This window comes from Pholcus phalangioides, unplaced genomic scaffold, assembly GCF_987345545.1.
Source record: "Pholcus phalangioides strain wild (caught in Gottingen) unplaced genomic scaffold, Ppha-v1.0 ptg000001l_1, whole genome shotgun sequence".
NCBI lineage: Eukaryota > Metazoa > Arthropoda > Arachnida > Araneae > Pholcidae > Pholcus > Pholcus phalangioides.
In genome coordinates, this window is record NW_028301594.1 from 28236775 (window position 1) to 28380953 (window position 144179).

The window sequence follows — 144179 nt, forward strand, 5'->3', positions numbered from 1 at the left end:
TCCAATGATATTTATGTTGGTACAATATTTAGCAATTAGAGCATAGAATTCAAGGCTTTATACAAAAAAATTATCCCTCTGTTTTTTAACCAGGGAAACCTTAGTGCCGCATTGTAATGAATTGAAAATACTTGGTGCAGGTTAGGGGTCATTCAAACATTACGTCAGCATCGATGGGGGAGGAGGGTTTCCGATTTGCTTTCCTTTGATGACAATTTGGGAAGGGGGGTTTGGAGGATGCTTACGTAATCAACCACCCTTTATGAAGATACGAAATATTTTTAATGACTTTTTATTCGGTGCGTCAAAAACAGAAAAAAAACCTTTCGATAGTTATTGGGCACCTGAACTAACATTCTACCTATTGATAAGTCCCCTACAGAGCCACTTTAATGATCTCTAAATGTTTCACGGATCCTTCAAGTGCTCTGGAAATGTTTCCGGACCGCTTAAGTGCTCTGGAACTGTGCCACGCATCACTCGAGTGATCCGTAATTATGCCACGGATCACTTAAGTAATCTGGAAAATGTTCCACGGGTAACTTGAGTGATGTAGAACCGCACTGGGGCTTAAGTGCTCTAAAACTGCGCCACGTGTCACTCAAGGGATCTCTAAATGTGCCACCGATCGTTTAAGTGTTCTGTAACTGTGTCGCGGGCCATTTCGGTGATCTTTGAATGTGAAAGTGATCTTTGAGGCTTATTTCAGTGATCTGAAAATGTGCCACGGACCACTTAAATGCTCAGGAATTGTGCCACGGGTTATTTAAGCGATTTGTAAATGTGCCGCTTAGTTCATTTTTACAAAATTAGGTTTGAGAGTGACAAGCCATATCAGATAACCTTCAGGGCCACATTTGGTCTGCAGGTCAAGGGTTTACCATATATGGCTTAAAGTGTGGGTCGCAATGAATTTTTTAAAGAGAATTTTTGAGTTCTTATCCTTCAAATAGCATTGAAATTAACAGAAATCGATTATAATAACATATAAAGGTATTTTCTTTCGAAATTTTGATTTTTTTTAAAATATTTTTTGCATTAAAAATTTATTTTTCTTCTGGGGAAGGGGGTGCACGATCCCCTATGCCCCCCTTCCGCGTACGTTTCTGATCCCACCAATATGCGTTAGGTGGTAGAGGCCAGTGATGACGAAATTTTGCTGACAAGAGGGGAGTTAGGGTTTTGCTGACTTTTGCTGACAAGGGGGGGGGGGTCAAAAATGGCAAAAAAATTGCTTACGTAATACTTGAACGGCCCCTTATATTTTCCTGAAATTTCGCCCATTCAAAAAAATCTAGAAATAGAGCAGCTTTCTTTCTGCACTGTATCTAGAGATTAAGTTTTATTATTAAATTTAATTATTATACACATAAAGATTTCCTATACTTCTTTTAATCATGAACTTTACTACCACCAGGACCGTAACTAGGATATTCGCCACCCCATGACTTTAAAATTCGATATTTCATAACGGTGTTCTTTGTTTCCACCTAAAATTGTCGCTCCCTAATTTTTGACACCAGGGGCAGTTCCCCCCCCCCCCTCTAGTTACGGTCCTGCTACCACACATCAATAACATGCATGCATGCAGACCATACCATTTTACTTTTACTTCAATATCATTGAAGTAATGTAAAGAAAAAACAAAATTTAGATTTTGTGTGGTTTAAATCACTGATGTTTTTAAAACAATCAAAGTGATTTAAATCGTGATTCAAATCGTGATTCAAATCAAGCTGATTTAAATCGACATACCTGGCCCGTGAATAAGACATTTAATTTTTCTAAAATCACAAAATGAAAGTACATAAAAAGGTATTAATGTAAATTACCGGGGACACACAAGTGTCAAAATCTTGAAATCGATAAGAAAGATCTCGGAGGCGTCTGATTTATTGAGACGAGTTTTTTCGCTGGAGAAACTCTCGCCCCTTTCTTTTCTCTCAAATAAATCATTTAAAGTTATGCCAGAGGTTCTTTTTTAGGTCCGTTTTCATGATAGAAAAGATTAAAATCTAGTCCGATACCCAGCGGTACCGTTATTTTATTATTATTTTTCGTAACTCGGTCTGTTAGGCCTTTGACGTCACCTGTTGCAACAGCAAGTTGAAAAAAAGGAAGCCGGTTTGTATGTGGATTATTTAGTTGTGGAGAAGTTAGGTAACTGGCCCGTCGTGTGTTCAACTAGTTCATTATCGCTTCGAGCAAGAAATAGTCAGTCGCCAGCGAGAGAGAGAGGTCATCGTTGCTGCTAGTATCCGCTTAGCGGATCTCTATCCATCTATCCACTATTCCACTTTTTTCAACGGACGCAGTAAAGCACCACGTGCGTGGAATAAGAGCGAGCGCCTTCCGTCTATTGCTTGCGATATTTTTGTGTGTGAGCTTGATTCTTTCTCTTGCTTTTATCTACGAGAAACCATGTAGAATTATGCAAACGAAAAAGAAAAGATCGGTGGTCTTGGATTTACGGTAATCTCTGTGATGTGGTCGGTGACTTGAAGACGTTTTATATCGGGATTTCTTGTTCTCTTCTTTGGAGAATTTTGGATTTGATCCGAGAGATTGTAGTTGTTTTTTTGGTATCGGCTCTCCCATGAGAAGAGAGGATTATGGTGAGTATATTCCGCTATTTTATTGATATTAAAGTTGAAAAATGTTGAAAATTCTTAAATTTCGTACTATCGATTTTTTTTGGAGGGAAAATTTCGGATTCTCTTCGCATTGTGATTCTACAGGGTGCAAAGTGACATCCTTGTGCACCCTTCATCTTTTGAACCGTTGGCGATAGAAACAAAATTTCTATCGGAAAAATTTTCGAAATATCGCGCTCATTTCAGAAATATCATTCATTTTACAAGCGGCCGTGTATGTACTGAGATACAAAATTTAATTTTTTATACGGTCCTTTATTGTCCTCTAATTTCTATTAAGACAACTGACGAGGGCCATGACAAGCGGGGCACGTTTTTTTTTTTTTTAAACAGATATTGTTCACTGAAAACTACAGCATATATTCGAATAGTTATCGTACTGTATGTTGCTAGTATGACTGTTTTCTCTGCAATGAACTAAAAGTTAGAAGATACACAAAATATTCTTTGATATATGGCAGTTTTTGTGCAACAATACGTGAATTTTGACAAAAGAAAGAAATTTTTTTTTTCAAACAACTGTAAAATATTAAATTCTAAACATATAGCTGTGATCCTAGTTCATTGCACAGCTAATGTTATCTGGGATGATGTTGAAAAATTCATGAGAATATCTTGCACATTTTTTTAAGAAATTTAGTTTCGCGTGGAGTAAAGTAACGAAAAAAAAAAATTAATCTTTAAAAAAAAAACGCGTTTGAAAATTGTTTGTTGCAGGGGCGTAGGCAGAAATTTCGTTCGGGGGGGGGGACCACTTTCATTTCGGGGAGGGGGACCAAAGTGACAGAACAATGGATTTGGCCATCTTTTTCCCTTTTTTCGGTCATTTTCTCACATTTCGGGGGGGGGGGACCAGACCCCCAAGTCCCTCCCCCCTCGCTACGCCCTTGGTTTGTTGCCTTTGGAATCATTGTTCCAAATGATTTTAATCAGCAATAACTTTATTTTTACTTATCGATGCATAAGAATAAAAAACAGTTTTGATCTCTGTGTAAAACATTCTTTCAAATATATTTATATAACCATTTTCGACAATTTTTAAAGAATTCGTCATTTGAATGTAGTCGGTTGCCTTAAGAAAGTTGTCATCCGGTCTCTCTTGAGCATGAAAAAAAAAAAATCCATGCTTCTAATTGCAATATTAGTTGAGATATTTGAGTTCAAAAACTGCTGATAGTTTGGGAAAGATTAACATACCTATACCGGAGAACAAACTCGAGAAAAAATTTGAAATATTCTTTTAAGTGCACTTAATTAAAACTTTAAATTCTCTGATATGCCCCCTCCCCTAACTTTCAATCAGTAGTATTTCAGCAAATGTTGCACTTGAAAACATGGTTTTTTTTGGATCAAGAAAGACAGGCCAACAACATTTCACAAGTTAGGATTCATCTGGAAGTTAGAGGATAAGGGTGATAGTTTAACCCAGTTTCACAAACGTTTTGTTAAATTGTCCCCTTCTTCAGAAATTTTTATTTCTCGTCGCCCCCCTTCTCAAGCATTTAAATATCAAGTAAAATATCTAGGCTTGTCAGTGATAAAATCTTGTTATAAAAAGTTACAAAGACGAGATATCTCGTTAATGTCGCTTAAAAGGTTAATATTCATCGAGATTTCCCGTTTAAAGCGTTTTTCCCCAACCTGTGGTTCGGGGACTCCTGTATGTCCGTGAGGACTTTGTAAAGGGGTCCGCAGGATCATTTTCATTTACTACCATCGCAATGAATGACACATTTTGTACTGTGAAATTGCAATTTATTTAAATTTTATGATATGCAAAAAAAAAAAAAAAAACCCACATTTTGCATTTTACAGGAGGATAGTGCCGAAATTGGCCTGAAATCGGTATACGTTATACAAGGCCCGGATGTTGTTGCCCTAAAAAATCCTGAAAAATGACTAAAAAATGCCTTAAACATTGGGGAAAAAAATGCCATCAAAATAATAAAACAAAGTTCCTGAAAAAACGGTTGTGTTCGAAAGTCGAAGGAAAAAATTTTGATTTTGCAACAAAAAATCATATGTAAATTTCTTTCTATGTAAATTCCCCTCCCGCGAGGTAGACCCCATTGCCTATGGGTTACGACGCCAAAAAGAATTTTTTTATTTTCCAAGAAATTCAAGTATATTTTTTTATAAGTGCTCAATGCAATCACATCATTCATATAATTTTTCAACCCTTTCCATTGCCAAAAAATTCAAAAAGTGAAAAATATCCTGAAAATGCCAAAAAACTGCCTCAAAACTGAAATGTGCCCTAAAAGTGAAAAAAAAAACCACAAAAATGCAAAAAAATTCAAATGTCATCAACACCTAGGGGTCCCGGTTATAAATAATCAAAATAGCATAGATAAGCAATACGAAATTCATAGAAACCTGAAAAACTTCGTTATACGTAAAAATTCGTAATAGCCGTGTTTGTTATAAGCAAATCCGACTGTATCAGTCATATTGTGTTTTTTTTTAAAATTAATTTTTGAAATACGTCAATCCACTGATAATGTTTCTCAGGCATCTCTTTATTATTCCACGTTACATGCCCGATCAGGCATGTAAATATCCAGGCCTGGTTTGCAGGGTTTTCCCATGACGGTTTTTCGAAAAACGTTATGAGCGGGATCCCCTGTATATACTTTTTCTCTAATTGAAATATGTTTCCTGTCACCATCGGTTCAAAGATAAAGGGTGAGTAAGAGTTTATATACACGCCTGTATACTCCTATTTTGCACTATAACATCAAGATGTAGATTCCATTCAATAGATAGAAGTGTCCATAGAATTGAATATAACTTAGTGTCTCTTTCTCGGTTAAAAGCTAGAAAGTACTGAAATTACGTATACTGATATTAACTTTTCGAGGGGGTACGAGAATATGAATTATTTTCAATAGGGAAGTGCTTCAGTGAAAAAGGTAAGAAAAAATAACCACTGTTCCAGAACGAAAGATACTCCAAACCTTTCATGCTTCAAGTAGGCTACCCCACCTAGAAATGCATATATCTATGTACTCCCAGGGATATTTGTAGGAGGCTTGTGTACAGCCATAAATTTGCAAAGAGTATATTTTCATACTCCTAGAAATTTTTGGAAGGGATGTATCCCTTTGCCCCCAGTCAGAAAAGCGTGGGGTAGTACTTATAAAATTTCGTGGGAGGCGGGCGTACTCCCAAAAATATGCGAGAGTTTTGTGCATTCCGGGAAATGCATAGGAAGCGTGTACTCCCTTGTAAAACGTGCCGTAATACTTTGAACTTTCTTTTACCTCTTCATTCATTTTTTTCCCGTCATTCCGTCATTGCCGATTATTTTCCGAATACTCCTGCACAGATTATCACGTGCCCACAGGACTATACGTATGACAGGTTAGACATCACAACTCCAGAAGGTAGGCGCATAGTAGGCATAGTATGTGGTTGTTGGATGCACGAAAGGGAGCCGGTATCCAGAATTAAAAAGGCTCAGCGCAGATAGGAGGCAGACCTTCAACATAACACGGAACGTAACATGAAAATTCCGATATCCGCCATTTTCACTTCAAAATATGGAAGGCAGACGCCAGCACAACGAAATAAGCATAACTCTGACAACATAAATACGTTAGAGCCACACATACACTGAGAATACACATTCTGGCATGTACCAATTCGTTAAAAATTACGCTGAGGAATGTTTATGAGGTGCATGTACGGTCGAGTAGAAGTAGTAATCGTAGGAAAGATTCAAACCATTAATATCATAGAATGATAGGCCTATGATTATCCTTTCAAGAAAAATGTACGTGACAATAAACAGACTCCTTCCCACCCCCCGAATATCTTGTATATCCGTTTCACACATGCCACAATGGCGGTCCCTCAATCGAAAGAATTGTGGTACAATTAATAACGCGAGACGAAAAAACAACAACCATTGTTCAGCTTCTTCTAGCCTGTTATTATTGCCACAGTGAAATAATATACTCGTGTACTTATAATTGTGTATTTGACCGCTTAAATCAGACCGAACATTTTTTTTTTTCTATATATTGGCATTGTTTTTTTCTGGAACTGATAAGATCGAACTTTGATGTAATTCTTCGTAATATGGTTTTATAATTTTTTATAAGATCGAGAAGAGGAAGAGAAAACACACACATATATACAACACTAACTTCTGATACACATTTTAGCTTTAGGGGCGTGGATGAGCTATGATACACATTGGGAAAAAAAAAGGGCGGCAGGCCCAGAGGATATGGGTCAACGACTCTGAAATAGAACTACCGCATCGCTACTACAATTTTACGACGTCGACGCGCGGATACGGTCAAGGTTGAACACGTTAAAGAGTCTCTTTTCCAAGAAGTTGTCAGTTTTACGTGCGCTACGATTCCACTATTGGTTCCATCTTCGTCGTAAACCATAAATTCAAACGTACACGTCAACGTGTAGACAGCATATTCGTCCATAAAGACGGAACGTATTCAAAGTGCGTGCCATGCTGTGACGTCATACGCGTGCGTGCTTGACATTATCTATAAATTATGCATAAAGTTACATGATGAAATTCGAGTTACTTGAGATAACAGGCTAACATTAACCCTTTAACTGTAGTATAAATTACTCAACCCTCTTCATAATGCCATATCTTTTTTTTTTGTTTAATGAAGTTGGCTCTTTCCACCAATTTTTAACAGGTGCAAAGTATGGGGCATAGAGAAAATGTGTTCCATTGAGAAATCGGCTTCACAAAAATATCTCCCTTGCTGAAACGGAAGGCTTTTAAGAAGACGAGACATCTCGTCAATGCCGGTGAGAGGATCAAAACAGATTTCAGAGGGAAAAACAGAGGTGAAAATTCAGAATTAACTGGGGTGGGGGTTGGAAAATTCCAGAATTCATGAAAATTTAAAACTAACGAAATCAGTAATTCCTATATAAATTGGTAAATTTCAGCATTAACAGCATAAAAAAGTTCCAGAATTGATGTGTAAGAAATAATTTAAGAACTGGTGAAAGCCCCTAATAATTTACCGTGAGTGCGTGGTGCGGGGCCTCACAAACAGCGGAGCCTGGTGCGACCGCTCCTGTCGCACACCCTTAAGGGCGGCTCTGCTCGTGGAGCAACGGTTAATCAATAACTAATTCAAGGAAGCCGCGGGTGGCTAGAGTTTGAGAACCCTCGTTGGGCATTTTGCCTGTTGTGGCGTTGTATTTGTTGTATTTGTATAACTCACTGCTTGCCCAAAGACCGTAGCGTGGGGGTTTCCACTACCCCCGAAATATATGAAAATGAGTGACATTTATAGAATAACATGGTTTAGTCTATAGTTTTATGTTCTTCCCCCTTCCCCATCCGAAATAAATTTCTGGCTACGGCCCTGCAGTGCCTCCCCCTATCCCGCAACGAACGATATTTCCTGCTTTCGAAATACTGTTGTAAATACAGTATACTTATCAAGGAACTAATTGCGACTGACACTAAAATGGCTTGAATAAACTTGAATGATGATCTAATGATATCAGCTAATGAAGTCGTAAAAAAAGACAACTGTTTGTAATGAAGTAAATACAATGAAAAAACAAAAACAGGCGCGCGTGTTAATTTTTTTCCTTTTAGATCGAAGTTGAATTAAATGCAGGAAACGTTTTGTTTAAAAGAGTTTTGTTGAAATGAAAAGGTAAAAGAGAGGCCTTTACACACAAAAAAGCCATTTTGTTCCGCTTCTCGGGAGCTGAGCTAGATAGGTATTCATTTCACGGCATCAGTTTTCACGCTTCGCTTGGCCACATTCTCGATCGCAAGTGAAGATATTCGATGAACACGCGACACGAAACCATCATTTTCAACAAGCAACAAAAGAGACGTACGCACAAAGTAACCATTAGCTCGATTGTGCGGTTGAAAAATTGTTAGAATCGTATCGTTTTTTGTGCTCGAAAAACAAATTGTTTGTTATAACGAGGTTTCAGTTAATATCACATGATAATTACTGTTTTGGCGGCTAGAAATCTGTTGAAAAACTACTGTATTTAATGCTTAACCCGTGGCCCTCAGAGTCTTTTTTTCAAGTTAAAATTAACTGACGGCTTATACATTAAAATAAATTTGTTAATCATTTAGAAAACATATTTTCACATCACCCGACTGTTTTTTCCTCCTAATTGCTCAAATTTAATTCATTATTAATGAATAAACTACAAACGAACTACAAGCAAAAAATACGAACACAAAAAAATGTGTGTTTATATGACATGAAAGGTCGTTGAGCCCCAATTAACTTCATGGATTGGCATTTTTCTTGTAGAAAACACTTTTATTCGTGAGCCCCCCCCCCCCTCCCCAATAACTAAAGTGAATGAGTGGTGACGATTCAGTATCACATGATGCAGGTTTCTCGATTCACTCAATGTACAACCAAAGGGCCATTAAACATCAACTAAATAAAACAAATTCTATAGACAAGATTGTTCCTTGCAGAATTGTGGATGTGTTTCCGACACACTTGCATGATGTTGCTTAATATAAAAGTTTACACATTTTCATTCTTTCACAGATTCAATAAGTTTTAGTAAAAAAAAATGAGCAAACTAAAAATTTGAATACAAAAAGTAAAGTCGAGAGTCCAATGGCATTTATGTTGGTACAACATCTAGCAATTAGAGCATAGAATATTCAAGGCTTTATACAAAAAAATTATTCCTCTTTTTTCAGTCACCTTAGTGCCCCATTGGAAGGCATTGACAATACTTTTAGTGCAGTTTAGCCAAGTGCTAAGTTCAACTCCCCAAAATTTTCTGCAATTTTTTCATGCACAAAATCTAGAAATGGAGCAGTTTTCTTTCTGCACTATATCTAGGGATTAAGTTCACAAGTCTCTATATCTTACCCCTCCCAAAGATCTTCTATACTTCTTTTAATCGTGGACTTTACCACATATCAATAATATGCATATCATACCAGGTTATTTTTACTTTCAATATCATTGAAGTTATGTAAAGAAAAAACAAAATTTAAATTTTGTGATTTAAATCAGATTGAATCTGATTGATCCGTGGAATTAAAGCTGATTTGAATCACCTCAGTTTGCTTGAGGCACACTTTCAGATCAACTGAGTGTCTCGTGGCACATTTTCAGATGACTCGAGTGACTCGGGACACATTTTTTGATAACTCATGTGGCTCGCGACACGTATCCAAACCAATGAAGTGGTCCTGCAGTCCCCAAAAGGTTGAGCAGCCTTGATTTAATTCATACATGCCCAATCCATGGCCCTCGGAGTCATCTGATGTGGCCCAGAACCTAATCAAACATAAAATAAAAAAAAACAACTAAATTGTCCATACAAGTTTAAAAAGTTTGTTTTTCCACATCTCACTGGATGTCTACAGGCCTATGGATGATAATTATTAAATTCTGACGTAGGTAGCTTAAATAAAATAAGATCCCGGGGGTTTTTTAACACATATTTCCATCTTTCTATATAAAAATATGTAATTATAAAAAATTGAAACTTATGAAACATTTTATTTGACTGCCGCCCGCAACCGATTACCAAACCTCTTGAAAGATTACCGAATCATTTTAATCAGGCCCACGGCACATTTCGCACGTTGCCCGTGGAATATTTTTAGATCACTTAAATGTCTCCCGTGGCATGTTTCAATATCACTTAAGTGGTCGCAGCACACCGCCAGATCACTCAAGTGGCCTCATGGCACACTTATAGATCCCTTGAGATCACTAACCCATACATGCTCAATCCATGATCTGCGGGCCAAATGTGGCTCTCGGAGTCATCTAATGTACCCAGCGACCTCAAACATCATTTTATACAAATGAACTAAGCTGCACATTTTTTTCCAAATAACTTATGTTAACCGTGACACATTTAAAGATCACTTAAGTGACCCACAGGACACATTTTCAGATCAATTCAGTGATCTGCTGCACGTTTACAAATCCCTTAAGGCACAATTCCAGATCACTCAAGTGATTCGCGACTCGTTTTCAAACCATTCAAATTGTCCGAAATCTTTAAAAGGTTGAGTTTGGCATGATTGAATGATTGAATTCATGCACGATACAGAAACTAAGATTACCGTGAAAGGTATGCAATAAATTTATTAAAATGCTTTGGACCTTATCCCTAAAATAAGATAAGAATTTTTGAACTGATGTCTGGCACTAAAATTTCTCCCATGGAGACAATGCTAAAGTTCCCCGCTTAATATAAGATATTGATCCTTCATCAGTTTTCAATGTACAAACTATACTAACGTTGTAAAATGGCAATTGAATTGCTCCCCGCTTAATAGGATATTGTGCGTGTTGGAATCGTTGATATTCGATTAAGCGGGGTCGACCGTATCGTGTTGAAGGTCTATCAACACTGTAGCGAACTGTCCGTACTGAATACGTACGTCTGGTTACTTTACATATCCATGCTCATCTTCTGGTTATGATGTTCGTGACTTTGGGAAAATGTTCAAGACTCCAGTATTGGATCATAACATCGAGATTTAACCGGCCAGTGGTATAGCATTCTATTGAAATTATTGCTCTATGAGAAGACAGCGATTCCACATTGAATGGAATCCATTCAATGACGCAACCGTGCAATGAGAAATTAATTTTTAACTGCATATTCGTGACAGAGCGATTGGCATCTGCCGTGGCTTCCTTTAGAATAGAACCGAGTCAATTATCGTTAAACAGGCAGACATTTTTTTTTTCAATGTACATATATTTTTATACCTCGATTTACGTCGTAGACACGTCACCGAGACACAACTCATTAACCTAATTCAATCCCTCATTTTTTTTTTTCAAGGTATAAATTATATAACAAGAAAAGATGACGATGAAGTCACTGAACCACGAACGTGTCAACTTCCAAGTTGTTTTGTCCTATTTTGAAGTAATAACGATGAAGGGAGAGAGAAAAATGTATATTATACCTTTTGTGTTTATAAGGAGGGAGGGGGGGGGGGAATTAATAATAATAAATACCCGTATTTACTTTTTTGCTTCTTATTATTAATTCGTCGCAGTCGAGCTGATGACTTAACGATCTTTTCTTCCATTCTGAAAAGTTTTCTTTTAGTTGGCCATCGAGGGATAACTTTGCGTCGAATCCTTTCACCGTGACCGGAACAGAAATGAACAAACATGGCGTGCGGAAAGTCCTTTTTCGATTATCCGTTATTATTGCTGCCGAAGAAGATAATTAAAGTTCACTAGTGTGAAAACAATCCTTTTCCGACCTGCTAATCCTAACGACCCGTTCTTAACGAGTCGTTCACAACACAAGAAGAAGCATTTTTAACACGTGTAATAGAGACATCGTTAAAACCTCTCTCTCTATATATATATACTGTATATGTAAAAATAATTTTATTGAATACGAACCGTAAGAGCATAGGTGCCAGAACTTGGGGGTTGAGGCCATCTTAGTACCCCCCCCCCCCCACACACACACACACAAAAATCACGAATATACAAATAATATAGTAACTATAATAATTATCATGATAAAATCGTATTACGAGTTAATTGCGATTATAATTACGTGCGCTTTTTCTCTTTCTAAGTGCTAACCATTCACTTCAAAACAAAGCCATATCCTTCGAAATTTGAGGACCAACTTTGCGCCTCAACGGGGATTCGATCCACGGTTCCCTTGTAATCCGGAGGGGGGAATTGCGAATTACGCTTCACACTCACACAGAGAAGCAACGGACATCTTTCCTTACTGCATGTTCTGACAAAAGATGTTCGTTGCTCTTGCTGGGGGGGTGGCAGTTGAATTTTCTTTCCTGAATTCATCTTCGCATCAGCCAGCTGTTAAAACCTTCGTATGAATAGCGGAGAGTAACATCACACACATATCCATCACCTTTAAGACGCCATCTGGTAGCAGTGTCAGCAATTATGAACTTTTGCCTGAGAATATGAACAGTTCGAAAACCCGTACACGAACAGTCAGATATTTGATCTGACTGTTCGTGTACGGTCCTGTTCCGCCTATATATGCTGTAAGAGGAAAGATGTTCATTGCTTCTGTAGCGTAGTCGTCCAGCTCCTTCGCGCGGATTGCGAGGAGCCATGGCTGAACAAAAATTTAACTGCCTTTGCGGGGAATCGAGCTACGGTCCCCTCCTCGAACGAGCTGGACCGCTACGCTACAGAAGCAACGAACACATTTTTCCGTAGAGCATATATATACTGTATGACATGAATGTCGCTCTTCACTTCCATGAGCTATTAGCTGATCGGTTCACCGTCCATTGCACGGTTCCGTTCGGCACGTATACGCTCTAGCGAAGGAAAATCTCCATCTCCTCTGTCAGAGCACTCGCCCGGCATTCGAGGGACCCGGGTTCGACTCACGGTAGAGGCAGTGATGAGTTTTTTCCTTCCTTAAAAAAATTAACATCTCAAATAATAAATATCTTCACAACATCCAGTCTTCTGTATATCTTGCATATATATATATACTGTTCAGGCATCATCTCTGAACCAAAGCATCATCTTCATGAATTTCAAATTAATAGAATATTTTTGACTTTTTGCTCAATTGTTTTCATTAAAGAAAAAACACACACACAATGCACAAAGTGCCTATAATTCACTTCTTTTTAACTTCCATCCTTGTACATAGAATTTAGCTGATTTTAATGAGCTTGATCGAACAAACACCCCCATAAAAGTATTTAAAATATTGATTACTTTGAAAACCCGTCTAAACAGGGTACGCATTCAATTTCTCCGCGTTGCCACACACTAGCAGCTGACACAGGCATCGACCAAAAAAGGCCGAGTACTTTCAGGATGAAAAATATTTGTTATTATGGTAAAAACTCTGTTGAATGCCCCGTTACCTACAACTTAACCGCGTACACGCTCCTCTCTGCGGAATTTCTAACAAATTGGTACATGCCAAAATATGTGAGATTCAGAGTATATATGTATGGCCCCTTCTAACATAATGTCTCTGCTGTAAATGTATGCAGAGCCGCTATCTCAGTGGTGTTCCACAGGTGCGGTCGTCCACAAGCTTTATGGGGGCACCCGCACTCACGATAAATTATTGGAGGCTTTCATCATTTCTTAAATTATTCCTTGCATTAATTTTGAATTTTCATCAATTGCGGAGTTTTTCCCCCATTATTTCTGAATTTCTACCAATTTGCAGGTATTTTTTCACTAATTCTGAATTTGCATCTATTCTGCTCTAGTATTTTTTTTCACTTATTTTGATTTTTCATTAATTCTGCAGTTATTTTTTTTCATTCATTCTGAGTTTTCATCAATTCTGGAATTCCCCCCCCCCCTAATTGTAAATGTTCATCGATTCTGAAGTTATTTTTTTCGTTGGTTTAGAATTTACATAATCGAATGGAATTATTTCTTCCATTAATTTTGAATTTTCATCGATTCTAAAATTTTTTTTTTTTGGTTCCGCTAATTCTGAGAGAATTATCATCTACTACGGAATTATTTTTTTCATCAAATCTGAATTTTGATTGGTGTGCTAGAATTATATTTCCCACAATTATTTTTTATCCATCAATTCTAAAATGGTTTCCTCATCATTTCAAAATTACCTTCTCAGTGCTGAATTTTCATCAATTTTTTGTGCTAAATTGAGTTCTTAAAATTTTTTTGTATATGAATATTTCTCAACATTCCTGTATATGCTGAAATAATGGATGTCGATTCCCATGCCCCCAATAGAATATATAAAATTGGGGTAAACGGGGTTCTAAACATTTTTGGTGCCCCGAAATTATTGAGGCACACTTGGCCCCGCGTCTGATAAGAGTTACCCTGAATGTATGAACAGACTCGGTCATCACTGAAGAAGCACGTACCAACTTCTCAGTAAGATTCGGAATTTTTAAATGACAGACATCCAAAGCGATTTTTTTTGTTTCAGAATCAAGAAACTAGATTTAAAAAAAATATGAATGAATATAAATAAAATATGAATATAATATGAATGAATAAAAATAAAATATGAATATAATATGAATGAATAAAAATATGATGATGAATATGAACGAGATCGATCTTTTTTGTCAAGATTTTTGATTAAGATACGCTCTATTTAGGGTGGCAAAAAATAAAATGGAAGAAAACTGCGGAGGTTTTCATCTCGATAAAGTAAAACGGATTTAACATTTAGTCATCATCAATTCATCACACTACCCTAGTTTGACTGTAGGTCTTCCTTCATCTTTTGCTGTTGCTCGAGTAGTAGATTGAAAAAAACTATGTTATCCATCGCACGGAGATTTGACCCTGTTCCTACGCGAAGTTCCTAGAGAAACGTGACATTCAAACGTTATTACGTTCCATCCAGATAGACATGTTGTTACGAGGAAGCGAATGTGTGTGTGTGTGCATGACATATATTTAAAAAATAATGTCATGTCACAAACTTTGAATATATTCATTATTATACACGTCTTATCTGTAAATTGAATCAATTTCATCGTGGGGGTTTTTTTTCAAGATTTTCTACATGGACCGATCAATTTTTCTGTGATCGGCGACGGAACAAGATTTCTAATGACACGTCTTCACATCCGTGCTTTCATTGGATAATTAATTCAGTTGTTTTCATTGACGAGTTTTTAATTCAGATCAGTAGCTCTCAACCTGGGGCTATTGATCCCCTCGCGGCCTTGGGATATTTTCAAGGGGGGCCACGGGGTGAAAATTAAGTTGAAGGTGAGCCATGGCGCGTCGTTAAGAGGGCCGTTTTCGGAATTTGGCTAACGAAATTTTGTTTTAAAGGAATTCCAGATTTTTACATATTTCCCATGTAAACTTCTCTGGAGGGTTCTGAAAGTTTTCGTTAAAACGAGATTTTCGCTATAACGGGATTCGATTTTATATTCAATGTACACTGATCCGTAGAGGGTTAAGTAACATATGGTTTAAAAAAAAGTGCGACTATTTCTAAAATCCAGTAGAACTAATCCCGTAAAACAAGGGTACACAACCTTATAGAGAGTGCGCGCCACTTCATTGGTTTAAAAACGTGTCGCGGGCATAGGCGGTGATAGACTTGAAAGTCGGGGGGGGGGGGGACACGGCCATTATTGCTGGGAGAGGCAAGATGATGCTGTTGTCGATTCATCTATACATATATGCATTAGATCAGACGACTTCACCTTTGATGCTGGGGGGGGGGGGCATTGCCCCCACGGGCCCCCCCCCCCCGACGTATCTCCGCCCATTGTCGCGGGCCACTTAAGTGATACGTAAATTTGCCACGGGACAGTTGAAGGATGTGGAACTAAACCACGTACCGTTCTGGAAGTGTGCTCTGAAACTTTGTCGCTGGTCACTTAAGTGATATGAAACTGCACAGCAGATCAATCACGTGATTCGCAAATGTGCCGCTTGGTTCGTTTTTACAAACTTAGGTTTGAAGTCGCGGCCCACATCAGTTGACGCCGAGGGCCACATTTAGGGGGGAGTTAGAATAGTTGGTTGGCTCTTGCCTCACGAGACGATCAATTAGGACATTTTTCTAAAAAAATTGAAATATCGAAAGAAAATACATTTATATGCTACCTCAATCAATTTCTGTTAACATAAAAGGCTTTCTGATGGAGAGAATAGCTCAAAATCTCTTTGGGAAAAGATTCTTTGTAATCTCTCAAACCAAGTGTGCCCTCTCCAAAGGTCTCCTTACGCCCCCTCCCTTCCGCTAGACAGTAGCCTACGTATATCTTAGAAGTACTCAATCGGTTTGTAAGTTTTATCTAAGATAGCGTTTCTCAACTTTTCTGAACCCCGGGGCAACTAAAATTTCTTAAATAATTCGAAAAACCGCTAAAATTTCTGAAGTAGTTCGAACAACATTAAAAACTCTAACATTTTTTTTCAGAGAGGATGCACATTGTCTTTTATTTCACCTGCACAGAATTTTTTCTCTTAGCACAGAATTTCGATATCTGTACGGAATGACAAAATAACATACTATCTAATACAATGTAGGAAAGTTTTTTCCACGCAGCAAAACAACTATGTACACGAAAGCATTCTCAGCTATTCTTAGACTTTAAACATTCATATTTTTTGAATACTTATTCACATTCATCTCAAAACATCATTGAACTGGAGCCTATCTCCTTGTTAAAAAGTCTCACCACAGAGAGCGAGCCACAGGTCCACAACGATGCAATTATTGCACTTCACTCATAGTTAAAAAAAATTGACGGCGGATGGCAGCACTACAAATAACAGGCATTACATGGAAACAAACTTCTCGTTAGGTTCACAACACATACACGCACAGCTTCCAGCATCGCCCAGGTCTTCTTCGACCACCTCCTAAAATCTCTTCATTGAGACAAAGCGGCGGGCCTTGACCTGGTTAGGAGGAAGAGGTTGTACCTTGGAGATAATGGTCGAGCCCTTGCGGCTGCGTGGCCACTCTGTGGCGAAGTGAAATTAATCGGCAAATTTAGTGAATAAAAACAAAATAAGTTTGAGGGGCTCTCCACCATAGAATTGTATTCTTTAAAGGGGCTCCTGCTTAAAAGTGTTTGACGTGAGCGATCGTCAGCGAATTGAAGAGAAGACGTAACAGAAAAAATAAATTCCACAATAAATGCCGAAGAGTCGCAATTGAAGACGTTGGAGCAAGACCCAGGCACATCTCTCCAGTTTTCTAAATTTTTCAGGACGGACAAAAAACACTTAAAAAAAATACTTAACGTTTTTTTTTTCTTCAAAACATATCAATTTCGGATAGAGCAGGGTTTCCCAAAGTGGGCGATGGAATGGTCCGGGGGGGGGGCCGATAGAAGCTACGAGTATAACATAGGATTCTATGGGCTTTTTTGAGTCTGGGGGCGTTGAAACAAAAAAGAAAAAAATTCTGAAGAAGTGGGTGATGGAACAAAAGGTTTGGGAAAACGGGATAGAGCATCATATAAGAATACTTTCCTCTGTCGCAGACCGGTTTCACTTTTTCCCCCTTTTGCCTGGTTTTTTATTATTATTATTGAGAAAGAGTGGAATGGAGTCTGGTTTTTTTCCACCCAAACAATTTTGTGGCCAGGCTTACCAATAAAATCTTAGTAGCAAGCTCGTCATTTGTGGGGGTCAGGAGGATAGGGGGTTTCAATCGCCCCTCAGCTTTAAAAAATGCAATAGAAATGGACAACAGGGTGAAATATATACTGTATATAAATATGTGTGCGTGTGTGTGTTCTTTGCCCCCCGGAAAAGTTAAAATGACGGGCCTGCTTAGTAGATACTCAAAAACTTTTTATTAATACTAAACTATACGGTTATAAGAAGTAACTTGCAATAAGTTTATAGGGGAAAAAATCTGGCAAAAGATTTTGAAATAAAATCATGAAATTTTGTCCATTTTTTACACAAAGTACTTTACCAAAATCCCTTAAAAGCAACAGTTATTGCTACGTTGTTCTCTGACTCACTTAACCTAAGGCGACTTCATATACTTCAGAGTTCTAACTTAACCCATTAACGCCGGTTGGTGAAAAAATTTGCAATTCTTAATTTTTAGTTTTTTCATTGCCAATAAATGGTGTGGAAGTGGTTACACTCATTATTTTTTGTTTTTAAAAAGTCAAATTCGTCGTTAATGGGTTAAAATGCGCTCAGAAATCATCACCACTACTACTTCACCAAACACCAACTCTGGCTATACCGCTATATTGCAATTCACTGCCATTAATGAGATGGGTTGGAAATGAAGGCGCTGTCTATCGGTGGTCACCTCAAGTTCGTTAGGGAAAATATAAAACGCTTCCCACAACGAGAATCGAACCCGGGCCTCCTGGGTGAGAGCCAGGTATCCTAACCTCTAGACCACGCGGGATGACATCACTATCACTGGACGCCAACGACTGGCTTGATGCAACGCGAAAAGCGCTGCGACCGCGCGACCAAACGGTGAAACAATTTGTTGTAGAAACAAAGACAGCTCCAGGAGCTGTCATGTTTCTGTATCGTGTGTATGAGACACCAGTACAGCTCGTTTTCGTTTATAGCTATTGCTTGGAGCTGTATGATTCTTGCACCAATTGATAGAGAATTTTCTCTTTCATAGAAATAAGTGAAAAGGGAAGCTGCGGTTCTTAAAACCCATGTCTTTGATTGAATAGATATTAAATTTTGATTTAATTTGGTAAATATAATAGATTTCAATTTGGGAATCGATCAACTGCACATTTTGAAATGTCAAAAAAAAGAAGCAATGGTTCTGTTCCCAACATAACATTCGTGTGAAACCAGTTTCTCCTGCAATGAACAATATCAAAGCAATATAAAAAACGATCATATTTAGAATCTTTGAGACGGAGGCATCTTCAACCCGTTGCTCGCGAGCACCGCGGTGCTCTCTGAAGCACCCAGAGTGCTCGATGCTAGTGTCCGATTTTGTGCTCGCGAGCACTTGATCAACGTCTTAAAGTAAACGCCTTGTACAAATTATATTGAAGGATTTAAATCATCCTGATATCATGCATAAACTTGCCGTAAGGGTGCTCTTCTTTTGGTGATGGGTACAAACAGTGCTCGCAACTAGAAAAAAGGTTGAAGACATCTGCTTTAAGAGTATTCCTCTGTCTGAGAAATAAAATATTCTATAACTCTTTGGCAAGCTCAGATATCTAATGCAATTTTGTTTAGGGAATTTCAATTAATTTTATAATCACTATTATAAATTAATGACGATAATCTCACCTCCTGATTAATAATTATTGTTAATTATTAAATCAGTAAAATAAATTTTTTTGAAAAACTCTCAAATTAAGTATGTGCCGGGGAAGATCAATCTGATCTGTGGTCAGATGGCAAAATGTCACAAGTCACTTTTCCCAAGAAATTGAGGTGTTCGCATTCTGGTGTCTCGCTCGTCAAAATTTTGGAAGGTGACAAAATTTCGTTCATCTCTTTCGGTTTATGAGGAACCAACGGAGGCAAATCGCAATAAGTCAAAAAGCCACAGTATCACACAAAATATTGTTCACAAATTTGCCCTCGAGAAGTTTTGAAAAGGGGACATTTTGCCATGTGGGGAGCCCAGAACTGTAAGTTCAAGTGTGCCACGGGATGAAAAAGGTTGGAAACGCTGGTCTAAGAAATTTCTAACGAGTTACGCTTGTTTTCGTGTTTTACTGATGCTGTCATCCGGCTTCCATATTTTGAAGTGAAAATGGAAAATGTCTGAATTTTCGTGTTTTATAATTATCGTTTGAAGGTTTGCCTGCTGTCTAGGGAGAGACTGCATTACAACGGTCCTTGGGGATGAGGCTGCCTTTCCGAAATTTCTTTCTATGCATGATATGTATGGTGATTCTTCTGTGTATGATATTAGATATGTAATATATATGATACCTGCATTAATTTTTTCAGAGAGGACCTACGGAAGAAGAGGCCTTCATCCACCTCCTCCACTGTCTTCTTCACACAGTTCCAGAAGGTCGAAGAGGTCGTCGAAACGCAAGATGAAATGCCTCATTTCGATAGGTCTCATCCTCCCCGCGCTGGCTGCTGTCATCGGTAAGGTTCTTCTCTTCCAAAATCGCATTATTTTAAGGATTCCTCATTTGTACATACACCTGCCATGTCAAGCTTTTCTTTTTTTTAATATGGCAACTGGTGGGGGCCAGGATTTCTATTTTACCACTACTAAGATAGTCACTATTGGGATATGACTTTTTTTCCATCGGTGTCTTCCGTGTAACACTTGACACGTTTTTGAAATCGCGCGAATGTGAGCCGATCTTCAAAATAAAAATAAAAAATTTCTTTAAAAAAAAGTCTCTCCACAGAGAGCAACAGACTTACAAACGGTGCAAATGTAATTCAATAGTTACGACTTCACTCATTTCACTTCTGAAATATAGATGGCAGCAAATAAAAAAATTCAGACAAAACACTAGATACGTACTCAGATTGTTAGGTACACACATTCACACTTCCGGCACAACTCACTAGGTAGTAAATTGTCCATAGCGAGATAGACCTGAATTGCGCTCGGTTTGAAAGAAAGAAAGGAAGATTTTTGAAATAACTTTATTCGCATCTCAACCCCATGAGACAAACAGGGCTTTTGATCAACGGATAGTCTGAAGTCGCTAAAAGATGTCTCTAGAAATGGTTAGCAGATCGCTGTAAAAAGTTTCTAAGAGCTCCGAAAAACATATCTTATAATAAAGCACAAATTAGAATGAATCATATTGCAAGTGGCTACTACTACTACTAAACCACACATGCACCTCGTCCACGTTCCTCTGTGGAATTTCTAACGAATCGGTACATGTTGGTATGGGCGTGTACGTGTTGTGAATCTAACGTGGCGTTTGTTAGTTGTAGTGCTGCGATCTGCTACTAATGCTTCTACCTGTGAGTGAAGTGTAATGCTTTAATAATTGTACCATTGTAGGCCTGTTGCTCTCTGAGGCGAGAATTTTTAAAGGGGAGATCGGCTCGCATTCGCGTAAGTGGCTACGGCCAATACCTTCTAGAGCAGAAGGTATTGCTACGGCACAGCGCCGGATGTCGTTGATTCTTTTTGGTATTGATCAAGGGTTCTTGGATAAGTGCCAAGTAAATACTTTTACTCCTAGAACAGTGAATCTTGAATGGTGTACGGTGACTTTGAGTGATACGAGATTGGCTACCGTTCTCGGAACAGGTGTACCACAAGCTCTAGTCTCGGTCAGAGAATGTCGTAAACATAAAGTTTTGGAAATGCCTTGGAGCGGCGATTCCAGAAGGCGGGTGTGGAGTGAGCCAATTGGCGTTGGAGCCGGAATGCAACGTACATTCCTACATACGGGCCTGTGATCCGTATATACGGAACAACTGGCAACTTTCAGTCCTCCCCCCGCCTCCCACCGATGCTTTCCTCATGTCAGAGCCTGTGTGTGGGCCCCCCTCCCCCATATGCAGCGAATATCACCGCACCATGGTGCAGCAAACGTAACAAGTTTGTGAATAGCTGCTTAAGAGTTAGCTCCTCTTTAGATGTCTGTTTTTTTTTTTTAAGTGGTCCATCAGAGAGTATGATTTTTTTGTAAAATGGCCTGTACGCCACGTGGAGAAATAATTCGAGACTTCAATGTTATAGTTCAATGGTCCATATCGACAACCGACTTTCCTAGAAGTTCCAAGTCGAATATTGAATATTATCACTACAATCTGTGCCACGGACATGACGATCGATATCATTCGCGTAATGCTATCTCATCGATCCGATTTCCAATCGACGTGATTAGGAAACAGAAAAACACACACAGAAGAACGACCCATCGGGAGCTCGTCTGTTATCTCGATCCATGATCACCGGTTGGCCAGTGGCCTACAAACAATAGAATATTCAACGTCTCGTCAATTAAAAAATTGGCGTCACTAATGATGAAAATGACGATGAGAGGGTGAGGGGGAATGTCAATGATGGGCCGCTGATAACAACAGCACCATCAAAGAAAATGTCTCCTAGCTCAGTAATTATGATCATGATGGCATTTACTGATGGCACACATACCCATTTCCATTTCGTTCTTGACCGATCAGTCTTGGTCAAGAAACTAGGGAGAGGGCTGGCCACTTGAAAGCTTTCCATAGGTGCCGCTTTCTTTTATCTCTTTGTTGTTGACGCGTATAGTCGTCCATATTGATGATCAATTCGAGAAAAACGATATCAAAATATGATGTTATCAAATTGCTGATGTGCTTTACTTTCGTGCTTCTATTCGGAGCTTCAACTGACTTAATGACGATAAACTAGGTTTACTAATCTCTTCCCCCGACATCATTCAGAATGTCACACCGATTCTTACTATTCTTTAAAATTTTAAAAATGTGCAGATTAAAAGTAGTCGAGAGTCGCGGTAACTCGAATGTGTTAAAGTAGAAATTTTCACTCTCAGCCACAGAACTCTTTCCGTATTTCAGGGTTAAAATTTTCCCTTAACTCAAAGTTTTCTTCCTTTAAGTCGAAGTTTTTCGGGAATGAGAGAAATTTCAAACATGAGCAGTTTTAGCAAGGGGCCGTTCAAGTATTACGTCATCATCGATGGGGGGGGGGTTCCGATTTGCTGACTTTTGATGACAGGGGGGGGAGGGGGTTTGGATAATGCTTACGTCATCAACCACCCTTTATGAAAACATGAGCTGGATTCAGAGGGGCAGAGCTGATGACGAAATTCTGCTGACAAGGGGGGGGGGGGGGTCAAAAATTTGCTTACGTAATACTTGAACGACCTCCAATAGAATTTAGCAAATTCATTTGTCTCTCACGAAAGAAGGACAAAAAATGGAGAGAGTTAGAAATCATTGCATTTTTTTGACAGAAAATAATCTTTTATACACACTTACACGAATATCATGTATGCGTCCGTCTCCATGATACAGCATGTTCGTCTGGTTTATTTCTAAATATTCTCATTGAATAATTAAAATACGATTAAATTAAAATAACTTTTTTTCGAATTTCTTCATCTCCAATAGTGTTCTTTTCGAGGAAGAAATTCGAATCATCTTCAGAAACATGTGGAGATGAAGAAATTTCTTCATATCCACATTTTGTACCAATACGATATAATAGCACTGTTATTTTAATGAATTTTTCTTTTCCCGACTCGGAAATATGAATTTTCGATAAGTCGAACTAACGATAAGTTTTTTGTCGGCTGCTGCACATTATTCGACTTATCGAGATTTGATTGAATATTGAATTATATAAATTTTGATGCGTTCTCTTTAGGCGTTGCGGCTTGGGCAGTGAGCGCTGATGTCGTCATGAACTCCGGCAGTAACGGTCGAATGAACAAGGCTGACAGCAACCACTTACTTCAGGTACAACGATATTCATTGTGACATACATTTTGACACGCATCATTTGTGACAAATTCGAATGATTTTTAAAAATAAGCTTCTGTTAAATGAAAGAGAGGCTCTCGGGGGCAAAAGATATATCATCTCGGTAACAGAGTTTGCCTATATACGCGTCTAGATGCCTGATTCACGCATAAAAATTCGGTTTTTACTCCACCAAATTTAATCGAAAAGTGAAATATGACTCTCAAATTTTAGGTTTTTCTTTTAATAGAGTTATTTCTTTGTTTTTCTTTAAAAAGTGTCTCTTTCTTTTTACAAAACTACCTCTTAGAATTTTAAAGAGGAATGAAATAACTCTTCAAAATTATTTTATCGGATCAAATTGCAGTACGGTATTTATAAACCAATATTATTGCTCTTATAAAAAATTTAATATCACGCCATATTTTTTTGTGTGGCACATCAATTAAAATCCGGTTACGAATTTTAATCGAAAAATTTTAACAGTTGTACTTTTTATGCGATAGGTGGTAGCAGGAGTGGTGGATGTTTCTTACATATTATAGAATGCTATACTAAGTCAGTGTTATCCCACAAAACAATTTTGAAGAGTAATTTCACTCCTCTCTAAAATTTTAAGCGGTAGTTCTGCAAAAAGAGGAACATTTTTTGAAAGAGAAACAGAGAAGTTTATAACTCTAATTAAAAAAAAACCCCTAAAATTTGAAAGCGTATTTTCACTCTTCAATGAAATTTGGTGGTGTAAAATCGAATTTTTCAAGCCATCTACATAGATGGCGTGTTGGCGAACACATCTGTACACAGTCTGTACAGTATAGTAATTTTCAATCAATTGTATTGACTGGAATTTTCATATTTGAGTTTCATTCACCTCCGTTTCTATCTAAATTCTTGGTGTATAAAAGATTTATGTGAAAATCATATACATAGATGACTCTTTTTACCCTTAAACCAGCGAAATTCTACAAGGACGCGTTATTGACGAGATATCTCACCTCCCCTAAAAAAACTATTTTAGCATTTACAAGCTCAGATATTTTGTAATGCTGATTTCTCAATGGAACACTTTTTCCAAACCCCCCCCCCCCCAATTTCCTACTTTGCACCTGTTGAAAATTGGAAAAAAGAATATTTCATTAAAAAAGATAAGTCATTTTTTTCTCTTTATTGCACACATATACAGGTATAACAAACAGAAAACATAATTAGACAATAAGACAAAGGCACTCTCACGAATAAACACATAGATAATAAAAATTGAGCACACGCAAACACACAAAAATGGTATCTACGTGGCTCCAAGCGACATTTTTCCTTCGAGGAAGCCTACAAGGGTGATATAGAAGGCCTACTATACAGGGTGCATAGGTAACAGCACTCACGGCATTTTACTGGTGAACCGTTGACCCTAGAGTCATATCTCCAATTAGAAAAATATCCAAATAACGTACAGTGTTTGGATACGTAATTAATGTTGCAAGGGGTTGTACAGTTATTAAAGTAAAAAAATTTACTTTTTATTCGGGCACCCTTGTCCTCAAGAACATAATTAGAAAGTTTTTTCCCTGTTTCTCCTGATGCCAACCAAAAAACGTTTCCACGTTTCTAAAGTGCTGGGATATTCGAATTCGAAAAACAGTAGAAAGATTGAAAAAAACAGCATTACATGCGGGTAACCCACATTTTTATGAAATTTTTTTTTGTTGGCATCAGGAGATTCGAGGCAACGACTTTCTAATTTGGTTCTTGAGAACAAGGTGCTCGTGTAAAAAGTTGATTTTTTTTATTTTAATAACTATACAAAATCCCTTGAAGCATGAACGAAATATCTGAGTACTGCACGTTATTTGGATAATTTTACAATTGGAAGTATGCCTTTATATAGGATCAACGGTTCACCAGTAAAATGCTGTTACCTATGCACCCTGTATACAATTTATATAATTAGCATTTTCATCATCGTTTAAAAAAAATTTTTGACAAAAAGTTTTTGACATTTTTTTTCATCATTTTGTAGGGAATGTCTGATGATAGAAACAGCAGGAGAAGTGTGCTTAACAGTAACCAAGATCTTCTAAGATTCGAAGATCCTGATTCACCGGACCGTCAGAGAAATCCAGAAACGACAACCCGAAGGACGACGGCACCCACCACGACGACCACAACAACAACTACTACTACGACTACTCAGCGTCCTACCACCACCACCACTTCGTCAACAACGACAGCGGCAACTCCGTCCAGCGCAGACGTGAGCGCTCTTCTATCGAAACTGATATCGGCATCGAACGCTGCTACTGGCGGGAACGGGCCAAGGTTCGTTGTGGTCGCTCCATTGCCGGACCGGGCCGAACTGGTCTCGAAAGACGACAAAAAAGACCAACTTCCCAGCACCACCATCGCCAGAGTCGACCCACAGCAACAACCGACGGCTAGTTCGAGGTACTCGAGCAATTGGAAACCCTCAAGGACTCATACCGATACGAAATTCGACCACGATCTGATGGCATCGGAGTCCAACGCGTACCAACATCAAGTCCACCCACCTCATCGCGGGACGAATTTGACCAATAGAGTTGGAGCGTCCGGCTCGAAAAGCTCCGGCCAGAGGCACTCGTCGGAGCCCAGTTTCTTCCTGGACCTGTCGAAGAACACTCCGCGTAGGGGAGGATTCAATTCCCAACCTGCCGTAATGCAGGCTGTGGAAATGCCAACGTTCGAATCGTACGTCGCAGCTCCAGAGACTTTGATGAATGGTCCATCTGCCCAAATGCCGGTACTACCTCAAGTGCCGGGATTCGCCGGGCCATTCGCCGCCAAAAACCGAGGACCACCCCACGAGTTCATGGGGTCTAGTCCCGGGTTCATGGCCCCGCAGAGGGACCCGTTGATGGCCGCCGCCAGCAATGCTATGTTCAGCGACTCTTCTTTCTCAGCACCACAGATGTTCGAGACCGCGCCGGGGTTCGGTACCGGGTTGAGCCACGGTTTCGGTTTGAAGCCGATACAACAGCAGCAACAACACATAGTGCACGATCTCGGATCCCAACCGAGACCGGAAGAGTCCAAAAGGTGGGGCGCGGTATCGTTTCCTCCCGGTGGCGTAGGCGGTTACGTACCCGAAGTTCCCAAGTCGATATCCGTGAGCATCGGGTCCCCCGGTGGGTCGGGATCCCACTCGGATGGCAGCGTCATAAAGAGCTTCTTCTTACCTTTCCTGCCCAAACCAAAACTGAACATGAACGCCAGAGTCGTTTTCGGAGTCGTGCTCGACAAGGGCATGGGTTTCGGCGGCAAAAAAGATGCTGGACATCATCCACCGCCCCACTTGTTAGGCTGAACAGGCACAGTTTCCCCGTGACGTTTTTTATTTATTTTAATATTTCATTTACGTTCTTCTCCATCAAAAACGGCGGTGATTTTATTGTTATTTTTGAGTTATTTTCAAACTATAGGAAAAATAATAATAAAAGGAAGTACGTACAGAGTATATATATCTGCGCATCAATTTTTACTTGACAATATTACAGGGAGGTGTCACCAGATTATTGAGGGCAGTTTAAAGACTTTATTGTAGGCATATCATTTGACATACAGGGTGATTATAAAAAAACTATCCCGACATATGGGCCCCTAACTATCATACCACTCACAGAAACTGAATGAAATTTTGGCATAAGGTATTTTGATGTATGCGCTCAAGAATGATATGGAAAACAACAGTGTCACTCTAACAGTTACGGTTACAGTGAGAAAATTTCGAAAATATCAAATGCAACACCAAGTTTTTTGTATTGGAATGCGATCTCCATTGTGAAAAACCCTAAATAGCGTTCGAACGGCAACTGTAGCATGAAAATCACCGGCGGTAGATAGGCTAAAAGTGAGGACAACCAATAAGGACAGAGAAGCAGCATAAAATAAAGCATTTTATTGTGTTTCACAAATTTTCCACATGACCTTGTGGAGGACTAATCAGGCTGGGATCTCAGCCGAAGAAACGGTGTGACGAATGAAACGAACATTAATGCTCTGGTGCACGGCAAAGTCCTTTTTACTTTTTCCTTGCCTAGCTCCGGGGATTTTCGTGCTACACAGGTGCCATTCCAACGCTATTTAGGGTTTTTCACAATGGAGATCGCATTCCAATACAAAAAACTTGGTGTTGCCATTTGATATTTTCAAAATTTTCTCACTGTAACCGTAACTGTTAGAGTGACACTGTTGTTTTCCATATCATTCTTGAGCGCATACCTCAAAATACCTTATGCCAAAATTTCATTCAGTTTCTGTGAATGGTATGACAGTTAGGGGCCCATATGTCGGGATAGTTTTTTTATAATCACCCCGTATATAATCATCAGAAACGGACTTGGTCATTTTTGTAGCCCACCACAATACGCATAGGAATGACATCTCCCCTTCCCCAAACAAGGGATGTGCCAGGAGCATAGGTGCTGGAATCTGGAGCGTTGAAGCTGTTTGAGTACCCCCCCCCCCTAAATATTCAATGCAACGCACTCCTCCCGCTTCTGCGTACGTGCTTGAGTCCCGTATATACGGGGCAACGTAACTTTCAGCCTCCTCATGTCGGCGGATTTTTATAAAATTCTTATCGACAACGTTTGGTACTTTTTTTTAGTCTCGGCAGCCTCTGGAACTGAGCCCCACGAGTGGTGCCCAGGTGAGCCCATGCTGGACTGGCATGAACATGCCGGGACAGCCCATTAGGACGGCTAAGCTCCAAGGATACCTGTACCAGACTTTTTAATGCCAGCCATCCCAATTCAAAATCTTGTATGTTTTCATGTCGGCGTTTTTGGCCAAGAGGCCCGGGAAAATCAACCAATTTTTTGTTCTATACATCTACCGAAAATCAATTTGGGAAATCCACTGAAACTTTCGAATCGGTCAAATAATCCTGTCCAAGAGGGAGTTCCTGCATGCAAGTCAGAGCCGTCTTAAGAGTATCATGGGGGGGCCCTCCTGGAAAAGTTATTCTTCTGAGGCTCAACCAGGCGAATTCTTGAAAATTTCAACCAGATCTAATTTTTATAAGGGCCCTCCCCTCCCCTTCTCTTGACGTCCCCGCGCCATGCTTTAAGGCATTGATGCAAAACCGTCTTATCTTATGGGCCTATATAATATTGACGGATACAAACTCTTCGAACGGGGGGGGGGGGGGGAGGACACATAACCGAGGGTGTGTGTGTGTGTAGTGAATGGGGAGGGGGCAACCCCCATGTATCCACCTATGCCTACATATTGGGTAGTGCAAGTAGATAGGGTGGGAAGGACTAGCACAAGCCCATGTCGACAATAAAACAATATCTAATAACTGTTCAACATAAAGATTTTGAATTGGGATAGCTGACATTAAGTCTGGTGCAGGTATCACCGGAGCACGGTCGTCCTAATGCATGGAATCACGGCCCGTGGGGTTCAGTTGCAGAGGAGGCCGAGACTTGGCAAAACCAAACGTCTATAAGAATGTTACAAATTCAGACTTGTAACGTGTTTTGAAATTTGCTAAAGATATTCGTATAATTATAACATTATAAGCTGATTATTTTACGTCGAAAATCCAAGATTGGTATTATTTTTGAAAATTCTAGATAAAAAAACATTTTTAGCTCTTTCAAAATTTATCTTTGGTTAGTTTTAAGAACGAAGCTTTTAGGTCATTCGGCATCAGCAGAGTTTTTATTTTTAGTATGCCATCCGTCGGGGGAAAAAAACGCTCACAGCATATATACCGTTAGGGACATATTCAGCCTGATGAGTTTGAATGTTACTAAGTTCCATATCTTATATACACAGTAACTTGACGTATTTCAAGCACATATAAAGACGAGGAAGAAGCAGCATAAAACCGCTGGCTGTTATTGCTTTGGAAGAGACTGGAATCGTAATGAAAATACCCACGGGGCGACCAAGCAGGTCTCTGGGTCTAGGTCAGCTTCTTCATTTGAGCCGCATACGAGAAGAAAAATAAAATAAGCCTAATATAAATAATGTTTAAAAAAGAAGAAATAGAAGTCTAGCTGCTGCCGTGGGTTATCCTCTCAAATAAAAAAAATAAATAGCTGCCATGATCCATTATTAAGGCCCAAATAGCCAACAGCCAGCACAATTTACTGCTTATTTATATGAACGAGGTTTCTTAAAAGACAATTTTTGTATTCAAGTAGAAGGGAACGGGTTGTCTCCTAATGTGTATCAAGCAATAAGTACACAGTAAGAGAAAATTGCTTAAGGGGATATGCATTCATACTCACAGTACTTTGATAAGAACTAGATGCATATACTTACGTTTTATTTTATAAAACTAGAAAAAAGAATGCTGTCATTTTTTTTCTGGCTACTTCAACTATTGAAATGTGCATTTTTGAGTCATCATTGCAATAATATCAACCTGGCACTATCAAATCTGAAACATGTTATCGTGGAAATACGGCGTACAAATTATTGTTAGCCGTCTTCGAATCTCGGCAGATACATATTCAACTCTACTCTTACACATTAATTTTGAATAGCGTATGCATGATCAATGAGGTCTTGGAGTTTTCTGATGCTGCCCGCGACCCCACACCTAAAAAAGAACTGAAAAATTTTTCACACCTGTATTGTTTTTTTTTATGTGATGGTGATTAAACGGCGGTTATATCCAACATTAGGACACTCTTATTGCAGCTTTTACCACGGATTCCAACAAGCCTGTGGTTAAAATTGCACCATTATTCATTAGATAGGTCCCACGTAAAAAAATCATGGTTTTAGTTTCAAAATTTTCGTTATGCAATACAGTAGTCGCTCTCGTTACAGTATACAAATAGTTTATATTACGGTATAGCGACTATTCCATCATAACGACCGATAAGATGTCCCGAATTTTTTCATGCATCTACTATCTTGTTTTTCCTCTCAATATAACGACCACTCGATACAACACCGGTATTTGACGGAACGATGGGGGGGGGGGGGGTCGTTTTAAACGAGCGTCGAGCCTTTAAAATAACGGTCATGGAATATTTCAAGGGACTATCAATGAAAGCGATTTTTCTGGATATTAGTGCCGATATGAACTTCGGAAAGAAAAAGTTATGTCTTCACCGAGAGAATCGGTCGAACTCGGGGTGTTCTTGTTCTTGCATACCGAGTAAGTGCACTTGCAATGTAGTACCCGGGAACGATTCCAACTTTTCCTCCCGAAGTTCATCTCGACACTAATATTCAGTTACGTTATAGGCTGGAAAAGTAACATTTTTCGGTACTTTTAGCAACAGCGCAGGCTGAGCTGTCAGAAAAATGGGGTAGCTTCTGGGTAGAAGAGAATTTTTAAACAAAAATGGTGTGATGGGTGCGTTGAAATGAATGCAACGCGACATGTAATGCAATTCCTGAAAAGGTACGTTCCTATTCATTTGCATCAAATTCAAGCTACTCATGAGGACATGTTCAAAAGGAAGATCTGTTAAAATGAATTGCAGTTTCGAGTCAGATGATAATACTATCAAAGAGTCAAAATGGCTTTAACAGAAAAAGCATAAGTTTTTGCTGATGGCGATACAGAACATGACCATTTGAGCCTCATTATCATCCTCTTAAATATTGATTCGAAATAGTGGTATCTATTTTATCATGTCCCCATACACAACTAGCATTCAACAAGAAATTTCACTTGTTGGAGCACCTTTTTTTTTGCATAGGAACCAAATCACATCATGTTGCACTCGGATACAAGAATGTTTGCAACCCAACTGACATGTGTCTTGAACCAACCATATTCGTTAGCACAGTGTTCCTTAAAGTGTGCATCATGGCTCCTAGGAGCATCGTCAACCTTTATCAAAGCCTGTTGACATTGATTACCTATTTAGTGTTTTGAAGTGGCTCCTAGGAGCATTGTCAACCTTTATCAAAGCCTGTTGACATTGATTACCTATTTAGTGTTTTGAAGTGGCTCCTTTTCAGTTTATTATAGGGAGCCACACGGGTAGCAAAAATCTGAGAACCACAACTTTAGCATAGAAAAGCAGAACTTAGTGTCTAGCCACATTACAACATTGTATTCAGACCAAGCATTTACAAATCTGCATTTTTTTATATCTGCCACACAGCAAAATACAAAACTTTCTGATCAGAAATTTTTTTTAGTTTTTTGAAAAAAGAATTAGCTGCAGAAGAAAAAAAATGCCAAAAATGTTAACACATAAGGAAACTTTATTGTTCACTTTGAAATATATATATATTTATAGCTTAATGTTATGTTACAAATGACGTGGAACAATACGGCAGACCAAAGGGGAAAAAAGCAAAATTTGCCTTCTATTTTTCTTTTCAAACAGTTCACATGGAATATACAGGAACTTTACCGCTTCCCAATGTGCTCGTAGCTGTTGTCAAATCTTCTTCTTGTACGCCAGCATTCTGGAATAAACAAAAAACCATTAAAGGCAATCCTACAAAGAGTCCAATTTCTTTTCAACTTAGATTTCAAGTTCTCCTAGCTTCATTTCATCCTTTCTAAGTGGAGGAATAGTATTCCAAATTTTCGTCAGTATATCGTATCAGTTGAGTATATGGGTTCAAAGCAAATGGATGGATGGTCACTGCACCCATGAGATATGAGAAAAATTTTGGAAGCACAGGAAAGGTGTCACACCTTGTGTGTAGATTGTGGAAGCTCTGGAAAATCGTAGTGCCGTTTCTTGGTTTGAGAACATGTTATGCATTCTCTGCTATGACATACATGGATATTCTCTCAAAAAAATGGGCATGACATCTGGGCTGATTCTAAATTCCAGATCACATAAAAAATGTTTAAACGTTATATCAAAAGAAGACAACAAATCACTAAAATATATTTTCATACAACTGCACGAAATACTCTCCCTCATCAAAATCCACACCATGAATTTTTTAACCCCTTTTTTCATAAGCAATGGTAAAAGCTGTAAAAGTAACTCAATTTCTCATGTAAACATGAGAAATTGAGTTTTATAAAAAACATAATTTCCAATCATACTCTAAGAATTATTTTCAGAAACACTGAAAGAAAATTCAGAAATTTTGCACCAAAACCCAATTATCCAGCCAATGATTATTGGCATAGTTCTACCTAAACTCTCTTTCAGCATAAGACTGTTTTCGGAAATACAAAAAACAAAAGTGAACAAAATTCATAAATTGTCATTTCTTAAATTTCATTATGGAAATCGCTTACCATGTATAGTGAGAGCCGAAATATTTTTCATGTTAAAATCTATTAAGCGCTGATGATATAGAAATGAATTAGAAAAATTCAGCATCATTATTTGTCATTTTGAATCGAATGTGAGATCAGAATTTTAAATACCTCACCGCATTCTTGCTCCATCTTGGGATATTTCAGCAGCACCCTAAAAGTACCATGACATATACGCTGGTTGGGAATTGCACACACAAACCCTATTACAACAATCAAAATATTTCACAGCATCTTTTTGCATCACCTTGCCCCTCAAATAAGTCACAAACTAGTGGCCTTCACAGCAGATAGGGACTCTGAAAGCTTTGTATCCAGCTTGTTGCCTATAATGCTATTAACCCTCAGCATACTCCATCATCCTGAGATGATCGTGGATTTTTTTTGTTAAAGACATTTTTTAATGTGAAGTTCTTAAAATGATATATAGATGGTGTATGCATATATAATATTGTTCTTTTATTTTTTTTATTATTTTTCTATTTTCTGATTTTCTTGTACTACGTGGGATCACTGTACATTGTTGAGTAGTGGTAAAGTGCCTGCCTGCCCTCAATCACTATTTTGTTGGTGATTGTGGGTTCGACTCCCGATTCTTTGTATCACACTTTTTTTTGTATTACACAATGAAATTTGCACGAAACAGAACATCTAGAGACTGAAATAATATTACATTTTACACAGGTTTCCATTTTATAAAGGTACGCACACACAAAACCATTAATCAATTACAGATAACGAAAGTGTTTCCGGAACAAATTATCATTACCCAAAGCATCATTGAATTTGTAACTTATTGAGTTTGAATGCCATCTATCTATCACAAAAGACAACTGATTGAAAAAGGAATTTTTTTTATGCAGCCGTTTGTGGGGCACCTTTTATCCATCGATTCCCATAACCCAGGGGTTAAACTAATCATTTCTAAACTTCTTACATTCTTGGAAATTGAACATAAAAATAGCAATAAGTTTGAATCACACTTATGCAACATTTTACACAAAAAATAAAAAATTGCTAAGCTTTGCATACACTAGGTGTGTTTGGAGTTGTACTCAAGTGATTTACTGACCTGGGTAATGTGGACAGGGTAATAAGTTATGAGACAAGCAAACGTTAGTGGCTTGTAGAGGATTCACCAGATGTCAGTACAAAGAAACAAAGATATGGTGGGGAAGATGTGATCCCATCCATGGCTCCCACAAGTGTGGGGAATGACAGGGCTCTAGCCCTGGGGTCCAGGAAAATTTCCATAATTTTTTTGTTTTTTCATGCTATAAATTCACTATGGAAGGGTCCGTGAAAAATCTGGCTGGGGGCCCACCAAAGATCCCAGCCTAAGGACCTTGCCGGTGTGGTGGTCAAGTGGTCATAGTGACGGACTCGCGATGCGAGGATCCGGGTTCGAACCTCACCGGCGCCACAGTGGTGGTCGAGTGGTCATAGTGACGGACTCGCGATGCGAGGATCCGGGTTCGAACCCCACCGGCGCCACAGTGGTGGTCGAGTGGTCATAGTGACGGACTCGCGATGCGAGGATCCGGGTTCGAACCCCACCGGCGCCACAGTGGTGGTCGGCTGAAGTTGGTTTTCTGTGGTTCCCAACTTCAAGGCGTGAATGTGAGCCGATCTCCCCGTTAAAAAGTCTCGCCACAGAGAGCAACAGGCCTACAACGCTACAAATATTAAATCATTACACTTCACTCACAATTTGAAGTATAGATGGCAGCACTGAAATATCATACACAACACTAGCTACACACTCAGACTGTTAGATGCACTCACTTTGTTCCAGACTCTGCCACGAAGCTGGGCTGGAAGAGATCTCGGCAAAGGGATAAGTCCGGTGGCAGAGACCCTGGCGTTCATTCATTCAGCCTAAGGACCTTGCACCCGAGTGGCGCAGTGATGAAATGCTCATCTTCCACTATGAAGGCTACTGTCAAGGTACACAGATTCGAATCCAGGCAAGAACATAAGAAACAAGTTCTTTACCTACTGAGCCTGGAGCAACGACTGATACATGGAGCCTTCACTCCACTGGTTGGAAATTGTGGTATGGCGATATATGACCAGAGTTCGTGCCTGATGAATATAAACATTGGGAGTCTTGAGCACACTTAGAGTAAAACTACCTTTGGAGAGACTTCCTTTTTTAATGTTCTGGTTCACATAACGTGTGTGCAGGCTCAGCATATTATCCAATACAGCCCATGTTCAATATTAATCTAATTGATAGGCCCTTTGCTGTGCTTGTTACTCCCTGCCCCATGGTGCCACAGTACATACATTGGGATGAACTCCTACTGGCAGCTACCATTTCATCGAAAATGTATCTTTAAATTGACAACAGCCTCAAAAGAATTATGAAAAATATATATTGTTTGAACCTTCAAAATCATTATCATCTTTTTGGTGAATATATTATGGTAACTTTTTTTAAATATGTATATGATGCTAAAAATAATGCATTTCTATGCAATTCTTGTGTCTACCACATTTAACTTTTAGTCTGTAATGTCTGAAAAGTGTTGACAACAGTTACCCCTTTGAAAACTCACCCAAGACTTGATTATAAAAGAAGACACATGATTACAACATACCTTCTGAATAAACTTTGGATTGACTGATATCTCTTGATCCATTTGTCGAAGCTTTTCATCCAATAAAATGCACTTTTTCATCTATTTAAAAAATAAAAAAGTTTTACATGATGAATACCATTTCCATTTTTCCATTACTGCAAAAGTAATCAGAGAGAAAGAATATTTTTAACAATGATCTATGCACTAAACACTTAACATTAATACAAAAACTTTTCATTTAGAACTCGTAGAATTTTAAACAATCAGAAAATATTTGCATAGAAATAAATATTAAATTTTGGAATAAAACACACAACTCACAACTTCCTCCATTTGCTGGAACATGGAAGGACTGTTGTATTTTTCTGGATTATCCAGAAAAACTACCATCCCATCTTTCTGGTTGATGGATGCAAAGATTTCACCATCTTCAATCTAAAATCACAATAATGAAGGAATGAGCACAGGGAAACATGAAGTTACCAAAATGAAAATGGGGAATGGTTGAAAGAAATTAATACAATATCAGTAATTAGACATTTCTACGTGTATTAACGATATATTTTATTACATTTTTACACGCAAATGAAAGAAAAAAAACATGATTCGTAAGTGAACAAGTGACGTTATCAATTTTTGCTTCCCAGTAATTTTGCTTCCCAATTTTTTCTTCCAGATCTCACATGTAATTGAAATGAAATTAAAATGAAGTAAATAATTTAAATATAGATTAAATAATGTACATGATTTACTTTGTAATTACTAAATATTTAGATTTTCACATCTCTGTATAACATCTCCCCACACTGTTCATCTGAATTGATGACATTTACATTTATTTTGACTTTTTGTGAAATTTTCAATGAGCGTGTCAATATCTGTCATGTCAGGTTCAGTTTGTATATTGTCGTCTATGTTTATTAACCCTCAGTACCAGGGCCGCAACTAAGTTTTTTGTTGGGGGGGGGGGAATGAATAACATGATTTTTCTGCCACTGACCGCTGTAAAATTTGATGATTTTACAACTGTGTTTTTGCTATCACTTACAATTTACCACAACATAGATTTTTCAGCCCGTATGATTGTCTGTTTCGCCCACTACGACTCTTCTCAGCGCTGTGGTATAAGAAAGCAGCTTGCATACAATTTCGTAAGTCTTGCATATCATTTGGAAATTCAACCCTTACACTGATTTCTCCTGTGAGAAAGCTTGCTTTTTCTGAAAATTTTTGTTAGAATTTCAGAAAGCAACTCCTCCACTACACATATGGCTTTTTAAAACCACAGCAATAAGTACGGAAACAGTTTTTATTAATCTAAGGGTGTGAAGTAGAATTCATATTGACAAGCAAGGATTGCATAAAAATTTTTGAAGAGCACTCTAACACTTGTGATGATACGTTGGTCTATTGGTCACAAAATTGTCAAGGTGTTTGTGTAAAATTTTCAGTTAAGTGGGTACAATTTTCATTTTCATTTCCGCATTAGACAAGTCCCATTTAATCCAGGTTTTTTTCAAGTGTATTTGACACTGAGATCATGGGACCACTATTTTTATCCATTAAAGACACACAGGTTTCTGCTTAATACAGGTTTTGTTAAAAACAGGTTTTATACTGTATTATAAAACTTATCTTACACCACAGTGTACATGAACAATTTTTAGAAGACTAATCATGTTTGCAAGCTAAATGATAACTGTGAAGTGAAATTAGCTCCTCTTTCTTTTTAAAGAAATCCTAAATACTTTTTCGCAAAGAAAGGGGAAAAATTCTTACCATGTTTAGAACATACTTCTCAGCTTCACGTGCACTAGACAGCTGCACACGATTTGCCATATCACTCAGCGATAATGTTAGGAATGTCTAGTAGAAGAAATACATACACATTAGAATCTTTAGAGATTTTATATTTTTCATCCCTGCTAATCAATTCAAATAATTGAAACTGCAATTAATATATGAATAAATTATATACGTGGTTACTGTAACATATAACAAAAAAAAGTATGCAAAAACTTTGAAAAGATGCATGTGATTTTTCAGAAATAAAATATTCATCTCAAAAACCTCAAAAAGAAGTAAAAAAAACCACAATGAAACAAATACCTTTGTTAGCCTTTGGATGTTTTTCTTGTACAGAAAAGACAAACACTGCTTCACAAGGCCCATATTTTTGTCCTAAAAAAAAAAATTCAGGCACCAAATAATCAGTATATGATAAGATTAAGACTATAATTCACGTATTTTTCAGGTTAAAAAATTTTAAATGTGAGAAATACTGGCACAAGATTTTACATAAAAATTCTTCATTGAATATCATAGCAGGAGTACAATTGTATAATTATACTTGTCTGGTTCTATCATTGCTCTGCTCCAACGATAATGACATTCATTGAAACTGAGCACAACTGGGCATCGTGGGCCCAGTTGGCATCACCATGGGCATCTATCTATCACATTTACTACTGATTGAGTTGTGCCGGCAGTGTGAGTGCGTATACCTAACAGTCTGAATGCTTACATAGTGTTCAGGGGTGGGGAAATGAAAATTTGACTTTTGTAGAAGCAAAAATTATTTTTGTAGCAGCATTTATCAGTTTTGTAGCACTTAGAAATTTTGGCAGTAAATAAAATACAGTTTAAATTCATTCTTGAACTCTATTGGAGTTCAAAATATTAATACAGTAAAACATGTCTATAATGATACTGTAAGGATCTACAAAAATATTGTTATAGACAAGTTATCATGATAGACAGTTTGAGCATATGTGCTATTTTCTATTTAATAAAACTTTCTCCAGAACCAAAAAAAATTATTGGTATAGGCTGGTTTATCATTATAGTTATACACAGGTTCCGCTACTACTAAACCATACATGGACCTCGTCCATATTTCTCTGCGGAACCTCTATCAAATTGGTACATGTTGGAATCTGTGTATACGTGTAGTGAAACCTGACGTGAAGTTTGTTTCTGTGTAATGCTTGTTATGTGTAGTGCTGCCATCTGCCACCAGTTTTTTCTAACTATGACACAGGTTCTACTGTATTTATATTTTTTAAGTGATCCATGATAATTCTGCCAAATTTTTTCATATTTTTGTGTATATTTAAATGAGTAAAATTAGCGACATTTTTTTCAAAACTTTTTGAAAACATCACCTTGGGATCCTTTCCTTGTTTGTAGCCTATTAGCTTCATCACAACCCCTGCTGTAAAAATTTCCCTTTTTTTGTTTATCGATATTAGATTGCTTCCGCCAATCAAAAAATTTCTTGCTGTTATTTTTTTTTCAATATTATGACATATCAAATGAAGAAAAAAAATGTATAACAGAAAACAAATTTATAAAACAAAAGTAGCCACAATAATAATAGCTATAATAATATATGTCAACAATTTCTTACCCTGTTATAGACTTCAGCATTTTTTACCATAACAGCCTTAACCTCATCGGCATTATTTGTGCTATAAGCAACAGCAAGATCCAAATACGGTTGGCTGAGAGGCTGAATGAAATTATACAATCAAAATTAATAAAAAATATTTATCGAACTCAACATGGAAACTATACACTTTGAAACATTGGTGAGAACTAATTTAATCCTTTCAAATTGGCATGATATACTGCATTGTTCTAAAATAACATCAACATACCCTAACCCAGGAGTTTTTAAACTGTGAGACACCTCTCTCAGGGAAGCTCTGAAATATCTTAAGAAAAAAAAGACTACACCTTTCGAATTCAGCAAGTTTTTTTTCCCTCTAGGAATTACCTCAATAAATAATGGGAATCAATCAGATGCAAATTTTGAAAGCTCGGGACAGCTGCTACAGCAAAAAAATTCAAAATCCCTTGCTTCAATCAACAAGATTGAAATTTTTGCAGTTAGAAGAAAAATTCCTGTCCGGACTGGCTACAGTTTTGAATGACGTTAAAAAATAACTTTAACCATGCTTACAAGTTTTCAGCACATTTCCAAAGGGGCCATTCGTGTATTACGCAAGCAAATTTTTAGCCATTTTTGAAACCCCCCCCTCCTGTCAGCAAAAGTCAGCAAAACGCTGACCCCCTCCCCCCCATTGTCAGCAAAATTTCGTCATCAACTCTGCCCCCCTGAATCCAACTCATATTTTCATTAAGTGTGGTTGATGACGTAAGCATTATCCAAACCCCACCCCCTTGTCATCAAATCGGAAACCCCCCTCCCCATCGATGATGGCGTAATACTTGAACGGCCCCAAAGAGGCTATATTAAGTCTCGAAATTCTTATTTTGCTTAAGAATCAACATAAAAACATACTGAATAATTAGCTCATACAATTCAAGGGTTGTAAATAGCATTCAAAGGAATGGTATTTGTACAGGACCAGTACGTAAAAATGTGTTAGCTCGCAGCTTGGGGGGGTTCATAAAATCGAGAGGTGACTATTTAATGCTTGCAAACTGCATTATTTGATTGATAATTCTTAATTCAAAACAGGCCATAACTCATTGATATTTCCATGTGGCAGCAGTACCACCAAATTTATACCATTGCAACCACTTTTTTAGCTGGCATCACTTCCTTGAAAGTTGTCACCAACAGTATAACCATGGCAAAAAAAAAGTGAACTAGGCCATTAACATCAAAGCCATCATTATGTGCATTCGTGAATTACTTCACCAGAATGATTGCTTTTATCAGAAATAAAAATTATTTACCTTGATGAAGCGGACAACTACTTGGCATGTGTACTTGGGCAAGTTGGGCACCTACAACACAGAAACACATGTATCATTAACTTTAAAAAATCACGACATCGTGCTACTTCTGCAAACATGATAATAAACTATAAAACTTTCATATATATGTATATGAAAATAATTCTAATGTCTTCAAAACAGAACGCTCTGCATTGTTCTGCAACAAACCATAGCTGCCAATTTTGGAAACTAGGAATTAGGGATATTTTTGCATGGATCTAAATTCCATACAAAAATAAATTAAAAGGGATTTAAAAAAAAAGTAGAGAATTCCCATAACAAAAAAGGTAAAATTGTGGGGATTCTTCCCTTTGCTTTTACAAAGGGAAGAATCCCCACAATTTTACCTAACATCATGCATACAATCGTCCACCAGTAGGTTAAATTACCTGTCACTACTAAACTGAAATCAAATCATGCCAACAAAAAAATCACCATCGAGCCTGCAAATGGACATATAGACTTAAGATGCATGGCTAAACAAATACAAGTCATCTTGCTTATTTCGGATGCCTAAAAGCTGAACTGACACTGGCTGTTTGGAAAATTTTCTCCCCTCTCACGAAAATGCAATTTTTGTGATTTGACCAAATGGCTACAATTTATGCTTGTGGCATCATTTCGGGGATTTAAAAATGAAAGCAAATAACAAACATCTTTTTTCCAGATAAATTCTTTAGGAATAATTTTTCTCTGAAAAGTATGGTTCTTTTTTACAATCATGGTTGAAACTCAGGAGATATGAGAATTTTTCAGAAGTCCAGGAGATGGAGTAGAAATATGTGAGCCTTCTGGAAAATCCAGAAGCTGTGGCAACTATGACAAACCTTCAGCTAACTGAAAATGTTCTGCAGTAAAATTTCCCACATAATTACGTTTCTTACAAAAAAATCTTTTCCCTCTTTGTTAAATTCTATCTAAGATTGTTCTGCAGCATTATTGATTGTTTTGTGCATTACAGTTTTTGATATATTCTGGTTGGGAGCTCTGCTCTGTATTTCAGTTTACCCTCTCTTTCATGTTAAAAACCCATGAAATACATTGTTATTAGAAATGTATCTTATATATTCAATCAATGAAGAAAGTCAGAGTTAACTGCAACTTGTATAAATAAAAAACTTTACAATAATAAATCTAAAGACTGTACATAAAAAGATACAACTTTTGTGTATTTGCACACTTTTATGAGGTCTTACCAAAATGCACAAAGGGTTTACCTTTCCATGCAAAATCAGAGACACCAGAATGTACTTTTTGTATGCCTCCAGCATGATGTGACTAACTGCCATGCTTGGGGTTGTGATAGCCTAAAAAAAATACGAAATGTTATGTTTGAGTATTAGTAGCATACTTTTCATAATAAATCAGCCAAAAAGTGATACTAAAAGCAAACAGTGGGGAAAACCTCTCATTTTACAAAGCATTTGGAAACTACAACGTGAATTCGAATCTATGATACTTACAACTTCCAAAAAGTACAATGCACGCTCATAATTCTTCAGACCAATGTACACCATGCCGCCATAATAATAATACAGAAGGAAATGCTTTGCATCAAAGTTGCCATTCTACAAAACAATAAGAAACAGGTGGTTACGTGAAAAAATAATTTGGCAGCAATCTAAATTGAAGTTACTGCTTAGGAAATGTAATAAGAACTTGAAGTAACATTTGTGAATAAAAAAAGACATAAAATCTGTTTTTTTTCCACATAAACTTCAATTTTATGTGAAGTGCCATTTTAACGTATGGGCATACCCAGGCACAGCCTGGGACCTCAGAAAAATGAGAAGTAGTTGCATTTTTTGAGATTTTGCCATGTAGGGCTTCAGAAAAATCATTTAGCCCGGGGAGCCCATGATGCTCTTAAGATGGTTCTGTTTATATGATAATAATACCATTCCAATACTCTAACCTGAACCTCTGAAACTTATATAGAAAGATTGTTTTGATAATTTATTTTTCCTGATAAAACTTGAACTATATGCATACTTACCTCTTTGTTAATATCAGTTATGTCCACATCCAAAAAAGCTACAGCAGGCTTCAAGCACTTTGCTAGCAAACAGAGCTGCAATGACAGAACAATGAAAATAATGAATACAAAATCTTTCGACTACAAAATTTGAGAACACCATATTTCTCAGAATTACTGCTGCAGTGAGAAAAATTACATAAATATGTTAGGGCCACACATTCCGCATATATCGATTCATTAGAAAATTCTGTAGAGGAATGTGTGCCAGGCTTTTGCTTATAACATGTAGAGTTTCAACCAATTTTTATGAAATTCACAGAAAATCTAGCACTATACATACCATTTATAGAAATTTAGAATTTGATAAGCCAATAATGGGTGGAAAAACTCTTTACTTAGCGATACTTTACACGAGAACAGTACATGTACACATTAAATTTCACAACAGGTGCTCAAAGTTCTCACCATCCACAGTTATACATGCTTCACGATGGCGACGAATTGACTATCGAACCCTTTCAAAAATACCCGGCATTTCGCAGATGTTTGCAGCTGTGGCAAAGATTCTTGAGACGTCGGTGTCAGAGTCAATGGGCATCTCATAGACCATGGCTTTCAGCCCCCCCCCCTAAAGAAATCCAGGCTAGATAAATCGGGCGATCGTGATGACCATGGGATGGCTTGCCATTTTTCTGCATCTTCGTTTATTCTCCAGCTGAACAAGTTGGGGTTTCCGGTCATACATTCCTATGTAATTCTGTTTTGTTTTTTGTGGTTTCTACCTCCTCTAAAAGTTTGTACGCTGAGTTTTGAATCACCCTGTATAATGCAACTTCTACTAAAATTGTGAATTTATCACATTGTATACTAAATAAATTTTACCTGACACAAATCTGCATGAACTGAAGTCAACTGCGAATTGAAGAGCTGGATCTTCTGAATAGCTTTGCAAAGAAGAGAAATCCCTCTCAATGGCTGTAACAAAAAAAAAAAAAAAAAAAACAGATGGGTAAAATAAAACATAGTTTTAGAACAATTTCACCGCCTCAGATTTTCCCGAAATCACGTCTTTTACCTCCCCCTCTATTTTTCTCAAAAACATTTCCATTTTAAAAACATATCCTTTTTCTTCCCCCCCCCCCCCCCAATCCCCTGGTCCATTCTGTTCAGTGATGGCTAGCAATGTAATTTTAATGTTCAATAAATCTCTATGGAGGCACCCCAGTTCCCATGGAACAATGTGCTTAAATCACCGTGTGCTAGAGCCTGGGTGTCTGTCCATTCTGTCACTCTTCATGGGGCAATATTCATGGCTCTTCATTTGGAAAACACTAATTAAACATTATTCTTATCATATGGCATAGCTACAAACTTTTGAAAATGAAAATTAGGGAGATTTTTGCGCGGACCCATATTTTATACTAAAACCGCTCTGTAATACATACAAAAGGGATTTTTCCAAATAAAATAGGGATTTTCCAAATAAAATAAGGATTTTTCCACACTTAAAAGTTAAGACATGTGGAATAAAACCCCTATGTAAAAAAGAAGTGAAACTAGAGGCCAAAACTTCAATGGTGATCTAAAAAATATATATTGAGTTCAATCAGAAACGATGTGAACAAACATGTGCAAATAACCCCAAAATTATCGGAAGATGAAGGAAAAAAAGCATCAATTTTTAAAGAACACTGACTTTTTGTGGCACTTGCTTGATGTTTTTTTGATTTCACATGGGTGATGATGTCAGTCTCTCCACCATGACCGATGTTTATGTCCGTAACACAACTTGTACAAAAAGAAAAAGTCTGCCCTTTTCTGGGACGCTTGATGAAAGGAAATTCATCGGGGAATAAGTATCTTTACAATTAATTAAATATTTTTTGCTTATCAGTATTCATGTTTTGTTATCGCACATACGTAAATTCGATCATTTGATCATTTTTGTCGCACCACAGTCATTTTCTGCACACGAGGGCTAATTAGACCGGGACCTACAATTTATTGCCGATTCCGAACAGCAGGATTGGTTTTTTTTTATACTCATAACCTAACCCCTCAATGGGGGACTCCCTGCGGTAGCAATTTTTTCTGCTGTCATGTCGCCGTTTCTGTTGTACCCCTGTGTCAGGAAAGTTTTCTGACAAGAACAAATCGGGTATCGAACTCGCGACGCCTCTAAACATCCTTCTGTACTTTAGGCGAGTACCTTATCGACCTGGGCTACCGCGTCCACATACATACGTAACTTCAATAAAAGAGGAAGTTTCGACCACATGCGCGTCACTATAATCTTCAATTATTATCCAGGACTATTGGCTGCTAAGCTATTTCCCTGCACAATAAGACAAACAACTTTTATTGTTACCATCAGAGGGTTTGTAAAACTTCCTTAAAAAAGGAATTTCCCACTCTTCCCCCATTTACGACGTGTGACGTCATTTTGAAAGGGGAAAAAAAATCAGAGGCAAAAGACTTTTTGCCCCACAAGAAATTCCTTAGGGATTGTTTTCAGAAGCAGGGATTCTTTTCAAATGAAGTTGAGAATTTTCAGGGACAATTAGGGATTTTTTGTACTTTTCGTAAAAATTCTGGAGATTTAAGAACTTTTTGGAAGGTGGAGAGATGAAGCTAAAATTTGGGAGACTTGACAGCTATGTAATGGTTATGTCCCTTTCTTTCAACAGCAGAGAATGGAAGCAATCTTAATTGATAGGTAAAGAACCCATGGTGCAAGTGGGTTAGGTAAACTGAAATTGTAAAACTGCTGCAGCAGTTCATCAAAACAGCGGTGTATAGGTATTAAATGTCCTCTCAACCTTACATGAATTTCTTCATTCTATTTGATAGACTCTACCAACAGCTGAGTCATTACTTTTATAGTACCATTGAAAAACATAAATGTTTTTTGATAATAAAAATGGATAAAGGAGGGTCTAGTAAACAAAATGCATGTTTCCATGGGAATGGTCAAAATATCTCAAAAGTTTGTCTTAGAATCAATAACTTGTTGTCATGAAGCAGTTTAAGGTAATTTTGGCAGCTGTCAATAATTTGAACGAAAAACGTTTCTAGGATATCAATGAAATAACTGATGAAGTAATTTTCGGCGACCAAAAGCCAGACAAAGTCCAGTGAAGATAGTGATGAACATATAAAAACTACATTAAAAAAACTCACTTGTTGTTTTTCAACCAAAGCCAAGGTAAGCATGTGACACATTCCTGTAACTGAATCAAAAAATATAAAATATGAACATTAGAACCAGTGGGAAAGCATACATTGATAACAATTATCTCTGACGAATTTCCATCGCAAGAGTAGATAAAATATCTAGTTTAGGGGTTCTCAAACTTTTTCCATCCACAGCACCCCAATGCGTCTATTCAATGCTTATCAGCGAGCTCCACCGACTTCCCCTCAAAGCTTTTTAACAAAGAATATTTTAGAAAAATCTTTGTCAGGTTCACAGCTCCGCGGCGCCTCTGACAAAGTTTGGAGGCACACAGTTTGAGAACCCCTGGTCTAGTTCTTAAAAATGTTAATGAAAGAAAATTATTCAATACCCTAAAAAAATGTATTAAATCGTGCTAAAAATTTACAATTGCAATCTTGAATGTCTTTATTTTTATATATTAAAACATTATGAATCCTGTAAGTTGAATCATGAATAAGAGGATTATTATTATTATTTTTTTTTTTTTTGTGGTCCTGTTTAGTTTCCATACATTGAGAGCAAGAGAAGTTAATAAGTGGATACCAATGCTGCTTATTTGAACTCTTATGCTCTCAGTTTGAAATATTTAAACTCTAATATTAAATATATTTTTTATTCTAGAGAACTTTATTTTGCAAATTATGTTTATATCATTGAATCTCTAAATTATAGTTGGTTCTATGGTTTTGAAGATCATAATGTCTCCAACATAGTTATTTTTTAACAATGGACCAGACTTTTAACTAGTCCCCCCCCCCCCCCCGAGTCTCGAAATGTTATCGGAAATTAATTTGAAACCTTTTTCTTTTTGAAAGTACACGTAAGACACTCACAGATCTCAGGAGCAAGGCGAACTTGTTCACCATTGCAGCTCGTTATGAACCTATGCGTCTGTTCATACAAAACTTCAAACTCTGGAGGTCCTGGTAAACTAAACTTCACACACCTGGAAAAAAAAATTCAATTAATTTTGATGCTTGACCAAAAATCTCCTTAAAGCATTAATATGCATGGTTAATTTTCCATAAATGTGGTCAGCTCAGACATGGAGTTTTTTTTTTGCGCCAAAATTGGAAACCTTGATAGTTTATATTGTGTATGCTAGTTTTGACCACCTTTTATCAAACGGGTTTGATAAAGGGTTGCACATTTCGTTAATTCAATTTTTTGTGAGAAATTTCTTCATAGTTTTCCGCATTTACAGCATATTACATTGATTTCATATAATAGTGTGAATTGTTTTTTTATTTTATGTGTTTGTCGGCTACCTTGAATTGACCGCTGCAAAAGCAGTGATTTGTTGGTACAAAAAAACACATTTATGGTGACCACAACGTTGAGATCTGTTTACGCAGGTAAGCGGTAAAGTAATTTAGTGGTTAAGATATGTGGAATAGAGTCCAGCCTATTTTTACATTTAAGTAAACACTAATAAACAAGCCTTTAAGGACAATGCACAGCAGCTTGATGTAGATGGGCCTCTATATCATGATCACTCAGTTTCTGCTGGTGGTAACTTAGCTAATACAACCCGACCAAAACCTAAGGCCATATGGGATATAAAGCAAAATATATGCTGCTTCTAGTAGACGCAGCCAGTAGAGCACTGTAGGACAAGAAGGATGCTAGTGGTGAGCCCGACTTTAGTTTTCCTCTCGGTCCCACCCATGCATTATCCTAGCCCTTCCCCCATACAAGAGTCCAAAGGAATGCCTATGCAGTTCGAAACTTTGTCCATATACCTAGTAGTTCAGTTATCTGTCTCATAAATAATTGTAACCTTTCTTCTAAAATTACACAGCAGCTTAGCAAATTTCTCAAGGGCAACACACAGCATGCATGGTGTAGACAGACCTTTAGTCAAAGCAGTTTTTATTCACTGATTTCCTCAATGGAAATTAGTGTAACCCAGAGGCATTTATTCATTCATTAACCATATAAGAAAGCAACATGTATGGCATTGATTTTTTTACATAGTATTTTGTTTAGGGGGGGGGGCATTTGAACAAAGTATTTTGTTTTGAGTGAATGAACTAATGATTAATACATAGCTCAATTTCACAAAGATTTTAACAAGTTTATCAAACATTTTTTGCATTAAAACTTACAGAATGGAAAGAACCACCAAAGAATGCTCTTGGATATCCAAAGTTCCCAAAATATCATCTAAAAACAAAGCGTGTTTCACAAGTAGCTCCGTGCTTTTCGTTATATACTCCAACAGCAACTCGAAATTGCCTGTGGAAATAATCATAGGAATACCCGGTGAAATGTTTCACATAAAAAAACTAATAAAATACAATTAATATGCCAAATTCTATCAAAATCAACTCAATTAATTGAATTAATTCAAAACTGAGCCTTTGAATTTAAATATAGATCAATTATATTTACCTTGAGATGATAAATTTCGGACCTTAACTACGAATTGCTCAACTGGAGACGCCATTTTTCGGGGTAATGTTTTGTTTTGATATCTTTGGATCGTTCCGAATATTTGGTTTTTCCACCACTGTTCTTTAAAACAACTGAAATATAAATTAATGTTTTTGTTGTTAAAAAAAAATTCACTATTTATTGTTATTTTAAAATATTTATTCAGTGAATAATTCATTTTCCGTTCATCATACGCAAATTATTATTATTGTTATTGTTTAAAATTTTTTTGATTTCTCCAGCTAATAATGCGTTGCTCCTTGTAATGACCGTGAAAAGAGCTTGAGCTAGAAAATCCTCCATCACGCACCAATCGTTAGTTGGTGTTGGTTTTTTGTTTTATTTACTTTTTTTTGTTTTGATTCCCAGATTTTTACTGAAATATCGTTGTTGTGTCCCGCGTTTGCTGTTGCGTCCCCTTCGAAGTTTCTCATCACCCCGAAGTATGGCTGACGTCGTGGATATACTAGAAAGGTATCTCCGAGTTTTGTTTGTTTTGATTGGAGCTGCACATCGAGTAGTTAGCATTCTAGTTACCTTTACACATTTTCTGCGTTGGGTGTTAATTAATGGCAGGACACTAGTCACACACACATAAGTAACCAATGATCATCGATTAAGCATCATTTCTACTAATCAGATATGACTTGAGTTAATTAGCATTGGTTGCTCATGTGTCATTCTTGTATCGCCAGTTATTGACATTTAATACTAGTAGGCTGCTAATACATCTCTGTAGTGCAGGTAACAGTTGTTTGGTAACGTATGGTCGAACTATTATGCAACAGCTTTCATAACCACATTTCTATATTCGAAGGGTAATATTCAGTGACTTGTGCCAAAGGGTGTGCTCTTTAGTATCCCCCACATGCATTTATTTTCCATTTGTGGCAGTGGTTCTCAAAAAGTAGTCCACGGACCCCTTGGGATCCACGGAATCTTTTCCAGAGCAGGAACTAGGATGAGAATATAGCAAGTGACAGTAACAGTATTGCTGTTGCGAGACCTTTGAAATTTCTAAACACCCCAAGGTGTGGCTGAGATGGTCAGGCCTGCAAGTAAGGGAGGGCAGAGGAGGTCTGATGGACCAGAGCGATCATTTCATTCTATTTTTATATTTAAAATCCTGATAAGGGATGTCAAAATGGGTATTGGCTCATCGGTTTAGTTGAGGCAAAGTGGATATAGGCCAAATGTGCTCAAGCCATGGCCTGCAACCTCAAATCTAATTTCAAAAGAATAAACTGAGGTGGCGCGCACACATGAACAAATCTCTTCAGGGACCCACAGTGCAGTTCCATGTCACTTAAGTGACCAGCAGCATATTTACATCACTTTAGTAAGATGTGGTGCAGTTCTAGAGCACTGAAACTGCCCAAGAAATTTTCAGATCAGTTAAGTGACTCGCAGTGCACTTCCATATTGCTTAAGTGACCTGTGACACAATTTCAGGTAACTAGTGACTGTGGCAAAGTTTCAGGTCCCTCAAACGGCCCACTGCACATTTGCAGATCACTTGCGTGATTTGTGGTGCTGTTCCAGGCGACTAAAGAGGCTCGCTGCACATTCCCAGATCAGTTGAGTATGGGCGGAGATATGCCCCCCCTCCCCAGCAGCAAAGGTGGAGCCTACCAATCTAATGTGTATACATATACATGTGAATTGACATCATAACCAGTGGCAGATTAAAGTCTGTTGAAACCCCAGGTGCAAAAGAAAATGATGGGGCTTTGAAATTAGAAAAAAGTGTGAAGTTTGGGTTTTTTGGGGCCCTTTAGAAGTCAGGACCCCGTGCATGCATCTGCTGTTAAATCCACCTCTGATCCTCATGTCTCCCCCAGATTTTCACCTATCTCTCTATGCGGTTGAGTGACTCTCTGCATAGTTCTAGATCACTTAAGCGGCTTGTTTCACATTAACAGATCACTTAAGTAATCTGGGACAGTGCCATAATTTACTTAAATAAGTGGCCAGGGACCCGAATTCAAACCAATGAAGTGGCCAGCACTCCCTCAAAGGTTGAGCACCCTTGATATAGGCCTGCTAAAAATGTACCTCCAATTTTGTGTGCTTTGATTGGAGCTACATGGAGTAGTTGACATCAAGTTACCACAAACATTTTTGTGTTGAGTTAATTAATGGCAGGACACTAGGGACACCAATGCTTATTGATTAAGTATCATTTCTACTGATCAAATATGACTTGAATTAATTAGCATTGGTTGTTCATGTGCCATTCTTGTATTGCCAATCACTAACATTTTATACGGCTCACTTCTATTGTCTAGGAACAGTTGTTTGATAATGCATGGTCGAATTTGTGCAACAGCTTTAATATCCACGTTTATACATTTAAGCCTGCTTATAACAAAATCGGATATTACAGAGTATTGGTTTGGTCATAACTAATTTTTTTTCTGTCCCAGTGAACGTGCAATACTAAAATAGTGTTAAAAATATCAATTATAACAAATTGCCACATCTGTGTATATTGAATAGGCTGTAGCAAAGTTTTTTAGCCAGAATAGATTTTTTGCATGGCATAGCATTCCATAAAATTAGAAATTCTGTTTCAGAAGCAAAGTCGGAATGTAAAGTGCTGTTATACCACTCCTAGAATGGCTAGGGGTGTGTGTTCTGTCAGCGCCATCTACAGGGCCCCTACTTTCTGTGTTTTGTCTTACTTTTCCATCAAATTTTGTCAACAAAATTAGTATAAGTTTTCTAAATGAAAAGGGGGAATCATCGAAATATTACCAAATATTTTTGTGTCAATTGCAATTAATGATTCTGCCAAAGCAGAAGTAGTATCGTTTTTTTGACGTTATTTGGGAGTGGGGTATATGTAGACTATATGGTTTATTCATTTTTCTTTTGCTTAGTTTGAGGGTTCAAACTCTCAGCTCCCTTGCCTCTGTCACCGTTTAGTCGTGGATGGCTCCTTATAAAAATCGAAAAAGAACCACTTAAGAACATTGAACAAGCACACATCAATATCGACAGATCATCTCAGACAAAGATTGTGCACACCTTGAGAATTACTGACTTGCAATATAAGGTGTTCAAACCTATGTGCATATCATTATTATTTATGATATTCTTGAGTAATAAAGTTTTTAAGTCTGTACGCAGATCACCTGTCCCATTTTCCCAGACCATAGGTTGGGAAAGCTGCTTCAAGTGGAATCCTCTCATTAAACTTGAGTATTTATTGGTCATAATGAATATCGGATATAACAAATGATTGTTACGGTTTCTTCAAAATGAAGATCAGATTCAGATCTTTAAAATGAAGGTATTTCGTAACTCTACCTTGAATAGAAGAAATTTCACTGTTTGTAAGTAAGTTTTGATACGAAATACTTGCACAAAATTCTTCTACAAATCGCAAACATGCTTGTGTGTGCCCAAAACTTTGAACGTGCATGCTTGTCAAGCTTGTAGTTACATGTGTAGTTTCCCCTCCCCCCTAGTATTAATTGAGTCTTATTCTATGAAACTATTCTCAATTGAGAATGTGTGTGAGAATCTTTTCACTTATGCCAATAATCATTTTTTTTTACTGAATTGGGGTAACTCCCCCCACATCCACTTATGTCTAGTTTCTGCATCGGGTTGCCAAATTCACCTTTTGCCTTCAATCACTTGTTCAGCATTGAGAAGTTGGGATCTTGTTTTTACCTCTGTTGACTGGGTGTTTGGTTGTGGCCCTGAACTTGGATGAATGGTGTGTGTGTACATAATCTCTTCTCATTAAGATGATTTTATAATATTTTTACTTTTCGTATCTTTTCAGTAACGATGTGGAGTGTCCAGATTTGGTTATCATCAGAGAGATATATGATGGCAACAATGCTCATGAGGTGTTTGAAAACGAGTTGGAACATGCTCTAGAGGTGGAATGTGCAAATATTGTGATCGAACCTGTAAAACTTGGGGAATACACATCTCAGTGGATTGCTTTGGGAAATTTCCTTCACAAGACTGCCGTACTTACCGGGTTTGGGTCTGTTGTTTCTGGGCTGGTGTGGCCAGATAAACTTTATCTTAGCTTTCCTCTCGGATCAGTAAGCTTGTTCTGCACCGGACTTTATGCAGTGTCGTGGAAAACGGATCCTTGTTCAAAATACCAAGTCGAAACGAAAGTGAAAAATTTGGACAGGTTACCTCTAGAAAACTTATCGATATCGACTCCCGTGGTCTTGGTACGCAAAGACGACTCACCTAGATTCATATTGCAGACTACCATAACGTTATTTGCTGTTGCAGTTTGTGCATTCAGGATATACAGATCATTGAAGAATGTCTAGTTTTTATGTATAGTTCTTACATTTGTGAATTTCACTTTATAGGATAGTAAAAGACTGCTCAAAAGAAAGAGATTGACCATATTACCGAAACGAGAAAAGAAAAGACTGATTTTGATGACAAAATAATAAATTAACGATGGTTAATGATGCATGATAAGCCCGTTTTCTTTCGTTTTTATTGTGTCTGAACTGCTATTTTTCCAGTGACGTACAGTAGATTTTCGATAATCAGGCCATGCACTAGTCTGACCTGTCTAGTAATCCAGATCCAGCGTTTTTTGGTGAGTTTTCTTTGAGCATTGGAAGCAGAAAAACATGTCACTGCATATCTGTGCAGCGAAGTTTCTGTTGTTTGAATGAGCTTTCCAAACTAACTTCTAGTAATCTGAAAATTTTGGTAATTCAGCACATCCTGGTCTGATATGTGCCAGACTAGCGAAAGTCTACTGTACTTGATATCTCCTCCTGCTAGCCAGATCATAACCAGCCGCTCTGTCTCAATGAAGAGATATAAGCCAGGTGGTCAAGGACATGGGCCACACATTTTGAAAGCACTACTTGATATTGATCCCATTAGTTGACTTTACTGATTTATACACTTCAAATGCTATTTCTCTTCTGGGTAGTTTAAAATTATTGCTAGTTTGTGTATTCACCTGACTGTTTGTGAGCGATTAGTTGGTGAATGAAATGGTTTATCGCAGAGTCTAAATTTTTAAAATATTTATATTATAGAATTCTATAAGTTGAATGATTCTTTCATAAGTGAATACAGACTCTTTGACCGGAGAAGGCTTATCACAGAGGATGTGAATAGAGGGGAGGGGAATAATCCATCTCAGAACTCCCTCTTATGATACCAGTACAACACTCCCTCCCTGTATCTGCCTATGCATTCTTGTGCATCCATAAAAACTGCCTTATGTATGCTTCCCCATTTCCACGAGGGAATGTGATATGCAGGGGTATAGCTTAAAAGGCTTGTGGGTAACTTATTCTATACATCTATACCAAAAACCAATTCAGCCAGCCGGATATAATTTTTGGTGGGAGGACGGTTCCATCAAAAACTCCCTAAGGGTGGAGGGAGTTCCTTGCATGTTGAGCCATCTTGAAAGCTTGAAATACTTGCCAAGTATGACAGATGATTAGGAAGGCTGTTGCTAACGTGACCATGTACAAAATATTGTCTAATACATCATACAAGAATCTGAATTGTGGTGACTAGCATTTGAATTTTGGTTGGGGAGAGGGCAGAAGAGAATCACTTTTTAAGGGCACGGCTCTATATCCTCCTCCTCTTAACCAGATCTGGGCTCTAATGATAAATCCCAACAATGATTTGTCATGTATATTCAATTCATTTAAGCTGTAAGATAGATTTTTTATAAATCAAACAATACCTGTAAGTGATAGTCTCTTTCCGGAGTCCTGTTGAATTCTGAATATCCTTCAATTCTGGAATTATTTCTTTCATCAATTCTGATTTTATTTTATTTTTTTCGGTGAGTAAATATTTTTCAGCATTTCTGTACTGTGATAATGCATAATCTTTGGAGGCCGCTTCCTCTCCCCCACAAATATATAAAATCGGGGGGGCTAACGATCCCCGAAATTATTTTCGCACCGTGTCCGCGTCTAATAAGGCGGACTTTCTTTCAAACCGAGCACAACTCAGGTCTATCGCCAACTATGGGCGATTTACTACCTAGTGAGTTGTGCCGGAAGTGTAACTGCGTGTGTGTACCTAACAGTCTGAGTGCGTATGTAGTGTTGTGTTTGATTTTTAAGTGCTGCCGTGTCTATATTTCAGAAGTGAAGTGAGTGATGTGTTATGATTGAATTTTAATTTGTATGTCTGTTGCCCTCTCTGGCGAGACTTTTCAAAGAGGAGACGTCTCCCATTCGCGCCTTGAAGTTGGAAACCACAGAAAACCAACTTCAGCCGACCGCCACTGTGGGGTTCGAACCCGACGCGAATCCGTCACTATGACCACTCGACTACCACAGCGGCAATAATAAGGGCGGCCTGCATGGCCCTCACAAGGGTAGAGCTGACAGGGCCCGGGATGATTCTCATCATTTGTTTTTTCACGCTATAAATTCATTAAGAGGCCCACAGAAGATCTCAGCCTGGGGGGGGGGGCCATGGCAGCCTGCATGGAATAAGTAGATTGAAAAATAAATTTATAAGGAAGCCAGAAAACGCATCTGTTGCACCATCAGATATATGTATATATTTTGTCTGTTTTAATACGTACATTCAGCAGGCTTTATTTGATCAACCCTTAAATTTTACGTCTTTTTTTTGTGTCAAAAAGTAAGTAAGGTTTGAAAACATTTGTGTACTGTTTGCAAAGTGTCCGGGCTAAAAGTAAGTATTTTTAAGTAAGTGGCATTTTCAGGGCCGTCACTAGATACCTTATCAGCCTGGAGCAAGGATGCATTGTGGCATCCACCTAGTGCAGTTAAAGGGTGAATTCAGAGCCCCCTTTAGTCCAGCACCCGGGGCTCTAGACCCGCCTTCCCCACCCCAGTTGCGACCCTGATGTTTTTCGACTTTTCCAGGGCTATATGACCTTTCCTCCTGCCAAAAACGAACTGTAATGAAATCAAAAAATTTTGTGTCATCCAATTTAGCAATCGCATGTAGAAAATTTCAGGTGCCAATACCGATTTTCTAATCGCCATGGCTACCTGGGATTTTTCAAGCCCTGATATTAAGGAAAGCTTAGGCTTACTGGGAAGATTTTCAATTTTCTTGAGCTTGAAATTATTCTTTTGTAGTCAAAAGCAACTTACAAGAATGAATAGTCCACACATTTCATTTGATTTATCATGAGTCAACAATAAACATGTGGAAAGAATCCTGAAAGTGATTAATGATGTTGAAAGGAAAAAAAAAATTATCCGAAAAAGACGAGATGGTTATTTTTGACGTAAAGTTCACTTGTGTTAACCAACATTTATGATCCCTTTGTTTGTATGAATGTTAAAGATTCAAGGGCAGTGAAGTTGCTGATGTATATAATGGTATGAGTAATACCGTGGAAAAAGAAGTCACTCAAGACTGGTTCTTGGCGATACATGAGAACAACATAATATTTAGATTTCCTTCTTGTTTCTTATTAAGGCATCTTGAAAGAAGATTCAAAGTCGTGACTCGAAATATGGGAAATTGAACAGGTTTCTCATAACAATAATTACACATTTAAGCTTCTCTCTTTCCTCGTTTAGTACGAAACCATCGCTTCGGATTATTTCGGTATTGTGTAAAACTTCACCCTCCTAACCAGATCATACCCCGCCGCTCTGTCTCATTGAAGAGATTTAAGCAGGTGATCGAAGACCTAGGCCATACTAGAAAATGTTCGTGTATGTGTTGTGAACCTAACGTGAAGGTTGTTTCTGTGTAAGGCTTGTTACTGTCATCTGCCATCAATTTTTCAAAACATGAGTGAAGAGTAATGATTGAATAACTTTACCGTTGTGGGCCTGTTGCATTTTTGTGCTGGAACTTTTTAGCGGGAAGATCAACATGCATTCGCGCATTGAAATTGGGAACTACAGAAAACCTACTTCAGCCTACCACCGGTGGGATGCGAACTCGGGTCCTCGCAATGCGAGTCCGTCTCCTCGACCACTGCAGCGGCAGTATTGCATAAAGGCGCGGCCATCTTGTAACGTACAACCCCCTGCAGCGGCTCTAATCCGCTCGTGAGTACACAAACTTCCTTTGCGTTCCTTTCTTTCCTTTGTGTTCGTTAAAAAACCCCATTCCAGGTGGATCCAATTGAAACAGCTCAAGAATGCTTCATTTGAACAGCACAACACCGTACATTGTTGCACCACAACCACCGTACAATTGGTTGTTCAGTAATTTTACTGAACAACCAATTGCGAATGCTTTCATTGCATGATCCGCGTTCTAATATATACGCACCTTTACGACCCACATCAATAGACTTCTATCAAAGATGCTACTGTGTCATTGGGGAAAATAATGACTCGACGAGTAGTGCTTCAATTGATCGACTTTTTAGCTTTGAAACACTGTGTAATCAAGGCCAGACGTTTGAGCGTGCGGCCGCAACGAGCCATAAAATGATATTAAAATAAACCATCCACGATTTGGTTTTTGACTTGTAACCGCTCAACAAGGCCATAGCTTGAAATTCTATCAATTTATACATCGTCTCTCTCGCCCCCCGCCAGAAGCATGAATATGCAAAATTCCAAAACGTGAGAAATGACGTGTTTGAATGCTTACTCCACCCGTGTTACTCTATCAGCGTGTCATTTCTCCAAAATGCTTTGTAACATGCGTTTGGATAGGAGTTCAACATTCGCGTTTCTGGAAAAACTTAGACAGCAAAATAAGGGATCCAACCAGCTGATAAACCCAAAAAGTGAAAATTTGCACATTCATGCTTCTGGCATGAGGGGGACCATATCTTATATGAAAGATATGTGTGTCGTACCTGGGCCGTCTTAAGAGTATCATGGTCCCCCCCGGGCCAAATGGTTTTTCGGAGGCCCTACCTGGTAAATCCTAGAAAATTTCAGCCGGATCTCATTTTTGTGAGTAGTCTCTTGTCTCTCTTCTCTTGAGGCCCCCGGGTGGGTCCATGCGTTAAGACGGCACTGTGTCGTACTCATCATTCACACACATCTCAACAACGATCTCTGGAGCCCAGGGCCGTCTGGAAAGTATCATGGGCCTCCGGGTCAACTGATTTTTCTGAGGCCCTACATAACAAATTCTCGGAAATTTCAACCAGATCTCATTTTTGTGAGGCCCCCGGGCCGTGCCCGGGTGGGCCCATGCCTTAAGACGGCACTGCTGGAGCCACTATGCGGTCGTGTAGACATTATGATGGATTCTCATCGTGAGACCCCCCCCCCCCCCAAGGTTCGAACCCCTACTGACAGTGAAATGTAGATCGACTCAAGTTAGTTTTCTGTAGTTTCCCATCTTCAAGACACGAGTGCGAGCCGATCTCCCATTTAAAAAAAAAAGACTACCTCCACAGAGAGCACACAACTTGTCCCCTACGACATTTAAAATTCACGCGTGATGCAACAAAATAACCTACAAAGTTTGCTTCCGAATTCGGAAGACAGGTGGTAGGACTTCTTAAACGAATAACAGGCATTACTCAGGAACAAACTTCAAGTTTATACACAATTCTCTTGCACGGCACATTCATACAATTCATTAGCTCCTCAGACAGGAATATTTACGAGTTGCGTGCGTCTACGCATGTGGCTCTGTGGTAAAGTCATTGCCCTCCTGGCTCCCCCCCCCCCCGTTCTGAGGAGAATTTCATCTGTACATAAATATCGCCGTTACTAGAGCCGTGAGAGTCACGGCCGTTGGGGGGGGGGGGGTTGGACCAGTCCCGAAATGTAAGAAAATGATATACTGTGAAATATCGCTACAACTATATTCGAGATTACGATACATCCTCTACAACGATATATATTTTTTAAATCTTGTTTGGAATCACCTGCAGTCTAATGTTGAAATCCTCTCTCGATACAACAATATACTTTACCCCTCCATAACGATATTTTTTGAGGTGATTTTGAAATCGCTAGAAAGATATTTTTTTAATATTTCCCTCGAAATATCGAGACTTCCGAGGACATCTTATAATATCGGCGGTACAGTAAAACCCGTCTTTTGCGGACACCAGTCGGACAAAAAAATTCGACCGTAAATCAGGGGTTTGAAATGCATACTTTTATTATAAGAGGGGCAGTTCTTATTTGGCCGGAAAAGAGGGGGGGTGACCGCATCTGAGGGGTGTCCGTTAAGAGAGGATTTTAATGTTTTCGATATCGCTACACACTTTTTATGTGATACCTGAAAGTGCATTGCGATAAACCGCTTTATAGGGGGAAATACAGAAACACTCTTCTGCGGACACCGACGGGACAAAAAAATTCGTCCGCAAAAGAGGGATGGTCGTTAGTCATTTTTCTCATCATCTATTATTCACGGGGAATTATTATTTGGCCGTAAAAGAGGGGTGACCGCATCTGATGAGTTGCCCATTAAGCGGGGTTTTTACTATACATCTAACTGAATGGTTGCCAACTTTTTTTTTCAAACTGAGCACAATTCCGTTCTATTTGTCATGGGAAAATTTACTCCCGAATGAGTTGTGCCGGAAAGTGTGTATGTGTACCTAAAAGTTTGAGTGAGTATCTAGTGTTTGGTGTGCGTGAATTTTTAGTGCTGCTATTCATTTTTCAAACTATGAGTGAATTGTAATAATTCAATATTTGTGCCGTTATAGGTTTGTTGCTGGAAAAGATCGGCTCGCATTCGCGCCTGGAAATTGGGAACCATAGAAAACAAACTTCGGCAGACTACAAGCTCTGCCACCCACCGATGGGGGTTCGAACCTGTTTAACCAACTAATCTATTAAAATTTTTAGCGGAGAATAAATACTGAAAAGCACATTTTTTGGTGGTACTAACAATACCGCTGATTTAGGAAAAGATGCCAACAGAGCAGCATAAATTTGATGGCACGTGATAGACGTTGCCTCTCGATAAAACGATAATCCGTCTGCAACGGTATTTTTTATTTGTCCGCATAATACCGTTATATCGAGGTATCACTGTGTGTGGAGTAGGATTGTCTCTTGTTCCATCACTTAGCCCATCCTCTCCCCCGAAAGAAATTTCTGGCTACGGTCCTGCTGGGAGACATTCATACAGAATACAGTATCGTAGAAGGCCGCACAACCCCTAATCTCGGCACTAAAGAGGAGACTAATAATGATATTAATTTCCTCGATAGAATAGAAATTTCTATCGATAGCAGAATTAGAATTTCTTCGTGGCAAATAAAAATCCTGTCGATCGGGAGGGGGAATTTCGACGGCACACATCCTAATAAAATCGTTAACACACATATTTGGGACTTCAATCTAAGACTACTACGCTGGGGCGTAGCCAGAAATTTCGTTCGGGGGGGAGGGGACCAAAGTGATAGAACAATAGATTTGGCCATCTTTTCCCCTTTTTCGATAATTTTCTCACATTTTCGGGGGGGGGGGGGGAACCAGACCCCCAAGTCCCCCCCCCCCCCGCTACTACGCGGAATACCGTTTGGGAATCACTGTTTCATTCTGAAAATGTCGATTCGAGCAGAACATTTTTCAATTTTTCTTTTTTCGAATTAATAAATACAGTACACGTCGCTTAATGCGATCACATTCTGAAGAGGCGCATTTATGGTTTTGCTACATAAAATCTATGGGCTACACAAATTTCGCCGCCGTTTTTGGCTCTTGCTTGCCCCCCCCCCCCCGTCACTCCTGTGAATACGCCCCTATCTTTTGGTCACTCACATGCTTGCGTATTCTCTTTGCCCCCTTCCAGGCTCACACACTCTATATGCCACTCTTTTGGTCATTCACATGCTTGCACACTGTTTTGGTCACTCGCATGTTTCCAAACTCCTTAGGTCACTCTTTCGGCCACTCACTGACTGTCTGGTCCCTTGCTCTTTAGGTCACTTCCACGATCACACACACTCTATAGTTCACTCTTTTTTGTCATTCATGTGCTTGCACTCTCTCTAGGTCGCTCTTTCGCTAACCAACGTGCTCACATATTCTTTCAATCACTCTTTTGGTCACACGCTGACCTGGTCCCTGACTTTCTAGGTCAATCTTTTGGTCGTTCACGTACTTTCATACGCTCTAGATCACTCTTTTGGTCATTCACATGCTTGCACAGGCTCACTGATCTGGATTCTTGTGCTCTAGGTCACTCTTTTGCTTGCAAATTCTCTGGGTCACTCATTTGGTCACTTACTGACCTGGTCTCTCCAGTGCCGTCTTAACGCATGGGCCCACCCAGGCCACGGGTGGCGGCCAAAAAATTGAAGCCTTTTCTCTTGAGGCCCCTGGGACACTTATATAGGAGGTCGTGCCCGGGGGCCTCAAGAGAAAAGGTGCCTCACAAAAATGAAATGTGGTTGAAATTTTCGAGAATTCACCATGTAGGGGCTCAGAAAAATGATTCGGCCCGGAGGCCCATGATGCTCTTAAGATGCCCTGGGTCCCTCAATAGGCAGTGGGGGATTCATGGTTTTGCCGCCCTTCTCTCATTCTACTGATTTTTCCGGATACTCATTTCTGAAATTTGCCACCCCTCCGAACTTGCCATGCGGCAAATGCGCAAAGCAGCTTCAGAATGAAAAAAAAAGAAGAAAATCCACGAAAAATAGATAACACACACACACACATTATCAGAAGTCCTGATAATTGTAAACGAATTCTTCCCCGTGTTATGATATTGGTCTGTTCCATTCTTTGCGAAAGTGATAACAATCCCCGAATGGTTATATTACCCATGATTACAATAAGCAGCGCCAACTGACACCGTCTCGGACATAAAAACTATCTCGAATTAAAATCGACGCTCGAAATCTCTGATACAACTTCTTATTCGAAGCTTAGCCGATCCTTCAACAAGAAATTAATTGCTGATATCGCTCATATCAAAAACCGACTTGCAATTATTCTGAAAGAAAAAATTGAACTCTTTTTGATTTCTCTGAAATCTCGACATTCGGCCCAATTATAAAATTATCAAGTTTCGGGAGGTCACGTCGAAGGTCATTTAGAAAGGATGAAACCGAAGACATAAAATCAGTGATTATCTTTGTCATTTACTTATTTTTAATTTTTCAAGCAGAAAACCTGAATTTTTCTCGAGTGTCTTCTTCCGACGTAATACGATACAAATAATGAGATTATTCGATTTTTCTCCCTCTCAATTCATCAGTGACCTTCAGTGACCATATCTGGTGGCAGGCAGAAATATGAAGCTCGGGCTATTGTTTTAGGTTTCAATTGAGTTTCGCGCAACGAGGCATTCGTTCAGAAAAAAAAAAAAAAAAAATAGTGACGAAATCTCGCATCCATTACGTATTTCCTGGGATTGAGGTCAGTGCCCGTTTCTCACTTGTTCAGGCCCTGGACAAATATGAATTTTTGAACCTCCCATTTGACGTTCTTTGAAGAATACCATTTCTTCCTTGAAATATTCTACGGCAGGGGATCTTCAACGTTTTAGACATCGCTAGCCAAATTAAAGCATACCATGGAGCCCCAAGGACCACCAAGTCATAAAACAGTGTTTAACATTGCAAGATGGTATCAAAAGATCTCAAGGGCTTGATGAAATATAGTGATATTAATACTGATGTAAATTGTGGTTATACCAGGCGTCCTTCTTTTTGATGTCAAAAAATTTCAAGCGTCCTCTTCCATTTTAGAAAATTCGCCGTTTTATCCTCCTTTTTCCGGGATTATTTTTCCTTTTTTTTCTGGAGAATTTTTTTTTTTTCACTCCGCAAAATATATCTCTGGTTTTTTCCCCTCCGTCAATTTTACACGCTTTGACCAATCGCCTCCTAACAGGGCAGATGCTGCATATTTTTACTACGGCCCCAGCTTGTCCCAGGATGATGTGAGAAAGAGTCCTAAAAACAGCTCTGGCAGCACAAAGCCACATCATCCATTTTGAGAATACCATTGTTTGCTCACCAATAGCAAATGCCATACATTGAAGTGGAGAAGGGGGAGTGGGTGTTACCTATTCCATTCGGAAATATAGAAAATAGGATGCAAACAAAAAATGCTCACTGCTGATTCCCGTGGTAAAAAACAACGCTCCCGAAAAAAAAAAGCCTTCTGAGCACAGAGAATGAAAATCTCCTCTAGGCAAAGTAACAAAACTGATCAGACTGCGTGAACAGTTTCTTATGAGTGATGGGAGACAGATCAGTTTTTTTTTCTGTATTACGAAAGTTTTCGATAGCTGGCTGATGCGAAGATTGCGGGGAATCGAACCGACGTCCTCTCACTTGCTGGGTGACTGCCCTTGACTACAAAGCCAACGAACCCTCTTTCCTTAGAACTCATGCGCTGAACGGCCAGCCAGCATACCAGAAAACTGAAAAAGAACAACACCTGCGCACATTATTAGTAACGTCGCTTCTCCCGATTCCACAACAGATGGCGCCACTATCCTGACCCTTCAACCAAAACCGCGCACACAATACAGGAGATAATAGACCGCTTATAGTCTTGTTAAATTCTAAATTTACAATACGTATTACAGGGTTCCCAACGATCTGGAAAAGATAGAGAAATGGGGGAATAATCAAGGAAAGTCATTATGTTAGGTAAAATATTTGGCAAAAGTCAAGGAAATATGCAAATATTTGATGAAAGTCGGGGAAAAATTCTGAGAAGGGAAAAAACTGAAACTCACAAAAAACATTTGAAAGGGAAAAACTTTTGGAGAATTACATTTCTTCCTTTAGGACAGTGTTTCCCAAAGTGGGTAATATCGCCCCCTGGTGGGAGATGGAATGGTCCAAGGGGGCGATAGAACCTACTGATTTAACATAGGATCCTATGGGTTTACGTGAGTTGCGGGGCGATGAGAGGAAAAAATTTCTGATGAAGGTAAAGGGGGCAACAAAAAGTTTGGGAGACTATGCTTTAGGACATTTGGTCAGGGAAAAATCAAGGAAATGACCAAGTATAATTTCTCGGGCACCCTGTATTAACACCCGCTTGAATAATCCAACAAACGCATATTTTATACTTTATTATTTCTTTAGTACATTTTATTATATATTATTTTATAGTTTATTTCATTGAATAAACTACAATGAAACCTTGCTACAAGAATTAATCCCTCCTCCAAACAAGACTTGAAAAAATATTGTTGTAATGTCTATACCCCAATGTTAAAATGCTGCCCCTCTATATAACGATAATCCCTCTACGACGATATTTTTTCTCGGTCTGTAGAGTATCGTTATATCGAGGTTTTAAAAACAATCAAGAGTTTAAATTGCTTTTCAAAATGCTTAAAAAAAGTTTATCTTATTTTCTATCTCTTTATGATAACAAGAGATAAAAGAGCAAACCAGAAAATGTTCTTAAAGAAATTGGCAAAATCAAGTACAGCTGAAAATAACTAAAAAAAATTCACCAAATATGAAAGTATATTATATAGCTTTATTTTCCACATACATTCCAACTTAATCGTAGTGATATAACAGACACAAAAAAAAAAAAAAAAAAAAAAATTATTAAATTATAATACCTCTGAGGCTATGAAGAAACAATGCTGACAACCTCCAATGAACACACAAATTCAAATGGTGACAGGAAAAAAGATCATTATTTACACACGTCACTTCTATACACATTCCCTAATAAAGTAATTTGTTGCAAGTCCCTTTTTCTTTAAAAATATATATTTTTTGGCATATTCTCTACACTTGGAACTTCAAACATTCATAACATAGTCACAATATCGCCATAAATAATGAAAACGATAGCATTTTGATAACCATATTTCAACATTGTGCCAGCAAAAGATATTCCACTCAATTGAAAAAAAAAGTTTAAAATAACACATATATTTTGGACATCAAAATATTTCAGCTGACATATCGGGGTATTGAATTTCATCGATAAAAACAATCTTTTTTTCAGAATTTGCTTCAGGCTTTGACGATGCATCTTATATATGTAAGTTTTGGTGTTTGAAGATAAAAGCTCAAGACATTTTTTTTAAAGCTTGCATTTAAAAAGCAGACTAGAGAATTACATTAAGAGGTTCACTCATTTCATAAAGTACATTTTCTGCTCGACGGCAATAATATTAAAAAATATTCCATAACGTCAATAATTTTCAGAGCATACGAAAACCATAATAGCTATCTACACAAAATTGAAAATACCTTGAAGAAAAGACATACAGTCAACTTTGGCTTGTAAGAAACCTTCACATATAATGAAGTAAATTTTTAGTGCTGTCACATAGGATGTTTTCTTATTTTATATCAAGTACAGTGAATCAAATTCTCTGTCCCTTGAAGTTCATTAAAACAATATTTTGGACAAATAAAGAGAAATTCATTTTCAATCCTGAGAAATTTTTTTTTAGAGAATACAATCATTGATTTATCAAAAGCTCAAGAAAATGTATATTTTAAAAATTTCCTGCATTGTAATAATTTTTGTCATTATCTAACAGGGATTCTCTGAACAATCTCAGAGAGACACCAAATGGAATGCAGATTCGTTGTTTGACTCACATGTAAAGCCATACTGAGTTTGACAGCCATACTATCAAGATATTCACAATGAGTCAGAGTAGAATCTCTACAACAGCAGTTCCCAAACTTTTTGAAACACTCCCTTTTCTTGACCAAAAAAATTTATTGTGATCACAGTGCAATGACACAGTGCCGTCTTAACGCATGGACCCACCCAGGCATGGCCTAGGGGCCTCAGAAAAATGAGCAGTAGTTGAATTTTTCGAATATTTGCCTGGTAGGGCCTCAGAAAAATCACTTGGCTTGGGGGCTCATGATGCTCTTAAGATGGCTGTGCCCTTACATAGGCTCTCTGCCTATATGTCCTGATTTTTTGCTAGTAAATGTGCTGTCTCAAAAGCTCTTTTTGGAACGCTTCATGTAAATACTACTACTAAACCATACATGCACCTCATCCATATTCCTCTGAGGAACTTTTTATGTAAATAATGTATTATGTACTTTATTACTATTACTTTATACCTGAGACATACAAATGTGTACTCATATAACATGAAAAAACATACATTTAATTAGCTGCTATGTTTAGGAAATGGCACTTCTTTGGGTATGCATAGGTAGAGGGGGGGGGGGGGGGTAAGAGTATATTGGCAGCATAGGTAGAAGGGCTTAAGTTGACTACCCACCTTCCTCATTCGAAGAGCCTTATCTGCTTATGACCATATGGGTCAAGAACAGGGGCAGCTCTTAAGTCATGCAGCTGCCGTTCTATGAGTGGTACCAAATCCAAGTTGAAAGGGTGGCAAAAGCTTTGTCAACCAAAAAACATGAGGGGGGGGGGGGGCACCAAAAATAGGTCCCACGTATTCCAGCCTCTGGCATATGATTGGAAAAAATACACACCTGGTCAAAATTTTTTCATGCCCCAGGCATATCAGGAAGTAGATTTGTCCAGTCTTGGCCTCAAAATGTATGAGGGGAAGGCCTTAGATACACTTGCATAGTAATTACAATCAATTGTGTTTAACTTGTAGGCATAAATAAATACAGGTTCCTTGAACACAGGAAAGGGGGGGGGAGAGCAAATTCACTGAGGGTGTGTATAGTGAATGGGGGGGGGGGTGACAGTGAATGTCCACTCCCGTCTATGCTCATAATGTAATATTTTTACTGAAGGAAGGGGGCGATCCCCACCATCTTCCTGTATCTGTCTATGCTTGTAGGGGGGCTCAGTATAGCACATTGGTCAACCTAGGGTCCCACAATCATATTAAGATAACAGCTTTGATGGGCTGGGTGGAATTATAATTCGCAAGCCACATTTAATACCCTACAAGTTGTAGTTTGTGAAGCCGAGTTGTACAGGAGTTGGTAAAATTCTGGTCGAATTTTTTCCCTAAAACTAACTGACCCATATATACCCCCTCCCACCCTGATGTAGGAATGAAATTGTCTAGTTTACATAAAAGTATACAGGATGATTCATATAATTCCCTTTGCTACATTTTACTGGCGAACTGTTGATCCTAGAGGCATACTTTCAATTAGAAAAGGTATTCAAACAATGTTTAGACCTCAGATATATATGCCATCCATGTTGCAAAGGGTGGTACAGCTATTAAAATAGGGTTACCAAACATCCCCCTTTTTGATATTTCAAGCATATTCCTATGTTTCGGGGAAATTTGCCCTTTGTCAGATTTCCGAAATTATTTTTCTTAGGAAAATTCTTTTCCACTTTGAAACCCGTATCTCTTCATTGACACGAGTGTTTTTGTGGTTTTTCTCCTCCATTGACCAATAGCCATTGATATTTCCAGAATTTTTTCTGTTTCTGCTTTTTTTTTAGCGGTTCTGTTTCAGTTGGGAATAATTCTTGTTGTGGCTAGTTTGATTAGTCAAAATAGTGCCGCCACCTGTTGGGAAAATCAGGAAAAAGTGATGTTACTAATGGTGGGGGCGTAGGTGTACTCCTTTTTCTATTTTCGACTGGTATATATAACCTATGTTAAAATATAAAAATTAACTTCTTATAAGAATATCCTTGTGCTTTGGAGTCTAAAACTCAATTAGAAAGTTGTTACCCTGAAGCCAATGGAAAAAAATTACATGCTTTTAAAGTGCAATATTCGCTGAAAATTTTGAATTCAAAAACTGGAGAAAAGTTTGGAAAGAACATCATAAATGATCAAAAAAAGTGTTGTTGGTTGGTTTTTTCTGCTTTTTCTCAACTTTTTTTTCCAATTTTTGAATTCAAATATATCTTAGCGAATATCGCACTTTGAAACATGAAATTTGTTTTCGACCTCATGAGAGACAGGGCAACAATTTTTAACTGGAAGTTAGAGGATATGGGGGAACCATATAAAAATTTAGATATTTAATTTATATTACTATACAACCCCTTGCAATACGAATGATGAATCTGAGTTCTACACATTTTATCTGAATTCACAAAGTATCTGTCCACATGAATTTGTCAATTTAGTTGCAAATTGATCCGACCAATAACCGAATTTCGGGGTTTGGCCAGCCAGTTCGCGGTACAGAGCGGAGACCATGTTTGCTGTTAAAAAAAAGAAAAAGTCAGTTCGCGAAGTGGCCGGGGATTCCACACCAAAGTCCAATAACAGAAAAAATGATTGGCGGGAATTTGCCAGGTTTGCATATAACTTTATCTACTTGGAAGTATACCTCTAGAATGAAGGTTTTGCTAGTAAAATGCAGCAAGGAGAATCATGGAATCATCCTTGATATGGTGTATACATGTGACAAATTTAATGGAAATTCTCAAGAGAGACAGGCTAAGTGTAAAGAAAACATTTTCTCAGAAAGAAAAAAAATTTAAGACAACTTATATAAATACAACGAAAGACATTTCTCTGAGTGATGGAACTTACACAAAAATCATAGTATTCACAAGCTAAGAAAAATTTCACATTTTCTAAGATTACTTTCATATTGCTTGAAAATTCATTAGTACACACATCAGTTAATGAAGATGAACATGTATTTCATTTTACACTTGTGGGTCTGACAAAAATTAGGTGAAATATTTCAGAACATTTAAGAAAAGATCTGCTGTAGCGCAGCACAGAACTGAACCATTTTTTAAACTATTTGATTTTAAAAATTTATTGCTTTTATCTGAAGCAATACAGGTCAAAACACTTTAAAAAAAAGCAACTGTTTGACAAAGTATATGTGTAGAGAAAACATTCTATTATTCCAAAAAAATAACATAATAATATATTGAATTCAAAGGCAAAAATAAATGCTAGGAATGACCTATTTTACACATTTATCAGGGAAAAATTTTCCACCCCTTGATGATATGTCCATAACATGTACGCATCTTGGTTGTAAAGCTACAGGAATGTTGAAATTAAACACATCATATAATTTACAAACTAGCGGACTCCACTAAAAATAAGAATTTAAAGTGAACAATATTTACACGATTTGCACACGCTGTTCAATTTTGTTACATAGCATATTCGTGCAGTGATCATAATCATACATCACATACATATAAACTGTGAATAACAAACTCTTGACGTAAACGATTGCAAATGAACTGGCTAGGGGTTTATAAAAATATATAATTTCATATATGTATCACATCTCATTATAGATAATATTTATGTAACACCTCGGGAAAACTCAAATCATTAAAAAACACATTAATAAAGTATAGCGAAGAAAACATAGGTTTAATTTCTCTGGGCGATCATGAACTAATCATGATTATTTTCCCCCATAAAAGATCATTAATTTTTATTTACACGATTCTGTTCACAATGTTTCGGTGACGTCCATATCAGACACATCTGATACCTGTGAATTTGAATTAACACCGTTAACCATTGTATCAAGTTTCTTCAGAAAATCCACTTCTGGCTCATCCGACGGACAAACAAGAATTGTATTCACTGGACTTTTCTTTTTATTCGAAGTATCTGGAACTGGAATAATTTTTTCTTCTTCGTCTGCACTGTCGTTGTTTTCGATTTTTGAAGGAATAGCTTCCGGTGAGATATCTTTCGTGTCACTTGTACTGTCAGTCATGTTTGAAGATCTGTCATCCTCGCTGCACTCTTCTTTGACGGGCAGAGCTTCCGTTTGTGGCTTTTCATTTTCAGTTGAAAGATCTTCCAAGTCGGCAACAGGGAGTGTAACATCAGAAGCAGCGTCGCTGCAAGTTGATTCTGTCGATTTATGTACTTCCTTGTTTGACGATATCGTGTAGTGAGTTTCACTGTTGTCATCAGAGTTTTCAACTTTGATTTTCATGATTAAACTGGACTTGGTTGAGCTTTTCTCACTACCACTATTGCTATCCGACTCTTTCTTTGTTGGATCTGGTTTCGAACAAGTCAGTTTTTTAATGTCTTTCTTCTTGGAATTCATTTTAAAATTTTTATCGAGCAAACTTCTAATTTTATTCTGAGAGAATATGTCAGTCAATACCACTTTTGGATTTTTTATAGCTATCATTGCAGCCGAAGTAGTTGTTTTTGTCGATGCATCACTTTTGCTACTTGACATAGCTTTACCTGGTACGGTGAACCTTGTTTTACATCTATACGGAGATTCTGTGTCATCCGACGAAACGCCCTTGAAATAGACTTCGTCACTATCTTCAACTTTAGGAATGAATCTATCACGAAGTTTCTCTCCAACTCCTTTGTCTGCAAAAAGTAGTTTTTTGGTCCCATTCAAAGTATAATGAACCTCAAAAGTTTTGTAGTGCATGAATGCTTCAGGATGGTAGAGGCTAACTTGCTGGGCATGAGATTTTATGTGATCACGCAAGAATGCCGAACCCATTGATCTGTAGTCACAGTGTGGACACTGATATCCCTCTTTCTGATAATGACGGTTTTGATGGCTTTGCACGGCATCTTTACGGGACTGAGAATAAGGACACCTGTCACAGAGGAACAGGACCTTCTTTTCTTCTGTGACAGTGGTTTCTGTTGTTGATGATGTAACACTTTCACTGTTGGTTGGCTGTGATGAGGTTGCTGCAGCTGTTTCGCTTGAAGCAGCAGCAGAAGCCAAGCTTTCTGACTTATGATCAACAGCCTGTAATATATCCAACAGACTACTGCTATCAACTTGAGGTCTGGAATCGATAACTCTCTGTTCAAATGATCCAGCATTGATATGCACGACCCTATGCTTTGATAAGTTTGCTGCAAAGCGGACAGAATAATCGCATATATCACACATAAAACGGTAGTTTTTCCCATGTAGGCTAACATGCCGTTCGAAGCGATCATTCTTGTTGAATTGTGCAGGACATTTTGGACACTGCATCACTCTGCCCGTACGCTTGACAGGTGAGGTGGATGGGTATTTAGCATGGGTTTCTGAATGAATAGATAGGTTCGCAGATGTTGTGACAGCATAATTGCACTGAGAGCACTTGAATGCTCCTGAACTGCCATGCAGTGTGGAATGATATGCCAACACAGCAGCTTTAGAGAACATAGAGGGGCAGCGACTGCATTTGTGCAGCCGCTTCTGGAATTCTTTTGGCTTTGCCATAGACATCTTCAAGTCTGCAACTTCTAAGAGCAGCATTTGGTCCACTTTCTTTTCTTTGGACACACCATTTTCTTGCAGATCAGAAGGTTCCAGAAACTCAGAAGCCTTGTCATAATCTGAATTCACCGGAGGACCAAATGAAGCATCTCTTTTCGACACGTACGCAAGAGTGTGCACTTGCAGATGCTTATGAAGGTGAGGTTTGTGTTTGGCTCTGTAATCACAGTGAGGACATGGAAAAGGCAACGAAGAACCATGGAATGTTTTGTGAATATAAAGATCAGATGAACTTTTAAAGACTGCGGGGCATCTCATGCAGAAATAACTGAATACCTTTTTCCTAGGTGTTGGATCGTCATCAGTTCTTTGAATGATATCGGGATGGATGTTCTGTACTTGTTCGTCCTCGCTCTGGTGGATTTTCATATGGTTGGTGAGACTGCCCTGGCCAAGGCATTTGTAGTTACATAAACTGCATATATATTTACCGTCACCAGGAGGTTCACAATGCATCTTCTCGTGGACTCTAACATTTGCTCTTTTCTTGTTCATCATTGGACAGAAACGACACTTGAACATTTTTGTAAGCATGCCGCCCTTTTGAACTAACACAACTGATATCTGACCGTTTTCGTCGATCAAGTTATTTTTGAATGCAGGTTGCGTAACGAAGTCTTCATTCATCGAGCGGTTTTGGGCCTCTTCCTTTTCCTTGTTGTGAACTTTCATGTGTTGTGTCAAAAGATGTTGCATAGAGGCCCAATACGAACACAAGTTGCATTTAAACGGTGCAGCATTATTAGGTCTGTGAAATTGTTTGTGATATAGATATTGCGTACGATTGTCTGTTTTGTATGGACAGTTTTCACAATTGTGTCTTTTGAGTTTTGGAGGTTCAATGGTTGGTACCTCTGGCGCATTAAGTTGATCAAAACTTATTGATATAAACTCTTCTTCCTCGTCGTCATTATCATCATTACCACCACCACCACCGCCCACATCTTTCTCTATAAAGTTTTGTTCATGATTCTGCTGGTTTTCAATTCTGTTGGGCATTCTGAATTCATCGTCATTCCATAAATTGTTTTGATCATGATCTATTTCATCTTGCTCATATGCGATTTCTCCAGCATCTTCTTGTGCCGATGGTGGTTCATGTAATTTCATGTGCCTAACAAGTGTTTTTTTGAACTTCACAAAATATGGACAATGTAGACATTGATAAATAGCGCCATCTCTAGGCTTATGCTGTTTCATATGAAATTTGATGTAGACTTCCTTTTCACATTTATAAGGGCACATTGTGCAGTTGAACTGAGCGGATCTGTTCACAGATGATGTAATTCCAACTTTGTTATCAGTCTTTACTGATGTTATTCGTATTACAAATCCCTCTTGGCTATAGGAAATCCTGTCTTCAACATCATTCATATATCCATTGTGTGCATCTTTTACATGTCGAACAACTACGTGACGCCAATTTGAGGCGAAGCCACAGACTCTGCATCTAAATGGTCGAACTCCTGTGTGGACTGATAAATGTCCGATTACACCCTTTCTTGAAGCGTGCTTGAAATTGCAATGTTTACATAGGTAGAATTTGAAGGCACTGTCACCACCATTCAAGTTGGAAGGATTCTGGAAATTATTTTCGTTCACAGGAAATTCAGATTCTTCCATATGATCATTTGAGAATGGCAAGTCAGGGGTAACTATGATATTTACTGGTCCATTGTCGGCATTCAAGTTATCATTTCTGGTTGATGAGTCATCTTTAGAAACGCTCGCTTCAGAAGGAGTATTGGAACGTTTAACACCCCGAGAAACAGCCTGAGGCTGATTGTCAGAGTCTGGAACTGATGACTGTGGAGGTACCACAGGCTGAGACTTTTCCACTTTAAGGTACTTCTCGTACTTCTCATAATTTCTTTTTCCTGTTTCATCAGTCAGCAGAACACAGGCATTACTGTGTTCTTTGTCCTTCCGCAGACGTATATGCTTGGTGATGTCCCATTCCCAGTTAGAACGATAACCACACTGAGAGCACATGAAGGGCTTTTTGTTGTAGTGCTGTACTATATGCACATGAAAGCGTGAAGGTGTGGTAGTGTTAAATGAACAAAATGGACAAAAGTATTTCCTAGCTGATGGAACAGACTCTACAGTCTGGCTTTTAGCTGAATCATTCTCGTCATCAGACACTAGAACTTCTGGTTGAGTGTTGGAGAAATCGTTTGAACTGTTTTCTTGATCACATTCATCAGCCACCACCTCTACTTCCTCTTCTTCATCATCTTTACACTGATCCGATTCAACATGTGATCCCGAATGAGACATTTCAGGCGAATGGGAATCGGATCCTTTGGTGGTGGTAGATAAGTCCAGAGGTCCGTCTTCATCATTTTCAACTTTTATTTCCAAAGGCATATCCAATTCATCGTCGACTGTCTGCCACTCCTCGTTCATAACAGTTTCAGTAACCTTCTCCTCTGGCTCTTTTCTTTCTTTTGGTGTGAGTAAAGCTGCTTTGATTTTCATCAAGCTCATTCCATGATGCCTCATCAAATGACGAGTGAGATCGCCTTTCCACTTGCTGTGGTAACTGCACTTGGTGCAACTGAAAGGTTTCTCATCACTGTGCACCCTCTTATGCTTTTCCATTTCCGAAATCCACTTTGTTTTGTAGCCGCAAAATTTGCACGTAGGCAGATATTTTTTCTTTGATACATCAATATTTTTACCATCACCAGCTGAAGAAGAATGCGGCTGTGACTTCATATGAGAACTAGGTTCTCTAGCAGTTTGGATAGGTTTCGGTAATATAGGCATATATCTTGGTGTAGTATTTGTACCTCTCAGTAGACTAGATAGCACAGATTGTTTTGGTTTAGCAGCAGGTGGTTGTTTTGGTTTAGGAGGAAGCGAAGAACGACTAACAGTTTTATTTTCAGGAATGGTGAGCTCAACAGATGGATTGGGAGCAGGGGCTGTTTTAGGCTGAGATCGTCTGCGGGATGGTTTAATGAGCTCGTATGCTGCAGCAATTTTCTTTGCTTCTGGATTATCTTTGTGAACCCGATACAAATGCTTTATCAGCCAGGCTACATGTTCAAACTTCATCCCGCACAATGGGCATGAGTGTCTTTTGTTAGCATTTTTATGATTCTCTTCATGTTTCTTCATTTCAAATGACCAGGTAGTAGTATAATCACATTCTGTACATCGTAGCAGTTTCCTATTCTTAGGATCTTGGACATCATTACGATTAGCTTTCATGATATTCTGTTTCCATATGGGTAAGGATCTTTTCTTAGGTGCAGGTGGTGGTGCAGGCGCACTCTCCTTTGCGAACTCCTCAAACTCGAATGCCTGATCTTCTAGTTCGTAAGATTCACTTTCACAGTTGTTTTCCCATTCATACTCTTGACTGTCAATAACTAATTGACCAGGATCATCATCATCGTCATCTTCATCAATCATGTCACCTTCCATATCTTCTTCAAACATGTCATTATCTTCATCAGCGATGGAGTTGTGATGATTAGAGACATGCATTTTCAAGGACTGTTTAGTATGAGTGACAAAATTACAGAGGATGCAACTAAATTCGCCATCTCCTCCCACATGATTCTTCATGTGACGATCCATGTTCCATTTGTAAGCAGATTTAAAGTGACAAAACTCACATTTCATTTTAGGTAGATTATGGTATTTCATGTGTTTTGTGTAACGAGCTTTCTCGTGCGTGACATAGCCACAAGTCAAGCACCTGAAGAATTTCCTTTTTAGATGAACAGTCTTTTCATGGTGCATTAGGAGGAATTTGTTGCTTGTCTGATAAGAACAAGCATTACATTTCAGAGTGTTTTGCCTCTTTGACTTAGTCACAAAAGTAGTATTGTTCTGTTGTGGTTCTGGGAGGCGAAACAAAGATCCCTGAGCAGAAGGAACTGATTGCGTTTTTGCTTGAACTTTTGGCAAAAAGATCTTCTCTTTGCTCTCAGCTTGTCTCGGCTTTGGTCTAGGTACAGTTTGAGATCTGAAGCATTCTGGCAGTTTCTGGCGGTGAACTAAATTGTAATGCCTCTGCAACTTTTGAATATGTTTCGAAGCATAAATACACAGTGTACATTCATGAACATTCATCCTGATTTTGTGAACGTCTCGCTGATGGTACAGAAATTCTCTGGGATCACCAGTAAGAAGACCACATAAATCACAACAGTAACTGCGTCGAACTTTAAGCGGGCTCAGGTTCCCAGATGGTGAATGCAATGAAGCCATGGTAGCAGTGCTAGTATTTGGATTCACAAGAACGTTATTATTTGAATTTGTAAAACTGGTATCACTTTCAAAAAGGCCATTCAATGGTAAAGAAAAATGAACAGATTCTGTACCATCTTCGGCATCCCCTGGATTTGGTTCTCCACCACAGTCTTCATTCGGTTTTATTTGGTTCTCTCCAGCAGCTTGACTCTGACCTGGTGATGTCTCATCATCGGCTGTGCTGATTCTTTCACTTTGGTAGCGCTCCGGATGCTTCGACTTGACGTGAGCGACCAATTCTTGAGGGCTGTTGGCAAAGAAACCACACACTTGACAAGTTGTAAGCTTACTCATTCCATGAAGACCACGTTTATGTCTATACCAATTAGCAGGATAGCGAGTGATGAAAGGACACAGAGGACATTTATACACTTTGTCTGAATGAGCGACAGCCACATGCCTGGACAGCATGCGCCGATTGCTCCCTACATATTCACAAGTTTCACAGGGATATCTTCCTAAACCAGGCATATTGCATGCTCTTCTTATACAGATGCAAAAAACACGGCAACAAACTTAATGGGAAACATGCATTTCCCCCACACTCTGGAAACTGAGAAGAAGAAAAATAAAATCAAACTTTTTTTTTGGACACACACCAAGATATTTTCATGCAAACACCAACATGCAAATTATCCATGACATTCATTCGTGGAGTATTTATTAGACTGTGTTCATTGCAGTGCCATTCTCTTCCAAAATTTATATATCAAAATTTTTCCTAGCAGATCCAAAATTCCCAGGAAAGTGTGGAGTCAATTGAGATGTGTTCTAGACCGAGCCCTGACAAAGCCCAGGAAAATAGAAAATTGCTGGCACCGAAAGTTTTCAATAAGTTATTGTTAAATTGGAGTCCAAGGATGATAAAAATTTGTTTGATTTCCCGATAGTACATTTTATACCATGAGAAGCGGTCACAAATCCTGAAAAGGTAAAAAAAACCATTATTTAGGATCCTTTTTTTTAGAACAAAATCATGATTGGCTTCGAAGAAATTTGACTGGTGTCTAAATCATTTTACAATTAGCCAAGTCCTGTTCAATCAAGATACAGAGCCCTATGAATTTAGTCAATGTTAGTGTAAATAACAACAGTGAAATATGTCGGTGTAAATAATGTCTGATAGATGGCAGCACCTATAACGTATGTTATACTCTGATCAGTGTACTGTTTGTTCTCATTCCTCTTGTAACCATCCTTGTGCATAGCTGCCAACTTTTGAAAATGAAAATTCGGGAGATTTTCGCGCACACCCGTATTTTATGCTAAAACCACTCCCTAATAAATACAATAGGGATTTTTCCAAATAAAATAGGGATTTTCCAAATATAAAAGTTAGAGCGTAGGGAATAAAATCCCTACTCAAAAACTGAAGTCAAATTAAAATAGGGATTTTACACACATAAAAGTTAAACCCTTGGGAATAAAATTCCTACGCAAAAAACAAGTGAAATTGGAGGCCAAAACTTCATTGATGTAAAAATAAATATTCTGTTCAATCAGAAACGCTGTGAACAAACATTCTGAGCGAATGACCCCAAAATCATTGGAAGATGAAGGAAAAAAAACACCGTCAATTTTTGAAGAACACTGACTTTTTGTGACACTTGCTTGATGTTTTTTTTTCATTTCACGAGTGATGATGGCAGTCTTTCCATGACCGATGTTTATGTCCGTAACACAACTTGTACAAAAAGGAAAAGTCGGCCCTCTTCTGGAACGTTTGATGAAAGGAAATTCATCGGAATAAGTATCTTTAAAATTGATTAAATATGTTTTTGCTTATCAGTATTCGTGTTTTGTTATATCGCACGTTATAACAAAAGAAATTTTGACCACATGCGCGTGACTATAATCTTCAATTATTATCCAGGACTATTGGCTGCTAAGTCATTTCCCTGCACGATAAGACAAACAACTTTCTTGTTACCATCAGAGGGTTTGTAAAACTTCCTTAAAAAGGGAATTTCCCCATTTACGACGTGTGACGTCATTTCGAAAGGGAAAAAAAGATGCCCCACAAGAAATTCCTTAAGGATTGTTTTCATAAGCCGGGATTTTTTTTTAATGAAGTAGGGAATTTTAAGGGACAATTAGGGATTTTTGTGATTTTCGTAAAAATTCGGGAGATTTAAGAACTTTTCGGGATGTCGAGCGATGAAGGTAAAATTCGGGAGATTCCCGAAAAATTCGGGAGACTTGGCAGCTATGCTTGTGTGTGTTGTGTAGTTTGTAGTAATGTGTGTTTCTGTAATAAAACCATATATCGTAATTGATCCACGGACTCATCCTAATAGTCAAAGCATTTAGCATGTACCTAATAGGTAGCATAAAGCAAAGCTGGGCAAAACACAAAAAAATCTAGGTGCCATAACAATTTTTTAGGCACCAAAAAAAAGTTTTTACCTGAAGAATGAGTTGTAAAATAATGCTTCTTTTGAAATTTTCAGGGCATGGTGACCCTCTTTCTCATGTCGACAGATATACTACTGCAAATTCAAAACATTATAGGCCGCTTTCAGCCCGCAATTTAGTAACTATACAAAGAAAATTTTAAGTGCCAATACCAGTTTTTTTGGTCACCATGGCAATCTTGTGCCTGGGATTTTTCCAGTTCTTGTATAACGTATCATCTTTACCACAGACTGAAATACTCTCAGGCTGCGCTCATAGTGGGACGAAGAGGTACGAGTAACAAGAATTGCGACTAGGAAGAAAAAATTGAAAAAGGGTGGAGGAATGTATGTCCACACACCCTAATAAAGGAAGAGGAGGATAGAGAAAATGACTGGAGGGGTTCTGAAATGTAAGGGTGTGATGATCCCTCCACAGAAGCCTCCCATTTTTAAATAGGGAAAGAAAGAAGGGAGGAGAAAACGGGCCAATCAGAAGATAGCAAAAAACCAGCAGACTGAAGGGAAAACAAGCATATTTGTTCAAGTCGCACACCTCGTTGAGTGGCCTCGTTCTTGAGTATGTGCAGTGCAGAACAAAATATAATTTTTTTTCGTCGCTAGTCTCTATAACACACTCCGTATCTCTTGATCACCCCACTATGTGCGCGACATCAAGCTTTCACTCCAACTGCCAAGTTAGTACTGGATCTTCTCGGAGCAGAATGTACCAAAAAAAAAAAACAACAATAAAAACAATTGTGATGTACGTTGCTGAACAATCTTAAGAAAATAAATAAGGAAAAAGATCTTCTGTGTAGAAAACTTTGTAATGGAAATTTTTACAGCAGAATATTTCCAGTCACCTGAAGGCCTGTTGAAGAACAATGTAAAATATTCTGCTTTGGAGGATCTTATACAGATTTAATTTCATTTAAAATGATTATTAAAATTTATTTTATTACCTATATGGTAAAACTTAAATTGTCCAATCTTTGTTTCTATCAAGCTCTTTGTTAACAGAGAGAGAACAGTTTCCTTGGCAAAGAATTTTTTTCTTCGGTGATGAGGAAATTATCACAGAAAAGCAGTTTCTTTCTTCCTTCCAAACAGAGCACAACTCCGGTCTATCGCCATCAATATGGGCAATTACTATCTAGTCTGTTGTGCCGCAAGTGTAAGTACCTAACATTCCGAGTTCATATATAGTGTTGTGGTTGATTTTTCAGTGCTGCCACATATATTTCAGAAGTGAAGTTGTAATGATTGAATTACATTTGTACCGTTTGTAGGTCTGTTGCTCTCTGTAGTGAGACTTTTTGAAGGGGAGATTGGCTTGCATTCGTGGTGAATTCTCTTACCAACAGGGACTTGACACATTGGAAAATAAACTGGTTGCTGGAAAAATTTTATAGGAGCTAAACATTTTTCTTCCTAGAAAAAAAACAGGTCCAAAATGTTTCTATTTTACCAGGCCATAGTGAACCCACCCCCTTCCATGCTACTACAATTAAACCACACATGCATCTATTCGACATTCCTCCGCGGAATTTCTAACGAATTGGTACATGTTGGAATGTGCGTGCACGTGTAGTGAACCTGAAGTGAAGTTTGTTTCTGTGTAATGTTTCTTATGTGTGGTGCTGTCATCTTGCCATCGATTTTTCTAATTATGAGCAGGCTTCGAAATCATTGGTGGTCCACTGATCTGAGACCACTGAATAAGCAATCGGACCACAGAGGAAAAAAATTATGGTGGTCTGCGGGAACAGTAGCAAAAAACTTTGTACCTCTCACCACAGTGATACATTGATCACTGAAGAATCTCCTACGAGAGAATCACTGACCCTAAGTAGACTTTTATGGCTTTTTGCATCCCCTTGGTGATATATCACTCTTCTAAATGCTAATATATTTGAGAAAATTATGTATTATTATTTAGAACAGATTTCATTTAGCGGGCCAGTAATGATGTCTGTGGACCAGTAGGTTCTTGTAGCGCCCAAGTGGCACACTGGTAAGATGCTCATTTTCCACTATGAAGGTTACTGTCAAGGTCCACAGGTTCGAATCCAGGTATAAACGTCAGAATCAAGTTTGAAAGTTAGTTCAGAAGCAAATGTCAGAAGCAACCTACTGAGCTTGGGCTACCACCGATGAATGGAGCCTTCATTTCTCCCCCAGCTCCACTGGTTGGAAATACCCGTATGGCGATATATGACCTGAGTTGGTGTGCAGTAAAGTAGTAGGTTCTCATATTCACTAGCCCGTGGGACCAGTGACTTATCTTTCCATTCTAACACTGTAAGAGTGAAGTGTAATGATTGTATCTTTGTAGCCATGCTGCTGGCTGTGGCGAGACTTTTTAATGGGGAGGTCGGCCCGCATTTGCACCTTGAAGTTACTGTGGTGACGGTGGGGTTTCAAACTAGAGTCCTTGTGATGCAAGTCTGTCACTATGACCACTCATCCACCTCAGCAGCACCCCTTCCATGCTGGATGATACGCTGATATAAATTCCAAAATTTTGTGCACTTCAATTTAGTTACCCCTGCATATAGAAAATGTAGGAAGCCAATACCAATTCTCTAGTGCCCATGGCAACCTGGCACCTGGAATCTGGCAAGCCCTGCTTACCAATGAAGACATTAACGATAAGCATAACTGCCAACTTTGGAGAATGAGAATTAGAGAGGTTTTCCCACATATCCAAATTTTTCACAAAAATAAATATGCAAGAGATGTGTTTTTGAAAAACAATGTAGAGATTTTTCATTAAAAACACATATAATTATAGGGATTTTCTCAGTTTGCAGAAACAGCACATCATGCAAACCATTGTAGATTAGTGCCAACCCGCAAGTCATCGCCAACCAGTAAGTTAAATGACCTGTAATTACTGCTCTCAAATCAAATCACACCAACAAAAAAAATCAGCATTGGGCCTGGAACCAGACATACAGTCAAAGCACACACACACAGATACATGTCATCTCACCAAGTTTAGATGTCATAAAGCCAAACTGACACTGCTGTTTGGTGAATTTTGTCTCCACACCACCTCCCAAAAATATTTTTGTTAGATTAAAAACAAAAGCAAGTCTTTTTTTGGAGTAAATTCTTTGAAAATAGTTTTTTTGCTCCAAAAGTATGGGTTTTTTTACAATCACAGTTTAAATTCGGGAGATAAGAATTTTTCGGGTGTCTGAGAGATGGAGTAGAAATTTGGAAGCCTCCACGAAAATACGGGAGACCTGGCAGGTTAAAGAGGAGAAGAGATCACAAGTTCACTCTACATATGAGTTGAATAGTGATACCTCGGCTAAAAAAGACGATTCATTTATTACCCAAAATCTTAGTAAGCGGAAACATGATCTTCCATAGGCTTCGACAGAAAATTGTTGGATTCGTTCCCAGTTCTGCCTTAATATACTTGTATTTATAATGTGACCATATGACCTGTATTTGTGGAACATTCCCATATATAATTTTGGCCACTACAACTTTTTTTTTTTATGAAATGCCGATTGTATTTTTTTGTTTTCAATGAGAGTAGCCCTCTTTTTTTTCACTTTTGATTTTTCCACAATTTTAGCTATAGTTTACAACTTTACTTGCATTTGACAATTTTTTGGTGATAATTAGCGATATCCCCGATGTACCCAGAGATTTTCCGTATTTTTTATAAAAAATATGGTTTAGCCTAGGTATTTATCGTGTTGTATGTGTGTATTGATATTTTTCCTACTGAAACACCTTTCACGGGCCAGATGGAATCTCTTAGTGGGCCTGAGGTTATTACACCCCTGAAATGAATGGCGGTAACACTGATTTTCTATTTTTGGCTGGTGTCAGATACATTCTGCTTTGGGGGGGGGGGGGGGGAATCGCCATGGTGACCTGGGATTTATCAAGCCCTGGTCACCAAAGCAGAACATTTTGCATTGTTCTGCAGCGAATTCTGTGCTGACTGAAAATGTTCTGCAGTAAAAATTCCTTTACAATGTTTTTATGCAGAATTTGTTTCTCCAAATTTTCCCATAGCAACACTGATTATTCTGCTACATTCATTACTGTTTTTGGCATATTCTGCTTCGGGGGGGGGGGGGGGAAGTGGATAATATGGGTTTTGCCCTAAACAGATTTTCCCCTCGCAGTAAATTTTGTTTCTGAAAATGTGTAGGAAAATGGCAGTGCAATTTCTCTTAGTACACTCAAAATTGTTCACAAACAAGAAAGAAAATGTATATGTAGTATGGTTAGTGTATTTTACAACATGCAAAAAAAAGAAGAAAAACAAAATAGAAATATATACCCACCGAATTCAGAACATATCTTTTCCAGGGAAGCAGATATAAAATGATATCATATAATCACAGTTGATTCGAGAAACCTGCGTAGAAAGCACGTAACTTTTAGGCAAACGAAAGTAAGCAGAAAAATGAATTTAACATGACACTTGCATTGCATGAAAATTTGAAACTATTTCATTAATTGAAATTCATTCTGTGAAATGAAGGAGAAAAAACAAACACTGGTGACTAATTTTCAATATCATGGTACGCACTTCCCTGTTACAGCAGTCTTGGTGAGAAAGGGGGAATTGTGGTTCATTTGATAATTACAATAATGTCCACAACAGATGGTGCCACCATAATAACAAAAAACCTTTGACATAATTTTTCCCAATTAAAACCTCTAAAAACCCAAAGAAAATAAAAAGAACAAAACGACAACTAACTCACTTTTAGTGAATTTTTCAGTCTGGTCAGTTTTATTACTTTACATGGAGCAGGGCGAGAGGTTTTCTTTCTCTGCCTTTAAACCTTTTTTATTTCGGAGGAGTGTCGTTTTTCTGCCAGAGGCGATTTTGCCATAGGAATCAGCATTGAGTGTTGTTTGTGCATTTTCATTTCTGAATGGAAGAGGCGAGGCCCTCTCCCTCGCAACTTCAGAATACAGCATTAGCTGGGGAGCAAACAACTGTGTTCTTAAAACGGACATTGCAGTTTTGTTCTCCTAGAGTGGTTTTCAGATTGCTTTAGATAATATGAAAAAGACAATCTGCCCTGCTTAGGGGTAACTTAGGTTATTGTATTCTGGAAATTTTGACAGCAATTGGTCAAAGCATGTGAAAAAACAGTGTAAGGGTACAAAACAGTGAAGGAAAAAAACTATTGATTAGAAACAAACCAAGACCCCTTCCTCACCAATGCTCTAGATGCCAAAAAAATGTTTACCCGAAGGAAAAGGTCCAATACATAATGCTTCGTTTGACTTTTTCACGGAATAGCGATCCTAGAGATGTGAGGTGAGAATATTCTCGGAGAACGAGAATATTCTCCTGGATGTAAAAATTGGAGAATAATCGAGAATATTCATTATTCTTTTAAATAATTTAAATTTTTTTTACTAATTTTGTTTATATTGTGAAATATAAATCAGTTTTCATTGCCTGAAACATTTACAACAAAACAATTTTTGGTACTCCCCAATGACAACTTTTAGTTCGAGAATATTCTCAGAATATTCTCCAGGTCATGATGAGGTGCCTGTGTGGCATGGTGGTAAGATGCTCGTCTACCGTCGTGAAGGTTGTTGTCAGGGTCCCGGGTTCGAACCCAAGGGAGGATATAGATAAGATATTTTCCCTAACGAACTCGAGGCGACCACCGATAGACAGCACCTTCACTTCCAACCCATCTCACTAATGGCAGTAAATTGCAATATAGCGATATGGCCAGAGTTTGTGTTTGGTGAAGTAGTAGGTCATGACGAGAGGTTTTAAAAGTTTGGTTGTAAAGATTTTAGAAACCTTTAGATTAAAACCTTAAAAAATTATTTTAAAATTAGATTAAATTTTCAGAAATAAGTTTGAAACAAAAGAAATTAAATCAAAGTTGATTGATAAAGGAAGCTATTCTTATATAATCACCTTCATTCTAAGATACAGAACTGTTGTTTTCTTCAATGCACATACACTTAAATTCTGTATCACTCACATTTCTTTAAAAGTTGTGCAACTCAACCCTGTTGGTTTAATTTTCCTGCTTTCAAACTTTAATATTGTGGTTTACGAACTTCAATATTCCCATCTTCTTGACGGGAACAGAGAATATTCTCTCAAAGGACTACTATTATAAAATATACTAGAAGAATATTCTTATCGAAAATACTAATTATTCTCAAGTTATTTATCAAGATTATTTATTATAACAGGCCTACATGTTATTACATATATTCTTGCTAATACTCGCTGGAAAGATTTCAGTAACTGAAGAATGGAAGGACTATTATTAGTAACTTCAGAATAATTATTTTCTATAAGAATATTCTCTAGTAATTTATGAAAGTAGTCCTTCCAGAGAATGTTCTCAAAGATATTATATGTAACTATATTATAAATAACAGGAGAATATTCTCATCAAGAACTTATAAGAATATTCTCCAAAAGATTATTCTCGAGAATTTTACATGTCTAAGCGACCCTTTTTCATACGTTGGCAAATATGATGCTTTAAATTCCAAAAATTTTTGCTGCTCTTGGTCTGCAATTTAGTAACTACACAAAGAAAATTTTAGGTGCCAATACCCAATTTTTAGTTGCCTTAGTGACCTGGCACCTGATTTTGTTCGTCCAGCCCTGTATTAAACCACACATGTAACTAAACATTCTTTTGGAGAATTTCTAATGAATCAGTACATGCTGGAAAATATTTGCATGGAGCTCTTATACATGTGTCTCATGTGTGTATTTATGGTACGTATCATGTTGAATCATGCACTTTTCATTTATTTGCACATCCAGAAGTGCTGCTACAGTCCTCCAAGCACAAGATGAAAGACTAGGCTACAATGAGACGATTGTTTTCTTTTCAAACAATTGTGCGTCAAGATTCCCTTCTCATTAACTGAGTTTTCGTGTTTGACTTGTAGTAAAGAATAAAATCATCTTACATGACATCACACAGCGTAGCCAATTATCATCTCTTTTGTGGAGGACTATACCTATCCTCCCAGTCTGAAGAAAAAAAGCAGATGCCAGAGTTTGCATGTTTTGGAAGTATCATGATGCAGGGCAACGTTTGCCTTGTGTGAGGCAACTTTCTTATGCTTGTGGACATGCCCATCCCATATTATTTTTATCCGATGAACAAACCTGTTTTATAACTCCCCAAATAAATTTCAAGTACAAAGTAATTAAAATGGGACTAATCATATTTTCTGGTGCAGTGGAAGCTTTGATAACTGGATCTTTCCATACAACAGTGTTAAAAAAAATTGGTTGCACGCAGGAATGTGCTGTGTGTGTATGCATGGCCATGTGGTATTCATGTCCTCAGAATTATGCTTGACTTGAGTTAAGACTTGTGCTGCCATCTGTCTTTTCTGTTCTGAAGTGAAATTGGCACATGTTTGAATTCTTCACCTCGTTTAAGATCTACGCAAGGTTTTAATGTTGAAGGTCTGCCAACTCTCTGCACAGACTTTTGTAAATGTGAGACTGGCTCTATCTTATGTTACTTAACAATGATCGAGTCTACATTACCTCTACAAACTACTATCTTCTCAATTTTAATTTGAATTCATGTCTAATCTATAGCTAATGTTTGTGTAATGCAACATCTCTCTATGGAGAATATACAAAATTTTTTTACACTGGTTTAAATCACCCACATTTTAGATATTTTCTAATCCAGCAAACCCATAAGAGATTCTAATGTATGTAGTGTTTAAAATATCAAATGTAAAAACTGCAGTTATAATGTCGATTCCATCTCATCACAAATTAAAATGCAATATAATTAATATTAATTAACATTTAATAAAATTGATATATTCAACTGCACAAACAAAGTAATATCGTAAACAAAAATTCACAAAATCTCGCAAAAAAAAAAAAAACTGAGCAAATAAATTCATAATCAGGGAAAATCAATCACAAAAAAATAATCACGAAACATTATAAATTGATCAAACAAAAAAATTCAAGGAAAAAAAAACGCATCTTTAATCATGAACAAACTTAATAATTATTTATTCACTCTATTCATGAATTATAATCATTATCTTTGTACTATTATCATTCAAGAGGAATAATCAAAATCATTCATGACAATTCAAAATTAATCAATAAACACCGGAAATGCTACAAAAAATCAAAGTCAAAACATAAATACGATTTAAAACCTCAAAAGAGCAGCGGCATCTACACGAGAACTACAGAAGCTCCCTCTATTCACCGCCCACTCCCTTCGCCCCCACTCCCCGATTCAACAATTAAATGAAATATTCCCTCACTAAATAAAAACGCACGCACGCACACACACAATACAGAGAAAGAGAGGAAAAAGCACCATCTCTTCCCTCCACGCCACCATTTCCCGGTTTACAAGAAATCCGCACAGATTCATACCGGGGAGAGGACACCCAACAATACAAAAAAAACCTCCATCCCTCTCCTATTGTTTCCAAGAACTCACCTCTTCCACCACTGTTTCACAGTTCCAATTGTTGACGACGACGCGATCCCGGCTATGGCTTCCTACGAAATTTCTTGCAGAAAGAGATAGATAGAGAGAGAGAGCGAGCGCACTCTCTCTCTCACACACAACACAACGACCGACACGACACACGGCGAAGAAAGGACTCGGCAGCAGCTAACTCAGCCAAGCAAGCACAACATAGGAGAGTGGAAAGGAAGGCCACACCACCACATCATTCTCCATCACGTGACATGGTCGACTTGGATACTATCGTTTCTTTCCACCTGCTGGCACCTCCTGGAGCAGAGAAAAAAACTGATCAATGCCCACCCGACGCAGAAATTTTGCAATCCGTCCTAGTCGATTCTTACTCTCCAACACTACCATATACCCAGACTTTACATTTCTCTCCCCTCCCCCCGGTCGTAATTACTATTAACAATCGGATGAGACTTACCACGAACAACCAAACCACAGCGATTATGAGAGAAATTCCAATGTTCTAGATTGGAATAAAGGTCTTCGTGGAAGAGAGAGAGAAGAGAGGGAAAGAACGATAAAAAAAAAAAAATGGCAGCAGCCAGCCAGCCAGAGCAAGCAACCAACACTCACCGACGACGTCGACGACGACAAACAATCTGGCTGCTTTTGAAACCGGCGCAACCACTCTCCTGGGCTGCTGATAGCAGCAGCAGCGGATGCTGCAAGAAAGGCAAATGCAAGCAGCAGCAATGGCGCTCTCGCCGCTGCTTGCTACATCTACTGCACCAACAACAAAACTCTCTTGTGAACTGGCTTGTGCGTTTTTTTTTTCCTTCTTCTCTTTTATCTCTTTGCAATCCGTGGCTGATGTCCGTCCATTGAAATCCAACTCGTATTATTATAATGTGATGACTTCAGCGGCGTAAACATCGACAGCAACGACAGACAGTGAATGTCGTCCAAATTTTGTCCATTTTTATTTTCTGATGTGGGCGAAAGAGAGGTTTTTTTTTTTTTGCCCATGACTGGATGGCTCAGACATAAAATTACTCCATTGATTCAACATGAAAAAAACATAAACACCAACAAAAACATTTACATACACCAACACAATGCATTTAAAATTTCACTCTCTTAATTTTCCTTAATTCCTTGCTCAATCAACTTAGTGGATTAAGTGATCGATCCGAGACCTCCAGTCATATACCCATGGCCTCCCCACAAGGGTGGGGCTGACAGGGCTCCAGATTGGGACTGTTATCATTTTTTTGTTTTTTCACACTATAAATTCACCATAGAAAGGGCCCGCGAAAGATCCCAGCCTAGGAGTCCTCACATAGGATGTGGGGTGGGGGGGCTATGTTTACACCCTTTGGACATACCATTTGTTAGCACTCGAATAATTACGAATATATACGTACGTTAATTATTTTAATCCCATACCCAATATATGAACTGGTTTGCATTTTTCTTTCTTCCCTTTTTCTCTCTCTCTTTGCAATCCGTGGTGGCTGAGATCCGTTCATTGAAATCCAACTCGTATTATTATAATGTGATGACTTCAGTGGTGTAAACATCCACAACAACGACAGACAGGGAAAATGTCAAAGTTTTCCCAAATTTTTATTTTTGATGTGGAGGGAGAAGAGATTCTTCTCCAATGATTGGATGACTCAGGCATCAAATTACTCCATTGATTAATTCAACACGAAAATTACCAAGGAGGGGGCATTTATAATTTCACTCTCTTATAATTTTCATTCATCCCTTGCGCAATCGACGTACCACTAATGATCGACCCGAGATCTCAAGTCGTGCATCCTTTGGACACGCCATTTGTCGATATACAAACAATTATGAGCACATGCAGTGGCGGATTAAAGTCGGCCAAGGCCCCAGGCGCAAAAGAAAATATTGGGCCCCTTAAATTAGAAAAACTGTGGAGTTTTGATTTGTTGGGGCCCTTTAGAAGTCGGGGCCCCGGGCGCGCCCGCCGTTAAATCCGCCTTTGAGCACATGCTAATTATTCTAATCCTCGATATCAACTAACCTTTCAATACGCAAATCTACGATTGGAAGGCTCTAAAAAAAGTGTCAATATAGATGGGCGTACCATTCTAGAACATAAAAGTTCATTATAAACAGTAGCTCGAAGCTGTGGGTGCTCGAGCACCCAAGAAAATCTCTACAATGGGTCTGAGCACTCGCTAAAATTCATTCATAAACCAAAAAAAAACCAAATTTCTTACATGAAACTCATTAGAGCACCCACAAGTTCGAGAAACACTTCCCACGCCCCTCTGATTACAAATTATTTTATCCTCTCTCATCTGTCAATTACATTCATAAATATTTAATTTTTCTTCTTTGAAATACATTAAACGCGACACTAATCACCATTAAATGAATGGCATCGAAAGCTAGTCTTGCACAACAGCTTTATCAATTTAACATTTAACCATCATCTCGAATGGCCTTCCAAACGATGTCTTCATTTTTTTCCCATTGACCATTTTCTCTTCAACACCCCCTTCCCTATTTTAAGCCAATCCATAGTTTCTAAAATTCCCCCTGGACAGTTCGAGCACCCAACAAGCTTTGGAGAATACTAATTGAACCATCTCCTAAGGAACAGAGCCACATTTAGGGTGCACTGTGCAGTCAAATTTTCTACTAATCCTCAAAACATAATTTAAAAAAAACCCCACCGTGAAAAGATTATCTCTTATGCATAAGGCCACACATACACCAACCAATTATCCCACTATCAAAAACAATCTCAAGCTTCAATTTAAAACAAAAATTTTATAATTAATAGCATTGAACACACACATACATCCCAATCAACAGAACTATATTTAGGGTCTCTTACGCCACTGAGCAGTCGAATATTTGTACTAATTCCAAAACAATAATAATAATGCTATCCACCAAGGTAGTCACCCACTTTGGTGAATACTAATTAATAACATTGAGCCATCCTAAGGAACAGAGCCATATTTAGGATGCACCTTATGTCCCAAATATTTTTACCAATTCCAAAACAATAATGACTAATAATTGTTACCCTGTGGGCAGAGATGCCCGTGTTTTTCTTCATACCCACAACCAGTATTTCACGATTAAAACCATAATTTCCTAAATTTTTTCTGCCATCACCCTCTTCAGAAATTTTTTTCTCCCATCTTCCTCCCCCCCCCACCCCAAATCTCGAAAGAAACCATAGGGTCCCATGTTATACCCGTAGCTTCTATCGCCCCCTGGGGAGGGGGAGCAATATTCCCCACTTTAGGAAATACTGATCCAAACCAACATCGAGTTCAAATGTACCACAAAAAAAGAATATCATTCAACATTTTTTTAGGGCCAAAAATTGATGGCTTCAATCTGATGGCGTCAGTCATTTGAGAATTTTTGCACGTGCTCTTATATAGTCAGGGGCCGTTCAAGTATTACGTCATCATCGATGGGTGGGGGGGGGGGGTTCCGATTTGCTGACTTTTGATGACAAGGCGGAAGGGGGGGGGGTTGTATAATGCTTACGTCAGCAACCACCCTTTATGAAAATATGAGTTTGGATTCAGAGGGGCAGAGCTGATGACAAAATTTTGCTGACAAGGGGGGGGGGGGATCAGCGTTTTGCTGACTTTTGCTGACAAGGAGGGGGGGGGGGTCAAAAATGACTGAAAATTTGCTTACGTAGTACTTGAACGGCCCCTCATGAAAAAACATGTTTCAACATGACACTCATTCATTGAATCAATTTCATGTTTTGCAAATTTTTTTTTTTTACATTTAACATTAAGATCATATTTAAAAAAAAATCTATTGAGTCAACGGCTAAATAAATTAACCTTGAGGAAGAATCAGATATGCTTTGATGATGATGATATACAAAATGGCTACATCCGTATCTTGTCCGTCAATTTCAGTTTCAGTTTCCCCCATGAAGCCAGAATCTAATCGTGGTTTCAGTTTTTGCGGAGATTGCGTAATATAAATAGGGAAAAATACCTCTAGATTAGGGGAAAAAAATGATTATCATAAATCGCCTATAAAAAGACGAATATGGATCAGAATATTTTTCGTTTATGGTGTTTATTTTTTCAAAACAGGGGAAAGCATCAATTATCTATACCGCACATTCTCAAGCTATGGCCAGCGGGCCAAATACGGCCCTCGAAGACATCTGATGTGGCCCGTGAGCTAAAACCTAATTTTGTGAAAATAAACTTAGTGGCACATTTTTTTTTCCAGATCGCTTGAGTGATCCGCGATGTAATTCAACATCTTTTGAGTGGCCCGTGAAATATTCCCAGATCATTCAAGTGGCCCGCTTCACATTTCCAGTCGGCTCGCACAACACTTCCAGATCCCATAAGTGACTCGCGGTGCAGTTCCACATCACTTGAGTGGCGTACGGCACATTCCCAGAACGACCTGCGTCATATTTACAGATTACTTGAGTGACCCGTCAAACAGTTGCAGATCACTTGAATGTTCAACGGTACATTTAAAGATCACTTAAGTGACTCGTGGCACATTTCTAGGTCACTTAAATGACCCGCGGCACGTTTCCATGCCACTCAAATGACCCGCAGCAGAGATCCAGATCACCCAAGTGGTCCGCGGCACATTTACAGATCGATTTAGTGATCCACGCCACATTTACAAATCACGAGTGATCCACCTCACAGCTCCAGATCACTTGAATATGTCCCCGGCACATTTCTAAATCACTTAATTACCTCAAGATACTCTTGGTCCACGACACGTGTTCAAATCAATGATGTTTCCCGCACTCTCCTAAAGGTTGAGCACCCTTGAACTACGCTCTATGGAAATGGTTTTCAAAGTGTGGTCCGCGGAAGAGATTGCTTACTGGGTCCAGGAAATGCGTTTCAGGGCAAAGCAGAAATTAGGATAAAAATAATGGCATGGAGTCAATATCTTGTATCAATGGCCATGTCTTGTATCAAAGCCATTGAGAAACCATTAAGAAAGTAACAAGCGATAGCCAGAAATTATTTCTGGATCGGGGAGGGATATAAATTGGAATTTCCTCTAGGAAGGCAGAAAGTGCGCAGAAAAGGTGAGGGGGAGATTCAACGAAAGGGCAATTTTTGTATCTGCCATTTTAACTAAATCCGTAAAGTAGGAAAAGGGTGGATTGCCCCCCCCCCCCCCTCCACACACACACACACACACATGGATGGGGCTGATTTAGTGTTTCTCTCTCTCATTTCAAATAAAAATCTTTTACACAAATTGAAGATACCGTAGTAGCAATGTCTGACTCCAACTGATTCAGAGCTCAACATTGACTCAGGGGGGGGGGGGGGACCCGTCACAGTGGTGTCTTTATGCATGGGCACATCCGGGCACGATACTAGCAGGCTGGTAATTCCAGCATCTGGCTAAGCAATGAACATTCCTTGTCTGGGGCCTCAAGATACTTGAGGCCCCAGACAAGGAATGTTCATTGTTCTTGAGACGGACCCATGTCCCCCCCCCCCAAGAGTGGGACTGACTAGACTTCAGCCCGTGGGGGGGGGATTATTCCTCTCTCATCATTTTTTTCCCCATACTATATATTCATTGCAGATGCTGCTGTGAAAAACCTGATCAAGGCCTGCCAAAGACCCCAGACTTGGGGCCCCCACTGCTGTATGTAGGGGCCCATGGACGGACCTAGCTTGTCGCAAAAGAGGTATTTGTAGCAGGACCGTTTTAAGATCATCATGGGTTCCAGGGCCAAGTGATTTTTCTGAGGCTCATACCTGGAAGATTCTCAAAAAACTCAACTACTTCTCGTTTTTCTGAGGGCTCTTCTTTTGAGGTTAGAGGACCATCCGGGCGGGCCCCATGTGATAAGACGAATTGATTCGTGGACCCGAAGCTGAGGTCAAAGATGCCTGATTAGTCAACGGATATTAATAATTCTAATAGGTGCAAGGCCGTATGGAGGGGACATGGGGGGGGGGTCTGGTTCCTCCCCCTCCCCTCCCGAAATGTGAGAAAATGATCGAAAAAGGGAAAAAGATGGCCAAATCTATGATATATTATATTGTTCTATCAATTTGGTCCCTTCCCCCGAAATGAAAGTGGTTCTCCTTCGAACGAAATTTCTGTCTACGGGCCTGAATAGGAACCTAAAATTTTTTTGGAGCCCCCGACAGATCCCTTAAGCTAAAATTATACCTAGCATGTATTAAAAAGAAGATGACTTCAGTAAACGCATCGTAATTGAACAAGAGAAGTCCAGGGCTGACGATGAGTGAATAACCAGGTGTCGCTTCATCGTGTAAAAGCTTCGATTACGGAATAAATCGCAAAATGATTAAGATGAATGTCGAGATTAATGAATTGAAATGATTTTCCTCTCATGGCTCGCGAAATCGTCGATTGTTTTCTGTGTGAATCGATTTGTTTCTCAAATTTCTCAGAAGAGGGAGAGAGGGAGGGTTTTAGAGCACCATTTCTTCTCTCTCTCTCTCTGTTCGTGGTTGGCTTGTCCTGAAGGCAGGTGCAGAGAATATCAGCTTTTGCCCTCATCCGCTCTTTTTCCTTCGCTTCTTTGTGAGCCAAGAAGAGAGAACAATGGCGAAGGAAAGGAGGCCCCGACCAAGGGATCGATCGCAACCTGTCACCTAAAACTTTATCAAAGACCGTGCGAGAACGATCCTAGTCACATCAACGACAAGTGCGGATTGACTGAAGTTTACGCTCAACGGCGACGGTTGAGCTCCCAGTGTTGGGCGTTTGAAAGTGGGTGGTGGTGGGCAGTAAATTGAAACATCAATTATCAGTTCCTTCAACTTTTTCGAGTTTCCAGAGGACAGGGCCGCAACCAAATGCTTGGTCAGCCGGGCAATCGTGCATTTTGGCCCCCTCCCTCCCATAATTTTGAACGGTGATCGAAGGAGGGCGAAATGTGAAATTCAGCACCTGGGTTGCAGTTGTGGCCAGTGACATGAGAGCTGGGGGTGCAGTGAGTGCTCGTATTCTGTACCACTGGTCTGAGCCATAGGCGTACGTACTATTTACGTACCTCCTCTGAGGATAACGCCCGTATTTAGGGAGACTGTGACCCGGCCCCATGTAATTAAATTGGGCAGTATTTTATGTCCCTTAGCGGAGAACCACAACCTCAAAATATTTTTCAAAAATATTGCCCCGAATTTGTCATTGAATAGGTCAAGGCAATGAGCACAAAATTTTGCGCTCATTGCCTTGACGTATACGATGATATTTGGTGCTCGCGAGAGGGACCTTCGCAATGCACCATGATGATATCTGGTGCTACGTTTTTTGAAAGTGACATGTAAACTAATTAACGGGTGAGTTTTCAGCCAGGTAAAGGAGGAGGCTCCAAAACATCATTCTGCCCGGGAGCTCGCGATGCTATTGACACGGCCCTAGCCAATGGTTGAAGATGTAAGGGCAAGTTTAAGCATTAAATACACCTGCAAAATTGAGGGACCAATTCAACTCAGAAAAAAGCTTTACGACTCAATTAAATAATTTTGCTCTTCTTAATGAGAGATGGGCTGTGTGTGTGTGGAATCATCCTTCAGCGCTTCAAGGTGTTCAGTTTTTTAAGTGAGTACATCAGTGTTTTCCGAAGTAGGCGATAGAATGGTCCGGGGGGGGGGGGAGGTGGAAACTAAGAGTATAACATAGGATCCTATGGGTTCGCTTGAATCGGGGGCGATGAGAGAAACAAATTTCTCTTAAGAATGGGGGGAATGGAACAAAAAGTTTGGGAAACTATGCAGTAGTTGAATATTGGTAGTCAATCGGCTTCTTCCTGTTTAGTTTCCTTGACAAGGAAATTTGGAAAACTTGCTAAGAAGGCCGGTAAACTTCCGACTCAAGCCGACCCATCTTTGGCCAAGGAGTTTGGTCCATCGGGAGATTAGAAAGGACGTGTTGCAGGCGTGGCAGACCAACTGGAATACGTGTGCAGCAAAGGATGAATACAAGATGCAACGACGAGTTCATTGACGTTTGAACATATGGCCTAGAGAGAGAACAATCGCTGTGCATGGCCCTTTTCCGGTGTATCTTCTGCGTTTTAAACGCGCTAGTAACAGCGTGTGCATCTGCGGTTCAAATGGTTCCCTGTGGCATTATATCACCACGTGTTCCCAGACCGAAGACTTTCACTTTGGCCAACTGCCCAGTCCAGAATGCTTTCTTGGAAGATAAGAATTCTAAACAGAGCCCTCTTAACTTTCGAAACTTTTGCAGAAGTTTATTTAATTCCTGGACCGTAACCCACATCTACTCCACAATAAGATGCGAGCTGTGCGCGCACAAGCGGTCGACGCTCACGCTCAGAGGACCCGTCTTAGGAGCTAACAGGAGAGGCAGTACGGATACCTATCAAAAAGTATAATTTATGGCCAAGACGACAAATATCGGCTGTTTCACCAACACCCAATAAAAAATATAATTTACGCCCAAGAAGACAACAACTACTACTACTACTTAACCAAACACCACTCCGGCCACGACAATTTATAACTTATTCCAGGGTGATTGAAAATCAATCGTACTGAAAATCAATGAGATTAGTACATTCTATATATTGGGGATAACTTCAATTCCAGATTCTATCTACGAGACAAAGTTATTGTGTGATTATCTACATCATGACAATGGTATGATTATGGACTGATTAACTCTGGACGAAGTTATGATCACATTTTTTTTACTCCAGATTCCTTATTGTCTATATGAAATATTTTTCACATAAATTAACAAATTTCCGAATACACCCATCCTCCGGGAACGCTTCGATATCTCTGTGAGATGAGCTTCCTGAGATGGACTCTGGTCCTTCAATGTTCAATGTCTAGGTTCCTGGATTACCTTGTGAGATGGTCTTAATGAGGATTAAGGAATAGAAAAATAATAAAGACTTTTTCAAACGAGTCCAAGCGAACGCGCGTGACGAGCGCGAACCTGTGGACCATCTTTAAATCAATACCGCTATTCATAGGAGTTAAAAAAAAAATGGAAAAAATCTCTCTTGGCTCATAAAATTCATTTCCTAACGTTCAGCTAACGTTGGCCGGAATCGAGGCTAAGCTACAACTACGCTATGAAGGAGGTCCTAATGATTTGTGGTTGAAATGACGTGATGCTAATGAGACTCGCGCGGAAAGAGATATTGTGGTATGACCAACCTACGAAGGGAATGTCTGGTCGAGTATAAGATAACATCATCATCGCCATAATCAGTCAAGGACAAGCCGGGTGATGCACCTTCTTTCTGTGAGGTTTTCGTATCAATTAATTGAGAGAAGACATGCCCATCACAAAAGATATACCCGAGTGGGTGCTCTGAGTAATTTTTTCCTCACATGGACGTCAATGTTGCCGTTAATGAACGGCGGTAAAATATCGTCGGACAAAAATGAATCTCTCTAGTGAGATCCTCATTTTGTTAGCTCATGAGAAATCCTCAAATTGCTTCGTTGGATTAATTTTAAATTAATTAATTAATTTTTGATTCAAGAAAATAAACTACATTAGATCCCCCGCGCTAATCCTTAAGACAGGGATTTTAAAACGGGACATGTGTGTGTGTGTGTTTAGATTAGCAAATAATTTGGACGACCGCAGTTCATTTTCTAAACATTTTATACACTTTTTTTAAAACATTTAACGACCCCCTGCGTGTAAAACACCTGCACACGCTCAGGTTTACCTGCACAGGCGTATCTGTCTAAGAGTCTAAAGGTGTGAACATAGTGCGTCCGTATTTACGATTCTGGTAACCCGCGTAGTCCCCGATTGGTTAAAAAAAAAATCCGAATTTCAACTTTTGTTTAGCTTGAAATTCGGGTTTTTAGCTAATCGTAGACGACGCGGGTTTCCAGAAGCGGAAATAAGGACGCACTATGTTCACACCCGTTCAGGTTTGCCTTTGCCTTAGGTATGCCGGTACAGGTAAATTTGATTGCACAGGCAAACCTGAAAGTGTGTAGCGGGCTCAAGACAAAAATTGTAGGCTCCTAGTAATTCAATTTGACTATATCTTTTTCCACGAATTCGGGGAACAAAGGTGTTAGTTAAGGAGGGTCCACCTTTACGAGTTCGTAAAAAATGCTTTTCACAGTGATTAGACACTTTCTTTTTCAAACCCAGCACAACTCCGGTCTATCGCAATAAGCAATTTACTACGGATTGAGTTGTGCCGGAAGTGTAAGTGTGTGTATCTAACTGTCTGAATGCGTATATAGTGTTGTGTGTGAATTTTTTGTGCCGCCATTTGTATTTAAAATTGTTAGTGAAGTGTAGTGATCGAATATTTGTACCGTTGTAGGGCTGTTGATCTCTGGGGTGAGACTTTTTAACCGGGCGATCGGCTAGCATTCGTACCTCGAAGTTAGGAACCACAGAAAACCAACTTCAGCCGACCACCACTGTGGCGACGGTGGGGGGTCCGAACCCGGGGAAATTGTGATTTAAAAAAAACTTATACATTTTGAAGCAAGAAGAAAACGATCAGAACGAATAAAAAAGAATTTTCCAACGTGGGCAATATCACCCACCCTCTGGGGCGCGATAGAATGGTCCAAGGGGGCGGCAGAAGTTTGATATACCATAGGATCACATGGGTTGACTCGAGTTGGGGGCGATGGGAAAAAAAATAATGAAGAAGGGGGCGATGGAACAAAAAGTTTGGGAAGCTCTGTCGTAGTAGATATACATAACTAATACAAATCGCTCACTGTATAATGTGTTTCGCGCTATGTGACGAGAGCATGTCTCATAGGCCGGTATTACACTGTAAAAGTTTGATAAAATTCCTTTTATACAACTTGCAAAATCTAACCAATAAGGTTATTAGTTACATTCTAGAAAATGCAACCGGTGACCTTGTTGGCTGCATTTTTCAAGTTTTATAAAAGGACTTTTACAAAACTTTTATAGTGTAATACCGGCCATAGAAACTTTCCTTTTGACGATTCGAAAAGTTTTATCAAGTTTTTAAAATAATTTCTTCTTTTCCACATTCCAGATCGATTTCTTGCAAGTATTGCGAAATCAAAAATATTGCGGCGAAAACAGACGATGGCTTTCCTATACCGTGTTTTCTGTCTTCTTATAATTAGTCGCGGAAAGGACACGAACACGGAACGCAAATTGCCACTCTACTTTCACCCCCCATAAAATATTTATAGCATGATATTTCGTAATTTCTCAATGACTCTAGTCATTTTTTATCTTTACACACCTCTGCATCATGGTATTCAAAAATTTCACATGACCGTTGTCAGGGCCAGTCCTAGAAATTCTGCAGTCTGAGGCGAATAATATTTTGCCGCCCTTAACATACAACTGTCTGAAAAGAGTTTTCTTTCTTCCCCTCTATCACCTTGATACGGTCGTTTCCAGTCACGGGGATGGGGGGTGGGGGCTCGTGTGTAACGTTAATAATTTAATATGTCACGATAGAATTTCCTAAATAAAAATGTTCTGATGGAGTAAATATATCAAATCAATATAATGATTCTTCTTCGAAGTGGGAGGGTGGTCACATAGTGGACGCACTTGTTTACATTTCTTCCTGTGGGTTTTGGAAAAATGTCTGTCCTTCAAAGGATTAGTTGAGCTATTCACCGCATATATATCATATAACGCATTAAAAATTTACGTAAACTTTACTAAATATAATTTGAAGAAAAGTTTCATTCAATCAAGTATCACAAATGTGATTTTTGCGCATTTTAAGGAGAAAACATTGAAATTGATGAATATATTTATTCTGAATCCAAAGACAAAATGCATTTTTATTGAAAATCCAAGAAACACTCTCCTCATTCCTTAGTTTTTAAAATCGTGATTCTCCGCGTTATGTTCTTGCTTACATTTTGTTAGGTTGCCCAGTTAGGTTACATGTTGTTAGGTTGCCCAGTTAGGTTACATGTTGTTAGGTTGCCCCGTTAGGTTACATGTTGTTAGGTTGCCCCGTTAGGTTACATGTTGTTAGGTTGCCCCGTTAGGTTACATGTTGTTAGGTTGCCCCGTTAGGTTACATGTTGTTAGGTTGCCCCGTTAGGTTACATGTTGTTAGGTTGCCCCGTTAGGTTACATGTTGTTAGGTTGCCCCGTTAGGTTACATGTTGTTAGGTTGCGTAGCATAAAGATAAGTTTTTCCTACTTTTTTATTTATACGTTGCAGCGAAATATTCTAGCGAAGTAACACAGTCCCGAGTTCATACGTTTGTGTGATCAGAATCGTGGTACGCAGGAGAGAACATAGGTGCCCACCCCGAGACTATCAAAAATTAAAATTATTTCCAAATATTTCAGTAAAAAATTAAAATATCGAAAGAAAATACCTTTGTGTACCGCATGTTATCTTTATCAGTATTTGTTAATTTAAAACGCTTTTTGAAGGTTAGTAGATCAAATTTTCTCTGGGAGAGACTCCTTGTGCTCCCCCCCCCCTTCTACAGGTCGATCTTGCGTACGCCAATGCTCGTGACCACGGCGCAGGGTATTGTAATGTGGTAGGTGTCTCCTGGTGCCCAACCTGGTAACGCAAATTCTACCACAAGTCGCTTGTATCGCTTGATCATTGTTTGGCGTAGCATAAACTAGATGGTCCTTGCACCTATAAAAAACAAACTTCAATCCAAACCGAAGGTGCATATGCACCCTCGAATGAATGATAGCACATATCGCAGCAAATCCGTCGGCAAAAAAATCAGCTTAATCGTTCTCCAAAAACACCCTCTACCGCCTTTGCTATAGCGATTCAACAGCACTGTTGCTGATCGCATTCTGCGATCAAGAATGCTTGTTTAGGTGTCTTACATCGCATCTATTAAAGATTGTCCCATGAATTTAGAATCACCCTGTATTAGTACAGGGGTTGTACATCATTGTTTACAGTGAGAAAGACATCAACGAACTAAAACCACTTACGCCACCTATCAAATAAAACTGTCACAATTCTTTGATTGAAATTAGTAATCGGATTTTGATTAATGTGCCATATAAAAAAAGCAACAATGTGATATGATATTAGTTATTATTTTATAAATAATAATATTAATTAAATTATAAAGTTTGCTTTGAAATTTTAACAGTCATTATTTATGCGTAGTAAAATATTAATAGTATAATTAACACGTAATTAATGTAGGTTATTTGTGATAACAATAAAAACAATTTGAAAGTAAAGGGAGGTTAACCAGACCAGACCAGAATCAAATTTTTACCCCCATGCCCAGCTCATTGAGGCTGATGGTGGGGTTAAGAACGGGTCCAAGATGGGCCTATGAAGAAGGAAAAAAATATGTGCGTCAGAAAATGTGTGCGTGTAAGTGAAAAGAAAGAAAAATTTTGGCAAGTCCAGGAATTTTGGTCAATTTTTGGTCTGCGAGGAAAAATGCCACCAATCACACTTCAGGAATCGTGATTTCACGGCAGGAGTATCCTCATTGGTCCAAAATAAATCTCTGATACCCCATTGGCTGGGGCGCTGTTTTGCTTGAAGACATGATACAAGCTGAATTCTTCTCGTCCAGGATGGGAAGAATTCAGCTTGTATCATGTCTTCAAGCAAAACAGCGCCCCAGCCAATGGGGTATCAGAGATTTATTTTGGACCAATGAGGCAACAATAAAAACAATTTGAAAGTAAAGGGAGGTTAAACAGTTTGCGAGTTTTATTAATGTTATTTTCCCGCTGACAAATAGCAACTGTTAAAATTTCGAAGTAAACTTGATAATTTAATTAATATTATTACTTATAAAATATCAACTAATATCATGTCGTACACTTTTTCACGCGGCACATTAATCAAAATTCGATTACTAATTCCAATCGAAGAATTGCAACAGTTTTATTCGATAGGTGGCGGAAGGGGGTTTCATTGATGTATCATGGGAGTTCATTGATGTATTTCTCACATGTAAATACAATATCGTACTGTATAATTGTTTTCAATATTTTCTAGAAGGCATATTTTTGTTGATGAAATTTTATTTTTACCCGTTAATTGGTTATGGACAAAAGTGCTTCAGAAAGGCGCCATTTTTTTTATTGTGAACAATTTTACAAGGTATGAGCCTGAGAATGCTTCCATGTATTCAGAGTTTTTTTGCTGCGCAGAAAAAAATTCCCTATATTGTATAAGGCAACATGTTATTTTATCATTCCGCACAGATATATCGAAATTCCGTAAGCAAAGAAACAGGTCTGTGCAGGTTTAATAAAAGGCAATGTATACCCCTATCTGAAAAAAAATTAAAAAGGACACGTTTCACGTAATAACATTTTTCCTTTTTATTGCGAGCATCTCGGTGCTCATCATTCCCCCCACCATCTTGGAGCTGAGCCCCCAAGACTGGTCTTTGGTGGGGCCTCCTCTGTAAAGAATTTACAGTGTAAAAAAAAGAAAAGCAATGAGGTTTGTCTCGGGGAACCCGTACTAGAGCCCTGCCAGTCCTACCCTTGTATGGATCATAGTGCTCACTTAAACCATTGAGGATAGATGATTGATTTCATACTCGGTGGATATACACCGAAAACTCAGATGAATACCCTACGATTCAATGATTAGCATCGTGATTATTTCAGTTAAAGCCATATGTCAGAGTTCTTATGAGGGGGATTTTCTTCTGGTGATCGAAGAATGCTCTCGATCTGTGAATATGCCTCCCAATAGATTAACAGGGCTCCAACCTCGTGAATCCCAACCATTGAGTTGAACCAGGCACGGCACGGGGGCCCATGGCCCCACATCCCGCAGTAGGCTGAGATCTTTGGTGGACCCCCAGTTCAGACTCTTCACGCCACCCCCCCCCTCCCCAATATGAGTTTGTAGTATAAAAACAAAAATAGAATCACATCTGATGAGAATTACATCGGCCACCCGGGCAGGAGTCCTGCCTGACGTACTCTTTTTGTGTGGGGGGGGGGGGGCATGGAAGGACCTCAGTCCTGCATAGAATAGGAGCTTCCACGATAAGATCTTGCACAATGATTTATGAAAATAAATATGTAAATTAAGAGGTGCTGAATAGGTCTTCTTTCATTTTGCCCTGGGGCTATGATTTTGTCGGGGAAGCAGTACGGACACGCTTTTTTTTGGATTAAATATACAAGAATTTGTTTGCGTTCTGTAAAACAGCCTCATTATCATCCACGGACCAGCCTTAAAACTATCAAGGGTTCCGCTAGAAACATTACCCTGGTATAAAGAACATAAACAGTTACACAGAAATCGAGTCAGAACATTCCGGAGTCAAACAGCACGACATTAGAGATTCTTCTATTATGGTATCGGCTGAAAGAGGCATTTATCGGGAGATGAACTAGAAATCGACCAAAGAAAGGAAAGTCATTCGGAAAAATGTTGATAAAGAGCGTAAAGATCTTTAGCAAATGCAAATACAAGGCCATAACAGGCAAAATTGCTAACGAAGTGGCTGGGAAAAAGATGCCCATAACAAATATGGATGTCATATATTTTTCCAAAATGCAGCATCCTAATTAAAAACACAATCATAAAAACTAAGAAATTGGCTGCCTTGTGTACTTTAGGGGCACAGCCCACATCCCCTTCCCCCTGCGTACACCTCTGCCCAGGGCCCAAACTTATGAGAAACAGGCCTTGATGGGTAAACGATTGCTGTACAGGCCAAAATTATGGAAAATGGAGCTCTAAAAAAACCTACATCGTTTGTCGAGTCACTTCTGCATCTTGGTTGTGCTCTTGGTGAATCATGGCCTTACATGGGAATTAACATCAATTGCGTTAGAGGGCCCTCAGTGCATTGCTTGGTCCGAGGGTACATGATGCATGATGAGGACCAGATGGCCCTGGTCCAATCAATACATTGTCAAACTGCTCATAGCCTTACTGGAAGAGGACGAACGCGACTGTTGAATCTGTCGTATCACAAATTCCACCATGGCATTGCTGGAGTGGCAGAATCATATTGTAGATACCCAGATCCATAGAAACAATATCTACAACACTGCACATTTGTTCCCAGATGTGATCAGTCCGGGATATGTGTGTCGTGAGGATATTTTAAACACATTGAAAACTAAATAAACGCACCACGAAACCTTAGAACAGCTGGAGAAATACACGGCCGTTGCTGTCCAGGGGGTATAGGTACCATAATGCTTAATTAGGAAACGAGGAACATGTTGAAACACGGGCAAATGCTTTAAAACACAGGGACAGGAGAGACTGCATTATTTAGCTTAGGGGTAGTATGTTTACATATTTTTCTACTCGTATGGTTCATAAATACTTACTTCTCATGATACATTTCCGGTGGATACAAATTGAAATTGAACGTACAGTAACAATCCGGGTGAATCCATCCGCATTCTCCTCCAACACTGTTAGGCAAATGGTTGGCTTAACAACATCCGGTACTGTACAATGTTGTACACCAGGGATCGAAACAGTTTCGAATTCCATCCTGCCATACGGGATCTCAGCTACGTTATAATTATTATAGAGGAGGGAAAATGACCGTAGAATGCGATGAATGAACTATGCTGCAATTTTCGATGCTATATACGTGATGCAATTAATAATGCGACGACGACGGCGTGGTAAATTATCCGAAGAAAAGGTCAGACATGCGAAACAGCTCCATTTCTCCCAGTGGCGAGGAATGGAGGGCACGACGACGATGTGACGTTGTTCGTGCATTCGAAGCGGTTTCTCCGATCACCAAATTAGAATTGGAGATCGAAGCTTCACTCAGTTCACAATATACACGAGCGAGTGATCAAATCGTGATTATTGACAATTCAGCAACGGCTACTCACCATACATCATCACTAGAATTCGCTGGAAAACTTTAGATTTATTGGATAGAGGTGTCTCTCTCTCTCTCGGATGAGAGAAACATATGGAGTGCCATCCATAAATTCCTTCTCAAGCATTCAGAGAATAACTTCGCACACTGTGAGGAGAGTCACAAATAATAACCTAGATCAGGGAGTCTCTGTGATCATGTAGATTTGACCATCAGAAGAGCAATTTGCTCAGGAGACCAGCAAGTCATACGCTTTGTTAAAGGGGAAAAACTGTTATAGAACCATCAAAAGAAAAAATCTAACGAAATTTTATCGACAAATGGTATAAGGGGAAAGTATTGGGATGAGAGAGGGGGAAATGGTGCCACATCCCGTATATATAAGTGATTCAAGGGCGTACGCAGAGAGGAGGAGCATTACATTACGTATTCATGAATTATTATGGGCAAAGCCCAGTTCTCGCATAAATTTGATAATAAGAGTTGCTCAAGTGACCTGATTCACCTTCCTCTAGGTTCCCGGCGCCTATTAATCAAATACAGGAAGAGTAAGAGTGTTGTAATCAAAGTGAACGTTAGTCTCGAGAGCCATAGAGTTGTACCGCGTTCAGCTCTAATGAGCACCAGAATCTTCCAAATTTTCTATCTCTTCGTTCCCTCCCCCCGGGAAAAGAAATGTTCTCACCCCACTGCTGAGTCTGCTCATGTTCAGGCCCGTATTAAGAGCCCCATCATAGGCTTCCCCCGTCAAGTGATTTTTCTGAACCCTTTACCCGTGAGTAGAAAAATACGTGCTCCCTTCCCCCTTCACATAAATTATCCTCGAATATTGATGCAGATTATAATATGACGCCCCACTCTGCACTTCAGGCCCCGCAGCGCCGTGGCAACACCTTCCAGAGCAGAAGGTGTCTGCTCTAGAAGGTGTTGGCAGTGCCAGGGTGGGTCCACACGTTGAGAAGGCACTGCCTCATACTGTATCTGTAGATTATATCAAACCCCCCTCCCCACCTAGTAATCGATCACCCACTTTGGGAAACACGCTGCGAGAGGGGGGGGGGCGATCGGCCGTCCCAAGAGCCGAACAATATGAGAAAAATTGGCCCCGTAATCTACGGGATGACACAATCGCTCCTTCCGGAACAACACCCTCGATACGCGCCTGGGGAAAGACTGATGCAGACTGTGGTCTATGTCATCCCCTGTCTATGTCATATGGGCATGACTTCCGTATAAGTAAGGTGTTTCATAACTTTATGGCCCTCCAGAAGGGTGGGACTGCGGTTCCCCGGAATAATTTAGTAGATTTTGTGTGCATTCATAGAACTAATTCAAAGCACATAAATACACACACACACATCAATATTTCCGGCTCTCCGTGACGTCCCCGACAAAGGTTGGCGACGTACACTTTGAGAGACATTGATCTAGGGAAATGGTTCTCAACCATTGGAAGCCGGTGGATCTGTTGATTTCTATTTGTGATTAGAAGGCCCGGTCCACGAAGAAAGGCAAGGCCACAAGAATACTTAGAAATAAATGAAAAAAAAATGAAACATCGAATCACTCACTGCACGATGTAACTGGTGTCAGGGCCCGGTACTGGGCAGTGAGTGGACCGGCGGTTGAAAAACACACTGATCTAGGGAATAGATCAACAGACAATCATTGTGGATGACGAATCATAGAAATAATCATTTTGAGCGTCGAATTCAGAAGCTCGATCGGAACCGAAGCCTTCTCTTCAAGAGAGAAAGCATTTCTCGCGATACATCCATTGTTCATTGGACCACAACGAAGCCATCTATTCTGGTTTGAGGATATGTATCGTGGAATTAACTTACCAGGCAGCCGATGATCCGTGTCCAGGTTAATTCCCTTTCCTTAGTGCGTTTTGGTTTGATCAGCTTCTTGGAGAGTGAGTCTTCCTCCTCCTCCTTAAGGTCTTCGAAAGTCAGGAATGAGATTCAGCTCATGAGCTCATTTTGAGCTCTCGAGTCAAACACATTGAGGGGAAAAAACTAGGAACGGCGTCACGTACATTTAGGACCTGTCATAGACTCGCGGAGTCTGAAATGTTCAAAATCAAATGCTTCGAAGATTCCACGACCAATGTTGATGTGTTTGTTTACGTTGGCGCGTTTCATCTGAGTAATGAATACCCGGTCCTGGGCCGAATGAAGTCTCTAATGGCAGACATTTTTCACGAGCTGAAACTCTGGGAAATTCCCTTTTGGATCGGGTTGAATTACAGGTGACAGAATACTTTTAGCTTGGTTTTCTGTGGTTCCCAACTTCGAGGCGCAAATGCGAGTCGATCTCCCCGTTAAAAAGTCTCGCCACAGAGAGCAACAGGCCTACAAACAGTACAAATATACAGTCACTACACATCACTCACGATCACATTCTGAGATATAGATGGCAGTACTGAAAAATCATACACAACACTAGATACTCACTCAGACTGTTAGGTATACACACTTACAATTCCGGCACAACTCGCTAGGTAGTAAATTGCCTATGCCGATAGACCTGAGTTGTGCTCGGCATAAAAAAAAAAAAAATGCTATTAACAGCCTCGATTGAAGAAAGGCTTGTCTATTTATTTAGGCACTAAGTGCCCCTAAGTGGGGAGGCCTATGATGCTTTTTTAGATGGAGGTTTCCCCCTTCATGCTCATGAGATGGCCATGTGATTCGCACTTTCTCTTACTCAAGAGTGCTCAGTCCATTGGCCAAATATGCGGTATTTCTGCTACTCGCGAGCTAGAAATTGGAATACATATGGAGACCATATTACCCGTATTTTACGGAATATTTGCGTAATTTAGGTCGTACGGTCATTTTTGTAATATAGAATGTCCTGTTTTTATTGGATTTTCAACGAAAAACTTGAATTTTTATTATTATTTTATTGATTATTTGCATAATTTATAAATTATAATATTACTATATATATATATATATATATATATATGTATGTATGTGTGTGTATATATATATATATATATATATAGTATATTATATACATTATAATATAATAAGGTAATATATACTCTAACTATCATATTACAACTCTAATTATCATAATTAATTACAGTGATATATAAATATGTCTATCTCGCATATTTGTCAAACATAATTTTTTTTCGGTGAATTGCATTTTAATCTATTGCGACTTAAGTAGTAGCTCCAATTCCCCCCATTGGGGATTTTTCAGGAATTTTAGCGATTGTTGGCAACTTTACTTATCTTTGACAATTTTTTCTTTTGTGTGTAATGGGTAAATTCACTTATTTTGACTGTTTTCTGGCGATAATTGGCAATGCCCCGTATGGATCCCGATTTCCTGTAATTTTATGAAGGAAATATGGTAAGCATTCACTATTGATGGTGATACTTTTCTACCGGAACACCTTTCGAAGGCCGGGTACAACACTTTGGCGAACCGAAGGTTGTCCATCCCCTGCTCTTACACACACACAGGACCGTTATATTACAAGACCGGGATCCACACATTCTTGGAATCCCCCTCTCAAGCTTGCTTTTAAAAAGTTAGTTGTAAAATCACTGAATATCGAATTACCGATAACAGGGTAAAATGAAGTAATGACGTGGGAAATAAGAGAAATATTTATGGGAAAAAAAAAGGAAAAGGAGAGACTTTTTGTTGGATAAACACCATGGTTATACAGTATTTTGCATCCAAGCCGAAACTGGGAATCAGCTAATCAATAAAGCTGAGTTTGATGTGCTAATCACTGGTTGCAAGGGCTGCGATGGATGCAATGATCGTAGTCCAATTAGAAGTTAGCAAGAAACAAAAGTGATCACCACAAACCAGAGGCGGATATATGGTTTCGACACCGGCGGGGCTACACAAATTTTGCTGCCCAGCTCCCATTCTAGATGAATTTTCTTGAGCACTCATTCTTCAATTTTGTCGCCCTAGACTATAGTCCGCTCAGTCCTTCCATCGCCCGCTTCCCGTATAAATATACTTCAGCCTAAAAGTCACTCGTCCGGTCACTTACATGCTTGCTCACTCTAAATCGCTCTTTTAGTCACTCACCAACCTGGTCCCTCGCTCTCTAGGTGACTCTTTCGGTCACTCACCGACATGATCCTTCGCTCTTTAGACTAGTCACATGCTTGCACACTTTCTTGGTCAGTCTTATGGTCACTTGCAAACTGTCTTTGTCACCCGTTTCTTTATTCACTGACCTAGTCCCTAGGCAGAGGGGGCCTATTTATGGTTTTACCGCCTGTGGGCTGTAGAAAAAAAAATTTGCCACCCTTTCTCCCACTCTACTAATCTTTTTGACCACTCATTCCTCAATTTGCCACTCCGGGCACGCTACGCATCCGCCCTCCCATGTAAATACGTCTTTGCCGACCCCTTGAAGAATCGCACAGACTTGTAGACCTATCTAAAAGTGATTTCGAGCAAAATGTATTCGCATTGTGTAGCCAAATTTCTCGGAATCGATTTTGAACGTTAGATGTAGATGAATAGTTGACACCCACGGTTTAGGCTTTATTGATACAAGGATGTGAAGATTAGGTAGGCAGTGGGATGGCTGAGCTATTCCCATGGCTTTTAGGGGCCCCTTGGCTTTTTTTTGGTAGCTCTTTGATCTTCCAGAGAGAGAGAGACCCACCCATCCGCTTTGATATCTCATCTGAGCGACGTGAAGCGGTGGTGTAGATGTAGATATAATTTGTAGAAAGAAGACTGATGATGAATAATATTCAGCCCAGAACTGAATTTATGAGTATTTTGAACCTTTCGGAGAGGTGTTTGGTGGGCATTATATCCAGGGCCGCAAGGTCGCCCGGGGCAAGTGCGCATTTTGGCACCCCCTTGTAATGTTGAAGGAGTGGTTTGAGAATAAAATTTGCGTCGCCTCTGGTCCAGCGCCAGGGGCACGAGACGCGCCTGCACCCCCCCCCCCCCTAGTTGCGGCCCTGACTATATCTGCTTATGGTTCATGACATCCTCTGAAATTTTAAAGGCCTGTAATAGACATCGTTAGCCTGTTGTTAGCGAGCACCACAGTGCATACTGAATTAAGCACTATTACCAATAGTGCACGGTGTTCTGGTCGATCGCAAGTTCTCGATCATTACGCAAATTCAATACTCCAATTAAACTTGAATTCAAGAAGTTACATTACAGTATATTGATCTAGGTTTAGGCCAGGGATTCCTAATTTTTCGTGTTCCCCAGCCAGGGCCTGATTGATTTCTTCATGGACATCAAGTGGAGCATCTACCCAGGACCTAAAATTTAAACAATATGTTCACTAACTAACTGAACATCTTTGCTCCTAATTCCAAGGGTCCCGTAAAATTCCTTCTTTTCCTCATAACTCCTTCATATGAGTCGTAGTCGTCAGAGTCGGGCCTTGTCCCAGACCCCTTTTGCCGATTGCAGAATAACATTCAGTATGTAACGTAATAATGTAAAAACAGTAAGTTAATTGTCATTTCATCCACGGACCCGTCTTAAACCCCCCCCCCCCTCCTCCCAAGACCCCTGGTGTTGGCAATTTTACAGTTCCCATATTGGTACTCTACCAGCATGTAGAGTGCTCGCAGCACGAAAAGGTTAACCCCTCCCCCGGCCACTCCCGATCTTCAATTTTTGTTTTGGAAATTTCAACCGATTTTTGGTGCTTTCACTTCGTTCAATACGACGAGTTTTCTCCGAATAAAGTACAAGTTTCCACCAGCAGGGGCCTGATATTGATGGATTTGACTAATCAATATGGATTTCGATTCCTTTTTTTGCTTTTTTAGCTCGCTAATGGTGGATCGATGGATAGGTGGGTAGAGTTCTTTGCTCTGTGGGTTTATCGTTCGGAGCACCATCGAGTACCGCTCGATCGTTCGTCCCGTGTTTACTCCACTGGGCAGAGAGAAGCTAGAGCAAGGCTCCTCTACTCGCTTTGGGCTATCTGCCATTTTTGACATGTCTTCCTGGAGGACTTCCAAGAAGAGCACCGCCCTGCGAAATACATCACCACCGTCGTCAATTCTTTCTGAACGAAAGTGGGGAGAAACGGTTGGAATGTGATGGTGTGACATACAACTCACATACAGTATAACATTCCGAATTAAACTTGTCATGATATTCGTGCATACACAAAAGTGATTCAGCCCAGGGCATGGTGACAGCTGTTAGCTATGCACCCTGTACATTCGCTAACTAACCAAACATCTTTTCGCTCAGTCCTAAGAAACATTTGATTCCAGCCCCTGATGTCAAAGACTGGCCCCTGCCATTCCTTGAGCTAATGGGTGAATTAGCCCCCTTCCCCCATCGCTTGACTACTCTAGTACCATACATTCACCTCGTACATGGACTCTCATCGTGAGGATCCAGGTTCGAACCCCGTTGGTGGCATAGTGAGTCAAGAACACGAAACAAACCTACTTCGACAACATAAATACGTTAGAGGCCATATACACACAGAACACATCATATATATCACACTCATATATCACATTCTGGCATGAACCGATTCGTTAGAAATTCCGCAGAGGAATGTGTACGAGTTGAATGTACGGTTAGTAGTATAGTAGTACTAGAGCAGTGAAGCGATGGTGGGAGGAGGGGAGCTAATTCACCCCCCATTAGCTCAATTCACAACAAATAGCTTGCAGGGGGCCAGTCTTTGACTTCAGGGGCCGGAATCAGATGTTTCTTAGGACTGGGCGTAAAGCTGTTTGGTTAGATAGCGAGTGTACAGGATGCATAGCTAACAGCTGTCACCACAATTTACTGGCGAACTGTTGATCCTAGAGGCAGACTTTCAATTAGAAAAGTATCCAAACAACGTGTAGAACCCAGATGCACTATGTATGTTGCAACTGCCCCGGGCGGCAATTTTAGGTGGGAACAAAGAACACCGTGTCATATAATTATAGCATTTTAAAGTTGTGGGGGCGGCAAAAATCTTAGTTACGGCCCTGATCACACATACAGCTGAGTTTGAGTGGTATCAATACTGCAAAGATTGCCCACCATTCTCTAGAACAGTGGTGAGCAAACCGTGTCAATGAACTGGGGGGGGGGGGGGTCGCGAGATATTCTCCACAATAAAAACTTGCAAATAAGAAATTCATTTTCATTTAAAAATATGTCAAAACTAAAGAATGCATTTATTCAGCTGAGCTAATTACCATGTATCATACAATGTAATTTTATCAAATTCTACTTGTACAACATATCGGCCCCTTCATGCCAGAATCACGAATGTGCAATGATGCCCTTGCAAAAAAGGAACGTGGAAAATGATGTTCGAATGTTTACTCTAACCATGTTACACTATTGGAGGTATTTTCCTAAAATGTTTTGTCACGTGTGTTTCGATAGGGACATTCGTGTTCCAGACACAACTTATTAGGTAGCAAAACAAGGTATGCAAGCAGCTGATGAAAAAAAAAAAGAGAGGAAAATTTGCAGATTCGTACTTCTGGCATGCGGCGGTCGGTATCAAGTTAGTACTTTTACAGGGTGACTTAGAGAGAATCACCGGATTTCAAAATTGTATATTTCTTAAAAATTAAAAAGACAAAATAGAATGATAAGTATGTGAATGATAAGTGAATATACGGGGGAAATGCGTCTTCGTTTTATGAACATTTTTTTAATGGTCGCTTTCAAGTGTAGAATCATTTTGAAATCGGATGATTCTTTCTTAATCAACCTATACAAAAATCAAGGACCATACACCTCGCTACACTTCCATCTTGCATACGGAACACATACGGAAGTACATCTGATATTAAAAGTATTTAATATCTTTGGTAGTTAATATATCGCCTAATTAGAATCGAAACAAGCGTTTTTAAAAGTGCTTTCGGGAAAGCACATTTATTGACCAAATATCGGAACCGGGACATATGGTCAGCCCATGTAGGGATTGCCAATAAATTTTTTTTGGTGTAAAGGAGGTCGCGCTTCAAAAAGGTTGCTCACCACTGCTCTAGAAGACAAGGAAAAATGAGTTCACCGGAGTCCAGAGCATCATTCACAGACTTCACATGCACAATCCACAATCTATGTCAGTGTTTCCCAAAGTGGGCGATGGAATTGTCCAAGAGCGACAGAGGCTACGAGTATAACATAGGATCCTATGGCACCCTTGAATTGTGGGACGATGAAAGCAAAATAATTTCTGAAGAAGGGGGTGATGGAACAAAAAGTTTGGGAACTGATCTATAGCCCCGTTCACATGTACAATAAAACATCCCGGGAAGTTCCCGGTAACGGGGATTTTCGCTACAGACCGTTCACATGACGCTAACTTTATGCCGGTAATTCCCCTCTTCTTTCCGGAAGTCGTCACTGGTTACGTAGGTTGAACGGAAGTGATTGATTCAAGATGGTTGACGAAGGAGCTTATAGCAGTTTTCGCGGCGCAAAAGATTATGGGAGAGAAGGTCGGTGTCGACCTCCAATCCACCCCAAGAAAGATGGGGCTTTTTTTGATGAGCTTCACTCCCACCTTTTTCTTCCCTACGAGGGGAAAAACTTGTCATGCCAGTAATTATCACCAAAGCGACCCCCAATCTTGCGCATGTAAACGGGGCTTATGTGAACAGAAATGAGAGTTCATTGTCGAATACTGCAGGGGAGCAATCGGATTTACTTTTTTTTAAAGATGCAGTAAAACCCCCTGAATGGTGTAAAACCCTATAGATTTTATGACAGTTTTTCCAGTATTGAAGTGTCACTTCTTGCTTTCTTAAAGACAACTATTCGATGAGATTAGAGGCTTTATTTACTTATTTTTTTTACTCTTCTTCGAGTGACATAGGAAGACAGGAAATCGATTCCACTCCATTATTGCAATTAGGGGTTGCCCTGATAAAGGAGGACATTGAAAAACTACCAATGATGCTTGCTACAAGGTGCGTTCCATAAGAAAATTTAGAGTGATATCATAAATAATCCAGAAAGAAATATAGGAAGGCTTTTTCTGAAAGCTTAGTGAACCCTACACCAGTGGTTCTCAACCGGGGACCATATGGCCCCCTAGTGGTACTGGGGTACTTCAAGGGGGCCAAATCCGGAAATGGAGAAAGGGGCTATGACAGGTGGTTTGGAGGGCTGAGAACAAAAATTAAGGTGTGAAGAAATAAAGCTTTTATATTAGTGAATATACACTTACAGAATCCACCCATAAAACCAGGGCCGTCTTACGGCATAGACTCATCCGGGCCTCACCACCTACATTTTGCAACAAGTTCCCTAGGATGGGTTTTTTCGCAGACCTCCTTCTCTATATTAAATATAGTGTGAAAAACAAAAAATGATGAAAACCGTATCAGGCCCCCGGGCTGCAGCTGTGTCAGTCCCGCTCTTGTGAGAGGTCATGCCTGGGGGGGGGGGCCTCATGTCCATAAGTGACTCCATCTTATGATATTTTTGTAGTACAATTAATTTTGGAAATATGTAGGCTGTTTATTTCCAGCTAAGTATGGGACTACCACAGCATCACTTTGCCTAGGGGGTCGCATGATGGTGAGACGGTCCTGATAGAACTCGGGCTAGCATGAAGATCAATAAATTCTAGGCCAGTGTTCTGGAGGCCAATTTTCTTTACAAAATTTTCATTCAGTATAAAATTCACTGAAAAAATCATTTCAATACGTATAAAGGATCTTGCTTCTAGATGAAAGGTGAAGACTCTGTGTAAGACAGGGGAGCCACGAGAAAAAAAATATGGTTCAAAGGGGGACACGGGCAAAAAAAGGTTAAGAAACACTGCCCTACACAGCTGAAATAACTAATACATAATTCTACCAGGAGCTTCTCCTTCACCTTGAAAAGTTTGTCACAACATATATATCGAGAAGGTCGGAATTCGTAGAAATTTCAATTGTGCAGGGTTCATTGAGGCAGCTTCTAGGAAAAAAAACCTCTAGTGCTTTGAAAAGCGGATTGAGATGGGACCATTGTGCGTATCACCTGAGGTAAGACATTTTGAAAAATAATGAGAATTATTTCTTTCTGCACCTATATTTCTTGATATTTTTTACGATTTTTTAAGTTCTTACGGAACGCACCTTGTGTAAATGGCAGACATGAATTTAGAGACTAGTTTCGAAATCTAAACTATGCTTGTTAATGGCTTTTCCGAGTGTGAATTAAGTGATAAGCAATACAAAAGACGATATCGGCCCTTACCAGACGCTGGGTCTAAAAGCAATAGTGGACACGCTTATCCCCGATGCTTTTCTTCTGTAAGAGAGGGGAATCAAAAATTCAGGAAATGAAAATCGTGGACATTCAGGATATATGAAAGAAATAATTCCAGTATTGATGAGAATTTAAAATAAATGAAAGATATGCTTTTTTATAACTGATGAAAATCCAGAATTTATTAGAGTAAAATAACTCCAAACATATGATAGAAATTCAGAGTTTATGAAAGAAATGATTCCAGAATTATTTTTTTCTAGACGAAAATACAGAAAATTAAAGGAAACGAAAATTTTTTCAGCTAAACGAATCGATTCCCATTCAGTTCCTGGACACTTTCAGTGTACGAATACGTATGACTAGAAAGCAGTACAACTTCAACTTCGATATTTCGGAATTTAGATACATCGCGTCACAAAACCCTCATTATTTTATTGAATTAATACAAAAAAAAACATCTTTTTCATCCCGTTGTGTTTCGGTTATGCTATATTACGCTGGAGTAAACCACGCCTACGCCAGTGTTTTGAAAGAAAGTGATTGAGATGATAAAAAACTCCTTTCTCCGTCCGTCCAAAATGTGTTAAGAGTTCTGTCAGATCCAGGCGAATGTGTTCTAGATTTCCAGATGCGTTTTGTGGCATCTCTGGCCGTCACTGCGACATAACGCATTTTGCAAGTGAGGGAAATGCTTAACTTGTTTTTATACTCGCATATTTTTTATTTTCTTCTTCAATGCACCTCAATCAAATAGGGTCACCTCTCTGAATGACTTTAATTAGGAACAAAGAGTGACCCTTGTTCCTTTCAATTTTGAGCAGGCGAGAAATCTAAGTTTCTCATCTGTACTGCAATTTTGCTCAAAAAAGCTATTTTATTTAAACCTCTTCTAGAACCCCGGGGTCGCCTCATGGTGAGAGATCTCTTATCATAGGCACAAGGGCAGACCGGGATATATTGAGTAGCGAGTGGAACCGCTAAACGCTGGTACTCGATTCGGAGTTTTGCCTGTCTCGCTCTACCAGTCACTACTAGTAGAATTTTTCAGAGAGCGTCCGGTTTACTATTTTTCCCCAACGCAAGGGTACTCAAACTTTCAGGAGAGTGCGGGCCACTTTACTGGTTTGTAAACGTGTGTCTGTAAATGTGCCGCGGGTCCCTTAAGTCATGTGGAAATGTGGCGTAGTCTACTTGAGTGATGTGGAACTGTACCACGGCAACTTAAGTGCTCTGGAACTGTGCGGTAAGTCACTTAAGTGATCTGCAAATTATGCCGCAAGTCACTTACGTTATCTGTAAATGTGCTGCCCAGTTCTTTTTCACAAAGTGGGCTTTTCCGAGGGATATGGGTTAAGCCCGCATGCCCTAATGAGTGGGTCGGGGTCCATCCTACGCGGACTACTTCTATCTTCTTTATAGAGATATTTTAATGTATAACTTTTTATTACATCTCCGATCCAGAAACTTTTTTTGTGCTAACCGGGGTACACATACTCTGACTGTGGAATGTCTGTCCCATCGGAGAAACATGATCAAACCACGAAATATCTCACTCAATAATCAACAATCACGAATCTATCTGGAATAAAAACATAATCAAAAACTCTTTATTTATGACGAGATAATGAATATAAACCACATTTTGTTTTTCCAAAAAACAGAGTGAATCACAGGGATAACTCTTTTTTTTCTTTTCCTGGGAATAATTTGTTGCAGTCCAATCTTCCTCCACGTGTACATATACATTTGTATATATATATGAAAGAGCCTCGCTCGTTTCTGGTATTGCAAACAGTGAAATCATCGCAGATATCAGTTTGGTTTTAATGATATCTTCGTCCGCTATCTTGCCGTGGAGAATCGAGAGCTTGGGCCCTTTAGCGCTCTCTCTCTCTCTCTCTCTTCCTACAAAAAAATAGACAGACACACACTCTCGTGAAAATGGTGATATATCATTTCACACGCAACCACTGGTAGAAGACGACAAAACTCTTGCGAATGCGCAGTTGTGCGCGAAAACAAAAAAAATAAAAATATTCTTGCAGGAATTCCAGTCGGTTGTTGATCTCGGTCGGCTCCCGCTATCGCCAGTGGTTGTTGAGCAAACAGCGCATGACGAAACGACACTTACATGCCATATTCTCTCCACAGCTCAACCTGCTGCTGCTGTTAGCTCTTCTTCTCTAGCATACACACACACACATATATATATATATATATATATTGCTTTTTCCTCGTATAGCATTCGTCTAGTTCGCCAAGAATCTTCAACTACCCCCATTGTATGATGGCCACTACTGAATTGATTCCTTTTTGAGAAAGCCACTATGTCTTCTTTTGTTTCTCTTCATGATTCATGGATCCGGACGAACAACCACGATTATGTAGGACCCGTACGTACGTCCTCGAGTCGCTGCGGATGGAGATTTTCGCCCACTTGACAATGATGAGGAGGACTTATACACAGTAGTCGTTCAATCTTTCATATATAGAGAGAGAGAGAGAATGGGAAAAAGAAGAGGATGCAACGTCGTGATTTTGTTTTTCTGTTTCTGGCTCGAATGTCTTGTCGTTGACATGAGAGAGAGAGAGAGAGAGGAGTCGATTTTTACTGAAGAGTGTCTGTTGATTCTCCTAGAAGCCTTTTGAGCAGTTTTGTCCAACCCCGTAGGGAAGTGTGGGAGCGGTAGCCCAGGTCGATAAGATAATCATCTAAAGCAGTGGTTCTAAACCTTGGCAAGCCCACGGCCCAGTTTCATTCATTTTTGTGAGTGGAAGGCCCAGTCAAACACAAGACCAACGGCAAATGAACGAGGAAAAATGAAACGGCTGATCATTCGCGGCCCGGTAAGAATGAGGTCAGGGCCCGGCGGTTAAGAAACACTGGTCTTCTAAAATATGTACCAAAGGATGTTTGAGATGTCGCGAGTTCGACGCCTTATTACTCCTTGTTAAAAACTTTTCTGACGTAAAGGTACAACAGAAACGACGACCTACATAAAAAGATTGTTACCGAAGGGAGTCCAGCACAGAGAGCGGTTAGCGCACCAACCTCTCGTTGAGCATGAAAAAATCGAAATGTCGAACGCTGCAAAATGTTCGAAATCGGCTATAAATTGTAGGTCAAGGTCTAACTTGAGCCCTCGTGTGCAGAAAAAATGGCAGCGGTGCGACAAAAATTATCAAATGATTTATGGTTGTGTTTCTCTCTCCTAGATGCGTCACCAACCTTTTTCAGGGCATCGCGGCGAGCTGTTGATTTGAGTACCTATTTATGCTTTTAAGTGGTTCTTTTATAAATGAAAATATATATATGAACAATATATACAGGGTGTCCCATCAAGACCCCCCTAAACTCTGCACAGCCATATTCCTCGCTCAGAATACATCAAAAATGCCCAAAGAACTGTACCTGTACAACCCAAAGTTTTCGAGAAAAATTCGAAAAAAAGTATGACGTTATATCCGGAATCGTTTTAACGCATGGGGCCCATTCGGGTAAAGTCCGGTGGTCCCAAGAGGGGGGGGGGGGACCCCTCATAAAAATGAGATCTGGTTAAAATTTTTGAGAGTGAGCATGTAAATTGGTGGACAAGCATTTCTAGCCAGATAGGGGCCTCAGAAAAATCACTTTGCCCGGGGGCCCATGACGCTCTTAAGACGGCCCTGTGAAGCACAATCGTCTTTATTGTTGATGAGGGGGATATCCTCAGGGGGTGCTACGGTAGACCGGGGCGGCGGTAAAAGCTGCAGAGATGCAATATAGGATTGTATAGGTTGGTAGATTAAGATTAGATAGATTAAGAAACGGGCACTAAGGAAAAAAAATTCAAAAAGATGGCAAGAGGCCATAAAGTTCTTCATTCGATCTAATAATTCTATTATAATGGGATCCTATTGCATCCTATATAAGTATTACCAGCATGGATACTCCACGAAGAGAAAGCTGACAGGGCTCTAGCCTAGGATTAGGGCCGGTTCTGCACATTTTTCAAGTGTAAGCGAATAATATTTTGGGGATAAAAAATCACCCCTCCCCTTCAGTTGGCACTCTAAAAGTCGTTCCCTTTAAACTGCCGCCTTCTGCGGCCGCGTAGTTCGCAGGATTCAAGATCCAGCCCTGTTTAAGTGGCCCGCAGCCGTTTTCTTCTTCGGTTGACACCCTAAAAAATCACCCCTTCTTCAATTGGCGCGTTCTGTGGCCGCGTAGTTCAAGATCTGGCCCTGCCTAGGAGAGAACCTTGGAATAGACCTAATACATTTTTAGTTTTTAACATTATAAATTAATATGAAAATCAATATGAGGAACCTAGAGAAATTTCTATGTTATATATATAAGGGCTTCTACCAATGGATGTTGGGGCCCATGACTATCTAGGAATAATATACTAAAAGCAAGACAAGCTGGCATGCGACAAATGTACGAGATCAGAGGGAGTTCCATGAGCACTACCTTACCTTGATATTGTACTAAGGATAATTTACACACACGTCAGGGTCGTAGTGTGCCTTCTCAGGGCCCCGGGGCAGAGTTATTATGCAAAGCAAGTGTAAACTTTTGTGGGGACCCTGTTCGGCTTGGGGCCTCAGGGGCTCTGCCCCAGTTGCCCCATCCTAGTTACGGTCCTGACACACATATGTATAAGTCTACCTTAAGAAATTATTAATCTAGACATAGTACGTGATTTGATAGCTCAGCTTCTCCTAGCAGTAAAAGTGAGAGAAGCGCCATCTCCTTGCGAAGCCAAATAAAACGGATAGTCATGAGGGTGTTGTTCGATTTTTTTATTATTTCGCTGTTAACGTTCTTGGAGTTTAAGGGGGGGGGGGATGAATGTAATATCATAGCTCATCAGGAAGTCGTATATCGACTCAATGGCGTATCGCCGCTGCTGCTGCTGCAAGGGTGACGTAAACGCCATATCGACGTTGTCGTGCAGTAGAATATGGCAGCCATTATTTCTTCTTCTTCTTCGTTATAAGACAAAGAAGAAGAAAAAAAAGAAGAGATATCTCCATTTGACGCAAATTGCGTAGGCATATTCCTCCACACAATCGGCTGCACAAAACACAAAGGGATGCCGTATTTTGGAGACAATGTCAGTCATATGCACCATTTGTATTCATGGTGTTCAGCGCCACCTCTCGCGCTCATCCAGGCGCAAAAACCCTTTCAGTTATCGAATTAACTTTTTGAGTAAATTCATCATAATCATCATCTTTAGCATCAAAGTTGCAACAGTCCTAAGACTGGTTCACCCCCATGTTGAGCGGCCACCACTCATTAGTCCCTCCATATTGAATTTATAGTATATTAATGATGCAAAAACTTTAAAATATACGTTAAGTTGATTTTTCGGTCTGCAGCTATGCCAACCTCTTTCGAGGAGGGGCACGTATACAGACATTTTGTAGTGCCGCAAAATTATTTCCCGTACCGGTCTGCACATTGTTAAGCCACTCGTCCCGTATGCAGAAGGAGGAGGAGGAGAATTGCGTTGCATTTCATATTCATTATTTATTAGTGGGCTCTTAAGTAGCCTCAGCACTCAGGATCCGGTGCCTATGATCCCTTCCCTGATCTTGATTTTTTTAACCGACTTTTTTGAAACTTGGGTTGGATTGAATTGAATAATCTAGAAACCTACATGTTAGGCGCAAGTTGGCGTTGGAAACATGCATCACAGATATACAGGATCAAGTTCTGACAGTTTTCTAATTCCAATGGCCGTGCCGCATACATACATAGTCGATATGAAAGAAATTTTTATGCTTATTCATTATATACGAGACGGGCTTTCCTCTCTCTACATTGAAGACGCCACATGTTGTTGTTATTTGATGAGCACACCTGGCGATCGAGTGACAGTTTGCGAATCGTTCTTCCAAGGAAATCCGAGGCCCCGTTGCCAGAAGCTGCAGACTGAGAAACAACTACATAATACGCATCAGCATGAGTATGAAAACGTACCACGGGTTTCGAGAATCGAGCAACAAAATATCGACTTGGAAATAAAATAAAGAGGAAAAATATGCTGATTATAAGGGGTGCCACGACCTCTGACGCTGCAGAACGGCAATTTTTCAAAAATGACTTCCACAAAATATTTCATTCACTTGCAAATCAAATGCAAAAATTTCGTGTCAATCTCTTAATTGGTTCTTTCAAAATAGAAGAAAGAAGATATATATATATACAAATACAATATGGATGTCATACATTTATAAAATACAACCATTACCCATCCGTAAGATTAAAAAATAAACTACACCAAAAATTCTGAAATGTTCATTCGACATGTCGTAGTAAAATGAATATCCGATTTATAGCAAATGACTGACGATAAGCATTTTTTTAAAAAAATGTTGAATTCAGATTTTTTAATTATAATTTTTTTTTCAAATTTTTAAAATTCATAAAATTTTCTAACGAATGGTCAGATATCCACGTTCGAGGCTCATTTTACTGACACATGTGTATAAATATATTTGTGGAGATAAAAGGCACCATGTGCCAAAAGGAACATTTTACAGAAGAGCAGCAGTAAAAGATTTTTTTAATGCCTTTCTATGGAGCTCACTTGTTTTACAAATTTGGTATTTCCGTAATTTATTGAAATAAGATATACTAAGAACCTATACCTAAAGTCTCGCCACAGAGAGCAACAGCCCTACAACGCTACAAATGTTCAATCATTAAACGTCACTCATAATCTGAAATGTATATGGCAGCACTAATTCGCGCACAACACCATATACGCACTCAGACTGTTAGGTACATACACACTCACACTTCCAACAAAACTCGATCGCTAGTAAATCGCCCGTGGCAATGGACCGGAGTCGTGCTCGGTTTGGAAGAAAGAAAGAAAAAGTGTCCTATATACCTGTGTTCACAGTGTAACGAAAGTTCAGTAAATTAATAGCGTTGTCCTAATATTGACTGACGATAAGGGGCCATTCAAGTATTACGTAAGCAGATTTTTAGCCATTTTTGACCCCCCCCCCACCCCCCGCTCCCCTTGTCAGCAAAATTTCGTCAGCAGCTTAGAATATTTCATAAAGGGTGGTTGATGACGTAAGCAACCTTCAAACCCCCCCCCCTTGTCATCAAAAGTCAGCAAATCCGAAACCCCCTCCCCCCCCCCTCGATGCTGACGTCATACTTGAATGACCCCTAAGTTAATATGAACATAGTGGACTCTTTACCTCCTTCATAAAAGAAATACGGTATTCCTAAAAAATTTCAGAAATTTTGGTGTAAATTTTTTAACTTAAACCTTACGGACGAGCTCAAAAAACTGCAATCTGAGCGTGAAAATGGGGAGATTTCTAAAGAGAGTCTTTTTTTGTTGTTGTTGAAAAATCGACTTTTGGGGGGGGGGGAGTTCGTGACACCCCCTTAATTATTCGAATTTTTCTTTCAATGCTGCGACCTTCATGTAATTTAAAGAAAAGAAAAGGGGGTTTGAATTCACGCATATCAAAAACAACAACCCAGACTCATTCGGTGCAATTCATAGTCTAATGAAATTTTCTGTGACTTCGGAAAAATTCGAAACTTTTTCTACCAAAATTATTCGCGGGGGTTTTGAGAACCTCGTTTAAAAAAGTTTGCGAAATAGGCTCAATATCTTGGTGGACGAAATGTGACGTCCGGCGCTGTTTGATGCGGCAGCGAAGCCCATTTGTGAAAATTTTGAATATTTCAACTGGGGAACCATACACACATAAAAGATCGGCAGTTCTATATAGATTCTCTAAAAACAGTTTCCTCAACCTTCTTCCACCCATGTCTCCCTTTCTGTGCCGTCTTAACGAATTCGCCCACCGAGGCATGGCCCGGTGGGCCACAAGAGAAGAGGGGCCTCCACAAAAATGAGATCTGGTTGAAATTTTCTGGAGTAAGCAAGTAATTCTGCCAGGAGCAAGGTAGAGCCTCAGAAAAATCGCCGGGGGGCCATGATACTCTTGAAAAACAGCCCTACTATCTTTGTACTACATTTTTTTAAATCTCGTGTGCCCCTCTCCCGTCTTATCAAAGGCCCCCTTTACTCCCCACATTATATATAAACAAGGTTGGTCTTCGGATCCTTCGGCTATAGTTCCAGCCCCACACTGGGCTGGAAGTCATAACTTACATAGTTTCTTATTTACTCTCAAAAATTGTTGTACAAAATCTCATCAAGTAGGCCTCTATGGACCTGATATCCTTGAGCCATGCACCAAGTGGCTCATGTGTTAAGGTAGTCATTTCTCTATGGGCAGTTCTGTTGGATTCTGAAAGAGAAGTCACTCTTTTTTCCCCCCATTACAACGCGTGGCAAAAAGTGTTCGATCATATACAAACACACTAACAATGGTAACGTTTAAAACGCAAAAAAATAAGTAAAAAAATATTTTTTTTTTTCTCCCAGTGAAAATTTTTGGTAAAATCAATTATAAATATGGAATAAATGAAAAAAAAATCATGAATTCAAGGTCAATGTGACCTTGAAAATCGATTTATGAACCGGCAACACACGGGGGGGGGGCGAGTGTTCGATCAACACTTTGGTGGGAAGTAAGTGTTTGATCACTATTTTAAAAAATATGTTAGCTCGAAATATGTGAATAAAATAATGTTTGCGCAGGAGCAGGGTAACCACACAATGTTGTATACAAAATGAATGAAACAATGTTTTCATCATTATATAACTTTTTTTCCCCCAGAGAACATATCTTTCTGGTGATCTCTAAAGCTGTCTTCCCATGTGGGAAGACGAAGTTCCTCAAACGGAATCTGTAGGTTTGCTTGACTGTGCTCAAGTCATATACAGTAAGCTATCTTAGGAAAAAATATCAGAAGACCCCGGCAGTGTTGAGAATTCGCCTCGGGCTCGTTGCATATCTGAAATCCCAAAGATCATTGATCATTTTTGTCGCACCACGATCATTTTCTGCACACGAGGGCTAATTAGACCGGGACCTACAATTTATTGCCGATTCCGAACGGCAGGCTTGTTTTTTTTTATACTCGTCGAGAGGTTGGTGCGCTAAACTCCTCGATGGGGGACTCCCTGCGGTAGCAATTTTTTGCTGCAGTCAAGTCACCGTTTTTTGTCGTACCCCCGTGTCAGGAAAGTTTTCTGACAAGGATGAACCGGGTATCGAACTCACGACACCTCTGATACTTTAGGCGAGCATCTTATCGACCGGGCTACCACGCCCAAATCCCAAAGTGAAGTGATAGAAAACTCATCGCCGAAGAATCGAAATCATCGTGCCACCCCGAAATAACTGAATGCAGAGAGACCAAAGTGCAAGGTTTTGAAACCAAATTGCAGACCAAAGTTTGCAACTGTACTTTACGCAATCTTTTACGCGATATTTTACGCAATCATTTTACAAGAACAAAAAATTCTCCATGCTTAAGAATCCGTAATTCCCCCCATTCGAAGTATCTAATTGATGGTTATGATATGACTTGTATGAGGTGACTCTCCTCTATTGCTCAAAAAAACATAATCCTACGTACGCAAGGTAGGGCAAAAAAAGAGGGACTCGTGATCCACAAAAGTGGTCAAAAATTAGGGGGAAAAAAAAAAATTTCGAAAAATTTAACATCTTGATGTTATGATCGAGTTCATTTAATTTAAAATTTTTAACGCTATTTTCCAATGTCAGTGAATCAAAATGTCTCTGAAGGAGATTAGCTGTAGTTTGCCATCCACTCAGGCACGTTCTGCGTACACCCTGGTGGTCATTATATCCTATTACTACTCACTCAATTTGATCACTCATGAATTATTCCATCTTCCCCGAAATTTCTCGTAAATTTTTCAATGCAAGAGAACTTTGCCTAAATTCCCTCAAAGTATCCTCTATAGAGATAAATTTTCGCGAGGTAAAAAAATTGTCTCATGTCGCTACAACATACTTTTTCTAAGTGTACGCGCCCCTACAACGAGCATTTCTATAAGCTGGGGGTTCTTAATCTATAGATCGCAGGGGGTTCCGAGATGGGTCGTGTAAACCCACTCACAGCCGAGTATTCTAGAACGATGGGTCACGACCCAAAATTGATTCACGGGGGCTTCCAAAATGGGTCATACAAATCTACTTGAGGGACAAGGGACTTGAGCTGTTGTAGGCGTGGTGGGGGCTTCCTATAGATGAGTCATATATAAATCAACTAACATTCCTGTTATAAATGCACTTACTGCGTCACTGGTTTCGAGAAACAAACAGCCCCATGGGTCATGAAGCTCATCTTGTTGTTGATTTTGGGTCGCGGCTGGAAAAGGTCAAGAGCCCCTATTATAAGCGAATGCAGACTCCTTGAACGGCAGGGGCAAGGGGCAATCTATAGCGGGATCCACTCTAGAAAATTAAATTTAAATTTATAGATGCTGTATAAATGCGAGTTGATTCGACATTTTTTCTATAAAAACATGACCAACCACCCTTCCGTAACCTCAATATTTGATTAGTGGGGAATGAAATTTTCACATACGGATCGTAACACGACATTTTTCCCTCGAAACTGCGAAATTCATATCTGCGAATGGAATTACGGTACTTGTTCCGCACAGGTTACAAATATTGCCAATATTCGCGTCTGCAGTAAATTGAAAAGCATTCCCCTGAGCTGAATGCAACTCCCAAGCAGCTAGAAGGAAAAAGGTCCTAAATCCGGACTTAACTGGGCCGCAGCAGAAATGACCGAGGGAGACAATATGGCGGTGTTGCTCCTTCCCGAAACGACGACCATCCATTATTATGGAATCGAGACATGGCGTTGTTTCCACTTGAGCAGTTCGTTCGCCGCCATTAAAGGCTGGATGGTCGTTGCCGCCGCGCCCTTGTCGGATTTGCTCCCACTCCACTTGGCCTACCTACTCCTTCCTGCCAGAAGAACAAGCCATTATGCTATTCGAGGTGGAAGCTTAAGCTAGAAACGGTGCCAGGCATTTCACCTTTTCACACACGCACACACAACGCACTCTTTCTTTCTTCTCGACAAGATTCCAGTTGCTGAAATTCTTGTTTTTCGCTTCTATGAGAGTGTTTTACAGAAAAGTCTGTAAAAACGTCTTTTCTGAGGAATTGTGAAAGAATGAATGTAAAACTCTCTCCGTATGTGTTGTAACAGGTAGAAAACAGCATTTCCGAAAACTTGGCCATATCAGGGCAAGGCAACAACTTTGTCAGATACACTTCGGTGAAATGCGTTTCTTCTAAATTCAATGCAGTAATGACCCGACTTACGATACCCCGATTTACGCGACTTTTTGTGAAGAATTCACTTTTTTTTTTTAAAATTCAAGTTTTATCACTGACATTGCTGAATTGGTAGCGATTTCTAATTTATAATCGAGTAAGAATTGTTTGGTCGATCAGACGAGTGCATGTCTGTGCAGTCTAAACGCACGGGCCCTGCCCGGGGGCCTCAAGAGTAAAGGGGGCCTCACGAAAATGAGATATAGTTAAAATTTTCTAGAATTTATCTGGTAGGACCTCAGAAAAACCACTTAGCCCGGGGGCCCATGATGCTTTTAAGACGGCCCTGGTATGTGTACTAAACTATGATGATTTTTGAGAGTCTACAGTACAAGCTGGAGAGTTGTCGAAGATTATAATAACTTTGCCATGATTTTTAGGAATGTTATTCCAAGACTTGGTGTGGCATCTGCTATTTTTGCAAACTGGTTACAGTTTCATACCCAAGGTTCAACTTCATTGATGAACTCACCGGGTCTGCAACTCGTAATTAATTTCAACTTTCGAGTAAAAGTTTTTTTCCTTGCCTCCTAAACCAAGATTTTATTGTAAAACATTTGAAGCGTACCACACGTAACGTTCGTTTGTACAGATTTCAGGAGGTATGGACTTTTTCCAAAGACCGGATTGTGGCCAAGCCATCATTATCGAAACAACCTTTTTACTTTACATTTAGTACGTTGTACAGGAATAATTTTTATTGTAATTTTTACCGAAAGATAGATGCTTTCGCCCCAAATTTTGGTCCCAGTCAACTAGTATGCATTATACAGGGTGCATATCAAGCAGGAGGTATGGAATTTCACTGGTGATCCTAGATACACCTCCAGTTAGAAAATTTCCAAATAACGTGTAGTATTCAGATAGGCCATTCATGTTTCAAGGGGTTGTATTGTTATTAAAATAAAAAATAATAACGTTTTATACAGTCCCCGTGTGCCCCAAAACACATTTAGAAAGTTGTTGCACTGTCTCTCCCGATGCCAACAAAAAAATTCCACGTTTCTCAGTGCAATATTCGCAGAGATATTCAAATTTGAAAAATGCAGGAAATTTGGGAAGAACAGCCTTAAGTATGAAAAAGCCGTTATACCCGCATTTAACGCTATCTGGCTCGTGCCACAACTTCTCCACCAGGTGCAGACATACATTTTGGCACACGGTCCTGGGATGAATTCGGATCGGGGGGGGGGGGGGGGAGGGAGGGGAGGCAATAAGAGGTGATCGCCTCATAGGCGTGGTCAGGGATTTCTCGGGTGGGGGGTTCATTTTTTTATTGCACAAAATATTAAAATCCTGGCTCAACGAGGGGGGAAGGGATAATAAAAACACGGATGCTACATTCAGGGCCTAATACCCGTATGAGCCAGCGTTTGCCCTCTGCTCCATAACTTTTATCTCAAAATTTAAAGAACATATATCCACATCCAATGACTACCTAAATATCTCTGGTGTTAACTGCAGAGCGCATAAATTCCGGTTTTGCCCAGGGCCCCCGTCGTGTCAAAATCACATCACCAAGGCCCTGGTTACATCACAAAAATAAATCTACAGCTGTGACACCTTAATAATGGGTAAAGAAAGCTGTGTTTGTACCAGTGCATTCTTAACGCATGGGCCAACTCGAGCACGCCGGGGGGGGGGGGGGGGGGGGGAGGGGAGGAGCCCACAATAATGAGAACTAGTTGAAATTTTCGAGAATTTGGCAGGTAGGGCCTCAGAAAATCCCTTGGTCCAGGAGCCCCACGATGCTCCTACGTCGGCCCTCGTTAGCCAAACATTGGAGAAAGGAAACTAATTTTCTATTAATTGAATCTGTGAAACTCTGGCAAAATTCCACCCCTCAAGACGACAACTTGTTTTAATCTTATGTAGGCTACATTGGTTTTTATCTATGTGTAGGCACTACTACTTGACAGGCCATGCACCTCGTAAACATTCCTCGGGAAAATTTCCAACGAATTGTTACATGCCGGAACGTGGTTGTGCGTGTGGTGTGTGTGCGTGACCCCAACGTATTCTATATTTTGAAGTGGAAATGGCGGTTGCATGGATTTCAGTGATTATTTATGCGTGTTGAAGGTCTAGCTGCTCTCTTCGGCCACTATGTAGGACCACTGCTGAATGGATACCGTTCTCTAATCAGTTATTTGTTTTAACCAGACATCGACAGTACCATCTTAATGCATGGGAACACACAGGCACGGCCCGGAGGGGGGGGGGGGATATGTGCCTCAAGTGCAGAAAGGGGAGGGCTCATGAAAAGGAGATATGACTAAAAATTTCGAGAGTAGTCATGCACTGACGGTGGGTAGCCCTGCCGTCACGTGCCTTCTCGGGGCTCCGGTGCCGACTTTCTCTGACCCCCCCCCCCTCCAGAAAAGGTTATGCTAAGAAAAAAGAGAGGTTTGCCCCCCTGTCCTCCTCCTATTTTGCAGTAATTTCCAAGAAGACACTGTCAAAATGTCCAAAAAAATGTGCAAAATAAGGGGATATGTTTTTATGGGCCCCTCAGGACTCGGCTTGGAGCTCGGAGCATTGCCCCAGCCTAGTTACGGGCTGCAGTAGACAGGCATTTTTAGTCGGTGGTCTCGAGAAAAATTAATTTGGCCCAGAGCCCATGATGCTCTTAAAACGGCCCTGCACATCGATTATTGTTATCGTCATCAAATCGAGTCTCCAGATCGAAATTTTTTCCATAGAAGAAAAATCCCACAGAAAAATTCGACTTCCAGACATAATTCCCATTGGGCAATGACAGGTGTTTCTGCTGTCTCCTACGACTTTGGAAAGAATCTTTGTTTTCTCAGAGATGCAATTGGAATTATTGCCTTCAGCAAAGTACTCTACCACGATGGTTGATTGACCACGACATTCGGCTCTCGCTCTCTGTATCTCAGGTGATAAATGAGAGCCTCGTACAGAAAACGGATATATCGATTGGACGGACGGTGTCTGTTTGTGTCTTGCACAGGGCAACATGGCCGACAGTCGACGGAGGAATCCAGTTTAGCTGCGAGAGAAATGTCGTTTGGACCAGAAGCGTATTTATAGTGGGAGGAGGGGGGGGGAGGAGGAACTTGGCCTAGGGTGACAAATTTGAGGAACGAGTGGCCAAGGAAAATTATTAGAACGGTAGAATGTTGGATTTTATTTTTGCCCACACTAGATGAAACAAAAAATTCATCCCTGCGTAGAGAGTGTAAGGAGACTAGGTGAATGAGTGACCTAGAGATTATGTTAATGACAAAAAGAATGATCAAGAGAGCAAGTGACCAGTTCGGTGAGGTCTAGAGAGTTTGAAAACACAATGAGTGACCAAAAGAGTGTGCAAGCATGTGAGTGACCGAAACTGTGACTTTTGAGAACGCAAGCATTAGAGTCGCCAAAGCAGAATGCAAGCATGTGAATGGCCAAAAGATTGACCAAAAGAGCAAGGGAGAAGGTTAATGAGTGATCAAAACTATGACCTAAAGAGTTTGCAAGCATGTGGGTGTCCTAAACTGTGCCTACGGAGTTTGCAAGCATTTCGGTGACTAAAAGATTTGATCTAGGGAGCAAGGGGCAAACAAGGTCCGTGAGTGACCACCTAGAAAGTGTGCAAACATATGAGTCATCAAAAAAGAAGTGACTTAAAGGTGTATTCACAGTGGCAGGGTCTAAGCGAGCTACAGCCAAGGATGGCAAATTTAGGGAATGATTGGTCAAGAAAATTTTACTAGAGTGGGAGAAAAGCAGTAAATTTGCGTATCCCATAGGCGAAGACGGGCGTAAGTATTTTGTAGCTCGGTGCAAAAACAGCTTTGCGGCCCTCTAAAACAGGTTCTGTCAAAACTCTAGGGCAGAGTCTAAATTTTGGCTCTTAGATGTTTGAATTTTAGGTGTTAGGCGCTCTTAGATGTCTGAATTTTAAGTCTTCGACAACATTTCAAGCTATTGCTTTGTTAAATCAAAATGTAAATTAGTCACTTTTTAAGGTTAAAAAGTAATAAAATCATTTTTATCCCCTTTTGCGGCCCGGTGCGGCCGCGTCGTTCGTACCTGCCGAAATCCGGCCCTGCCCATAGGCGGCAAAACTCTAACCATCCGCCTCTGATTGGGACGTAGAAAGAGAATCAGCAAAAAAAAAAAAAAAAATCTCTAGCATATGGTGTGACGGGAAACATTTCCAACCTTAAAACGAACATCCCCATTGACATCTTTCTCGACCATATACAACAAAATGGCGACTTTTTTTGTAGGTTGGTTCGGTTCGTACCGGTAGTTCTCTCTCCCATTTTATATACGTGTGTGTTTTTTTTTCTCTTCTTCCCAAAGCAGACATGACGGCACACACAAACAGCTTCTGTCTTTTTCTTTTCCTCTCGAATCAGCAGAAAAAGGCTGAAACAAACGGCTGTTTGGCGAGTCCAAAATCGGCGGAGCTTATCAGCAGAAGCAGGAAGAATGTACGTGATGATGGTGTAGCGCAAGCAACAACAACCTTTGCGCCCGCAGCCGTAACAAAAAAGGGCCTCCGAATCTCGATCACGTTTCCAAAAATCAAACACAACTACCACCACCATCAGCAGCAGCAGCAGCAGCTGGTTTCATAGATTTGACACGCGATGTAACGGGCAACTCGATAGCACCATTATGGTGCACTAAATATGCTGTTCCAGTAATGAGACATCCATAGAGTTTACGCGAAAGAAGACGAATTTCTAATTAATTCGCGGGTGCATACAGACCTCATTACCAGGGGCAATTTAAGGGAGGGAGCAAAGGGTGCATCGACGGTTTAAACTTTAGTTAAAGACCAAAACTTTTAAAAATTTCCAAAATTAAAAACTCAAATGACATCGATCTTTTGAGTCATACTTTGATACAAAGATGTTGCGAGAACTTGAAGAAACGGACAGTGCGTGGGACCGTGATACCAGGAAACAACAATGTTCTAAAGGGGCGAATGTCAATTTTGGTGTACCCCCCCCCCCCACCCACCCAGTAATTTTTCTGGAACGGTCAAATAAAGGCAAAGGAAACATATTAGACTTCATGCTTGTTTGGCTCTGGAGCACCAGAAACGAATTTGAAATAAATAAATAAATTTCTTAACTCACCTTGTTATATTCTCTTTACAGGATAAGTGGCTCATTAGTTGGAGCTGTAACGTGGATCAAATTATCTGACGTTAATTTAGGACAGTGTAAAGATCTTGCACAAAAATAAGGCATAATTTCCTTAAAAGCGGGACGTATGGTCACAACACTATTGCACGGTAAACAATTATGAACTTCTTTATATGCTTTAAAAAAAATCAGGTTTATAAAAAAACAACGTCATCTGATATAAACCTTGATAGCTCAGGAATCCCTGCCTGTAAGGGGCCATTCAAGTATTACGTAAGCAGATTTTCAACCATTTTTGACCCCCTCCCCCCCGCTTGTCAGCAAAAGTCAGCAAAACACTGACCCCGCCCCCCGCCCCCCCCCCCCCCCCCAGCAAAATTTCATCAGCAGCTTAGAATATTTCATATCTTCAAAGGTTGTTGATGACGTAGCCTAAGCAACCTTCAAACTCCTCTACCCCCCTTGTCATCAAAAGTCAGCAAATCCGACCCCCCCCCCCCCACCACGATGCTGACGTAATACTTGAATGACCCCTACGTGGCTTTGTACGACCTATCTCGGAAGCTCTCGCGAATCTTTGAGTCGTGACCCATAGATCAATAGGCCCTGATAATTATTGGATTTGCACTACCCATCTCTAAAGCCCCTACGGTTTGCCCCGGGGTAGAAAATTTCAGGAATGATTGGTCAAGAAAGTTACAATATAATGGAAGAAGAGGGCAGCAAAACCTGTGTAGACCACAGGCGGAAAAACCATAAATCCGCCTCTGTTACTGAAGAGATGAATTTTCATTTTGAAGACCATAAAAATCGCAGTTTTTGGAACGAAATCCAACCTTGTTCGGGGGAAGAGTTTTACCAGCAAAGTACGTGTAAACTCGACGTCATGGTCATTAGTGAAGTAATGAGAATGGAGTTGTTCGGTTGAAGATGTTTTTAAATCATGATGCTTAAGCAGTTTGGTCACATGTTTTGTTTTTTATAAGTAGCACGTGTGCACTAGAATTTACGTAGAAACTATACCTTCTAGAAGTGAATGTTACAATTTACATAGAAAACACATCCTTTCTCTAGAAGTTAATGTGTGTGTTGTATTGCCGAAACTAATTTTAGTTTTTTATTTATTTTTGTTCTTTCGCTCTCTATATTTATTTCTCATAAAAACTGCAATCATAGGCACCTCGTATTTTCGCTGGCAATCATGATGAACCCCGGGCCGGGATTTACTTGGATTCACGTATTATAATCACAATCTGAAATTAGTACAGTGATGCTCCGGCTAACGAAGATGATTCGTTCGTTAGCCGAACCATGATTTCCTACAGGTTTCTATGGAAAATGGTTTGATTCGTTCCAGCTTTTGCCCAAAATTAGAAGATAAGTTTTTTAAAACACCAAGAAAAAAAATGATATTAAAAAAGACAAAAACATATTGAAGGCTAAAATGAATGATCTGCTTCAAAATTGGATAAATGAGAAAGACTACAGCAATCTCTACAGGAAGATGAGAGATGCTGAAGACCTTTTTATTTTACAGTATGTACATAGCTACTGCTGTGGTGCTCGAGTGGTCATAGTGACGGACTCTCATCGCGAGGACCCGGGTTCAAACCCCACCGTCGCCACAGTGGTGGTCGGCTTAAGTTGGTTTTCTGTATTTCCCAACTTCGATGGACGAATGCAAGCCGATTTCCCCGTTAAAAAGTCTCCCCACAGACAGCAACACGCCTATAACAGTAAAATCTTCAATCATTACACTTCACTCATAGTTCGAAAAATAGGAGGCAGATGGCAGCACTATAACAAGCATTACACAGAAACAAGCTTCACATTAGGTTCACAACGCGGACACGCACATTCCAACATGTACCAATTCATTAGAAGTTCCACAGAGGAATATGGACGAGGTGCATGTGTATAGTTTAGTAGTAGTATGTGCAGCACCAGCTTTAGTGTACTAAATCTCGTGTTGACGCAACGCAATCGAGTTCGTACGTGTCCCCATCCATTTATGATTTGGTCAGCTCATTTATGTGTCTTATACATGCAGACGGAAAAGTTTGAAAGAACGCGTGCTCTATAAAACTCTATAAAACACAGACTCTTTTATATTTCAATGCATATCCTACTCGCTGAATCTTTCATTTTACATGAAATTGTTCGACAACCTTCAGAAAGGGAATTGTAGGTGCAGTACATCTGGTGAAAAATTTCCGAGGTGGACAATTAATAAATTCAGCTCAGGGCTCGGCTATTTTATGTATATTAGCACGTGCATTCACATCAACGAAAATATTCGTTAGCCGAATCCGTACTCATTAGCCGAGACAGAAAAATCACGAAAAAAAAGTAAAGTTAGTAAGCCAAAGCGTTCGTTTGCCGAGTTATCATTGTCCATTCATCTTTCGCACTGACCGGAAATAAAAGCACAATTTTGTACATAAATCACAAAACCAAATTTTATCTCGCCCTTAGCGTTGTCTAGTATGAAAATTTAATGTCTTCAAGCCATGATTTCAAATGTCACTGGTGACGAGCGGAACGATAAGGGTAGCAGCTTGAAGATGCTTCGTGTAACATAATTCTCTGATTCGATTACGTGATATCAGCGATTCACATCAAAAGGACAGATTTTTGTATTTGGTTTAAAATATTTTATAAAAATTGGAGATGAAATAAATTTTAAAGAAAGGGGAAAAAAATAATTTAAGATTTATAAAAGATGGCGTAAAGATGGGAATAGAGAAATCGTCCCCCACATTTTTTCCACAAAAATTTGTGACCAGCAACAGTTTCCATTTCACTGGCTTCCAAAGTTCCTAAGCACACCGTACCAGAAAATACAGTCAAACCTCGTTAGTGCGTCACCCGGTTCACATGTCACTCCGCTTACCGGGTCACTTTTTGGAAGTCCCAAGTGTTCTCAGGCAGGAATTGACACAGCTATGGCTTACTCCGTTTAACGAGTCACTCCGCTTACCAAGTCATATTTTTGCTCTCCCAAGAGTGACAGAGTGACTCATTAACGAGGTTTGACTGTATTTATGTCAATATGAGAGAGCAGTGGTTCCCAACCGGGGGTGCGGGAGAGCATTTTTGGGGATGCGAGACGGAAAAAAATTATGTGTCGACTCACATTCATCAAAAATTATGTGTCACACTCACATTCATTCAGAAAAATTAAAATGATGATAAAAATTGAATTTTTCAATTCCTAAAAAAAAATATGAATCTGACCAATATTTTGAACTTCTGCTCGCAGAAATGCGTCACACGAATTTCGCGTTGTAAACGTATTTTTTCGATTAGCGATAGTACTTGTTTTCCATTTCGGTTGAGGATAAATACCATTATAATACTTAAACTATTTCGTGGTTGTGGTTACACTGGCACTTCTTGTTATTAGCATGTTGTGCTTAGATTTGATGCTGTCGTGAACACGCATGGCTCAGGAAAAACGTAAATTCATTCAAGTGCCAAAGAAACATACATTTATTTATAGTTATGGAATCAATAAGTGAAAGCTATTCAATGAATCTTTTTCCCCAAATCTCAAAAAAAAAGTTAAAAAATAGTAATTTTTCTTTTTTTAGTTTCGTTTTTGAATTAATTTTCAAAAAAAAAATGAAGGCAAAATTAAATATTAGTTATAGCCGAAAAGACATTGAACAATAATTACAATAATTACTAGAAATTAATTATTGGATAATTAATGCAATCAATTACAGAAAAAAAAAAACCCTGAATTTTCTAACAGATAAAAACGTATTATCCAAGGAGTTACGGGAAGGTAAATCGCATTGCTGTGGGTGTGTAAAAAGGCGGGAAGGTAAAAAAGTTGAGAACCACTGTGATAGAGCAAGGGTGTTCAACCTTTTGGAGAAATGCGAGACGCATCATCGATTAGAAAACGTGTCGCCGACAATTTAATTAAGTGATCTGTGAATGCGCTGCGGGTCACTTGAGTGATCTACAAGTGTGCCGCTGGTAGCTTGAATGATCCGTAGGTGTGCGTCAGGTCACTCACGAGATCTGTAAATCCGCCGCGGGTCACTTGAGTGATCTCAGAACCTGCCATGTGTCATACTCAAGGGATGCATCACCAAAGACATGCATCTACCATACAAACAGCACTCTGAACTTTCGTGATGACCTAATTGAAATTACCGATACTAAAAATATGTTTATCTCTGTATACAACGACCCAAGTCAGTAAATGCGTGTATTTTCTGTGAATATCTTCCACGACGAGGAAAAGCCATTTCCAGTTTCGTAAAAGGCGACGACGACGACAATTATTCTTATATCACATGTGACGACATTTAGACGCTGTGCTAAATAAACAACCATTGGGAACAACATTACCATTCGCAGCACCCGATTGCATCATGGTACATCATCGTTAAACAAAAAAAAAAAAGACACGATTCGTCTTCTGCTACCTGAATTAGGAAATTTTCACGAAAAGACATGCCTAGGTTGTTTAACCTCTCTTTCTTTTTCTATTTTTTTTATTTTTCCCCGGTAATCTTAACTGAAACGAATCTACGGGGCCAGCATTTGTGGAAATACGGGAATCTGATATCATATAAGGATTTTTGAAAAAGTGCAAATATAATCTCTCTCTTTTTAGATATCTCTCTCACTCTCTTTGTCTGTCTGTCGACATTAGTTGAATCGATTGTTCTCTCTGCACTCTTGAATTGGGTAGAAGAAAGCCCATCAGAGCTAAGATATCTTCTCACACGATCATTAATGGGATATTCTGTAGGAATAAAAGCTCGTCGACAAGTGCTTTCGCATTTGACTCGATGAGGAAAAAAATAAAATGTCCGAACTTCTCGGCTCCGTGGAATTGCTATAATCGAACGAGGTTTTATAACTGTAACTACAAGGCAAGCCTCTCTCTATAGACTTAAAGAAAGTCCTGACAGGTTAACAAGAGTAATTTTTCGACTTTCTCCGCAAAACAAACTTGGCAGTGTTTGACCTGCATTGTCAAGAACACATCAACAATTAATGTAAGATTTGATATCCAAAAACGCTTGTTGAAATCATCGTGACCCAATGAATATCTATCATGTTTTCAGGTTCAAAAGTTGGTCACCCTAATTACACGTGGGGTGGGGAATTGAACATTTACAAATATCTACGACTTGTTGTAATCACGCAGAGCTGTTGTTTACAAAAGGCCCTACTGCATTTTGCAAACCGTACACAATTTACCATTTTACCTCTAAAGAGGTTGACGGTATTAGAATTGTGTTGCATTTGTGAAACTGTATGTTTGTGTAATGCGTGAATGCATCCATGAGGTGCTGTCATCTACATCCCTGATCAGAAATGAGAAACTGGCAAACTGAGTGAACAAGAGGATATGGTAAAATAGTATGGTAAATAATCATTTTTGTTAGCTCTCTGGCAGCAATATGTTCTTATGTTAATTCAAATAGGCCCTACATTTTGTTGTGAATATCTCGCTCAATTCAAGCACGACTTTGTTATTTATAATCTACATCGATAATGGAGTTATTTCAGGGCCTCTCAACTGCCGGACCCGGACATCAGTGAAACCAGGTCGTGACTAGTTCGCTTGCGATTCACGGCTTCATTTTTCTCATTTATATATTTCTCAAGTTCATATTCCATGAGTAATTAAACGTTTGTATGACCGTTTGTGGAAAATGTTTTGACATCAAGAAATATGCAGGAAGAATGTCAGAATTGTGAGAGCTTTAAAATTTTCAGTCTTCCATTTACAAAAAGAAATTAACCGGTTCGCAGTCTCCCAAAGGTTAAAAACCACTGAGTTATGTCCATTTTCTATAATCAAACACTGATATTGACGTGTTTATGTGCGTTGCGGGGGAGGGGGGGGGAATACCATATTCGGATAGAACGAACGTTCTTCATTCATATACATACTGTTCTTCGATTTCTGTCTCCCTGCAATCAGAGCCTTTGACTTGATGGAGTTCCTGGGCAAAAAACGTGTTTGCAAGATCAGATGCATAAAGTTTTGTATTGCAAATATACAGAATCTTCATGAAGATTCAAGGATTTTCTGTTGATCAAACATACAAACGTTCTCTTGTCATCGTTTCATTGATCATTTTTGAAAAAGATGTCGAAAAGATGACCGAAATCATTTCGGTCAAAAAGATATGAAATTGAGGAATCGAACTGACACATTGAAACCTATTTTTGTCGTGGAGTCAATATTTCAATAGGAGGCATTGCACATGCTGTGTAAAGTCTATTACCGATTAGTATAATAGTAAAATTGATATTTAATAGGGTTTGCTAATATAATGGGCACTTTGGAAATAGTATGATGTAATTCAGGGAAAATTCTTTGATTCTTCAAAATTTTACCAAATAAAATTTATAAAAAAAAATTGAGTAAAATATATACTAATATAAATTTGGGGCCCCTTATAACCTGGGCAGATGCCCATGTTGCCCATGCGGGAATCGGGTCCTGGCTGCAATATACAGTATTTCGTTTTCATCATGGCGTAAGTAAGAAGCTTCAGTTGTGAAAATTCTGAACTTTACCCCCAAGCCGATAACCGAATCCAAGATTAGATACACAATTGCTGCCTCTCGTACCAAGCACCGATCACGATATGCTGCGACTCAATGACGAAGCAATTGGAAAGTAGATCCTCACGAAGAAGGGAAACAAAAGCGCAGGAAATGAGCAAAGATCTATTAAAATCGTCTGTCAGCCGGCGGCAAACAACTGCGGCGATAGGAAACTTAACCCAGTTTCTGAGAATAATGCAGAAGCATGAAATCACAACACAATCACTGACTCTCTCACTTGTTTAGAAATATTCCCAAAGCCGGGGGACATCAGTGCGAGGGGTGCTCTGCTTGAGAAATAAAAAAAAAATGCAGGAAATTTCGATTTATATAAATTGATCAAGGGCCACTTGCTGTGGTGCCCGCCCGAGCACCCACATTATCCCCGGCTCTGCTCAAAAAAGCAGCTTAAAACTAGTGTTACATTAACATTGGATATTGAAGGACCGGACGCACTTTGCTTCAAATCTTGGAGAAATATCGAAGCATTTCAGAAGGATGCGTGTATCCGGAAATTTATTAATTTATGTGAAAATAACAAACAATGTTATTTCATATATATATATATACTACACTATGAAATCTGGAATGAAAATTGTACTCATACATCGTCCACAGTAAATCAGGCCATAATCGTACCATTGTCCTTGTGCAGATAATCGCACAATAATCTTTTCTTGCATGTGATAGAATCTGGAACTGAAATTATCTAGAATATATATCGATCTCGTTGATTTTCAATACAAGCAATCACGCTGAATAAGAAATAACTTGTCCGTATGGCCGCCCCCTCCATTTCATTCACGCCCGCCAGTAGTCGATGGAACAGCCTGACGCTTGTCTTCTTGGGAGTGAATTATACTTTTTATTAGGTATCCGTGCTATCTCTCTTATTGGCTCGTAAGACGGGTTCTTTAAACGCAAATGTCGACCACTTGTGCGCGCACAGCTCGCATCTTATTGTGGAGTTGATTTAGGTTACGGCCCAGGGATTGAATCAACTTCTGCAAACGTCGGAAGTTCAGAAGGCTATCTAGAGAATTCTTATCTAAGTCAACAATCTGGACTCGGCAGTTGGTAAAAGTGAAAGTCTTCCTTCTGGGGCTTCTGGGGCATGTGGTGATGTAATGTCACAGGTTAGGGAGAACCATTTGAACCACAGATGCATACGCTGTTAATAGAGCGTTTAAAACGCAGAAGATAAGCCGGAAAAGAGCCATGCTTGGTGACAGCGATTGTTTTCGCTCTAGGCCATGCGTTCAAATGCCAGTGACATGGCCCCCCTCATCCTGGAGCAGGGCCCCTAGGCTGGGATCTTTCACGGGTCCCCTTTATGATGAATTTATAGCGTGAAAAAAAAATTATGAGAATCGTCCCGGACCACAGGGCTGGAGCCTTGTCAGCTCCACCCTTGTGTGTGTGTGTGGGGGGGGGGGAAGGGGCAGTGAGGTCGTCGTTGTATCTTTTAGGCATCCTTTGCTGCACATGTATCCAAGTTGGTCGGCCACGTCTGTAACACGTCCTCTCTACGCACCCTATGGATCAAATTCCTCGGCCAAGGGTGGTCGTTTTGAGTCATAAGTTTTGTGACCCCGCTGGCAAGTTTGTCGGTCATTTCATGGCCAAATATGCCTGTGTGAGCTTTAACCTAGGCCAATCGGACTCTCGTATTGACACATAGAATTCGGCGAATCTCCAGCACATTATGATGCATAACGCGGGTATGTTATTGATAGCAGGCCCGCAGCGCTGTTTCTAGGGATGTGTGTGTGTGTGTGTGTGTGTGTGTGTGTGTGTGTGTGTGTGTGTGTGTGTGTGTGTGTGTGTGTGTGTGTGTGCGCGTGCGTGCGTGCAGCTTAGAAAGCACCGTTTTCCTTTGCGAGCCGCCTGCTCTACTGTTTCTCGGTGGACTCTCATCTTCTTTTATAACTACATAAGCACACCCAGTATATAGTTACAACAATTCCAAACTCTATAGGCCTCTCATGCAACAAAAAGCAGCTGAAGGGGGTCGGCTGAAGTTGGTTTTCTGTGGTTTCCAACTTCGAGGCGCAAATGCGAGCCTATCTACCCGTTAAAATGTCTCCCCACAGAGAGCAACAGGCCTACAAACAGTGCAAATATTCAGTCATTACACTTCACTCATTCTGAAATATAGATCACAGCACTGGGAAAATCATACACAATACTAGATACGTACTCAAACTGTTAGGTATGCACACACTTACACCTCCGTCAGACCAGACACGACCCAGGCTCTGTCCCTCCCGGGATATAAGCACTTACACCTCCGGCACAACTCACTAGGTAGTAAATTGTCCATAGATGGCGGTAGACCTGAGTTGTGCTCGGTTTTAAAGAAAGAAAGAAAGCTGAAGGGACTGAACGGTAATATCTTGAGTTGATTGCGGTAGAAATCAGAGTTCTCGTTTTTCTCCAATCATACAAGCAAAATGCTGTTCGTACCGATGAGCAAAAAGAAAAATATCTTTAAAGTGTACTACTAAACCGTACATGCACCTCGTAAACATCCTTCTAGGCCAGGGTCATCGACGCATAGCCAAAGTCTCTTTTAGATAGAAAATCTAGGAGACTTCGGCAGGCTTCTGCGGGCCTCTTGTATCACGCTAAATCCTTTGATAACATATGTTTAGTATAGCTTAATTGCTCCCATCTTGTGTCAGAGGTTTAAGATGCCTGCTCTGGGACGAAGGTTTCTATCCAGGCGTCCACGGACCCCTTGAGAATTGATCCTTGGAGAGATTTCAAAGGCCGTGAGCTTCAACAAGAAAATATTTTTCACCAAAATACAACTGTGTATATCAAGGAAAGAGACTTCACACCCCGAATATTATGCCGAGGTCAACTCGGTAAGAAAAGTTTGCTTTCTCCACCGGGAATCGAACCTTGGTCCTCTTGTAATCAGCAAACGAATGTCTGTCGTCTGGGGATACTGGGGTAGCGATTGCTCACCCCGCCACCTATTCAAACCTACAAATGGAACCGCCTAGTGATTTTTCAGTGCTGTTATCGATATTTCCAATTGTGAGGGAAGTGTAATAATTGAATGTTTGTACTGTCGTAGGCCTGTTGCTGCCTGTTGGGATACTTTTTAACGGGGATATCGGATCACATTCGTGCCACGACGTTGGGAACTTGGACTTCCAGACAGATACCCACGTTAATATTCCTTACGGAACTTCTCACGTAAGGGGTATCTGTTGGAAAAGTAGCAACACCTTCCTCAGCCCATTAAATTCATCCACCTCACCTGATCAAACATGAGAAAGCTTTTTCAAAGTATATGGGGGAAAAAAATTAAAATATATAGTAACCAAATAATGCAAAAATTAAACATTTGTGGAAGCACAATGCACGTCACAGTCCACGTACATATGTATGAAAAGGGAGGGGGAAAACATTAGTTATATATGTTATATATCAGTTATATAACACTGGAAAACACAGAGCAATGAAAAATAAGCATCTGTGGTAAACACAATGCAGGTCAGAGTCCAAGAAAAAAAAAACGGGGAACAACAGAAATATGCAAATATATATGGTGAACACAAAAATGCTAATATGGTAAACACAAGAAATATTCAAAACTTAAGCATCTGTGGTAAGCACAATGCACGTCCAGTGCCGTCTTAACGCATGGGCCCACCCGGGCACGGCCCGGGGGCCTAAAGAGAAGAGGGGCCTCACAAAAATGAGATCCGGTTGAAATTTTCCAGGATACACCAGGTAGGGCCTTCGAAAAATCACTTGGCCCGGGGGCCCATGATACTCTTAAGACGGCCCTGTGCACGTCACAGGAACGTTGGGAACTGCAGAAAACTTATTTTAGCTTACCACCACTGTGGCACCGGTGGGATGCGAACTCGGGTCCTCGAAATGCGAGTCCGTCGCTATGACCACTCGACCACCACAGCGGCCCCCTACTACTTTCCCTCCCCCCATCAAGAACATTCAGCGTATCAATCTTAATTCATTAGTGTTGTCAGCGGCAATGAATTAAGATTGATACGCAAAATGTTTTTGATGAAAAAAGTCGCTGTCTGATGATGGCTGTTGAAGACGGGAACCAATAAACATCTTTTGGTTGAGCATCGTTAGTCAAACCAGAACGAAAAGCGATTTCTAAACCGCAATTTCAACTTAAATTTGTCACACACCAATCGCTTCTTCTAACTCTTTAGTTCTCAAAAGGTAGTTCGTGATAAGAACGATTTCTGGTTTGCTTTAATAAACACACCACGTGGTCAGCTGCGGAGCCGTAATTGCGATTTTTACCGTCCGGGGCAAACATTTTTTCACCCCCCACAACTTTAAAATTCGATAATTCTATAACGGTGTTCTTTGTTCACACCTAAAACTGTCACCCCCCTCCTAATTTCTGCCTCCCGGGCCGGGGCAGTTGCCCTGGTCAGCGGAGTGCGTTTATTAAAGCAAACCAGAAATCGCATTGAAAATATAGCGAGTGGTTATAGCATAGCCCAGAAGGATCACGGGTTTCCTCGGCGTTCGGCCAAGTGTTTCGACCAGATGCTTCTTCAATAAGTGCTTACTGAAAAAAAACCACTCGTATATTAGTCCAGTGGTTCCCAACCTGGGTCATATGCCTACCCGCCCCCCTCCCCTCCTTTTCCTGGGATATCGATCTTATTTATAAAATGTTTGTTCATTATAAATTTAGTTTTCATTAAACCTTCGATAAGTAAAAAAGATCTTGCTCTTGTGTGGATGGGTGGTAGGGGGGGGGGGTGCTACAGGAAGAAAATGTTTTCTAATGGGGGCCGTGGACTAGAAAAGGTTTAGGAAGCATTGCAGTAGATGATTCACCAAGAAGTCAAACTCGTACCACAGGAGCTGGAACTTAGGACAAAAACAAAAACCCCAACCAACGAAAGCATCGAAACGGCATAATAAATAAATAATGCCTTGCATTAATCACGTCCGAACTTTCATCATCGCGATTATTGCTCTGTGGATTGGTCACAGAGATGGCGGATGAAGTCAACACGAGTGAGACGACGACGACAACAACCGGATCTCGTTTCGACAACGTTATTTGCTCAGCGGACGCCGACATCCTGTCGAATCCGTTGGAATAGGAAAGAAACAGAAGAGAAGGAAAAAGAAAGAGACCCCGAGGTAGAACCAACATGCCATAATGTCAGACCGAGAAGGGAAAAAACCTGCTTTTTCTTAAAATAGGTTAAACTACATGGTATCCAAGCAAAAAACTCTCTCTCTCAATCTTCCTTTTTCATTCCATGTCTGCCCATGTGTATTTGTTGTCATGGCTGCTGCAACTTTTGATTCTTGTAGGAGGAATGTAGCTTACACAGAATATCGTTTTTTCTGTTATCAGAAAGGGCGATTGGATAGCCATTTATATGTTCATCCACTATCCATCCCTCTACTAAAGCAGTGGTTCTCAAACTTTTACGCTTTAAGCATCCTCTGAAAATTAATAAAAGAGAGAGAGAGAGACTTAAGTATATACCCCTAGAAATGTGCAATAGGGAATGCATACTCCTTGAAATGCGTAGGAAGGGCTGCGTACCTCTAGAAATGCGTAAAAAGCTTACTCACTCTAAGCAATGCGTGGAAGGCTGACTCACTATTTAAGATATGCGTAGAAGGCTCACTTCTGCGTATGGCGTTCGCTTATACCTTGTTGGCTAATTGCGAGGAAATGTAGACGACTAATAAAATGCCTCCTCCTCGACTCTAGACCAGTGTTTCTCAACCGCCGGGCCGCGGCCAGATACCGGGCCCTGGCATCAGTCAAACCGGGCCGTGAGTGATTGATCGTTTAATTTTTCCCCATTCATTTCCCATTAGTTGTGCTTATGACCGAGCCTTTCACTCGAAAAGAAATACTCAACCGGGCCGCGAGCTTCCAAAGGTTGAGAACCACTGCTCTAGACAACTTCCCCCTTAAGAAATGCTTTGGATGCTTGCTCACCTCTGAAGAAATGCGTAAGATGTTTGCTTAAGAAACGCGTAGTATGTTTTCCTAAGAAGTGCGTAGGATATTTTCGTAAGAAGTGCGTAGAATGTTTTCTTAAGGAACGCGTAGTAAGTTTCATTTAGAAATGCATAGGCTAATAGGATATTTGCTTAAGTAATGCGAAGGCTGTTTGCATATCGCTAGTCATATATGTATATGAAGATTGTGTACGCTGGCGTACGCAAGAGACGCGTAGCCAGAGAAAATCCTGCGTACACTTATGATTGCGTACCCCTAAAAAATGCTTAGAAGATGTGCGTAACCCTTGAGATCCGTAGGAGACTTCCTTATTCCAAGAAATGTAGATACGGGGTGATTCTAAATTCATGGGACAAACTTTAAGAAGCGATATGACTTCTATAAGCAAGTATTTTTGGTCATGGAATGTAGGGCCGAATCGAAATAGCAAGGGTGGTTGAGGGTGTTTTTAGAGAGTGCACAACAACAACTTCATTGGAAAGAAATATCATAATCAAATCCGTCAAAATATATTTTTCTGACGGATTCGCTGCAACAAGCGCAATCAACCATTCGAGGGAGCAGAATATTGTGATGTGGTAGGTCCTATCATGAGAGGTTCGCCGGTAAAACGCCATACCTCCCGTTACCACCCCGTAACCTCCCGTTATGCACCCTGTATATTATTTTTACATGTTTTATTTTTTTTAATTTTCGCTCTACAACTTTATGACTTACAAAAAAAAAATTGGCAAAAAAAATAACCTCCTTCAACATGCTTTGGAGGCATAATTATTGGGAACCCATAATCACACATTTTGTCAACGTGACTAGCCAATGTCAGTTCTTCCTCGGCACTAAAACCTAGGGATGACCTGATGTTTGCTTATACTTTGTTGGTTCATTGTGAGGAAATATAGACGACTCTAATAAAATGCTTCCTCCCCCCTCCACTCTAGACAACTCACCCCCTTAAGAAATGCTTTGGAGGCTTGCTCACCCCTGGTTTGCTAGTGAATGCATTTTTAAGGGTTTTTTTTTTTTTTTTTTTTTTTTTTTTAAGGGTAATTTGAGGTATTTTGAAGTTGTCTGCAACTAACCTTTGGCTTATTTCAACAGATCTAATTGCATCTAAACAGTTCTGAAGGTGGTCATTGCTGCAGACATTATTTTCGACTTCCAGGCTAAGGCTAAGGCTTGTATTTATAAACCATCTCTACAGTTTGGAAACAAAAACTTGAAATAGGATAGACATTTAAAAAAATAAACATAATTATTCGATGCATAATTCTGTGGTGTTTGGTCAGAACATGATAACTCCAAAATCACATTTTTGAGATAAAAGCATTTTGATCGCCATTTAAAAATCAAAAATAAAGCATACACCAAGGGCGTAGCCGGGGGGGGGGGACTTGGGGGTCTGGTCCCCCCCCCGAAATGTGAGAAAATGACCGAAAAAAGGGAAAAAGATGGCCAAATCCATTGTTCTGTCACTTTGGTTCCCCCCCCGAAATGAAAGTGGTCCCCCCCCGAACGAAATTTCTGGCTACGCCCCTGGCGTAGCCAGACATACCACCATAATACCATTGACATACTATTGGCCATTGACATAATACCATTGACATACACACAAATACAAATGAAAATATCATACATCAGCATGTTGTTTAGCCGTACAGCACGTATTTATGCATTTATCTCACTTCTAATTAGTTATAATTAGCAAGATTTACTTGTAGATCAAAAAGCCATTTTTTGGAGATATCATGTTCTGACCAAACACCACAGAATTAAGTTTTCAAATGTACACACAAACAAACCTCCAAGGGTTGCAAAAATGCGACTTATTTTCGCCCATCAAAATGTTGAACCAAAGTAGTACACAAATGTACGCCCAAGTAGGGCGTATGTTTGAAGTTACCAGAGCGAAATTTCCATTTAATGTTTTCGGAAAAAAATGGAAGATGAAACGAAATTTTAATTATATTGCAGTTAAAAACATCAAATCGTGTTTCTAATAAGGTGCCTACCTAAGGCTGCGCACATAGTAGAGCGAAGAGGTACGAGTTACAAGAATTGGGAGTAGGAAGAAAAAAATGCACGAGGGTGGAAGAAAGAAATTTCCGCACATAGTGAAAGAGGAGGAGGATAGAGAAAATGGCCGGAGGGGTTCTGAAATGGGGGGGGGGGGTAAGAGTCTGATGATGATAATGTACTTCCTGAGATATGAGCGTTTAAAGAATTCAGTCACGCAATTTGTTTGCGAATGCTTCCCAGTATCGTCGGGAGATTTAAAAGACACGTCAAAAAAATCACGTGCAATCGCAACATACAAAACCACCATTATTGCTGTTTAAACGGCCATTCGTGAACTACCCGATGGACTCTGTTGCTTTGTGATGAGTACTTAGATAAAAATTCTACTAAAATCCGCTAGTTGTGTGTGTGTGTTGAAAAACTACAAAAACTAGTTCCGAAAATTTTTTTCTGCAGTAATTAGAGCAGTTTTGTGGTATTGAAATGTAATTTTTTTGCTAAAACATTATTTCATCTCTAGCGTCAATAACTGTTAGAATATTAGAGTTTGCAAGGGTCTACGTGCACTTTTGTGACTGGTTGTACGTGTTAAAACTTCACAGGACATGAAAGCAATACGTTAGAAGACCATGGAAAAGCTACTTTTTCCTACGAGTTACTGCTATATATTCAGAAAATACTCGTTATTGAAATCATAGGCTGATTGATAGTGATGCATGATCGAAGAAGCCATCTCTAGCAAATACCAGTTCTTCCTCGACACTAAAAACCTTGGGATGGCCTAGTTTGCTAGAAAATCTTAATACAGTATTCGAAACTAAGTAAAAAAATGCACAGAATGCACCGCGAGTGCTTTTCCACAATCAAAATAACATCTGGAAATATTTCTAATAGAAAGACCCGGATTTTGTGCAAATGCCAACCTGATTTTAAATCGTATACATTTGAAATCCTTCAATTTGATTTGATTTTCATTTCGCGGTAGATGCTGTACATTAGGAGGAGCTGCACAAGTCAGCATTGGGTTGGAGATGCTCTTCGCGAGAGACATGACCTCTGGCTTTACCGAACGGATCAATGACGGATTTTAACGGATCGATCCATTTCAACGCCGGTACCCATTTCGGATCCAATTTGCTTCAGCGAAAGGAAAGGAAGGATGGATGGATAGATGGCACACACACACAGCTTTTCTGTGGAAAAAAACAAGAACGAAAAAGAATCGTCTTGTGGAAAAAACAGGTCAAAACGTCGTCGTCGTCGTCGGTCGGGTGGTTGAAAATGGAAAAAAAAAATT

General features: G+C 39.5%; 3 protein-coding genes and 1 non-coding gene across 10 annotated transcripts; 2 read left to right on the plus strand and 2 right to left on the minus strand.

The window, feature by feature from the left end:
- Nucleotides 1-2167: 2167 nt before the first annotated feature.
- Nucleotides 2168-26990, plus strand: LOC149090269 (uncharacterized). The gene is made up of 4 exons (XM_089233603.1): nucleotides 2168-2615; nucleotides 20048-20194; nucleotides 23406-23497; nucleotides 25518-26990. The coding sequence occupies exons 1-4, from the start codon at nucleotides 2597-2599 to the stop codon at nucleotides 26838-26840; spliced, it is 1581 nt and encodes a 526-aa protein (XP_089089729.1). The 5' UTR covers nucleotides 2168-2596; the 3' UTR covers nucleotides 26841-26990.
- On the minus strand, nucleotides 18438-18509 carry TRNAE-CUC (transfer RNA glutamic acid (anticodon CUC)). Its single transcript has one exon. It is a non-coding gene; the product is annotated as a tRNA-Glu (tRNA).
- A 4715-nt stretch (nucleotides 26991-31705) lies between the features above and the next one.
- CSN3 (COP9 signalosome subunit 3) lies at nucleotides 31706-85592 on the minus strand. 7 transcript variants are annotated; one of them, XR_016192861.1, is made up of 18 exons: nucleotides 84891-85002; nucleotides 80727-80800; nucleotides 47671-47804; nucleotides 47385-47514; nucleotides 46110-46222; nucleotides 45240-45289; nucleotides 42942-43034; nucleotides 42078-42152; nucleotides 41545-41649; nucleotides 41299-41388; nucleotides 40040-40090; nucleotides 38742-38843; nucleotides 37442-37513; nucleotides 37112-37198; nucleotides 35654-35767; nucleotides 35351-35431; nucleotides 32166-32296; nucleotides 31706-31930 (listed from the first exon to the last, which is right to left on the minus strand). XR_016192861.1 is itself a non-coding variant. In XM_089233680.1 (18 exons), the coding sequence occupies exons 3-17, from the start codon at nucleotides 47723-47725 to the stop codon at nucleotides 32860-32862; spliced, it is 1260 nt and encodes a 419-aa protein (XP_089089806.1). In that variant the 5' UTR covers nucleotides 47726-47804; nucleotides 80727-80800; nucleotides 84891-85001; the 3' UTR covers nucleotides 31706-31930; nucleotide 32859. The 7 variants fall into 7 exon arrangements, 6 of the variants coding, with proteins under 6 accessions (XP_089089806.1, XP_089089792.1, XP_089089784.1 ...); XM_089233680.1 differs by lacking the exon at nucleotides 32166-32296 and adding an exon at nucleotides 32859-32901 and having other exon boundaries at nucleotides 84891-85001; XM_089233666.1 differs by lacking the exon at nucleotides 32166-32296 and having other exon boundaries at nucleotides 84891-85059.
- Nucleotides 47987-52179, plus strand: Pmi (Transmembrane protein Pmi). The gene is made up of 2 exons (XM_089233616.1): nucleotides 47987-48186; nucleotides 51509-52179. The coding sequence occupies exons 1-2, from the start codon at nucleotides 48158-48160 to the stop codon at nucleotides 52020-52022; spliced, it is 543 nt and encodes a 180-aa protein (XP_089089742.1). The 5' UTR covers nucleotides 47987-48157; the 3' UTR covers nucleotides 52023-52179.
- Nucleotides 85593-144179: the final 58587 nt, after the last annotated feature.

What these genes read in the sequence shown, in the direction of transcription:
- Pmi (XM_089233616.1), top strand. Translation starts at nt 48,158, where the DNA reads ATGGCTGACGTCGTGGATATACTAGAAAG. An exon ending in GTCGTGGATATACTAGAAAG is followed by an intron (nt 48,187 to 51,508) that starts GTATCTCCGAGT and finishes GTATCTTTTCAG; the next exon opens with TAACGATGTGGAGTGTCCAG.
- CSN3 (XM_089233648.1), bottom strand. Translation starts at nt 74,485, where the DNA reads ATGCCTGGTTTAGGAAGATATCCCTGTGAAACTTGTGAATATGTAGGG.
- LOC149090269 (XM_089233603.1), top strand. An exon ending in CGCGCTGGCTGCTGTCATCG is followed by an intron (nt 20,195 to 23,405) that starts GTAAGGTTCTTC and finishes CGTTCTCTTTAG; the next exon opens with GCGTTGCGGCTTGGGCAGTG. An exon ending in ACAGCAACCACTTACTTCAG is followed by an intron (nt 23,498 to 25,517) that starts GTACAACGATAT and finishes ATCATTTTGTAG; the next exon opens with GGAATGTCTGATGATAGAAA.